The 121,896-nt window shown below is 47.4% G+C and overlaps 1 protein-coding gene and 2 long non-coding RNA genes across 7 annotated transcripts; 1 reads left to right on the top strand and 2 right to left on the bottom strand.

The window, feature by feature from the left end:
- Window positions 1–1,842: 1,842 nt before the first annotated feature.
- LOC113884229 lies at window positions 1,843–111,570 on the bottom strand. 4 transcript variants are annotated; one of them, XR_003508829.1, is made up of 5 exons: window positions 111,295–111,570; window positions 60,179–60,235; window positions 59,506–59,617; window positions 56,921–57,020; window positions 38,439–39,532 (listed from the first exon to the last, which is right to left on the bottom strand). It is a non-coding gene; the product is annotated as an uncharacterized LOC113884229 (long non-coding RNA). The 4 variants fall into 4 exon arrangements; XR_003508828.1 differs by lacking the exons at window positions 38,439–39,532; window positions 60,179–60,235 and adding an exon at window positions 1,843–3,375; XR_003508827.1 differs by lacking the exon at window positions 60,179–60,235.
- LOC113884230 lies at window positions 78,102–101,381 on the bottom strand. Its single transcript, XR_003508831.1, has 2 exons — window positions 100,833–101,381; window positions 78,102–80,586 (listed from the first exon to the last, which is right to left on the bottom strand). It is a non-coding gene; the product is annotated as an uncharacterized LOC113884230 (long non-coding RNA).
- Window positions 111,571–118,598, top strand: EMX2 (empty spiracles homeobox 2). Of its 2 annotated transcripts, XM_027528559.1 has the most exons (3): window positions 111,753–112,842; window positions 114,740–114,924; window positions 117,111–118,598. In XM_027528559.1, exons 1-3 carry the CDS (start codon window positions 112,434–112,436, stop codon window positions 117,276–117,278), a joined length of 762 nt encoding a protein of 253 aa, XP_027384360.1. In that variant the 5' UTR covers window positions 111,753–112,433; the 3' UTR covers window positions 117,279–118,598. The 2 variants fall into 2 exon arrangements, with proteins under 2 accessions (XP_027384361.1, XP_027384360.1); XM_027528560.1 differs by lacking the exon at window positions 114,740–114,924 and having other exon boundaries at window positions 111,571–112,842; window positions 117,111–117,214.
- The last annotated feature ends 3,298 nt before the right edge of the window (window positions 118,599–121,896 follow it).

Raw genomic sequence — 121,896 nt, 5'->3', positions numbered from 1 at the left:
CCTCATCATCCACTGGCTAGATACAAGAAGGTGTTTTCATCTTTAAAAAAATTTTTAAATGTATTTCAACATAGCTTGGATCATAAAGCATGTAGTACAACTTTGTACTCTGCTTTTTTTCGCAGACCTGGGTTCGATTCCTGGGTTGGGAAGATCCCTTGGAGAAGGGAAAGGCTACCCACTCCAGTATTCTGGCCTGGAGAATTCTATGGTTGTACAGCTGTGGGGTCTCAAAGAGTTGGACACGACTGAGCAACTTTCACTTTCATTTTCAACCTTTCACTGAGTGGGGAGGTCCCTCCCCTGTCTCTCTCCAGCACGAAGCAAGAGGGTTGCATTTTGCACAGAGCCTGTGCTTATGGTGATGGAGCAGGCAGCCCCAAAGACCAGCTAGGAATGAACTTCTTTTAAATTTTGACACAAACACTATTCACATGGAGCATGGCGAGTGCATGGTCAAGGTCTGTGACCCAGAAAAGTGCTCCCCAATTAGTGGTGCTGGAGCATCGCTGCTTCTGTGCAATAAATCACTTCCTTGGAGCTTTCAGGAGAGCTCACTGCCCTCTTGTCTCATTAATCATATGTATATTTCAGGTTCTTAAAGCCTTTCCCACACCTTTATTATTCCCTCCAAAGGACCCAGCAAAAGGTCCCCTCCTCTCCCTGCACCATCAGAAAGCACTCTCTAACATACAGCCCTATAGAATGTAATGCCCCCAAAGGAATGATGGAAATATTCACCAGATGTGTCTGCACCAGGCATCGTGCCAAGGCATTACGTGTATGAGATTTCACTTAATCTTTATGAGGCAGGACTTGTTCTCCCCACTTTGCAAATGAATGAAGTGACACTCAGAGCTAGAATTATATGCTTAAGGCTCCCAGGGCTTCCCAGGTGGCGCTAGTGGTAAAGAATCTGCCTACCAATGCAGGAGATGTAAGGGACATGGGTTCGATCCCTGGGTTGGGAAGATCCCCTGGAGAAGGAAATGGTGACCCACTACAGTATTCTTGCTTGGAAAATTCCAAGGACAGAGGAGCCTGGCAGGCAAAGAGTCGGACACGACTGAAATGACTTAGCACGCAAGGCTCCCAGGTCGGAAGGGCAGACCTGGGACTAGGACCCATCTCCCTACCTTACCTGCCCTGTCCGGCACCGCAGTCTTGGATGATCAGTTGCAGGACCCCTTCATTGTGGCCAGTCAGGACTCTCTTCCTCACCATGATCCTCTTTCTGGCTGGAGGAGCCAGCCACCCTTCCTCCCAGGCCTTCTTAGTACCAAAGGTAAAGGTGTACCCTTGGCTGCATCGAAAGCCCTCATAGGATCTCCCTGGAGCCTGACAGTGTTCAGAGAAATGAGGCAGGCAGAGCTCCCTAGAGACAGGGCCTGTTTATTTTATTTCATTTCACAAATACAATGAAAAGAAAAATTCTGCTAATAGGACTGCCGATTCAGCATGCCTAAGCAAGCAACTCCAAGTAAATACAAAGCATCCCAGCACACCTTGAGATTGATGACAAGTCAGGAACAATGACAGGCAACCAGAAACTAATCAGGAGAGTTGTCTTTTACTAAAGGGAGGGGGAGGGAGAGAGAGCAGACAGGAGGGCGCAGCTGTTATAACCAACTCCTGCTGACTTTGTGCCTGCTTCTTTTGGGGCCCCTGTGGCTCCTAGGAGCTGAGGAAGCAGCCAGGTGGCTCTCTGGGCTGCCTGAGTGCTTGCATACATACACGTGAAGTTGCTCCAGTGTCCGACTCTTTGAGACTCTATGGACTGTAGCCCGCCAGGCTTCTCTGTCCATGGGATTCTCCAGGCATGAATACTAGAGTGGGTTGCCATTCCCATCTCCAGGGGATCTTCCCAACCCAGGGATCGAACCTGAGTCTCCTGGGTCTCTTGCATTGGCAGGTGGCAACTCTGACCAAACCATCACTTTTCCTCCATGGGGAATCTCTCTGCCTATGAAGGAGGGGCTTCCTCTGGTCCAGGTGTGATAAACCTTCTGGGGTGCTGAACCCTGCCCTTCAAGCCTTGCTGGCAAAGCACGCTGTCTCCTGGGCCAACACCGCCCTCCTTCTAATACTGTCCTGGCACCAGCAGCTGTAACTTGGGGCTGATGGATCATGGCCAGCCTGCAAACTGCTGTCAGTCACCTCCTGGGTTGGGCTGGTCTTGAGTGGACCATTTGCATGTTGCCTTTCCCTGTTCTTATCTTTCTCCTTCTCCCGGCAGCTGTCTGTGGTAAGGAAGCTGGTAAGTGAGTGGGCCACTGTCCGCTGGGGGTGGCAGAGAAACCCAAACTGTGCTCTGCTCTGGGCATGTATGGTTCACAAGTCCCCTCCTCTTTCTGGTCACGGTTAGCTCACCTGGAGGTGGTCTGTGCTTGTTCAGTTCTTAGAAGGTACAGCTTAAATGTGTCAGAGGACATTCATGATCATAAGCTTACCCTTGACCTCACATCCTATATCCTAGTCAAGAATTTTCCAGAATGTCCCATGCTCCTGTACCTTCTCCATGCCCTCTCTCCATGCCTCTACTGGGCTATTTAAGTCTTAACTCCAGCATCACCTCCTCCCTGGTCCTTAGGAGGCCTTATTCCTCCTGCGTGTATCCCCACATCTTGTCTGTCCTCTAAAAGGCAGGTAACTGTCACCCAGTTAACTGCTGTACACTTTTTAAACCCAGTTCAGTGCTACATCCCAAAGAAATACACCCAAGAGAGGTATCTCAGGCACGACTTTGTAAAATGCAGGCACGTGAGAGGGGTGAGAAGCACTGGATCCATTTCCAAACCCCCAAATCCTGCTACAGAGGCACCAGACTCAGACCCCCAGTTTTCTTCTAAGATTCAGAAGGTCTTCCTGAGCCTGAGAGCCACCATCAGAGACATTAGGTTGCTTGCACTTCTTTCCATTTTAAGGTTCAGCAGTAACTTCTAGGAGCGCTAGTCCCCGTGGATGGGAAGTGCTGCTGGCTTCCTTGGTTTTCACTGTCTCTTTATCACAGGGCAAAGGGCAGAGCACCATTGTGGGGCTGGAGCCTTTTAGGTGTGTGACTCTCATATCCATGCAGACCTGTGTCTTCAGGAGCCCCTGGGCTCCACCAGGAGGGGGACACCCACACCTCTGCAGGGAGAGATGGGCAGGGCACACCCAAGTGTCCACTTGTAGGACAGTGAGGCCTCAGAGGTTTCAGGCTCTCAGGGATGGCAGCCTGGTGGCGGAGAGCTAGAAGACCGGGTTTCTGCCCAATTCTGCCCTTGTGAGCCGCGAGTTTCTTCCTGCTGGTCACAGTGCAACAGAGTTTCATCCTCTTCAGCCAGGCTTATTCTCCAGCTCCATTAGGTTCTCTGGGTACCTGGTTTTCTGGTCCTAGGAGATAGAGCAGAGGGATGTTCACATTTGGGGAGAATGTTGGGATGATAGAGCAACTGTCATCCAGAAACCACTCACGGGTAGGAGCTGGCAGGGACTTGAGAGTCAATCAACCCATTTGTCTTAAAACTTAAGGATGCAAAAAGTTGGAGGGTTTTGCTTTGTTTTAACTCATGAAGGGCATGAACCACTTAGTGCTATGAAGTAACTGAAGAGGCAGCATGGTGGTCCAAATTGTCAGGCACCAAACTGTGGTAGATACCCATGATGGGGATACATGGATCACAACCCTGAAGGAAACTCACAGAAATAGGACCAAGTCTGGGCGGTGCAGTCTCGTGCCTGTGCCACACCAAGCAATTGATTAGCTTAGTGCTGGCACCTGATTCAGATTAGACCCATCCGAGTTCTTACCTGGGAATTCAAAAACTTGGAACCATTTAGAACATAAGACAGGGTGCTCAGGGCTGGTGCACTGGGACGACCCTGAGGGATGGGATGGGGAGGGTCAGGGTGGGGAACACATGTACACCCATGGCTGATTCATGTGAATGTATGGCAAAAACCACCACAATATTGTAAAGTAATTAGCCTCCAATTAAAATTTTTTAAAAAGTCAAAAAAAAAAAAAAAAAAGAACTTACTTACAAAACAGAAAGAGACTCACAAACTTAAGAGAACCAACTTATGGTTGCCAGGGGTGGGGCGGGGGGAGGATGGGGGAAGGGAGAGTTAGGGAGCCTGGGATGGACAGGCACACACTACTATATTTAAAATGGATAACCGACAAGGACCTGTATAGCACAGGGAACTCTGCTCAATGTTATGTAGCAGCCTGGATGGGAGGGGAGTTGGCGGGAGAATGGATACATGCGTAAGTATGGCTGAGTCTCTTGCTGTTCACCTGGAACTGTCACAATATTGTTAATTAGCTATACTCCAGTTCACAATAAAAGTTTTAAAAAAGTGGGAAAAGAGATTAAAAATTTGGAACTATTTGGAGGTGGGAGCTTCGAGATGTGAGACAGATGTGAGTGAGCGTGTTCTCAGCTCATGGAGAAAACTGGGCTGCATGGACAGTAACTCAACGGGCAGAGGAAAGGTGGTGCCGGAGCTCCTGGTTTCAGTCGTTCCCGTAGCCCTGCTGCAGCTCCTTCTGTGGTTGGATGAGAGACCTTTTTATCTGAGCTACTTTGGTTGCATTTCTGGCATTTGCAACCCAGTGTCCTGACTCACAGAAGCAAAACTGTGTCAAGCCATTTCACAGGCTTGGAGCTGCTTGTCCTTAAAACCCCTATCTGATCTTAAGAAAGATCATAGCATCTGTAGGAGATGATGTCAGAAGAGAGTTCTGCAAATTGGAAGTATCTATATCGACATTACATTAGGCTCCCAGAGAGAGCTTTCAGAACCAAACAAATAAAGCGCAACTTCTGGTGTTCCCTAACTGCTTCTGACCTCAGAACCTCCTCATCGATGCTCTGGTCTGCTATGCTGCATCTAACCATTCCATGTGTTTCTAGGGTAGAAGGAGCACTGGACTGGGAGCCCCGATGCTGTTCCTTTCTGTCATTTGACGTCAAACAAACCACTCACCCTCTGTGGATGTTTCCTCATCTATAAAATGGAGGCCCCAGTGGGACTGAAGTTCCAAATTCAAGTGCTGTGACTGTCTCTTGGAAAACGAAAAACAGACCACATGGTCTGAAAACTCTTCAGTCATTTGATTTAGTTCAGTTCAGTTCAGATCAGTCACTCAGTCGTGTCTGACTCTTTGCGACCCCATGAATCAAAGCACGCCAGGCCTCCCTGTCTAACACCAACTCCCGGAGTTCACTCAGACTCACGTCCATCGAGTCAGTGATGCCATCCAGCCATCTCATCCTCTGTTGTCCCCTTCTCCTCCTGCCCCCAATCCCTCCCAGCATCACAGTCTTTTCCAGTGAGTCAACTCTTCGCAGGTGACCAAAGTACTGGAGTTTCAGCTTTAGCATCATTCCTTCCAAAGAAATCCCAGGGCTGATCTCCTTCAGAATGGACTGGTTGGATCTCCTTGCAGTCCAAGGGACTCTCAAGAGTCTTCTCCAACACCACAGTTCAAAAGCATCAATTCTTCAGCACTCAGCCTTCTTCATAGTTCAACTCTCACATCCATACATGACCACTGGAAAAACCATAGCCTTGACTAGACGAACCTTTGTTGGCAAAGTAATGTCTCTGCTTTTGAATATGCTATCTAGGTTGGTCATAACTGTCCTTCCAAGGAGTAAGCATCTTTTAATTTCATGGCTGCAGTCACCATCTGTAGTGATTTTGGAGCTCAGAAAAATAAAGTCTGACACTGTTTCCACTGTTTCCCCCTCTATTTCCCACGAAGTGATGGGACCAGATGCCATGATCTTTGTTCAGTACCATTCAATAAATATTGCTGAGTGATCCCCCTGAGCCAGTTCTGTTTTGAGAGCTGGTGATGTTGTAATGAGCTGGGGAGACAAGGGCTATTCTTATGCAGCTGATGTCCTACTGGGGGCAGCAGAAAAATAAATAAGTCAACCAAGAAATGAACACATAGGGACACTTTGAAAAAAGAGAAGTGCTATGAAGAAAGCAAAATGGGATGCAGAGTGAGTGAGCGAGCTCCTGAAGAGAGCAGGGCAGGCTATTTGAAACGGGGCCAGTCCTAGAAGACCTGGGGCATCAGGCACCATGATAATAAATCTGTCTTGTTAAGTTGTACACCCAGCATGTAGTGATGGGCCTATGGCCAGTGAAGGGTGTGGATAAACAGTTGAAGAAATCCCCATGCACACTGCTTACCCAGTTTTGGTCTCTGCAACCCAAAGAACTGATATCAGACTCAACTTTAAAAAAAAGGGTATTAACTGAACAATGGCTTGAGTAAGGAAAAAAAATGCCCATCTGAACTCACATTTCCTTTGGCATTTCTTTGCTATGGATGGTAACTTAAAAACTTTTCCAGGTTAAGGCTGATTTGGTATCAGTGTTTTTGTTTGTTTGTTTGTTTTCCCCTCCTTGGACAATTGGGTCCCACTCAGTTTGCCCAGCTGCTGACATTTTCAGAAATCTGACTTTCACCATTGGGCTTCTAAATCCTTCTTCCATAATGATTCTAATTGTTAGAAGGAAGGTACTAAGGCCTTAGACATTGTGGCAGGCACATATCATCATTTAATTCTTATAGGACTGAACTTGGTGAAGTTTTGTGATTCATCCTTGGTCACAAGTTACAAACCAATCACGCCTGCCTCTCAGTCCTGGGTTGGTCGCCTAGCCACTTGGCTTCTGAGCTTTACCAGTGGCTCTGTCTACAAATGACAGGAAGCATCCCATAGGAGGCTTTAAATAATGCCATGTTGTGGGAGCTCTGTGCCCATTATCAGTTGATTGGCACAATGGCTCTGTGAGGTGTCATGGACATTTTTATCATGACTTGTCAGCATCCCTTATTCTCTTCTCAGCTTTGCTCCCCCTTTTCAAGGAACTGCACCTGCCTCATTCCAATGAATTGGGTCTAGAGTCATGGCAATTGATCTTGCCAGGCACCAAAAAAAAGGGAGGAAGGCTTCCAGTCCTCCCAGCTCAGTAGGTGGTTCCAGATAACAGAAGAGGTACCTGCTCCCTGTGGACTGATTCTGCTGTGTGACTGAAAATTATACCTTTTTTTCCCAGCCCTTCCTATAATTATATAAACTGTAAAAAACAAAACAACCTTTCTAGGGATAGAATGGACTTCCTGGGTGGCTCAGTGGTAAAGAATCCACCTGCAAAGTAGGAGGAGACAGGGTTTGATCTCTGGGTCAGGAAGATTCCCTGGAGGAGGGCATGGTAACTCACTCCAGTATCCTTGCCTGGAGAATTCCGTGGACAGAGGAGCCTGGTGGGCTACAGTCCATAGGGTTGCAACTGAAGCAACTTAGCACGCAGCATGCACAGGGCAAGAATAGAATTTTTTTCCTTGACAGATAGACTTACACAGCAATGTAATTATTTCTTTGGGTCCGACACCCTCTGATACCTCAAGGAAGCAGGGGATAATTGGTTTATAGTTCTTTCAAATTAAGCTCAAGTAGAAAGACTGGACTAAGCTTTAAAAAATTCCACTCTGGTAATTTATGAAATCTGGCGGCACTGAAAGAGTCAGAACAATGGTCTTTAAGTCTCCAAAATCACCTCTGCACATTTTCTCTCCTATGCACACCACATTTCGCTATCTCTGGTCATCTCATAACTTCATTTAGAGCCACTTTGCAAGACTAATCTTCCTTGCCAAAACCCTAGTCCAAATACAAATGGAAAAACAAGAGAAAAAATAAAAAAGAAATGTACAAGGGTGTAGTCTTTTAGTGCAATTAGCATTAACAATAGCTCCCTTTGACATTAGAAGAAATGGTGCTTTGTGTTTTTCCTCTGGGTTATGATTCTATTTTAAAAAAACCTGTTTTATATATATGATTTTTGAAGTTAGATGGGCTCTAAAGTTACTCACCAATGTTTATCTCAGAGACTTGAGTCCAGGGCAAAATGCAGAATGCCCTTTTCTGATGAGGTCACCCTGGAAGTCCAAGGCTGAGTCTCCAAAGCTTCAGTGAAATTGGAAATTGGAAGTGTTATTTGTCATTTGTCCAAACCTCCAGAGTCACTTCTCAACATGTATTTACCAGCTCCTGTTTGCCCTACTCTGTCCATCGCCATTTCATCCTAGAAGCCCCAGCTGTAGAGCATTTCTCAGCTTACAAAATGCTTTGCAAACATTTTCATATGACACTTACCGCAGCACTATGAAGCTGGCTGAGAAGGTAGCACCAGCCTTACTTTGAAGGTGAGAAAGCTGAAGCACAGAGAGTTTAAGGGGCTTGCTCAGGGTGACGCAGAATAGCAGGTGTTGAACCAAGGTTTCTTTTCTTTGGCTGTGCTGGGTCTTACCTGCGGCATGTGGGACCTTCGATCTTCCCTGTGCCCTGCAGGATCTTTGGCTGCCGCATTTGAACTCTTAGCTGTGGCATGTGGGATCTAATTCCCTGACCAGGGATTGAACCCACGTGCCCTGCTTTGAGAGTGCAAAGTCTTAGCCACTGGACCACCAGGGAAGTCCCTTGAACCAAGCTTTCTAACTTAAAATCCAGTGTGTTTTTCAAGGCCCTGTGGCTCTTTAACATTTTAACTTTGTATGGTCTTACTGCATTGCCAGTGATGGCCCCATTTTCTCCCTATGACACTAGGGTCGGCGTTCAGATAACCCCTGCGCATCTTGTAACCTGGCAAGGCTTTGGCCTGAGTTGCTTGGCCTCTGGTTACAGATCACACCATTTTCCAAGTTAACAGCACCTATTGGTAGCTGTCAGCTTCCATAGCTCCTCCTTTCCTTGGGTGAACCAACACCCACTGGATTCTGGGAAGACACAGATGGAGAGCTTCAGGCAGAGAATTCTCTGTGACCACTGGATGTCAGTACTGATCTACACCTCTTTCCAAGCCAGGCAGAGCCACCAGCTCTGGGATTTAAAATGGAACAGGAGAGGCACGTTGATCAAAAGCTAAGTGTACCGTGACTTCTTATTTTAATTAAACAGTTGGGTTTCTGCAGCCCCATCTCTGAAGGCTGCTCTTCTTGGATTCCCCCTCTAAGTTGTTTGGCTTAGCTGTTCAACTGGACCTGATCTAGCAGGAGAGAGAGCAACTGGGATTCCAAGCAAAGCTGAGGACATCTCTGTTGGCTGGTTAATTTCCTTTCCCAGGATGGTACCACTTCAGATATAGCAAAAGTATCACCAAGCAAAGAGTTTAAGTGGCTGTCTTTGAGATGGGGAAATCGGAAGCCTTGGAGACCTCTGAGATTTTTTAAATTAAAATTATGGCAACGTGTAGTCTGAATAAAATGGAAGAAAAAAAAATGTTACAAAGCAGTCAAAAATGTAGAAGGAGGGGAACGGAGGGGAAGGTAGGGCATGTTCGTGTTCATCTCACTACTCCCAGATCTTCCAAAACGAACTTCCTCTCTGGAGGGACTTCTGACCTTCCTTATTTGGCCACGGCCTCCTGCCACCTTTGTTTTTTGCTATTTCTCATCACACCTACACACACCCACACACATTCATGTAAGTCTCCACGTATTTGCCTGTGGTTTTGCCCATCTGCGATTCTCCCACTCTCCTCCAGATTCTTCTCTTAAAAAACAACAACAGCTTTATTGAGATATAATTCACATACCACACAATCCACCAAAAGTGTAACATAAAATCATTTTTAGTATATTCACAGGTATGTGCAATGTTTCACAGTTAATTTTAGAACATTTTCATCCCCTTAAAAAGAATCCAATAAGCTTTAGCCATCACTTCCCCAGTCCCCTCAGCCCCAGGCTACCAGCCCTAGACAACCCATAATCTATTTCCTTTCTGAATAGATTTCCCTGTTCCAGACATTTCATATAAATGGAATCGTACATGTGGTCTTTTGTGACTGGCTTCTTTCACTTAGAATAATGTTCCCACGGTTTCTCGGTATCGTAGCGTGTCAGAACTTCATTCCTTTCTATGGCCAAATAGAAATATTCTCATTCTCCCTATCTTTCAAAGTTCAGATGAATCTTCGCCTTCTCCAGGAAGGCTCTGTAGTTCCTCAGGCTCTTCTAGACCTCTCCCTGGGATATTTTCAGTGTAGCATGCAATTGTCCCTGTGTCCTTTCTTCCCTGTCAGATGGGGTCCCAGGCCAGTTCCCCAGGAAGCAGGCTCTTGCACACAAGAAGTTTACCGGAGATGCCCTCATGCCCAGGCTCCTGGGCGAGTGACAGGCGCAAGAGTGGGCAGAGGGAGAAGATGAACTGCAGCTCTGCAACCTTGGTCTCAGCCAACCTCCAGAAGCACTAACACCGGAGCGCTAACATGGGAGCGCTTTCAGAGCTGGGCAAAGACTGGGCGTTTCTACCCCTTCGTCGAGTCACTGGAGGCAGCTGGTCCTGGAAGAAGGCGTGATCTTGGGCCACTTGTCTCTCTTCAGCCCAGGGCAAGTCCTGGAGAGGGACTCAGCTGAGGGCCGCGGCTAGCAGTGCCTCCAGTGACTCAGGGAAATTAGGACATCATGGCGTCCACTGTGGACTGGAAGCCCCTTGAAGTTGGGGGCCATGTCGTTCTTCCTACTTGCCTCTCCCCTCCCCTAGCACCTGAGTTTTGTTCAAAATCGGGCTCTGGAGTCAGGCAGTAATGGATTCAAATCTCAGCTCTGTAGGAACCATAGAAATGCTCCAAATTCCTTTAAGCCTGAGCGTCCTCACCTATGAAATGGGGCTAATAACAGTTCCTACCTTACAAAGTCGCTGGGAATACTGAGTTGATATTTGAAAAGTGTTTAACAAAATTGGTATGTGTATGTGTATGTGTGTGTGTGTTAGTTGCTCAGCTGTGTTTGAATCTTGCCAACCCCATGGACTGTAGTCCACCTGGATCCTCTGTCCATGGGATTCTCCAGGCAAGAATACTGGAGTGAGGTAGCTATTCCATTCTCCAGGAGAACTTCCTGACTCCAGAAGTTCTCCAGGAGAACTTCCAGGGATTGAACTTGGGTCTCCTGCACTGCAGACAGATTCTTTTCTATTTGAGCCACCAGGGAAGCACATAAGCGACTTAGCAGCAGCAGCAGCAGCAAGCTCTCAATAAGCGTTAGTTACTGTTGTTATTAACGTTATTATTAGCAGATGCTCAAGGCAATCTGATCATCAGCTGACAAAGAAATGGGAGCTGATATATAACCTGGTGCTGCTGCTGCTGCATCGCTTCAGTTGTGTCCAACTCTGTGCGACCCCAAAGACGGCAGCCCACCAGGCTCCCTCGACCCTGGGATTCTACAGGCAAGAACACTGGAGTGGGTTGCCATTTCTTTCTCCAATGCATGAAAATGAAAAGTGAAAGTGAAGTCACTCAGTCGTGTCTGACTCTTAGAGACCCCATGGACTGCAGCCTACCAGGCTCCTCCATCCAGGGTATTTTCTAGGCAAGAGTACTGGAGTGGGGTGCTATCGCCTTCTCCAGATATATAACCTAAGGGGCAACAAATGAATAAGATGTCAATATTGAGATGTTAGTATTCTAAGGTAGAAAGTTATTTTTTTAAATTAGGAAATATTTCAAACATTTAGAAAGGCATAGGGATTTACTGAATGCTCATGTTCTGAAACTGATTTGCAGAATTATAGATATATTTGAAGCCTTTTGGGTACCCCTACACCCTATGCACCTGCCCCCAAGGTAAATCTTACAGATGATGTTTATCCTTCTAAGGAATGTCTCAGTGCTGCTGTGTATGTTTGAATCTCTAGATAAAATATGTTTTCCGTATGTTTTAAAACATTTAGGTAAATGACATCATCCCTTCTGCTTTTTTTTTAACTCTACAGGATGCTTGATGTCAACTGTGTTTTTTGCTGTGACTCTGGCTCATTTATTTTCCCTGCAGTATAAGAATAAAAAGACTGCTCCCAAAGTATAAGAAGTGGAGGGAAAGAGATCCTTTCTGAGTGAGCTGCTTGGTCCCAGCTTCTTTCCAGCCACCCTCATCTTCTGGGGGAGGTAGTGTAGCCTAGAGGTTAAAGCCACTGGAGCTGGATTCTGTAGATTTGAATCCCAAGTCTATCATCTGGGGAACCTTGGGTAAGCTCCTTAACCTCTCTGTGCCTTGTTGCCTCATCTGTAACACGAGAACAATAACACCTCATGCCCACTTTAGAGGACTCCTTGGGAACACTTCATGAAGAAGCTTGAGGTTTGGTTTCAGCAGGGTTCCAGTAGGACTCTTCTACTTGGGTTGTTTCTAAGCAGATGACATGGAATGTAGCTCCATGAAGCATCATCCCAGTCACTATGGCCTGATTCCTTCTCCGTAGGGTAGGGCAGCTTTACAGACCTGGATTTTCCACATTTGGGAAAGCTGGGATGCTGACGTGGAAAGCTGACTGTCTGAATTGTGGTCCCATATCCTGCTGGTGGCTCCTGGCCCAGTTGTGTAGAAAGGGCTCCCAGGTCCCATCTGTCATTGCCTTTGAACTGTCCAGCTCCCTCGAGGCCAGTCTTAGTATAGCTCCCATTGCACAGATGAGCAGATGGGCTCAGGGATGTAAACTGACCTGCGATTAACAAGTGAGCTGTGCTGTGCTGTGCTCAGTCGCTTCAGTCGTGTCCGACTCTTTGTGACCCCATGGTCCATAGCCTGCCAGGCGCTTCTGTCCGTGGGATATTCCTGGTAAGAATACTGGAGTGGGTTGCCATTCCCTTCTCAAGAGGATCTTCCTGAACCAGGGATGGAACCCATGTCCCCATTGTAGCAGGTGGATTCTTTACCTGCTGAGCCATTGGAAGCCCAACCTCCCAGAGACCTGAACCTGTCTCCTTATTCCAAATCCTGTGACCTACAGCTGTCTAGTTGGCCTCCTCAGATTCTATCAGTGACTTTCAGCCTTTTGTTTTCTTGCTTGAGAACAGGGCAGGACTGGAGCCTGGGGAGGGAAGAGAAGCAGTTTTCAGGACCACTCACCCCATGCGAGGCATGACCTGCTGCTGGCCTTGCAGGATCAACAATCACTCGGCAGAAAGCCATGTTAGAACCAGAGGCTATTTTGTGGATTTTTCTAATCTTTCCTCAAGGACTTTAGCTGAGTCATCAAAATGTATTTTCCAAAAGGCTGAACTGCCAGTAGGGTGGGTGTGAGGGGAATCAGTGGGTGGGTGATGAGCGTGGAGGCAGATGGTGGTCAGGCAGCTCAACTTGCATTCATCCAGATGCACAAGTTTTGCCTTGCCTCACCTTGAAATGCAGTTTCCATGGGGGAAAATTTGTCAAGGTAGACAGATTCTCTCCTTTTTGACATGTCTTATGACTATTCTTGCATGCAGTTATTTCTTTTAAAATAATTCACAGTGGCAGAGCTCACTGCCATTAATCAGTTTCTATTTCCATTACAAAACCAATTTTGGAAGGTGATGGTGTCTGCTATTTCATCTTCTTCAGGACTTAAACTTTACGTTTTTCTATTTAAAAAAAAGAAGAAGTCTGTGTGTATGTTTTAAGAAACTAAGGGTCTGGACTCTTTGGGGGTGGGTTAGCAGTAGAAATTTAGGCAAGAAAATTGATAATAAATCGGTTTCAACTCCCATGATAACTTTGACCAATTTGTACTGGGTGACTGGAGTGTTGAGTTGAGAAGGATTCTGAGACTGTGTACGGCATCAGTGGACAAGAGCTGTGATTGATTAGTGATGTCTGTCATGAATCTGCGTGGGAAGGGAGAGCCCAGAGAGAACCCTGCAAACACTCATTTGTAAATAGAGTGAGCTTCGTAGTTTTTGCCCAAGACAAACCTTGATTTCTTTGTAGCACTTGACGGTTTGGAAAGCATTTTCATGTACCTTGTATTCATTGAACCACTCCATCATCTGTGTGAAACTAAGTAGGGCTAATCTGTTTTCATATTAATTCATTATTTATTGGCAATTACTGTACTAGGCTGTGGTAGATTATCTATAAGGAGGATGACCACCAATGTCTTCCCTTCCAGTTCATGAATGCTGTCCCTCAACATAAGTAGAATCGAATTTCCTTCTAGAATCTGGATTGTTCTTACTGATGTGCTTGACTAATAAGATATAGCTGAAATGATATTCGGGGACTTCTAAAGATAGGTCTTCAGAGCCTCTTTCAGCCTTTGTCTTCTTGAAATGTTTGCTTTTGATTACACTTCTGGGACGAGAGAGAGGGTCCTAGCTGAGCCCAACCTTCCAGCCATCCCACTGCAGCACCAGTGATATGGGAAGCTGTCTTGGACTCTCCAGCCCAGCCAGTGGCCAGTTGAATGTCACTGAGTCACCCCAGTTGAGACTGTGTATAACAGAAGAATCACCAAGATGACTCCTGTATAAATTCCTGACTCACAAAATCATGATGTGAAAAGAGTGTTATTTTAAGTGAGTAAGTTTTGGGATAGTTATGTAGCAGTACGTAACTGGGACATTGACACTAGGCTTCCGGAGATGAGTAAGACCCAGTTTCAATCCGTAAGCTCATAGTCTCTTGGGAGAGATGGACCCATGAACAAACAAATCATAATTTGGTGAAACCAAACATGTACAAGATTACTCTATTTAAAAGGGGGATATTTTGACCCTGCCCATGTTTCGTGGTAAAACTAAAGTGAGGAACTGAGGACAGTTCTTGAATTTTTCTAGATACCATATGTCTTCTTGGGGCTTCCCTGGTGGCTCAGATGGTAAAGAATCTGCCTGCAATGCCGGAGACCCGAGTTCAATCCCTGGGTTGGGAAGATCCCCTGAAGAAGGGAATGGCTACCCACTCCAGTATTCTTGCCTGCAGAATCCCCATGGACAGAGGAGCCTTGTGGGCTACAGTCCTGGGGTCCCAAAAAGTTGGACACAACTGAGCAACTAGACACACATATGTCTTCTCAGTGTAAGGCAAAGGCGGAGTCCTTCTGGCTTGAGTCAGTCAGATGGAAGTGGACCTCTGTCCACCTGGCTCTGTGTGTGTGTGTGTGTGACTGTGTGAAAGAGGATCTTTTGGGTCACAGGATCAGAGATGCACTCAGGTTGTTCCAGATTACAACGGAAACTGAAATGCTCCACCTCCTCAAGCAGCCATGCCTCAGGAAGACTCCTCTCCCTCCAACATCATCCCCTCCTCTCAGCAAATCGTTCCTCTGCTCATGCTCATATTTAGTAACAATTTTATGCAGCTCTCCGTGCCCCAGGAGAGAGTCTGGTTGGTTTAGCTGCTGCTCTAGGACAGAGCTTTGGCTCCTAGTCAATCATAAATCCTGCCTTTGGGGCTGTGTCCAACTCCTGGTGAACTAGGTACAAAGTATGGTAGACCCTCTATGGGCATTTTAGAAGAGGTTTATGAGAAATCAGACCCCTGAGCTGCCCCCACAAGGGAAAGAGTCTTTGGCAGGCATGCTTATGAGTGCTGGAGTTAGGGCTGAACTGTGCAACTGATCACCCCTTGCAGATTACAGGCTGTGGCTTTGAACCGGGAATTCCCGGTTTTTCAACCAATTGGCCAAACCCAGTGGCAATGGACCAGGTGCATCCAGGGGAGGCCACTTTTGAGAATAAATTCCCTTGGGAAACTCCGAGGGCAGCTTAAATCTCAAGAAAGCGAGTCGTTAGGAGCACGGGAAGCTGTTTAATTGCCCTGTCCAGCCAAGATGCAATGCTGCCTGGCCAGCTTGCTGAAAAATAATGAATTCACTAGAAGTCCCAGCTGCCTCCCTGCCTGCCCAGGTCCCCTCCTGCTTTCTCTTCGTCTTCTCACCCCAGGCACTGTGGCCCCCTGCTGCCCAGAGGCCCTTGCTGTGGTGCTCTGTTACCTGTCTGTCCCTGGGGCAAGCAGATTCTCAGAAAGAATATACAGAACCAGGCAAAGGGATGTTTTGCTGAACTGTTAATGTAATCACTTGAAAGTTATGTTTACAAAGGTAGAAGGAGTAAATCACATAGAAATACTACTCAGCTCTCCTTAGAAAAGTATGACAGTTCAAGAAATTCATCCAGTCTTGGAAAAGCTGTGATTTTCGGTTGCCATGGCAACACCCGCCTCCGCTCTGGAGCTGCCCTGGAGCAGGCTAGTTGCAGGGTGAAGGATAGTGCGGTGGGGGCGGAGAACCACTGGAGAGGGAGCTGGGAGGCTGTGCTCTAGTTCCAACTCCGCTGGGGACCAGTCCCTCTGAGCTTCCCAAACAGGAGTGCTGCATCATAGATCTCAAAAGTCTTTTCCAGCAGGAACAATCCATTTATATCGATCTATGTTTATATCTACTGCCCCGCACTGCTTGGTTCCCAGACCAGGGATTGAACGCACGCCAAGGGAAAGTGCCAAGTCCTAACCTCGGACTGCCAAGGAATTCACCCATCCATGGTAATTATCTGAAGTCAAGGGACCTTAGACCTTTTCAAGGGGATCTAGCTTTTCACTTTCATGCATTGGAGAAGGAAATGGCAACCCACTCCAGTGCTCTTGCCTGGAGAATCCCAGAGACAGAGGCTCCTGGTAGGAGGCCGTCTATGGGATCGCACAGAGTCGGACACTACTAAAGCGACTTAGCAGCAGCAGCAGCAGCAGTAGCACAGAACTGGTGGAGAAGGAAATGGCAACCCACTCCAGTATTCTTGCCTAGAGAATCCCAGGGACAGAGGAGCCTGGTGGGCTGCCGTCTATGGGGTCGCACAGAGTCGGACACGATTGAAATGACTTAGCAGCAGCAGCAGCGTGTGAAACTGCTTGGTACTAGGAGACATTCTCCCACAGGATGGGTTAAGGTGGGAGGCGGAGCCTCCAGTTCCCTGAGAAATGCCAAGTCCAGCAGAGGCGTCTTTTCGTTCTTGTCCACTAGGGGGCAGCACTTAACTGTGCTGGCCACTGGCTCTCCCCGCTGGAACCTGAATCTCGAGTGACCCAAAGAGGCAGAGGCTGTTCCGACTGGTAGCCGCTGAATTGCTGGTGTAATGACTGTGACCGGGAGTGTCCCCTGGTGCCAAGAGTGATGTCTCAATCAAGCTTTTCTTGTGGCATGACCGTGACTGTTAACTTGGTCTTGCCTCTTTTTCTGCTTCTTAATTTTCTAAGCAATGGCTTCCCAGGTGGTGCTAGTGGTAGGCTTTCATCCCTGGGTCAGGAAGATCCCCTGGAGGAGAAAAATGGCAACCCACTCCAGTATTCTTGCCTGGAGGAATTCCATGGGCAAAGGAGCCTGGCACCTACAATCCACAAGGCTGCAAAGAGTCAGATACGACTGAGAGACTTAGCACAATACTTTCAGTAAGGATTTGGTATTTTCTCTTAGGTTGGCCAGGGTTGATTTCTCTCTCTCTCTGTCAGTTTAGTGGCAGCTTGGGGTTTCACATGTCACGTGATTCTCAGCCTATTTTTCCTATATCACCGCCATCTCACATCCACTCGACTTGACTTTAATCACCTCTGTTACTGGAATATCTTACAGTATTAGTTTTCTGTGGCTAATTAACAACAAAGTACCCAAAACTTAAACAATGTGAATGTATCTTAGAGTTCTGCAGGTTGGATGTCTTATACAGGTCTCACTGGGCCAAAATCAAGGTGTCAGCCAGGCTGCTCTTCATTCTGGAGGGTCTGGGGGAGAATCCATTTCCTTTATCTTTTCTGGCTTCTAGAAGTTGCTCATGTTCCTTGACTCATGGCCCCTCTTCCTCCACCTGCAAAGCCAGCAGTAGTCGGTTATGTCTTTCTTCCATTGAATCACTCACTGTTCTTTCTGCCTCCTTCTACATTTAAGGACCCTTGTGATCACTTTGGTCCCATCCATATGATCCAGGATAATCTTTCAACTTTCAGGTTAGCAGATTACCAACTTTAATTCCACTTGAAGCCTTAATTCCCCTTTGTCATGATAGGTAACATATTTCCAGGTTCCAGGGATTAAGTCAGGAACATTTGGTGGGGTGTGTGTGTGTGTGTGTGTGTGTGTGTGTGTGTGTGTGTGTCATATTTTGCAAGGGCTTAACGGGTGGCTCAGTGGTAAAGAATCTGCCTGCTAATGCAGGAGATGCAGGAGACGCAGGTTTGATCCCTGAGTAGGGATGATCCCCCCCCTGGAGAAAGGAGTGGCAACCCATGCCAGCATTCTTGCCGGGGAAATCCCATGGACAGAAGAGCCTGGTGGGCTACAGTCCATGGGGTTGCAAAGAGTAGGACATGACTTAGCGACCAAGCATGCACATGTCATATTTTGCCTTCCATACTTACCTTCTCGCTGAAGTCAGGATTTCTCATCCTGAGAAACCATTTCTTTGGTCCTGCTACCTGTGTGTATGTGCTACCCAGCTCTCCTGGATTCCATGCTAAGCTCCTTGGAGGAGGGTCTACTCTTGCTGTTTCCCATCCTTTTTCACCTACTCCTTTTTAAAAAAACTCAGATATGATTCACATACCATAATAGTCACTCTTTTGAAGTGTACAATATAGTGGTTTTAGTGTGTTCACTATAGTGTGAAGCCATCAGCAATATCTAATTCTAGAACATTATCATTAGCCTAAAAAGAAACCCTATACCCATCAGCAGTCACTCCCAATTCCTCCCTTCCTCAGTCTCCTGCAACCACTAAACTTCTGTCTCTGGATCCACCTATTCCAGCCTGGACAGTTCATATAAATGTAATCATAGAATACATGGCCATTTGTATCTGGCTTATTTCACCAAATTCCCTGGTAGCTCAGGTGGTAAAGAATCCATCTGCCATGCAGGAGACCCCGGTTCAACTCCTTGGTTTAGAAGATCCCCTGGAGAAGTGAATGATAACCCACTCCAGTATCTTGCCTGGAGAATTCCATGGACAGAGGCGCCTGGCGGGCTACAGTCCATGGGGTTGCAAAGAGTCAGACACGACTGAGTGACTTTCATGTCATAGTGTTTCCAAGTGTCATTCATTCTTACATATCTCCCAACCTGGCTTCCATGAACCTTTCCCATGCTTCACTTGCTGAGCTCCCTGTAGCATCCACTCAGTTGCTTCCAAATTTCATGGCCTTTCACGGCCTCAGTCAGTCACTGGTGGCAACCTCCCTTTTGGAGCACTCCATCCTTGGCTTCCACCATGATGCCCCTTCCTGGTTCTCCTTCCATCTCTACGCCCTTGCCTCTCCTCTGGCCTTAGTCTTTCCCCTGGTCTTCTGAAAGGAACTGCCCCCCAATGGTCAGCCTAGGTTCTCTGCTGTTTTCTGTATCCCAGAGGTTCTAACACCCCAGGCTGGGACCTTAGATTGTGGATAACATTTTGTGCATGCATCCGTAGCTTTCATCTGCTTCTCAAATGGGTCCATGAATAGTAAAATGTTAAAAGCCACAGCTATGTAATCTTTCTGCCTTTGAGAAGAGAGGTTGCCAAGAAACTCTGGGTTGCAAGTGACAGAAACCCAATGTAAGCCAAGTTGGACAAAGAGGGAATTTAGAGACTTGCATGCCTGGAGTAGCTCAAAGAACTCAAGGAAGCACAGCAGCTTTGTGGATTTGGGTGAACTATGGATTTGGGTGACAGCATGCTGCTGTCAGAATTCTTTATTTTTCAACTCTGCTTGGCTTATTCTCTCCTTAAAATTAGCTTTTTCACACACCACAGAGGCTGGCACCTGGCAGCCCTCAATTTCTTCCCACTCGGGGACTAAAAAACCAAGCCCTTCTCCTCCAACTGCAACTTAAAAGTCCCGAGGCAGGGCTCTGAGCACCCTGTGTTGGGTCATATCCTCATCACTGGAGCAGTAATGTGGCCAAGTAAGTTGTGTGCTAGGATTGTTGTGTACCCTTGTATATTGTGGGGCAGGGCTCAGCGGTCCTGCCAGATGCCCCTAATGGGCATGAAGGGGGAGCAGCTCTTAGAAGAGGTGTGTGTGCATGTGCTGGACAGTGAGAAACAGCAGATGTCTCCTTCAGGAGCCTGCCAGCCACTTTTGCCATGACTACCACCATGTGGCTAACTCCCAGTTATCCAGATGTCTCCTGAGGCCTACCCAGTGGTCCACTGGCACCCCCAAACTGAGCATCTCTGGGGTCCCCAGTCTTGTCAATGGCACCACTCTCAGCAAGTCTCCCAAGCTTCTCCCAGTTTCTTGCCCCATTGAATGGCTGTCCCCCCTCCTGCCTAGGTAGTGGCCCAGGCCCACTTATCTTTGCACTTCAACATTGTTCCCAGCCCGTGTTCTCATCTCCAAGGCTCCCTGTCTAGGGAAGACCCTCAGTGCCCGTGCCTCAATCCACCCTCCTGAACTCTTAGTGAAATGCCCTGGCTCAAGGCAGATTCAGCCACCATCCATGGAGCCCCTACTCCATGCCAGAAATGTGCTCAGCATCACTTAAAAAAAAAATCCTCATAACAATTCCATGAGTAAGATAGTGTTATTGCCGATTTATAGGTTAGGAAAGTGAGCTTTAGTAAATTAAGGGCTTGCTGAAAGAGGCAGGGGTGGTGGAGGAGAAGAATCGCAAGGAGAGATAAGAAAGCCTTCCTCAGCGATCAGTGCAAAGAAATAGAGGAAAACAATAGAATGGGAAAGACTAGAGATCTCTTCAAGAAAATTAGAGATACCAAGGGAACATTTCATGCAAAGATGGGCTCAATAAAGGACAGAAATGGTAGGGACCTAACAGGAGCAGAAGATATTAAGAAGAGGTGGCAAGAATACACAGAAGAACTGTACAAAAAAAATCTTCACAACCCAGATAATCATGATGGTGTGATCACTCACCTAGAGCCAGACATCCTGGATTGTGAAGTCAAGTGGGCCTTAGAAAGCATCACTACGAACAAAGCTAGTGGAGGTGCTGGAATTCCAGCTGCTGCTGCTGCTGCTGCTATTTCAAATCCTGAAAGATGACACTGTGAAAGTGCTGCACTCAATATGCCAGCAAATTTGGAAAACTCAGCAGTGGCCACAGGACTGGAAAAGGTCAGTTTTTATTCCAATCCCAAAGAAAGGCAATGCCAAAGAATGCTCAAACTACCGCACAGTTGCACTCATCTCACACGCTAGTAAAGTAATGCTTAAAATTCTCCAAGCCAGGCTTCAGGAATACGTGAACCGTGAACTTCCAGATGTTCAAGCTGGTTTTAAAAAAGGAAGAGAAACCAGAGATCAAATTGCCAACATCCGCTGGATCATTAAAAAAGCAAGAGAGTTCCAGAAAAAACATCTATTTCTGCTTTATTGACTATGCCAAAGCCTTTGACTGTGTGGATCACAATAAACTATGGAAAATTCTGAAAGAGATGGGAATACCAGACCACCTGACCTGCCTCTTGAGAAACCTGTATGCAGGTCAGGAAGCAACAGTTAGAACTGGACATGGACAACAGACTGGTTCCAAAAAGGAAAAGGAGTACATCAAGGCTGTATATTGTCACCCTGCTTATTTAACTTATATGCAGAGTACATCATGAGAAACGCTGGGCTGGAGGAAGCACAGGCCGGAATCAAGACTGCCGGGAGAAATATCAATAACCTCAGATATGCAGATGACACCACCCTTATGGCAGAAAGTGAAGAAGAACTAAAGAGCCTCTTGATGAAAGTGAAAGAGGAGAGTGAAAACGTTGGCTTAAAGCTCAACATTCAGAAAATGAAGATCATGGCATCTGGTCCCATCACTTCATGGCAAATAGATGGGGAAACAGTGGAAACAGTGGCTAACTATACTTTTCTGGGCTCCAAAATCACTGCAGATGGTGATTGCAGCCATGAAATTAAAAGATGCTTACTCCTTGGAAGGGAAGTTATGACCAAACTAGATAGCATATTCCAAAGCAGAGACATTACTTTGCCAACAAAGGTTCGTCTAGTCAAGGCTATGGTTTTTCCAGTGGTCATGTATGGATGTGACAGCTGGACTGTGAAGAAAGTTGAGCACTGAAGAATTGATGCTTTTGAACTGTGGTGTTGGAGAAGACTCTTGAGAGTCCCTTGGACTGCCAGGAGATCAAACCAGTCCATCCTAAAGGGAATCAGTCCTGGGTGTTCATTGGAAGGACTGATGCTGAAGCTGAAACTCCAATACTTTGGCCACCTGATGAGAAGAGCTGACTCATTGGTAAAGCCCCTGATGCTGGGAAAGATTGAGGGCAGGAGGAGAAGGGGACAACAGAGGGTGAGATGGTTGGATGGCATCATCTACTCAATGGACATGGGTTTGGGTGGACTCCGGGAGTTGGTGATGGACAGGGAGGCCTGGCGTGCTGTGGTTCATGGGGTGGCAAAGAGTTGGATACGACTGAGCGACTGAACTGAACTGAACTCTGATTCTGAGTGTAGTGTCTATATTCTGGTTCACCTCCACTGCCTTTTCAAATAGTTGCCTAATGAATTTATTTTATTTATTTTTATACTGTTATTTTATTTTCCTAATTATGAAAGATTACAAATGCTGATTTTGGCTCACACAGCTGTTCTGAAAACTGTAGTTTATAAAAAGGTGTCCTTAAGCAGCCCTGGGGCCTTGCTCATTGCTCACAAAGGGAAGTACTGCGGAGGTCACCCTGATTCCAGGCCTCCCTGCAAGCTGGGGGGTCCCTCTCTACTGCTGGTTGTCTGGGGTCACCAGGAGGGAAGAAAGCCTGGTTCCAAAAATCAATAAGCGGGAGAATCCAGTGTTAAGCACTTAACACTGAGCGCTTGATAATAAGCAAGCATCTGATAAGGTTACTTAATCAGATAAGACTGCATGATGTGTAGTTATAGGACAGTTATGGTGGTGGTTTATTTGCTAAGTCATGTTCGACTCTTGTGACCTCATGGACTGTAGCCCACCCAGCTCCTCTGTCCATAGGATTCTCCAGACAGGAATACTAGAGTGGGTTGCCATTCCCTTCTCCAGGGAACCTTCCTGACCCAGGGATCAAACTTGGGTTGCCTGAACTGCAGGTTCTGGGGGAGAGGGGGGAGAGCTGCATTGTCCTGGCTGCCCTGGAGGAGGTACCCTGTGGCCTCCTCTGGGCGGCTTCCACAGGCGCTGCTGTTTGTTTGCTTGTTAACGTGCTGGTTTTCAGTCTCTCCCCCTAGCCCCCCAGACAAGCTGCAAATGAGGACCTTGCCTGTCTTCTTCAGGACCAGTGGTAGACCGTGAGTAGGTGCTTGATACGTACTGGCTAGGTAGATGGACGGTTGGATGGCCTGGAGGGAGAAGGAAAAGAGTTTCTAGTTCAAGTCCTAGAATGAGATATTCTGAATTGTTACTATACCACCCAGTGTTGTCATTCAGTTGCTAAGTCGTGTCTGACTCTGTTGTGACCCCATGGACTGTAGCCCACCAGGCTCCTCTGTCCATGGAATTTCCCAGGCAAGAGTACTGGAGTGGGTTGCCATTTCCTTCTCCAGGGGATCTTCCCAACTCAGGAATCGAAACCGTGTCTCCTGCTTGGCAGGCGGATTCTTGACCACTGAGCCACCAGTTCCACCGAAGTGGTCATTTATTTTCTACTGAGTAGATCAAGTGTGCCTGAATAGGGAAACCCTGCAAGGACAGGGCCTCCAGCCAGGTATAGCAGTCTCCGTGCTCCCAGGCCCTCCAGGCTCCTCCTCCCGCAGTCAACCTCCTGCTGTAGAACACTGGGCTGCTCTCTAATTGACCTTGAAAGAGGCGCTGTTTACAGCGCAACTTAGCAGCCATTGATCTTGAATTGATTAAGCCAGCATTTTGAAAAGGAGAACTACAGGAACAGGGACAAAGAACTCCATGTACTGAGGATTTCACACCATCCATTTACCTCCTTTGCATCTAGTGTGTGTGTTTAAAAAAAAAAATAAACAAACAATTAATGAATTACTTAGAAGAGGAAACAGGTCCAAATTTTTCTCAGCAGGAGGGCACACTGGCTGCCTAGATCCTTGAAAGGGCTTTCCCAGCCCTCATTAGTTCTAACTGGAGAGGTCTGTCCATTCTCCCAAGCCGGCAGCTGATCAGGGCTCAGAGGGTTGGGGCTTCGTCAGAGACTGTAAACTCTTTAGATCTGCTTTTTTTTTTTTTTGTGGCAGCTCCAGCACTTGGCAGGGCACCCGGAAAGAGCAGAAAACCCAGGTTCTCCTCTTGGCTCTGCCTGGCTGAGCTCGACTGGGCAAGTGACCTCCCTTTTGGGGCCTCAGATCACTCATGTGTAAAATGAGGGGGTTGGAAAAGTACATTGGTTTCTAAACCTTTTACTTTTTTTCCCCTGAAATCTGTTCTTTAAATGAAAGCTAAGTGGGTCTCCTCTTCCCCTCCAGCACATTGAAATGAAAGTTGGAAAAAAAGATGGGGTAGGAAGAGGCAATAGGGTCCCCTATGCCCCCACTCCCAATCTCCAGTCTGAGAAGCGGGATCCATGGAACTGCCCAGCTTCTGGGGCATGCAATGTGGAAACCACTTCATGCTCTCCTGCCCAGCTCTAATTGGAGTTGTTCCTCATCAGAAGAAGCCTAATGCTTATGGTATCTAGGAGTTGTGCATGGTTATTGCTAGTAATAATTGCTATTATTGCTAGTAATAAAATGTCAGTCAGTCATGTCTGACACTTTGCGACCTCATGGACTGTCATCTGCTAGGCTCCTCTGTCCGTGAATTTCTCCAGGCAAGAATACTGGAGTGGGTAGACACTCCCTTCTCCAGGGCATCTTCCCAACCCAGGGATCGAACCCAGGTCTCTTGCATTGCAGGCAGATTCTTTACCTTCTGAGCCACCATAGGAACCTGATAAATAAAAGTTTAAGCAGATTGAGGTGGTTGTTCATTCATTCAGTAATGAGAAGTCTGAAGGCAGGTACTCCACGACTAGTATGGTAGCTCCACAGCATCATCTGGGAGAAGAGTTCCAGACTCCTTTTATTTTTCTATTCCTTTATTTTAAGCATATGGCTTCCAACCTCAAAGTTGGCTCATGGTTAGAAAATGGCTGCTGAAGCTCCAGACATCACACTCACGTTCTAAACAAGAAAAAGGTGAAAGGGAAGAAGGACAAACAAGCACTTGCCAATTCAGTCTGCTCCTTTTAAAAAGTTTCCCTGGGTGCATTACTGGAGATTCCAGTTGATGTCACCTTGGCAAGAACAGTGTCACATGACTACTGGGTGCAAAGGAAGCCAGGAAACATTAGTATCATCATTTTTTTAAACCAAGGTGTATTGGCACCCAGCATAAAATTGGCGTTCTGCTAATAATGACAAGGAAAGACTGGATATTGGGTGGGCCACAGGATAAATCAACAGCTAACAGCCCCAGAGCACTTATTAAATACCATGCATGCATTATCTCATTTAATTCTCATAACTGCCTAGTGAGGTAAACACTCATCATTCCCATTTTATAGCTGAGGAAGTCAGAGCTCCAAGAAGTTAAGTGACTTGGCCATAGCAAACAAGTGTTGAAGCCAGGATATTAACCCAGGCACTCAAGCTAGAGTCCAAACCCTTAACCACCAGATTATACTGCTATGGTAAAGACCAAAATGTAGATTACATGCAGGGCTTTTCAATGCTGTTTCAGCATCTTTACAAAAGAGAGACACAGCAGTCCAAAGAGAGCCAGTGCCTGCCTTTTCTCCTCCTCTGCAGTTTCCACATCCTCTTTCTCTAAGGACAAGCGCGGTGGCAGACTGAATTGGCTATGATGCATTTACCAGAAGGTAAGTGTTTAGATATGGTTTGGAGGGAGTTCAGGGGAAACATTTTCAGGGACTTGACTTAGAGAAATGATTGATGAAGCAAGATTAAAAGAGCTAAGTCTATATGGGCTGGCACAGTATGAAAGGGAGGGAGGGAAGAAGGCAGCATGGAAGTGAGCACGTAGGCAGCCTGAGAGTTCCAGAAACCTAGGGGCAGGCTGCGGTCCACGAGGCAGAGGGCTCACAACTCAGATCCCGTTGGAAAAGGACCAACAGCAAGCCCGTGGCAATGTCTTTAAGTTGTTTCATATTTACAGACCACTTGGGCCACTTTTTTCTCTTTTAATCACCACAATATCATCCCAGGTGACATCACATACCCTGGGCAGTGGGAAATCCAGGAGTGTGGACGACATTAACCGCAGCATCTTGGGTTTCCTTGGTGGTCCAGTGGTTAAGACTCTGCCTGCCAGTACAGAGGACAAGGGTTTGATCCCCAGTCCAGGAAGATTCCACGTACTTCAGAGCAACTAAGCCTGCGTGCCAAAAACCAGCTCACATGCCCCAACTACTAAAGTTGCCCGCACACCCTTGGGGCCCATGCCCCACAAAAGAGAAGCCAGCTCAAAGAGAAGCCCATGTACCACGACCAGAAAGTAACACCCGCTTACCAGAACTAGAGGAAACCCACGTGCAGCAATGAAGACCCAGAGCGGCCAAACATAAATCAATAAATTAAAAAGCGGCGTCTTCATTCAGTACATCCACTGACACATCATAGTTGCACAATAAAAGTTCTCTGTAGCTAATATAGCTTAGAACCAAATCCATGGACACAGCCCTTGTGGGTCAGGATTTCTCTTAAGGGAAGTGCAACTTCAGCTTGTTCATCAGGAGGCAGACTTCAGAAGAGAAAGTAGGAATACTCCACTGTAAGACCAAGGAGTAATGCAAGGGAAATTCTCGTGAGCCAACACAGGAAGAGCTAGCTCCTAACCTGGCATTTTATTTTCTAATTGAGTTCTTTTTTAACGGAGGCTTTCTGAGCTTTTGGTAACATTCTATATCTTGATCCATTTGTGAAAATTCATTGTGCTTTATTATTCATATTTGCATTTTCTTTACAAAAAAAAAAAAACCCAAAAAACCAAAACCAGGCATCTTCAACATTTCAAGGTGCTAAAATGGCATTCTGGTTAAGACTGTGATGTGGCAGAGACCACTGAGTGTCTCACAATCTCACTCTTTGCTTCCTCCTTAGAAGGAGACTCCTGATTTTTAACTGGGCACAGGGCTAGCTGGAATGAAACTACTGTACATCTTCCACCTTCTCTTGCAACTGAGTGTTGCTTTGTGACCAAGTTCTGGGCAATGGGATATGTGATAATCATAGTAAGCAGTTTTAAGAAGTCACCTTCTTTCCTTCCCTTCTCCTTCTTGTTGGCTTAAAAGCAGACGAAATGGCTGGATCTTTGCAGCTATCATAGTCCAGGAGGCGGAAATTGTGCTGTGGTTGTTGGCACACAGCACAGCTGGTCCTTGATCATGTAGCTCTCACAGCAGCCCTGAACTGTTTTTCTCCAGTTCTCTTTTTATAAAGGTGAATAAACTGCTATCCTACTTAAACAGCTGTTTTGGGGTTTCTCTGATTTGTAGCCAAATGTAATTCCAATAGATATATAGGATGGACCCCAAATTCAGATTCTTTTGAGGAGAGGGAGGAGAGAGTGTGATCAGTTTCAATTCTATCGGTAAAAAGTTTGTTTCTTAACCTGGGTGGTGAGCATACAGGTGGTACTTATATTAAATTTTAAACTTTTGGGGGTATATCTAAGTATCACACATTAAATCTCTTTATATGTATTGGTAAAAACAGTGTCAAAGCAAGACCATGAGCTACATGGAAAAATAATCAAATGGTGGCCATTTGGGGCTTCACCCCAGCTCTGGGTTCAGATCAGCTTTGGTGTGAGACTCTAAGTGCTGTTTCTGAATAAGCTTAATGGACAGAGTGAGCTTAATGGACAGAAAATTTGAAGGGGCACAGGTGGGTTCAGCCTCTGGATACCAAACCCAGTGTTTGGGAGAAGGAAGGGAAGAAGAAGAAGGCAAGAGCTTGGCACCATTGTCTTCCTCACTCTGCCCAGGTCCTGTCTGGGATGGGTCAACCAGAATCTCTCACTGCAAACAAGCCATGGAAAGGTCTCTTTTTCCCATTCACCTACCTCATCCCTCTGCTCTCCACCAATCCCCACTTTTATTTTAAAAGAGTAAAAATAAATGTATTTACAATCCTATATTTGTATGACAACAAATTCAACTAGATGTGGTTAAAGTGAAATATCCACAAAGCTTCATTCTCTGGTCTAATTCTACCCTTCGGAGCTAGTCATGCTGAATAGCAGAGTGAGCCTGTGACTGCTGGCAAAGGCAAGTTTAAAGGCTGGAGCCCCAGGGAGACCAGGCAGATATCTTGGTGGTGCAGGAGTAAAGAATCCGCTTGCTAGGGTGGGAGACCTAGGAGACTTGGGTTCGATTCCTGGGTTGGGAAGATCCCCTGGAGAAGGAACTGGTAGCTCAGTCCAGTATTCTTGCCTGGAGAGTCCCATGGACAGAGGAGCCTGGTGGGCTACAGTTCACGGAGTCCCAGAGTCGGCCAGGACTGAGAGATTGCACACAGTCCTCTGCCTAGGTACTGCCCATGGATATTGTAGGCTGCCATGGTAGGGAAAGGCTGCTACTACGGAAGGGTCGGCCTGGGAGCTCCTTGAACCTGTAAACTCCACACCACTGCTTTCACTTCTCCTTCCACTGCCTCCCTCTGAATGCATCTTCAGTTCTCACGATGGGGGCGCCCATCCAGGAAGCCAGCCCTGATCTCTCTCCTCCCTGCAGGAATCCCCAGCCTCACCTTTGGGCCCCCAGAGCTCACGAAGACATCATGGAAACACTTGCAGCCCTTTATAGCATGGACGTGAGCCTGTGTCTCGTCTGGCCTTGGGGAGCCCCTGGGGGCAGGTTTCTCTCTCTGTTCTCTGAGCCTTCAGACCAGCTGGAGCCCACCCCACGCTTGCTGATTGAAAATGGGTGTTTGGCACAGATGTCTGTTTGGAGCCACATCTAAGACAGCCTGTACTGTGGGAGAGGCTCCCCACCTTCCCGGGTGCCTGAGCCAGTCACCACAATCCTCTCATCCCAAAAAGAAAAAAAACCCGCCAACCTCTGCTGGGCTGAACCCTCTGAGAAGTGGGAGAAGATTCCAGAGCCGGAGCCCGGCCTGCCCGGAAGGCTGAGGGCAGCGTCTACCTTGAGGGCCTGGGACCGGAAATGGAGGGGCGGGGGCAGGAAGGAGTGGGGAGGAGCCGGCGGTGAAGGCTCTCCAGGATCCACGCGGTTTGTAGCGGCGTCTTCTCTGTCACCTCCATGAAAGCACCTCAAAGCAGGTGTCACTCTCCTCTCATGGCACAGAGAACACTAGGTCAGTGAGAAAGCTTGCCCAAGGTTCTGCTGCAGGAAAAGGAGGCCTGGCTTGGGACAGTCTGCTTGCTTCTAAATAAGCGGAAGTTTGGGCCAGGGCATGCTGTGACTGCTACTTGTGGGCCCACTGCACAGAGAGGCTGGTCACTTGCTGGGAGATGGGTTCAGTCTAAATAGGAAGACAGACAAGATGCTTCCATCAGTTCAGTTCAGTCACTCAGTTGTGTCTGACTCTTTGTGATTCAGATTTGGATTGCAGCATGCCAGGTTTTCCTGTCCATCACCAACTCCCAGAGCTTGCTGAAACTCATGTCCATCGAGTTGGTGATGCCATCCAACCATCTCATCCTCTGTCGTCCCCTTCTCATCCTGCCTTCAATCTTTCCCAGCATCAGGGTCTTTTCCAAGGAGTCAGTTCTTCACATCAAGTGGCCAAAGTATTGGAGTTTCAGCTTCAGCATCAGTCCTTCCAATGAATATTCAGGACTGATTTCCTTTAGGATGGACTGGTTTGATCTCTTGCAGTCCAAGGGACTCTAAAGAGTCTTCTCCAACACTACAGCTCAAAAGCATCCATTCCACACTGCTGCTCTATTGATATATGGATTCTATACCCACATCCCTGTGTACACGGACACAATAAAGCTCAAAGCTCTTTAGTCCTGTTGCTAAAGGTTGCAAAAGAAAACTATTTAAAACAAGTGCATAGTGGCTGAGTCCAGGAGAGAAGAATGCATATTTGGGAAGAGAGATTTTTGAAATCGCTGCTTAGCTGAGTGACCTTGGGTAAATGTCTGGACTCCACTGAACTTCAGTTTCCTCATCTGTAAAATGAAAATAGCCATGTTTCCTTGCCTAGTTGTCCAAGGATTACATGTACGTGAGGTATTTAACTCAAGCCTGGGCCATAGCAAGTGCTCAGTGAATGAGCTGTTATTATTAAAATGAATTGTGTGTGTGTGCTCAGTCATGTCCAACTGTGCGACCGCATGGACTGTAGCCTGCCAGGCTCCTCTGTCTATGGATTTCTCCAGGCAAGAATACTGGAGTGGGTTGCCATTTCCTTCTCCAGGAAATCTTTCTGAGCCAGGGATTGAACCTGCATCTCTTAAGTCTCCTGCGTTGGCAGGAGAGTTCTTTACCACTAGCACCACCTGGGAAGCTATCATTAGGAGACATTTTTGTCTCTCCCAAGCACACAGCAGAGTGCTGAGCCCATGGGGGCAGGAATTGTATCCTCCCTCGTCTCTGATCTCTGGTGCCCAGATATCGTCTGGCACAGAGGAGGCACTTGGTAAAGGTCTGCTGGGTTGAACTCAAGACTTGTTATTCTCCATTGTTATGGGGCACTCTGCCTTTATTCAAATCCTCTGAGTATATTATTCCTTTTGAGCTTTTCCAAATGCCTGTGGAGCAGGCAGGACAGGAGATACTATTGTTCCCACTTTATGGCTGAAAAACACTGAGGCTTAGAGCAAAATGCCTCCTGCCCAAGTCATGTGGCTGAACTGAGCTGAGGTCAGTCTCTTCAGACTGTGGGTTTCACGACCACTGTGTGTGAAAACCATCAACGGGAAGCGCATGGTGTTGCAATGAGCTGAGTTGGAAACCCCTTGGGAGACAGCCCCCTCCATCACATCCCAGGGTTCTCTGCCCACAGATTCAGAAAGGGTTTCAGAGAATAACTCTGTAGGTCATCTAAGTCACACTCATCTTGGCCCATCTTTCTACCCAGGCACAGTCCTGCTCTGCATCCGAGGTAGATGCCAGCTGGACCTCCTGGCCCATCACAAAGGACCTGGAGAGCCTGTGGATTTCAGAGCAGGTCAGACAAGGACTGCCTGGGGCACTTGGAGGAACTGGAAGTACGGGGCCTTGCCTGGCTGCAAACGACACCTACAGTCTGCATCCTGGCCCGGTTGACAGCCTCATTGACAGGTTTAGTACCGGGTTTTATGACTTCGAAGCTTAGTCACTGCCTAAGGAAGTCAGCCTGCTCAGAAACTAACATTTAGGAAAGCCATGACCCAGATGCTTAAGCAGGGAAAGGCTTCTCCACCCTTGGCAGAACTGGCCTCTGGAACCAAGTCCGGGGATACAGGAGGCAGCGAGGCTGAGGTCCTGGTATCTTTCAGTGACCCACATGGTTGTCCTTTATTTGCCCAAGTTTCCACTGCTGAGTTTTAAGGGAGCAAAGAGCAGATGTCTGCTACCACCAGAGACAGCCTGACAAGGGCCAAGGGCTTCTGATCCCTGTCCCCAGGCCTTCCTTACGAGTTGAATCTGATGGGATGAAGAGCAGAGGTCTGGTTTATCCTGTGGTAGATAAATCAACCCCCCTCCTGGCTTTCACTTCATGCCCTGCAGACAGAAGATCAGTCTCTGATCCAAAGCAGTTCAAGCCTGGATTCCTCCACATTGTTCCCCACCCCCACCTTGGCCTCTACGAAAACTGGAAGCTTCTCCAGCATCTCTTCAGCCTTGACCCAGGTCTGCAATCTACCCTTCCCGTGAGGGTGGAGCAGGCCTAGGTGGAGTGGGGAGTGGGGACACACCTCAGCCCAGGTCACACAGCTGCCCTCCTGCTATGAGGACGTGGGATCCTGCTGGGGACTCCAGCTAATTGGGGACCCCGACCCAGGCTGAAGAAGAGATGAGGTGCCCGGTTAACTGGAAACCAGCCCTGACCGAGAGTTGGGCTCTGTAGCTCTTAAGTTTGGATGGGGAGGAGGAACTTGGAGGATGCCATTGATCTTAGGTTGGTTGACTTGCCCAGTTCCCTCACAGCGTGGCTTTAGGACACTTGCCACATCATGTGTTTTCATTCTCCAGGAGCTCACTTAACCCTTTCTCCCTCACTCAAGTTACCACTGTCACTTGCCTGGTGATAACCACAAGAGTCTTCTCACGGATCTCCTGGTTGGAGTGTTAGCTCCACTCCAGCCTCTTGAAATGAATAATAATCATCTCTTTTTCCTTCTTTCCCTCACTGGGATTTTTATCTTGTCAAATACAATCCATCTCCTTCATTTCTCTTTCTCCCTTTCCAAGACATGTAAGTTTTATTTTAAAAATTGGTCCTGCTTTCTAGTGAATTTTAATACCACAAAACCTGCTGTAATACCACAGAGTGAAGTGAAAGTTGCTCAGTCGTGTCTGACTCTAAGACCCCATGGACTATACAGTCGTTGGAATTCTCCAGGCTAGAATATTGGAGTCGGTAGCCGTTCCCTTCTCCAGGGGATCTTCCTAACCTAGGGATCGAACCCAAGTCTCCTGCATTGTGGGTGGATTCTTTACCAGCTGAGCCACCAAGAAAGCCCAAAAATACTGGAGTGGGTAGACTATCCCTTCTCCAGTGGATCTTCCCAACCCAGTAATTGAACCGGCGTCTCCTGCTTACCAGGGACAGCCCAGGATCACAAAACATGCTATTAAACAGGCACTTAAATTTTTATACAAATGAATTAGGATGGCATCACTGATAAGTCTATAAAACAAGTAGGATAAACTTGTGCAACTGGGCAGCTCCAGGCTCTAGGGGCCAGTTGTCCAGTACATCACGTCCAAATTTACATCATCACAGAATCAGTATCAATGCAAAGGTTTTATTGAAGCAGCATCAATACTAACCTTTTGGAGGACTTTAGCCCCAGAAAGTCCTAGCTTTGAATCCCAACTCTGCCACACGCTAATTTATGACATAGGCCAAAGAATAAACCTCAATTCTAGTTTATCCATCTAGAAAATGATAGCAAACAAAACTTCATAGAGTTGTTGTGAGGTTTAAATACTGTGTCAGCTAGCTATCGCTGTGTAACAGTCAACCAGTACATCTCAGTGACATCCAACAACAAAATATTTATTTCTAATGTTTCCAAGGGTTGGCTGGGACCGGAGCTGGGCTAGGCTGGGCAGCTCTGGTTCAAGCTGTGTGTCTGGATAACTCCAGTCTGCTCCACGAATCCTACTGCGGGCCCAGGCTGAGGTGGCAACAGCTGCCTAGGGGAATCTCTTCTCATAGCCAGAGCAGACACACAAGAAAAAGACTGCTCAGGCGCATTTCAAGTCCTTGCTTGCATCTTTTCTACTAACATCCCATTGTCTAAAGTAAGTCACGTGGCTGGGCTTGGTGACAAGCATCAGGAAGCACAGTCTGCCCACAATTGCCCCAAGGCAAGAGCATGAGTGCAGGGAGGAATTAAGAATCAGGGTTGATCATTCAGGCAACCACAGAAGACAATGCTCACCGAAAGCAGCTATTCAGCTTCTGACCTGTGGTAGGTGCTTACTGAAAGGTAACCATGATCACTGCATGACCCGTTAGAGTCTGGGCAAAGCAAAGTGTCTCAGTCTCATCCTTGGTAAGCAGCAAAGTCAGGAATGGGCCTCTAAGCTTCTTGCTACTGGTCAACATTTTTTTAAGTGGTCCCATCACTAGCTTTCCATGTCTGACTTATCCCAACCCCATACACCAAGAGAGATAGATAGGATAGATGATGGGAAGGTAGAAGTGAGAAACTTAGGCCACAGCAGCCAACAATATGTCCAAGACTTGTAGATATCAAAGGGGAGATTGATCAGCCCCTCTGTTCCCATTTGCTTAGTGATGGGGAACCACTGGGAAGGACAAGGCCGTGCATTAGAATCCTGGTTCTGCAGCTCACTGGCCGGGTCACGGAGGGCTCCTGCAGATGAAAGTTCTCTTTGAGAGGCCTGTTTGCATTAGGTCCCCACATCATTCACTCTCATGCTACCCTTGGCCTTTTTCTAACTATACTTTACAGTGACATATAATCATATATTTATTTGTGGGCTCATTTCTTTAATGTGGGCTTCCCTCGTGGCTCAGCTGGTAAAGATCTGCCTGCAATGTGGGAGGCCTGGGTTCAATTTCTGGCTTGGGAAGATCTGCTGGAGAAGGTAAAGGCTACCCACTCCAGGATTCTGGCCTGGAGAATCCCATGGACTGTATAGTCCCTGGGGTTGCAAAGAGTCGGACATGACTGAGCAACTTTCGCTTCACTTCTTTAATGTGTGTCTTCCTCACCAGACTGTAAGCTCCATGAAGCCAGGGCCCATGTCTGTTTGGGTCAGTCCTTACTTAGTGCGAGGCACAGTACTTGGTATCTTCATTTGTAGGGTGAATGAATAGATAAGTCCCAACTCTCCGAGCTTCACTATCCTCATGTAAAATGTGAGACAATATGTTCTTTAAAGAGATAGTTTCTTTGAGAAATGTAAAGAAAACTATTAAGGGCATGCCTTCCACGGAGCCTGGCATGGTGTGGGTGCATGGTCCATGGTACATCTGCCCAGCACTTCACCCTTAGTTTTTACCACTGAGTGGTTAAGGGTGCAGAGTTCAGATGTTCAAAGCAGACCCGTACTTCTAGCTTCTCTTTCCAGCTCATTCCCCATCCCCTCAGGGACAATGGGGGCCTTAACGCTAGATTCCTGGGCTGCCTCCCTCAGCTGCTCCTGTCTAGCCTATAGAGGAACCCCTCCTCATTGGTTGCCCTTCTATCCCCGTCCCCCCTTCCTCATGGCCCCTAGGTCCTTCTGACTCAGGATTGTGATTTGCTAAGGACACACTGGTAATTCCTCATGGTGATTAAAATACTGAAATCCTCTCATACCAGATGGTAAAAAGTACTAGTTCACGAGACTACGAAGCATCATTGTAGTTCCTGGCAGACTTTGGCCTTGGCAGCCTAGAGGTTACCAGGTGTCCAGATGCTGGAGAGTAGGTTGGCAGCCTTTGATGGCACCAAGTGGATGGGGGCAGTGAGAGTAAATGCCATGCCAGCCCACTGCCCCAGAGCAGCCAGCATTGGTGGGTACAAGAGAGCAGGTGGCAAGGCAGGCAGCCACAGTGGCAGAGGCTCTCTCCCTCCAGACGATGGGGTAGGTGTGTGTGTTCCTAGCCATGACATGTGGGCACAAGGCCACGCTTCACTGGCTGTAAGAGGACACCAGGTGCCCGGGACCTCGTGACCATCACCCTGACGCCGACGTCCTTGGAAGAATTTGATGCAGTCTTTCCTTCTCTCTTATATACTTTATACTCAAGGCTTTGAAACGTGAGGGATGTATAAGCTACAGATTTCAGAAACATTCAGGAGGTGAATGCATAGCTAAGAATATGTCAGGGGAAGTTAAGCAGCTCTGAGGTTTGTAAGTCCACTAGGGCAGGGTGGAGGCAGCATCCGGAACATGGCCCAGTCCTCCCGCCCATGTCGGGGAGGTGAAGGACATGTGGAGGCTGAAGGTCTGGGTAGCACTGAGGATTTTTCAGCTTTCGTATACCGTCTACTCAGGCTATGCTTGTGTGTGTTAGTCACTCAGTCCTGCCCTGCTCTTTGCGACCCCCATGGACTGTAGCCCGCCAGGCTCCTCTGTCCATGAAACTCTCCAGGCAAGAATCCTGGGTTGAATAGCCATTCCTTTCTCCAAAGGAACTCCCCGACCCAGGGATCGAACCCAGGTCTCCTGTATTGCAGCCACCAGGGAAACCTCACACTGTATTTACAATGTATTTAAATAAAAATTTTCTCTGAAAAATAAAACAAAACAAAAAAGAAATTGATGCAGTCTAGATTTCGGAGAAGGCAATGGCACCCCACTCCGGTACTCTTGCCTGGAAAATCCCATGGGCGGAGGAGCCTGGTAGGCTGCAGTCCATGGGGTCACTAAGAGTCGGACACGACTGAGCGACTTCACTTTCACTTTTCATTTTCATGCATTGGAGAAGGAAATGGCAACCCACTCCAGTGTTCTTGCCTGGAGAATCCCAGGGACGGGGGAGCCTGGTGGGCTGCCATCTCTGGGGTCACACAGAGTCAGACACGACTGAGGTGACTTAGCAGCAGCAGCAGATAGTCAATTGGGAACTTCCCCAGTGGCTCAATGGTAAAGAATCTGCCTGCCAATGCAGGAGACACAGGTTCAAACCCTAGGTCAGGAAGATTCCCTGGAGTAGGAAATGGCAACCCACTCCAGTGTACTTGTCTGGAAAATTCCATGGACAGAGGAGCCTTGCTGGCTACAGTCCATGGGGTCACAAAATAATCGGATAAAACAGAGCCTTCGCATGCATGCACTAAGTCAATCATGGCTTAGACAGGGACCTCCCAGCTAGTGGCAGCCAGAACAAATTAAAAAAATCGCTCACAAATGAGCTGGTAATTATTAGGGGGATTGAATGAATGATTTGTGTTACAACATTTATTTGCAAGATGAAATGACAGCATAAATAATTTTAACTTTGAGACAGAAGGTAGGAGTCTGTTTTGGATTTACGTAAGGACCAGGTGGTACGTATTTTGCATATTCCCTTACTCTGGGCTCCTCCCAAGGATTCTCCTCAGGGTCCCTCTTCAGTCCTGCAGTCACTCAATCCCACTTGGCTTTGGATCTGCTCTGACCTCAGAGTGGGGAACCTTAAAGACAATCAGGCCTTTCCTGGTCAAAGGTGACTTCTCTTGCATAGCGCTTAAGTGTTTTTATGCTAAGTATCCTCTCTTTTTCTACACTGAGCCCTGTGATGGTTAATTTTATTTGTCAACTTGACTGGGCCACAGGTTGCCCAGATATTTGGTCAAACACTATTTCAGGGTGTCTGTGAGGGTGGTTTTGGGTGAGATTAATATCTGAATCCACAGATGCTGGAAAGCAGATTACCCTCCTACAGTGGGTGGGCTTCATCTAAATAGCTGAAGACCTGGTAAAATGAAAAGATTGACTCTTCTGCAAGTGAGAGAGAACTTCCCCTGCCTGACAGTAGAGCGCGGACATCAGCCTTTCCCTGCTTTTGGACAGGAACTGAAGCACCAGCTCTTCCTGGGTCTTCAGTCTGCTGGCTTTCAGACTGGAACATTCACCATCAGGTGTACGTACATATCTCTTGATTTGCAGGCCTTTAGACTACATGTGCATGTCTCTAATTAGTTCTGTTTCTCTGCGGACTCTGACTAATACCAGCCCCAGTTCCTCAGGCTCCCTTTTGTTCTCCCAGTTTTGGTGTGTGTGGTGTCCATCAAGGGTTATGAGGAGGAAATCCTCCCAGGAATCTGTGGGATTGGCATTACACCTCTTATTTCTGCTGTGTCCTTCCCCTCTGGTCACCTTCCTGTCATGTTGCTGAGTCCTGCTCTGGGCTGGGCAGAGTGATCCTAAAAAGATGGTGAACTGGCCCAGAGGGTGATACAGTCATTTCCTAAACAGGTTGATAGGGAGTCTAGGGGTCCCCAAGGAGAGAGGGGTCTGGAATTCTCAAGGAGGAAGAAAGGACAAACTTTTTTTCTTTCTCCACATTCCTTAGGATTATATAACAATAATGTATCCTGCCTGAGGACAGTCTCTGGATTAAGGACAGTCTTTGGATTAAACCTTCTGGCTAATTCTGTTATCTTAAAATGTAAATTATGGGAGTAGGTCTGATGAGGTCTTTACAACCTCCAGACATTCTTTGGATTCACTGGAGAGTATATAACTTCATTAACACTAGCAAGTGGGTACTCTTTCTGCCCCCTTCTGATGCCTATGTCAGAAGCTTTCTCTATCTCCTTTATACTTTAATAAAACTTTATTACACAAAAGCTCTGAGCGATCAAGCCTCGTCTCTGGCCCCGGATTGAATTCTTCTCCTCCGGGGGCCAAGAATCCCGGTGTATTCGTGTGATTCAACAACAACCTTTCAGAGGGATCATTCCCAAAAGCACTCTTGGGGGTCACAGGGAGGCTTCCACAGGGCTGGGCTTAGTGGGTGTTGATTTATGTCGCTTTTCCCAAAGATGAGAGGCTCAGTGTCAGGGCTGCTAATCCGTCTCCGAATGGCTCCTGGCTCAACCCACATGGAATTAAATCCAGAATTAAAATTCAGAGCTTGTTCTGGACTTGAAGGGCAGACTTAGCTGTTTTCCTCTGGGATAAGGAGAGGCCTGAGGCTGGCTTGGGAAGCACTGTCATGGTTGTTTGGAGCCCAGGGGCCGCTGGGATGGTGGATTGTCTGCTGTGTGTTGAGAGGAGACAGAGGTGCCATCAGCAGGGGGTTTACAGATGTAATGGGGGAGCTTAGAGGGGGCACAGGAGGCTGATGGGCCCTCAGACAGGAACAGCCTCCTGGTCTCCCTCTTCCAGAATGTCAGCTCTCCCTGTAGGTGGGGGTACCCCTACTGCTGTCTTTGGAGCTGCCACCTCCCCCTTAGCTTTGCTTTGTGTGTGTGTGCTCAGTCACTTCAATTATGTCTGACTCTTTGTGACCCTATGGACTATAGCCCACCAGGCTCCTCTATCCATGGGGATTCTCCAGGCCAGAAAACTGAAGTGGGTTGCCATGCCCTCCTCCAGGGTAGCCTTGTTTGAGTGTGCTCAAAAAAAAAAAAAAAAAAAAATTCAAATGGGTAAAATTGAAGATCTAATTGGTTTTATTCAATGATTAAAGAATGCAGCAGCATCCCACCTAGTGAGTAGAGGATGCTCAGAGGAATTACACAAAATGGATGGTTTTTATAGGCAGGAGGAGGGTGAGGCAAGGAAGCTCTTTAGCAAAAGACAAGAAAGGATTGTTTCAGACCAGGTCACCTTCTTGGGGGCAGAGGCAGGGGATGAAGGTCTATCATGCAGGTTACCTCTTCATCCCTTGGTGGGGGAAATGGAGATGGCCCCGTGATAGATGATCTCATTGGTGCTGACCAGGAAATTCCAGACTGGCTTAGTACCATTACCTTCCTGGGGAAGGGCAAACTATAGTTGTCAGATCTGTCAGCAGAGGCTTTAGTACAGGAGATGTCATCTGGGGCCTTTGGGTTTCTCTTTAACAGAGGGCTGTCTCTTTCTTTCCTGATTTTCTGGTAATGCTCTTCCACAGGCTGCCTGTGGCCATGATGAGAGAAAGACAGGAGACAGAGGGATCCAGGTGGGAAGCTGGTCTGGTCATCCTTCACCCCAGCAAGCCTGCTTTTCACTCCACTCAGCCGTGCTGTTGGGCCTGTGCCCAGCTGAGTCTCAGTTCAGTTTCTCCAGTGTCCAGGTCATAACCTAAACCTGGGAGGCCCACATGGCAGAATCCACTCAAGTGAGGAGGTGGGTAGTGGAGTAGATAATTACGGAAGGACTATGTGGGTTCAAGCCCCAGCTCTCCGCTCTCAGCAGCTGTGTGACCCCATGTCAGTGCATGCCTATGGGCCTCACTTTCTTCCTCCCACTTTTTGGAGTTGTTCCAGTTAATGTGATTAACAGATTGAATGAGTCAAGACCATAAAGCACAGAGTCAGGTTTATCATAAGCACTTGGTTATGTTGACTATGACATCATAATGAACTGTGATTAATTATAGGAGGGCCACCATGTCCTTCTTCATTGCTCAATGAGATGATGTACTTGCCAGGTGTTGCAAGGGTCCTGGGCCAGTTCTCTGAATTCTATTTCCTTCCTTTTCTCCTTGATGAAGGCCCTTTTCTTTCATTGTTCATTGTAGGAGACTCAACTTTAATCAATAAACCTGCAGAAATGTAATCAGAAGGGAGACATCCTGGTCTAAGATGTAAGGGGCCAGGTCCTCCTTGGCCCCAGATAACTGTCCAAAGGCCTGGCTTTCTAATGGTTCAGGCCCCACAGGCCTTTCAAAGTTATCCTACCTCTATGGCATGCTCCCCACTGCTGCAGGACCAGGAAGAACTCACAAAAGGGGAACCCCCAGCCCTGGCACAACCACCAGCCTGACCTGGGGCCTGGGGCAGCCAGCTTCTCTGCTCTCCCTCCTTCTGAGTGAGCACCATCTTTCCCTCTTGATTTGTCTCCCTTTTTCTGTGGGTATCTGTGTTGAGTAATTCTATGTGTCAACCTGCCTGGGCCCCAGGGCACCCGGATATTTGGTAATACATTATTTTGTGTGTTTTTTTGTGAGGTTGTTTCTGGATAAGGTTAACATGTAAATCAGTAGCTTAAGTAAAGCAGATTGCCCTTCCTATATGGGTGGGCCACATCCAATCAGTTGAAGGCCTGAAAAGAACAAAAAGGTAGACCATCTCCTGAGTAAGACCGAATTCCTCTTGTCTGACTGCTTGCTGACTGAGATGGTGGCTTTTTCCTACCTTCTGAGAGGAACTGAAGTACTGGTTCTTCCTGGCACTTGAGCCTGCCAGCTCTTGGGATGGAACTTATACCATTGGCTCTTCCACTTCTCAGGCCTTCAGACTCAGACTGGAGCTACACCATTTGCTCTCCTTGGTCTCCAGCTTGCCGACTCACCCTGCAGATCCTGGGACTTGTCAGCCTCCATGTCATGTAAGCCAATTTTGTAGAATAAATCTTTCTATGTATCTGTATGTGTTATTGCTCAGTCATGTCCAACTCTTTGCAACCCTCTGGACTGTAGCCCGTGAGGCTCCTCTGTCCATGGGATTTTACAGGTAAGAATACTGGAGTGGGTTGCCATTTCCTTCTTCAGAGGATCTTCCCAACCCTGGGACTGAACCCACATCTCCTGAGAGACCTGCTTTGGCAGGTGGATTCCTTACCACTGAGCCACCTGGGGTGCCCCTTTCTATGTATATGCACATCTTATTGGTTCCATTTTCTGGATTACCCTGACGACCACCCTACTAGGGAGCACCCTACTCCCGTAGTGCAGGGACCTTCCTTCCAGGCTCCACAGCCCTTCCTCATTTCTCCCATGTGGCCCAGGAGCCCCCCTGCTGAAGAGGCTCCTAGTCCTCCCAAAGGGGCATGTCATTTGATACCCCTGGGCCTGTGACCCCTCCTGTTCCATAAATGCCCATGTGTTTGGGGAGCTCTGCTTGGCATCAGCAAGAAGACACTGCCAATCCCAACTCCATCCTGGCTTCACTTACTCAGAGGGAAGCAGAAAACGTGATGAATAAAATCCATCCGAGAGCCCTGACCTGGGTGTTGATCAGACCTTGTGTCAGAAGCAGCAGTGTTACAATTAAGTAAATGGATGACCTCAATTCGGAGACAGTGTTTGTTGAATTGAATCTTCAGCAGGTTAACTTTCCTCAGATGAGTAAAAATGATATTTGGGATTAAGTTTTCACTGTGCTGAATGCATTACTGGATTTCTGCTCCACGTCATTGGAAAGGGGACGTAACCTTCACTGAGGAGGTCTGTGGGGACTAGGACAGGTGGCTAGCTGTGGAGCGCGGAGTGACCACAGGGGATTAAGGCTGTGCATGACTCATTTCACACTGAGAATAAGCTGATTTGTTTTTGTTTTTCAATAAGCCTTATTAAACTGTCTGCCACTCACGCTGGATCTGCAGGAGCATCACAAGGCAGGGCTTGGCCGGCAGAAAAACCACTTGCAAACAAGAGCACCTTCCTGCATCAAATCAGGAATAACCTGGAGAGCATCGCTGGCTGGGGGCCCCAGGGAAGGGCCGGAAGGCACACTCTCAGGGAGCAGTTGACTGTGGGCAGCCTTGGGCCACTTGCCAAGCTTCAGGGGCTGCTGTACCAGGTCAAGTGGGCACGGCTGGCTTTCCCTGCTGGTCTCCCTGCATCTGTCAGCCTTTTTGGAGCTCCTTGTAGTGAGGCTTTTCTGAACTGTACTTTATTTCCCTTTCAGATACCCTCGTCTCCCCTTTCCCATCCTCTCCGCAGCCCCTCTAGAGACCTTGCCTTAGTCCTAGGATAGAATGTTCTGGGGGGCTTCTCTGGTGGCTCAGTGGTAAAGAATCCACCTGCCAATGCAGGATACAGGGGTTCGATCCCTGGTCCAGGAAGATCCCACGTGCAGTGGGATAAGCCCCTGTGCCATAACTACTGAACCTGTGCTCTGGAGTCCAGGAGGTGCAATTACTGAGCCTACACACTGCCACTACTGATGCCCGAGTGCCATAGAGCCTGTGCTCCACAATAAGAGAAGCAACTGCAACAGAAACCTGTGCCCCACAACGAAGATTAGCCACAACTCGAGAAAGCTTGAGCACAGCATCAAAGTCCCAGCGCAGCCAAAACCAAATTTAAGAGAAAGTATGTTCTGGGAACGTTCAAGCATCCTCTGGATCCTTTCAGGAGACCCAAGAGGTCAAAACTATTCTCATCAGAGAATATTATGCTGTTATTTGCCTTTTCCCCTTTCCTTCTCTCATGAGTGTGCGGTGGGGTTTTCTGGAAGCTATGTGACATGTGATAATGTCATCACCCTGATGGACTGTGCACTTCTGTGTTCTTGTTTGCTGCACATTTCTCAGCTTTAATTGTGAGTATGGAAAATATCAATAGATACAAACGCCATGAGCATAAGCCCTTTGGGATTCTTCAAAATTCTTTAAGAGTATAAAAGGGTCTTGAGACTAAAAAGTTTGAGAATCTCTGTTCTGTATCTTTCCTGTATTTTTCCTTCAAGGTGAAGTACCATGTTTATTGTCATATTTATGTTTTAACCATTCAACACATACAAAACTGTGCTAATGTTTGGCTCGGTAAAGACATATTTTTTAAAATGTGTAATCAACCAAGTTTTTGTGTTATGTCCCAACTCCATTTTCCCCATGAACTCTATTTTTATTATGTAATTTAAAAAATTGTTTTAATTGTGGTAAAATATATGTAACATAGGGTTTCCCTGGTGGCTCAGACAGTAAAGAATCTGCCTGCAATGCAGGCGACCCGGTTTCGATCCCTGGGTCGGGAAGATCTCCTGGGGAAGGGTATGGCAACCCACTCCAGCACCCTTGCCTGGAGAATTCCATGGGCAGAGGAGCCCGGTGGGCTACAGTCCAGGAGGTCACAGAGTCAGACACAAATGAATGACTAACACATTCACTTCCTCTGGTTTTAAAGCTATGAGGACTTAAATTCTCTGTGCCTTAGGCTCATCCTCTCTAAAACCAGGATACACCACCCTCCTCTCTGGGTGGTTGTGAGGATGAAGAAAGCTACAGGGGAATCACAGGGAGCTCTGAAGGAGGTCTATGGTTGTGTGAAGGCCTGGGGAGGGGGAGAGTCTGGTACAGGGAGGACTGGCAGGTGAGGAGGGGGCAGCACCTCAATTTGCCAAGTGAGTAGCAGACGGTGAAGAGTGGAGAGAAAAGAGGAGGAGAAGCCACGTCACGATGGGTCTCATGGTACTTGGAAAGTTTGGGTTTTGTTCAGAGGCAATGGGGAGCCATGGAAGGTTTTAGGCAGAAAGAGACAGTCAGATGTGCATTTCATAAAGGTCCTTAGACTGCAAGGAGAACTAACTAGTCAATCCTAAAGGAAATCAGTCCAGAATATTCATTGGAAGGACTGATGCTGAAGCTGAAACTCCAATACTTTGGCCACCTGATGCAAAGAACTGACTCCTTGGAAAAGACCCTGATGCTGGGAAAGATTGAAGGTAGGAAGAGAAGGGGATGACAGAGAATAAGATGGTTGGGTGGCATCACTGACTCTATGGACATGAGTTTGAGCAAGTTCTGGGAGTCGGTGATGGACAGAGAAGCCTGGTACGCTGCCGTCCATGGGGTCGCAGAGAGTCGGACACGACTGAGTAACTGAACTGAACTGAAAGGTCAATGTGAGCAGGTGGGAAGTGCAGTGGTGGGGGACACAGTGAGAGACAGTGAGGACACTATTGCGGCAGCTAGGAAAGACACAGCTGGGTGACTTCACAGCAGAACCCCAGAGAAATGCCCTGGGCATCTCTGATCTTTCCTAGAAGTTTCTCTTCCTTGCTTCACGTTGCCTCTTTCTTTTAATGTACAGTCTCCCAAAACTTCATCATTATCCCAAGCACTCCTGGGTCCACCATCAGCACTCACCCCCTCTTGAGGTAAGCCAGGTGGTTAGCAGGACAGAGACCACTCCCTGCCCCTCGAGCATGCCCCTTGGGGTGCCTCCATTCAAGAGCTTATCAAGGTATTCAGAAACAAGCTGACTGTCTGGCTAGGGTATCTTTGCCAAGAGAATACGAGCTGATGCAGTCACTACAGTGGTTGCTTCTGGTTCCTCCTGTCCTCTGGTGCCCCTCCCCCGGGGCCATCGGACCATCACCCCAAGAGAGGATCGCTGTCGTAACACAATGAAGAGGACAAGAGTTCAATTTTTGGCTTTTCAGTTTTGAAAGCCAAGGTCCGGTGATGGAACAAAAGATCTGGAAGGCTGTGTGGCCAACTCAAGCCAATTTCCACACACCCACCAGAGAAGATCCAGTGAATCCCAGTGAGGACTGGGTGGTCGGGGGGTGAAGGGGAGCAAGAGGCTGAGGTGGGCTTGTCCTCCCCGGCTGAGTTTCTATGTATACTATGAGCAGGGAGAGGGGAGGTGGGGAACACAACAGAACCTAAGTACGTTTGAAGATCTGCGAGCAGAAATGGGTATGTGCCTAGCAAAAGGATGCAGGAAAGGTCGCGGTTCTGTGCCCAGGAAAGGGATTTGGATTCTATTCTAACAGCTTTGGGAAGCCAGTGTGGATGGACCAGGGCTGTGAAGTCTGATTTACATTTTTTAAAAACACTTTGGAAGGACTGAATCGGAAGCTCCAGTACTTTGGCCACTTGATGCAAACAGCTGACTCACTGGAAAAGACCTTGATGCTGGGAAAGATTGAAGGCAGAAGAGAGCAACAGAGGATGAGATGGCTGGATGGCATCACCGATGCAATGGACATGAACTTGGGCAAGCTCTGGGAGATGGTGAAGGACAGGGAAGCCAGGCAAACCGTAGTCCATAGGGTTACAAAGAGTTGGACGTGGCTGAGTGACTGAACAACAGCAAAGACACTCAGTTCGGGGTGGAGAATGGAATAAAGCGATGAACCTTTTGGTGTAGAAAGGAGAGAAAACTTTTTGTTACTTACAACCCACGCTCCTTCCTAAGGAGAGTAAACTCCATTATACAAAAGACCCTTCTGTCCCCCTATCAAAAAGTCTAGGGGCAGAGGCTGGAACGAATTGAATTTCAGTGTATAAGAAAAGGGAGGGATTTTATTTATTCTTGGCAACTGTTCTTCTGAGAGAGGACAGAAATATGGAGAGAAAAGGAAAGATCAAATATAAGTCCAAAGATCAGAGCCCCAATTTAGAAATGTTTGGGGGAATTTTTAGCAACAGGCACACTGAACTCAGAATTTTAAGTTATATGTACCTTAAGGTGGGCTTCCCAGATGGTGCTAAGTGGTAAAGAATCCCCCTGCTAGTGCAGGAGATGCTAGAGACATGGGTTCGATCCCTGGGTTGGGAAGACCCCCTGGAGAAGAAAATGGCAACCCACTCCAGTATTCTTGTCTGGAAAATTCCAAGAACAGAGGAGCCTGGCAGGCTACAGTCCATGGGATCGCAAAGAGACATGACTGCGTGACTGAACACAGCACGTCTTAAGCTATAAATCCTTTCAGTTCCCCTAAAGTTTCAGTAGTCTGCATGCACAGTAAGAGGGTGTGTGTGTATATTACAGGAAAGGGCTTCATCTGGATTAACGTGGCACAGGAAAAAACAACATGTGTGGGATCATTAACAGAATTTCAGGGTTGCTCAGAGTGGAGAATCAGTGGTGTCCCTAAAACTTCAACAACTCACCCTTCTCTCAGAAAACATGGCAGGGCACTGACCTGGGAAGATCTATAGAATGGAGATTGGAAGCATTATTATTTAGAATTTAAGGAGCAAGTCATCACCAGCTGGTATCTGATCTGTGAACACTTAGGTGTTTATAAGGTAATTTCATGTTCTACCTAAAACTGACATGACATTTTAAAAAAGGCTGTCCTTGAGAAATTATCACCCTCTGGTTTTGGAGTTGAAGATTATTCTGAGTGAGAACTGCAAGATCTTCTTAAGAAGTGATCAGGCGGTGTCTAGTACAATTTAAACACATACTTCCTCTCACTCAGCAATCAGGACTCTGCCCTACAATATCAAAACCCCAGAATGTCAGGAGAGATGTATAGTAATTATTAGAGGATCCTTTATAATAATAACAAAATAAAAACAAAACCCCCAACAACAACAAAACCCAACCTGGAAACAACTTGAATGTCCATCGACAGAAGGAAAAGTGAAGTCACTCAGTCGTGTCCGACTCTTTGCGACCCCATGGACTGTAACCCTACCAGGCTCCTCCATCCATGGGATTTTCCAGGCAAGAATACTGGAGTGGGTTGCCATTTCCTTCCTCCAGAGATCTTCCCAACCCAGGGATTGAACCTGGGTCTCCCGCATTGTAGGCAGATGCTTTACCATCTGAGCCAAAACTCATGGTTACTGTAGACTGAATGTTTGTGTCCTCAAATTCATGTGTTGAAAACTACCCCTCAACATGATGGCAATTGGAGCTGGGGCTTTTGGAGGGTGCTTGGTCATGACAGTGGGGCCCTCATGAGTGGGATTAGTGCTCTTATAAAAGAGACCCCATGGAGCTCCCTCCCCTCTTCTGCACATGAGAACGCAGTGAGAAGGCCATCCCTGAAACAGGAGGCAGGCCCTCACCAGTCACTGGGCCTGCCAGTACCTTGATCCTGGACCTCCCAGCCTCCAGACTGTGAGGAATAAATTCCTGTTGTTTATAAGCCACCCGGACTGTGATATTTCTGTTACGATGGCCTGAAAGGACTAAGAAGACAATGGTACATCCTCAGAAAGAGATACAGCAGAGTTATTAAAGAAGAATGACCCAGAACCATCTCGTGAGCTGGAACAATACCCGGACATACTGCTATATTTTTTTTAAACAAAGCAAGTTTAGAAATGCTATGTTTCCCCATTTCATCTGGGGAAAAAAACCAGCAGGTCAATGTGTTTTTATAAGCATTAAATAAAAATTAGTGTACATATCAAAATAGTAATCCTCAGACAGTTAGGATTAAAAGGAGAGAGGGAAAGACCATGAACTTAAATATATATATACCTATATAAATCTATTTTTGCTTCATTGATTATGCTAAAGCCTTTGACTGTGCAGATCACAACAAACTGTGGAAAATTCTTCAAGAGATGGGGATACCAGACCAGCTTATCTGCCTCCTGAGAAATCTGTGTGCAGGTCAAGAAGTTAACAGAACTGGACATGGAACAACAGACTGGTTCCAAATAGGGAAAGGAGTACATCAAGGCTATATATTGTCACCCTGCCTGTTTAACTTCTATGCAGAGTACATCATGCAAAATGCCGGACTGAAAGAAGCACAACCTGGAATCACGATTGCTGCGAGAAATATCTATAACCTCAGATATGCAGATGACACCACCCTTATGGCAGAAAGTGAAGAACTAAAGAGCCTCTTGATGAAAATGAAAGAGGAGAGTGAAAAAGCTGGCTTAAAACTCAACTTTCAAAAAAAAAGACCATGCCATCTGGTCCCATCACTTCATGGCAAATAGATGGGGAAACAATGGAAACAGTGACAGACTTTATTTTGGGGGGGCTCCAAAATCACTGAAGATGATGACTGCAGCCACCAGATTAGAGGACCCTTACTCCTTGGAAGAAAAGCTATGACAAACCTAGACCGCATAAAGCAGGGATATTACTTTGCTGACAAAGGTCTGTATAGTCAAAGCTATGATTTTTCCAGTAGTCATGTATAGATGTGAGAGTTGGGAGTATAAAGAAGGCTGAGTGCTGAAGAATGGATGCTTTTGAACTGTGGTGTTGGAGAAGACTCTTGAGAGTCCCTTGGACTGGAAGGAGATCCAACCAGTCAATCCTAAAGGAAATCAATCCTGAATATTCATTGGAGGGACTGATGCTGAGGCTGAAGCTCCAATACTTTGGCCACCGATGTGAAGAGCTGACTCACTGGAAAAGACCCTAATGCTGAGAATGATTGAAGGCAGGAAGAGAAGGGGATGACAGAGGATGAGATGGTTGGATGGCAACATGGACTCAATGGACATGAGTTTGAGCCAACTCCAGGAGATGGTGAAGGATAGGGAAGCCTAGGGTGCTGCAGTTCATGGAGTCACAAAGAGTTGGACATGACTGAGTGACTGAACAACCATATAATACTTTTTATATTGTGTGATTTGGTTCTATATTTGCACAATGAAGTAGGAAAAACTCCTGAATTACTCTGAGCAGGTGCTATCATTCCAAGCAGTGAGGTGGAGGGGTGTCCTGGGGTTTTGTGAATACCTGATATTTCCCTGGGGCACAAAACAAGACAACACAGTACTTGATTCTCTAAGGGGCCACCCCCAAGTATTGCCTTTTGCACAAGAGTGTGTGAATGTGGGTAGGTGAGTGGGGGTGGGGGAGGAGGGGTATAGCTCCAGCCAGTCCTTTTAAACCCCTTATCCTATGCATCTTTATCCACAACCCTCTTGAATAACCAAGAGTTGAAAAAGGACAGTGTTGAAGATGGGGTTTCTAAGATGGAAGCTGAGTTTCCTTATGCAAACAGAGTAGGTGGAAAATTTGACAAAACTCTATGAGATGGCTGGCAGAGTCCCAGGAAAGCTTAAATTATGTCCAGGCTTGAATTTTCCTGGTAGAGACTTAAATTTTCCTCATCCTGTTGCATGGAGAATCCAGCTGGCGAAGGAATCCTGAGTAACATGGGCCCCTGCTGGCCATTTCTCTTTCCCTCTTCTTCCTGTCTCTCCACTTCCTCTGTGCGTGTGTGTGTGTGTGTGTGTGTGCGCACGTGGGTGCTCAGTCATGTCTAACTCTTTGCAACCCCATGGACTGTAGCATGCCAGGCTCCTCTGTCCATGGGATTCTCTAGACAAGTATACTGGAGTGTGTTGCCATTTCCTCCCCCAGAGGATCTTCCCAATCATAGGATTGAACCTGTGTCTCTCGCATATCCTGCATTTTGGCAGGTGGATTCTTTGCCACTGTGCCACCTGGAAAACCCTGAGCTCTATCTATCTCTGCATTTCCTGTCTCCCCACTTTCCTTCTTAGTCTCTACTTCCTGTGTCCACCTCTTGCCTATTTGTCCTCATCTCACCTGTCTTAACCTGCCGCTTAATGTCCTGGGGCTGGCCTGGGAGTGCAGACCCCTCTTGGTCTCAGCTCTTCCAGAGTTGGCCCCTTAGGGGGAGAGCTGTGCCATGTAGCCTCCTCTGGTTTCACAAAGCAGTGGGACTCGGGGTTTTATCAGCTGGATTTCTTTCCTGACTTAGTTTTCTCTTTGCTCTACCCCTTATCAGCTCCAGTGTGAGGAAGGTGAGGAGGCAGACGTGGCTTTGGGAAGCTTCTTCATCAGGTGAACCAGGACTTGGACTGGAAAGAAAAGGCTGAGAGAGGGTCCCGGCTCTGCAAATGGGGCTGGGCAGTGGAGAGCTGACTGTTCAAGTTCCCTGGGTTTCCTCCATCTTTAAGATTTAACAAGAGGCAAGCAGCCACTGGCTCTTCAAACAGGGCCTGCCAGGAAGGTTTGTAAAGCACCTTCCTTCAGGGTCCTGGCCAGAGCTCCAGCAGACTAGGGCTTGGGCCATTCAGTATAAAAAATATTAAATGAACAATGACTCTCTGCACACAAGTGGCAACTCTCCACTTTGGGGGGGGTGTATTTTCCACTTGAAAAGCTAATGAAAACCAGTCACGGTGAAAAACTCAACAGAAGAATGAATTTAGACTTTCTTTTCTTTAAGAAGAGAACAACACCATGTTCTGGGTGGTTCTCTGTGGAATCTAGACTCAGGGAGAAGAGGGGACTGTGACTCTTGGAGTCCCCCAGACTTCCATTGGAAACTGGGCCTTGGGGGTGGACAGGAGGCTGAGTGGGGTTGGTCATGGCTGATAAGGCAGAAAATGTGTTCAGTCTTCAGGGGGGTGTGGGGAATGTCTGGGTAGAGATTTCTGGAACATTTAAAAATAGTGGGAAAGTCAGAGCCAGAGAGCTGGAGAGAGACAGGAACTCAGCTGTTTTAATAAATTTGACACTTTCTTAGCTGTTTCTTTTTTAGTTCCTGTGCTGAGGTGGCTATGGGGGAAATCTGGGCTGAGTCTAAAATGCTCCAGGTGTGATATTCTCTGTTCATGGCTTAATGAGACAAATGGCTTTTCCTTCTGAGCATGCCACCTTCACTAGGGCACTGGATCTAGATGGATCCTCCCACCCACCAGAAACCCCTGCTTCCAGGAACCTTCTGAGCTCCTCCCACCCTGGCTCTTCTCCACCATCCTCCAGGGCACTGACAACATGGCTCATTTCTACTGCTTCTTCTGCCCTGTGAATCTTTTAGATGCTCTCTCTCTTTCCACTTAACAACCTTCAATGGCTCCCTACTGCTTCCAGAAGTTACCCTTTTTAGGTTGCCACTCAAAGTTCTTTATAATCTTGCTCCCACCTCTAGCTGCATCTGCCATCACTACCCTGAAGTCCTCTTAACTTCCAGAATGAAGCCAAGGATGTATGCCCCTAACTGCTCATTTACACCCAGGTGCTTTTGCGTATGTGATCCCGCTCCAGGAGTTCCTTTCCCTTCTGTTTTGCCTGCTGTGGATTCTCTGAGTCCTTCAAGAAGCAGCTCAGATACTGTTCTGCCCTTACCGCTGCCTGTGCTACCTTGAAGTCTGTCCTGAGCTCCCAAGGCAGAGTGGCGGACCCCAGTGGGAGTGCTTTGGACACCGAGTGGCAATTATTCAGACTGGCCACATTTATCCTTCAGAGCTGCAGGGTCCTTGTCTTTGAAATGGAAATAATAGGACCTCCGGCATGAGGGGAGGGGAGGATTACAAATGAAGCAAAGCCTGCAAGACCCCTGGAAGCACCCTGTTAATTGCTGATCTGTTGTTGTTCAGTTGTTAAGTCGTGTCCGACTCTTTGCCACTCCATGGACTGCAGCACACCAGGCTTTTCTGTCCTTCACCAACTTCCGGAGTCTGCTCAAACTCATGTCCATTGAGGTGGTGATGCCATCCAACCATCTCATTCTCTGTTGTCCCCTTCTCCTCCTGCCCTCAGTCTTTCCCAGCATCAGGATCTTTTTCAATGGGTCAACTCTTCCCATCTGGTGGCCAAAGTATTGGAGCTTCAGCTTCAGCATCAGTCCTTCCAATGAATGTTCAGGACTGATTCCCTTTAGGATTGACTGGTTTGATCTCCCGGGGGTCCAAGGGACTCTCAAGAGTCTTCTCCAGCAGTGCAATTCGAAAGCATCAATTCTTCATGGTCCAGCTCTCACATCCATACATGACTACTGGAAAAACCATAGCTTTGACTATATGGACCTTTTTCAGCAGAGTGATTATATTATTAGATGGTGGACATTTGGAGAATTTTAACATGTGAATTTGGGGGGATACTGTTTAACTCATAATAAAGACCTGTCAGGAATGTCACCCCCTCCAGGGAGCCTTCTGTACCCACACAAGCTCATCTAATCTCCCTTCTCTGGAACTCCGACAGCCCAGAATGTCTGGGGAACTCAGTGGTCAGGGCATGCCTGCCTGGCCTCCTTGGGTGTTCACATTCTGTCTTTCTAAGTCAGGACTTAACTTCAGGTGGATAGCATTTGCGATTTTTTAAAACAAGAAGAGCACAGCAGAAACTCTCCTATCTGATGGTATCAGGACTGGGGATTAGGAGGTAAATTGAAAATCTGAGAGGCATGCCTGCAAAAGGCTTCCTAGCATCACGGGCCCAGCAGGCAGCAGACAGCAGGTTTACATGGGGATGGAGAGCTGAGGTCAGCCACTGTAGGGTTAAATGGAAGTAGACTAGGAGACAGTCTCCTCATAAAAACCAAGCAGCAGCTCCCGAGATGAATAAAGACTGAGTGCAAAGGGGTCCAACCTCCCACTGAGAGTGCATTTAAAATGTTTAAAAAAATTATGTGTTTTTAATTGAAGTATATATAATTGCTTTACAGTATTATGTTGGTTTCTGCCACACATCAACATGAATCAGCCATAGGTACACATATGTCCCCTCCCTCCTGAACCTCTCTCCCACCTCCCACCCCCTAGGATGTCACAGAGCACTGGCTTGAGCTCCACGAGTCATACAGCGAGTTCCCACTGGCGATCTATTTTACATATGGTAATGTATGTGTTTCCTTGCTGCTGTCTCCGTTTGTCCACCCTCTCCTTCCCCTCCTATGTCTGCAAGTCGGTTCTCTATGTCTGCATCTCCATTGGTGTATGGAGATTACTTAAAAAACTAGGAATAAAACTACCATATGACCCAACAATCCCACTACTGGTCATATACCCTGAGAAAACCATAACTGAAAAAGACCTACATACCCCACTGCTCACTCTAGCACTATTTACAATAGCTTAGGACATAGAAAGGCTTTCCTGGTAGCTCAGCTGGTAAAGAATCTGCCTGCAATGCAGGAGACCCTGGTTCAACTCCTGGGTCAGGAAGATCCACTGGAGAAGGAATAGTCTACCCACTCCAGTACTCTTGGGCTTCCGTAGTGGCTTAGCTGGTAAAGAATCCACCTGCATTGTGGGAGACCTGGGTTTGATCCCTGGGTTGGGAAGATTCCCTGGAGAAGGGAAGGGCTAGGCACTCCAGTATTCTGGCCTGGAGAATTCCATGGACTGTATAGTCCACGGGGTTGCAAAGAGTCGGACATGATTGAGTGGCTTTCACTTTTACTTTCAAGACATGGAAGCAACCAAGATGTCCATCAACAGATGAAAGGAGAAAGAAGCTGTGCTACATATATACAAAGGAATATTACTCAGCCATAAAAGGGATGCATTTGAGTCTGTTCTAATGAGGTGAATGAACCTAGAGCCTATTATACAGAGTGAAGTAAGTCAGAAAGAAAAAGCAAATATTGTATATTATTGCATATATATGGAATCTAGAAAGATGGTACTGATGAAGCTATTGAGAGTATATTTTTAAAACAATCAACAAGCAATACTCCAGACCATCTTAGACTTCTTTTATCTGGTACCCGGGTGCCAAGGGAAGGGGCCACACAACATGGGGGCTTTAAAAGTAGAAAGAAATCATGGACCAAGTGAGGGGCCCCAGTGGAACTTGGTTCAGATAAATAAGACAGTCTTCTGAGAGTTAAACTATGAAACAAATATAATAGTTCAGAGCAGAGAGGGGCAAAGAACTTTGTTTTACCAGATTCATAGTATTAACACATCCAAAGGAGAATGTGGTCCTCAGAAGCATGTGTGTGTGTCAGTATGAATGTTTGTGGGTATGTGTGCTATTTTGTGGGGTTATATGTATGTGGATGCCCCTGAGTGTGAGCATGTGTGTGGGTGTATGAACCTGTGGTTGTGCATGATCATGTGTGAGTGTGTGTGTGTGTGTGTGTGTGTGTGTGTGTGTGTGTACAGCTAAGCAGACCCAGGCAAGAGACAGCAAGCCTTAGCAAAGCCAAGTAGTGTGTTCTTGCCTTTCCCCAAGGGAAAAAGAGGGCCCCTGGGCCAGGAACTTGAGTGGTCTGTGCTGAAGGTCTGTCCATTCAGGGAGATGGGTACATCAGAGGCATCAAGTTTTACAGTGCGATGCCTCTGTGGTTAATATCATCCCCATCAGCCAATGCTCCACTCATTGGATTTTGAGCTCACTTAGCCACTGACTTTCATTGGACTTCCCAGGGACCCTTCCTGCAGGGAGGGGATGTGCCCATGAGTAGAAGTGCCAACCCAGCCCATGGGTATAGAGGCTCAGAGCCTGGACTGGCATTGGCCTGCCTAGGCATGAATCCCAGCTCCTCTCCTCACTAACTGGTATCCTTTGGAAAGTTTCCCAACCTCTCTGAGCTTCAGTTTCCTCATCTTTGAAGTGAATTTAATAATAGTACCTGCCACATAGGCTGTTGTGAGGATGAATGAGATGATCCATGTAAAGAGTTTAATACCATGGCAAATATATCCCAGGCTTTTTAAAAAATGTAAGCTATTATCATTGTAATTATAAATATTATAATAAATAAGCATGTGTGCATGCTAAATTGCTTCAGTTGTGTCTGACTCATTGTGACCTTACAGACTGCAGCCCACCAGGCTCCTCTGTCCATGGGATTCTCCAGGCAAGAATACTGGAGTGGGTTGCCATGCCCTTCTCCAGGGGATCTTCTCTACCCAGGGATAGAACTGGTGTCTCTTACATCTCTTGCACTGGCAAGCGGGTTCTTTACCACTAGCGCCACCTGGGAAGCCCCAATAAAGCCCCAGTTTTATTTTTCATACATCAGTCATGTGCCCTTGAGAAATAGATCCCTTCCCAGGGGCTGGCTGTGCAGTAAACTTCTTGAAGACATATTCTGCTTCTTCATCTGGACCCCCAGTGCTGGGCGCTGGGTCTGGGATAATAGATGCTCACTCAGTGTTTGTTGAAGAAATGAAATGATTTTGTTTGTTGAAGAAATGATTGGGTGTGTTAGTGGGGAGGGGGGAGTTTGGAAGCCCATAAGTCCAGGGATTCTTTACTGCTGAGCCACTGTTAGCAGGCAATGCAGGAGGCACCGGAGATGCAGGTTCCATCCTTGGGTTGGGAAGATTCCCTGGAGGAGGAAATGGTAACCCTCTCCAATTTTCTTGCCTGGGGAATCCCAAGGACAGAGGAACCTGGTGGGCTGCAGTTCATGGGGTTGCAGAGTTGGACATGACTGAGCGACTGAACAATGGCAAGGTCCAGGAATGTGGTGAATTCATGAAGGTACGCTCCCTACACACTTGTGCCTGGTGACCAGTCTCTTTCGCTGGAGACGGCTGACCCCAACCTGCCCCTGCACATTGCTCACTCAGGGGAGAGAGCCAGGGAGCCTGCAGGAGCTCCTGGTGCAGTCCCTCAGTCACCAGGCCAAGGCTTGGGTCATTTCACCAAACTTCCCAGGCTGTTGAATTGGATCGTCTACACTCACTATCATTTTAGAGCTGTCCGGAGGCAAGTGGAAGTGGTGCTGAGCCAAGGCACATCCTCCCATGCCTCGTTACTTATTCTCAGTGGGTTCTGTGGACCAGCAAATCGCCCTGCGCTAGGAGCTTGTTAGAAGTGCAAACGCGCAGACCAGACCTATGGAACGTGCATTTCAGCAAGATCTGCAGGGGCTGTGTGCGCATTAAAACACAAGAGCGATGCTAGAGGAAAACTGCTACAGGGAAGCCGCGGTTCAGTCACCTCTGGAAGAGAAGCCAGCGGCTAAGAGTCACTGTTTCTCCCCCACTCCAGAAAGTGCTCCCAGGGTCTGACCAAGCAGACGAAGTCCATGGGGTGTGCACTCACACTGTGCCTTCTGGCCATAGGATGGCCCTGCTCCTTTCCTGAGACACTCATTCTTCTCAACAGTCCTGCCTCTCCCCACGATGGTAAAGAGAAACCTCTGCTGTTTGCGGATGCAATCAGTCTTTGTTTCCTGGAAAAGCGTTTTTAATTCAAGGGGGCTGTTAACACAAGTGGTACTGCTGTGAGTTTTAAGCACCCCTCTGTGGTACCACCCCAGGCCGTGGCATGCACCCTCTGGCACTTAAGGAGAGAATGGGATGCTCAGACACCCAGACAATCCCCGCTTCCCCTCTTCTGCATCTTTCCACATCTGCTCAGCTGTGCAGACCTAGCACCCAGGAACACCCTCCCTGCACTCTCCCCACCCCTTAACCTGCTCAGGAGAGAACACAAACATATGTCAGCGACAACGCAGTAAAACCCAGTATAGCCCAAGAACTCCTAAATCTTCCAAACTGCTGTCTGCCCTTCCTCTAACGTTATACCCTAGCGTGCCTGAGTGGACCCGCTCCCTGGGTCCAGCCCCAGCACCTGCAGTCCAGCACCTGCCCATTCAGGCTGCTTTGGGAAATGCCAGGGCTCCAGGTACCAGGCTCCTCCTGGCTGCCACGTCCAGAGCTGGGGACAGCGAAGGAGCCAGGGCCGACGCAGGGTGGGGAATAGAAAACCCAGAACTCTCTCAAGCCCAATTCTTGTAAGGCTCCTTTAGTTTTCATGTGGAAAACCAACCCACCAACCAGCAAATGAATACATTCCGTGAATCGGACACAGGAATCCCAGGGCAGGACAAGGATAATTCCCATTGGGTAGGGTTATGGCAAAACAGTGGTATCTCTTTCCCAAGCAGCCCTGTGCTACATAGTTAGTTGGTTAGTGTCAGTCGCTCAGTCGTGTCCAGCTCTTTGTGACCCCATGGACTATAGCCCACCAGGCTCCTCTGCCCATGGGATTCTCCAGACAAGAATACTGGAGTGGATGGTTGTTTCCTTCTCCAGGGGATCTTCCTGACCCAGGGATGTATCGAACCCTCATCTCTTGCATTCCAGACAGATTCTTTACTGTCTGAACCACCAGGGAAGCCCTCTGTGCTATATATGGGAACCCAAAAGAAAAGTCTGAAATTTTTCATGGGCAGCTAGAAATTGTGCTTCTGTCCTCAGGCTCAAGTTGAAAACAGTGGTTGGAATTCTCCCTTGGACCAGATAAGTTCCTTGCGGGTGATGTGTCCTGTGGCCCCAGTGTTTGCAAAGGGCTTTGTGAGACAGAGGCTCTGCGGGGCCCACTCGCTCCTCCTGCGTGCAAAGAGGCCAGTGCTTTGCCTGCAATCCTTTTCTACTTTGGAGTGGACTCTTCCAGTTTGGGTGGGAGAAGCAAAGTCATTTAAAAATTCATTTCTTAGTGGAGGATTGATCATTTTAAAGCATCCTGCCTGTTTTACCAACTGACCCTATAAAAAGACAAAGCACGATCATTTCTATCCTACTGTTGACTCCCCCAAGCAAGACAATTAGTTCGGTGGTCTATCAGGAGACAGATGGCGTGCTCAAATTGGAAAATTTAGAGTCTCCTTTAAAAAAAAAGTCCATCTACAAAGATGTGGGTGGGGTACAGAAAAACCAAGGGAGGCAGTGGAGGATGCTGAGACTAATCCCTGACTTCCCACGCTTGGACCTGAAGGAGTGAGCGAAGAGAGTGTTACGGAAATCTGCAAGCAGACAGGCAAGTGGGGAGGGTCACTGAGGGAGCTGAGATTTCAGCCCAGGGGTGCAGCCAGTCGGAGCATACCTGTGAGAAGCCAGTCAGAAGAACACCCGTTTCAGCTTCACTGTCCTCCCTGTTTCCGGTCTTCTGCTGAGCACTCACCCTGTCCCCATGTTGTCTCAACCTGACCAGGAGCCAGGGCAGAAGGAACTTAGTCAGGTGGTACAGACAGTTCAGTGTGGCCAGGCCGAGAGCAAGGTGAGAAGGGCAGAGAGAGATGGTGGAGGGGCCCAGAGGTGATACCAGCACAGGAGGCATTCGTACATTCGTCCTAGACCCCACCAACTAATTCCTTCTTAAGGCTGCAGCCACAGAAACATCCCGTCATTTGCCCTTGAACTGTCCACTCGTACCATTACCATGCTATGCTGTCTAGTTATCTAATCTGCCAAACCCGCTTGTAAACTGGGGACAGAAATTGCATCTTACCTTGCACCCCTGCCCCTCACCCTTCACCCATGGCCCTGGGTCCTTCTCTTGCACGCATAGGTACTCAGTAAGTGTGTGTGTGTGTGTGTGTGCGTGTCTGCATGTCCACATCAGCGAGGATGGACTAGGTTGTATTGCAGTAACAACCACCAGATCTTGGCAGTTTTACACAGTGAACGCTTCCCATTCATGCTACTGGTCCATGACAGGTCAGCAAGGGGTGATCTGCATGATACAGTTGTTTTAGGACCCAGAATGGCCTCTTTTTTTTTTTTTTTTTAACTGTCCTTTTGTATTGGAGTATAGCTGATTAGCCATGTGATAGTTTCAGGTGGACAGCAAAGGGACTCAGCCACACATGAAACGGTATCCATTCTCCCGCATATTCTCCTCCTACCCAGGCTGCACTGAGCAGAGTTCCTTGTACCATACTGTAAGTCCTTGTTGGTTATCCATGTTGAACGTAAGCAGTGTGTACATGTCCATCCCAGACTCCCTAACTACTGCTTTGTCCCACTGAATGGCCTCATCCTGACACATACATCCACAACCACAGCAGAAGAGGGAAGATGGAGTGAATTACACACTGGCCTGAGGTTTTTGCCCAAAGTGTCACTTTTGCACACACTTTTTGCACACTTTTGCCAAAGCAAGACTCATGACCACATCTAAGTTTACACATGGGGAAGCAGACCCCTTACACACTCAGGAAGCAGAGAGCCTGAACTGTTTTGCGAACGGTCTCCACAGTGGGCAAGGGTGGTCTCCACTGGACAGTCCTGGAGGAACAATTGATGTTTTGAATTTAACTGAACAGTAAGTGTCAATAAAAATCAAATGATTAAATAGATCTATGCCTTTTGACATATGCAGTTCAAATCAGTCAAGTCAGCAACAGCAACAAAATCAGAAATTAAAAAAATAAGTCAAATCAGGTGCCCAGGAATTATGGAATTCAAATGATTTTTAAAATGGACAGACTGGTTTATATCACAATATTCTATCTCTGGCTCATTTCAACACAGAAATTGCTTATGTTATTTGATATGAACTGTTACTTTGGTGTGGTTTCTTGTTCTACCCCATAACTCCATCAGGTTATGCCATTATGTTCTAGATTCTCATGGCCTTGGCTATTCTTTAAGACTCTGACAAGTTGATACAGATATGCTCATTGATTCCGATGCCTTCTTTGGCTCAGCTCCAGGGAGAATGTAGCTGCTGCCACACTCCCTTCCCACTGTGTGGGGAGCATCCTCCAGGAATAGTACCCTCTACCATCCCCAGGCATCAGGTTATATGCTTGCCCAGTCCTGGGCCCCCAGGTAATTCCTGACCTTATAGCAAGTCACTTCACTTCAAAATTAGGAAAGGGTGAAAAAAGTTTCCAGGTCTAGGCAATGTCTTTGTTAAATGGAAAAAAAAAAAAAAATTTAAACCAAGTTCTCAGGATTGTTTTAAGTAGAAAAGCATATTCACTCATCTTCAGAAATTGTCCACACCTGAGAACTGTTTGGGTGATGACCATGGGCACCTGGGGTTACCATCAAATCGTCTTGTCTGCTCAGCTTCTCAAAGAAACTGCCTTCGAAAATCATGAGGAGGCTGTGACTAAAGGTGTAAAAGACAATTACGTTTAAGAAGACAGTGTCTCCTCTCTGTTCCCTCTTACTCTTTGTAATCTTTTGCACACCAGGAACCCTGGAAGCAAAAGCCAATACTGCTTCCTCAAAACAAACTGTCAAAGGAATTTTGAAGGCTGGATTTAGTGAACAGATCTTTCATTGCTAATGGCAAACCAAATCTTTTGGGATGAACATTAATTCACAAGATCTCTAGGGACCTTTGGAGGTGGGGGTGAGAAAAGAAGTGTGAAATTGACCCTTGTGACTCAAAATGGTCATGACAGTTTCCGTAGCAGCAGTCTCAGAAGGTTATGGAAGTTGTTGTTTGTTGTTTAACCACTAAGTTGTGTCTAACTCTTGGGATCCCTTGAACTATACAGCCCACCAGGTTCCTCTGTCCATGGGATTTCCCAGGCAAGAATACTGGAGTGGGTTGCCATTCCCTTCTCCAGGGGATCTTCCTGACCCAGGGATCGAACCTGCTTCTCTTGCATTGAGGTGGATTCTTTACCACTGAGCCACCTGGGAACCTGGGATGGCCTGCAGGGTCCTTACCTGTCTCCCTGGGGGGCTGGGGTCAATTCAGCTCCAGGACCTTCTACAGGGTCTTTTTGTCATTCTGCCTCTCATCTTCAGTTTTTTTCAGCAATTTAGAGTCTGATTTGACCTGCCAGAGAGGGAGTGAGAATCATCAGAAAGAGTAGCTTCCACTTCTATAATTCCTTTATCTGATTATAAAAGTAGTCCATGCTCATCACAGAGAATTTGGAAAAATCTGAAAACAAACCAGAAAAAGGCATCCATACTTCCCCACTTAGCAGTAATCATCATTGAAATGTTCTGATGACTCTCTCTCCCCTCACTGACTTTCAGCTTTCTCTTTACTGATTTTTAAATTATGTATTTAGATCATTCATTCATATTCATTTTTTGAGCACAAGCTATTGTCCTGTTCTCATCATTAATGATATACTGGTAGGATAAATGGAAAAAGTCTGTTCTTCTGGAGAGAATTATTAAAATCTAAGGAGCAGAAAGAAAACAGGAAAATCACCAAATATTTGGAAATTAAGCAGCACACTTCAAAACAACCCATGAGGCAAAGAGGAAATCCAAAGGAAATAAACAATTACATAGAGTTTAAATGAAAATTAAGATACAACATCAATAAATGTGAGGTGCAGCTAAAGTGGAACTGAAAGGGAAATATATAACATGAAATGCTTACCACTTTAGAAAAGAAGAAACATTTCAAATCAAAAATCTATGTTCTCACTTCATGAATCTAGGAAAAGAGCAAAATTAGACCCAAAGTAACCAGAAGGAAATATTAAAGGTTGGAGCAGAAATCATTGCAATTTAAAAAGGAAAACAATAGAGAAAAATCAATGAAACAAAAAGTTGGTTTTTTAAAGACATCAATAAAATTCATAAACATCTGGCAAGACTGAAATAGATATAAAGAAGACACAGATGATCAATATCAGAAATGAGACAAGGGTCACTATGAATCCTGCAGCCATTAAAAAGGTAATAAGCAAATACATTGAGCAAATTTATGTTTCATAAATTCAACAACTTAAAAGAAATGGATCAATTCCTCAAACACCACAAACTACCAAAACTCAACCAAGATAAAATTAATAATTGGAATGGCCCTATAACCGTTAAAGAAATTGAGTTTGTAACTTTAAAAGCTTCTGAAAAAGAAATCTTAGGTTCTATGCTGGAGAATTCTTCCCAACACTTAAAAGAACTAACATAAAATTTACATCATCTTTTCCAGAACATAGAAGAGAGAACAGTTTCCAACTCATTTTATGAAGCTAGTATTACCCCGTTGTACCCAAACCAGACAAAAACAGTACAAGAAAAGAAAACCAAGAGACTTTCAGTTTCTGGTTTGCTATGTATAGAACTTAGCAGTCACCACTGCATCATAATAAATAAAAACCCGAATAAACGGAAATATCAACAGATCTTCTTATATTCATCAGAGAAATGAGGCAAATTTCTGCTCCAAAAATTGGAGATACAAACAGGAGGATACAGAAAATCACAAGTTAACAGAGCAGACGCCTCTGCAGAAATCAGTGCCGCGGTAGGAAAACCTGAATTGTAATTGACAAATAGTTGGAGGCTCAGTGTGGACAAGTCTGTGAATTAAACTCTCCACCAGTTTAATTCACAGACATGGGGGTCCCTATGTTTTTGTGAGTCTTCGCTTCAGAGGATCCACCAGTGGATAATGGAGGAAAATCCCCTTGTGCTTCCAGCAGGGGATGGAAAAAGGAACCACTTTGAAATGTGCGGGAGAACTCTGTTCTTAACAAGCCTGTACTCAAGCAAAACTATTTACTAGAGACTAACTTGCTGGGGTTTTATCAGAGCCTCATTGACCTGCTGCTGCTGCTAAGTCGCTTCAGTCGTGTCCAACTCTGTGCGACCCCATAGACGGCAGCCCACCAGGCTCCCCCGTCCCTGGGATTCTCCAGGCAAGAACACTGGAGTGGGTTGCCATTTCCTTCTCCAATGCATGAAAGTGAAAAGTGAAAGTGAAGTCGCTCAGTCGTGTCCGACTCTTAGTGACCCCATGGACTGCAGCCTACCAGGCTCCTCCATCCATGGGATTTTCCAGGCAAGAGTACTGGAGTTGGGTGCCATTGCCTTCTCCGCTCATTGACCTAGGTGGAGAGAAATACTCAGTTTCAGCTTTTTCAGCCTTCCAGAAGGAAAATACTAACTTCAGTGTTCTCTAGCCATTCTGTTCCACCAAAGTTGAGGGAGAGAAACAGATGCACTGGTGAAGTTCACAGACCAGGGGCATGGACTCACCAAAAGTCTGAGACCTAACCATGGGACTAAAGAACGCTTCCCCTCCCTGCATGTCTTACCAATACATTGCTAAATGCCTCTTTAAGGCAGTTCCTTTTACCTAGTACATCCTGTCTGCCTTAAAAAAAAAAAAAAATTACAAGGCATACTAAAAGTCCAAAAACACAGTTTGAAGAAACCAAACAAGCATCAGAATCTGAGTCAGGAACGTTTAAATGATCAAACCAGGAATTTTTAAAAATTATCGTTCATACACTAAGGACTTTAATAGAAAAATAAACCAATGTATAAGAAAGATGGGTTGTACAAGTGGGAAAATTCTAAGAGTCAAAAAGAAAAGCTGGAGATCAAAAACATTGTAACAGTCACGAAGAATACCTTTGATAGGCTCATTAATAGGCTTGACATGGCTGATGACAGAATCTTTGAATTTGAGAATATCTCAGCAGAAACTTCTAAAATGGAAAAGCAAAGAGTAAGAAAGACTAGAAAAAGTACAACAGAATATCCAAGAGCTGTGGGACAACTAGAAAAGGGGTAACATAAATGTAATGGATATACCAGAGGAGATGGAAAGGAGAAAGAAATAGGAACAATATTTGAAGTCAAAATGACTAGGAATTTCTCCAAATTAATGACAGACACCAAACCACAGGAAGCTCATAGAGCATCAAGCAGGGTAAATGCCCAAACAGACAAAAGAACTACACATAGTACACATCATATTCAAGCTCCAAGAAATCAAAGACAAAGAAAAAATTCTTGAAAGGAGCAGTGGGGGGCACTTTATTTATAGAGAAGCAAAGACAAGAATTATTCCAACTTCTCAGAAAGCATGCAAGAAGGAAGAGGACAGAGCTGGGTATTTTGAAGTGTTGAGAGAATGTTACCCACACATCTAGAATCCTATACTCTAGGAATTATCCTTCAAAGCTGAGGGAGAAAGAAAAACTTCCTCAGATAAACAAAAATTGAGGGAATTTGTTACCAGTAGACCCAACTGTCAAGAAATGTCAAAAGTTCTTCAGAGAGAAGGAAAATTATATTGATCAGAAACTCAGATCTATATGAAGAAAGGAAGCACACTGGAGAAGGAATAAGGGAAAGAAAAATAAAAAAGTTATTTTTGTTATTCTTAATGGATCTTATGAATGTAGTTTGTCCAAAATAATAGCTACAACGTATGACATTATATCAGAGAAGGCAATGGCACACCACTCCAGTACTCTTGCCTGGAAAATCCCATGGACGGAGAAGCCTGGTGGGCTGCAGTCCATGGGGTCGCACGGAGTCGGACACGACTGAAGTGACTTAGCAGCAGCAGTAGCAGTATTACATTATATACCATATATATATTAGATTATATATAATCTAATTATATATAATTATATAATTATATTTTAATTAATATTATATATATTATATATAATTATATATATAATATATATAATTATATATATATTAGATATTATATAATTATATATAATCTAATACACATACACTCATCTGTGCTTCAGTTCAGTTCAGTTGCTCAGTCGTGTCCAACTCTTTGCAAGCCTATGAATCGCAGCACACCAGGCCTCCTTGTCCATCACCATCTCCCGGAGTTGAATGATATTAACGATATAAGGAATGAGAGGGAAGAGTCAAGACTTTTTTTGTTGTTTTTGTTATTATGCGTTATTTTGTTGTTATTATAAGGTACTTGCACTACCTGTAAAATGGTGTTTGAAAGTAGAGGACTTGAAGTAGTTGTAAATCCATATTGCAAATTCAAGGGCAACCATTAAAATGATTTTTTTAAAAAAGAAGTACATTAAGAAAGGTGTGAGGGAAATTATATACAACATTAAATTAAAGCCACATATAATTTAATATAATTAAATTAATTATAATAAAATTAATTTATGTAAATTCAATAAATTAATTAATTAATTAATTAATTAAAGCCACAAAAGGCAGAAAAATTGTGAAGACAAAAACAGAAACAAAGAACAAGGGCAACAAATAGAAAACAGTAACATATAAGGTATTTGTTGTTCAGTCACTAAGTCGTGTTTGACTCTTTTGAGACCCCATGGACAATATCTCACCAAGCTCCTCTATCCACAGGATTTTCCAAGCAAGAATACTGGAGTGGGTCGCCATTTCCTTTTCCAAGGGATCTCCCTCACCCAGGGATTGAACCTGAATCATACATCTCCTGCATTGGCAGGTGGATTCTTTGCCACTGAGCCACCAAGGAATCCCTACATATGTGGTATATATTAATTCAATTATATCAATAATCTCTTTACATGTCAATGATCTAAATATCAAGCTAAAAGACAGAGATTGTCAGAATGGATTTTTTTAAAAAAAGGACTGAACTATATGTTGTTTGCAAGAAACTCACTTTTATGGATTAAACATAAAAGGATGGAGAAAAATATACTAGGCTAACATCAATTAAAGGAAAGGAGGAATACCTATGTTAATTTCAGACAGACTAGGCTTCAGAGCAAGGAAAGTTATCAGGAATAAAGACAAGCATTACATAATAATAAAAGCATCAACATTTTAAGAATATATAACAATTCTTAATGTGTATGTGCCTAATAACAGAGCATCAAAATACATGAAGAAAAACAGAACTATAAGGAGAAAAAGAAGAATCCAATAATATAATGGAGACTCTAACACCTCTCTATCAAAAATAGATCCAGCAGGGAGAAAATCAGTAAGGACATAGTTGAAGTCAACAGTACCTTCGGTCAACCTCATGTAACTGACATTTATAAGCAAGTTCATCCATCAACAGCAGAATATACATTTTTCTCAAGCTCACATGGAGTATTCATCAAGATAGACCACATCCTGGGACATAAAACATACTTTAACAAATTTAAAGGAAATGGAAATCATGCCACATCAGCTTTCAGACAACAGTGGAGTTAAACTAGAAATCAACAACAGAAAGCCAGAAAATCCCCAAACACTTGGAGGTTAAACAATACACTTGTAAATAACACATAAGTCAAATAAGGAATCGTAAGAGAAATTTAAAAGTATATTTTAATGAAATGAAAATGCAATTTATCAAAATGTGTGGGATGCAGCGAAAAGAGTGCTTAGAGGGAAATTTGTAACACTGAATATATGTATTAGAAAAGAAGAAATATAAAAAATCAATCGTTTAAGCTTCCATACTATAAAACTAGAAAAAGAGCAAATCAACATAGGAGAAAATCCAGATGACCCTGGATGTGGCAATGACTTTTTAAAATACAATACCAAAGGCACCATCCATGAAGAAGTGATTGATAAGCTTGACTTAATTAGAAATTAAAAGCTTCTGCTTGATAAGGTAGTGTCAAGAGAAGGAGGAGAAAATATTTGCAAAAAAGGCATTTGATAAAGGACTATTATCTTAAATATACAAAGAACTCTTAACACTCAATAATAAGAAAACAACCAATCTGATTTAAAAATTGGCAAAAGATCTGAACAGATCTCAGCAAAGAAGATATACAAATGGCAAAAAATGTGTATGAGACTACGTTCCGCATCATGTACCACCTCAGAAATGCAAATTAAAACAATGAGATGCTACTACATACCTACAGAAATGGCTCAAATCCAAAACACTGACAACGTACACAGAAGGACTTGCCCAGAAATATTTACAGCAGTTTTATTCATGACTGCTAAAACTTGGAAACAACCACGATACACTTCAGTAGGTAAGTGAATAAATAACATTCCAGACACGACTTTGTGGGTGAACAACAAAAATCCACCCAATATTCCAGACCGTGGAATATTTTCAGTGCTAAAAAGAAAAGAGATATTTGTCTGTTTGTTCACTAATGAATCCCAAGTGCCTGTAACTGCGCCTGGTACACAGTTCCTGCTGTATATTTGTTGATTGAATGCCAAGACACTCCATTCCCTAGCTCGCCAGCCGAGGAGACTATGTCATGCCAGGATTACCCAGCAGATGGCGGCCGAGGAACGCTAGAGACAGCTGGGAGCCTACACACTGAATGCAAGATTCCTCCCAATTAAGTCCAAGATAACAACCTGCAGACAAAATCAAGTCCAACTACTCCTAACACAGACTTGTATTCATGAGAAAGAGGCTGTATGTAAGAGGTGAGCTGCTGAGCTGATAAAGCCTTTATCTACTATCGGAGGTTGTTTACACACAATTCAGGGATGAAAAAATGAACATAGCTGTTGAGAAGAACTAAACACAAGAGTCCTCCCACGGTGGGGAAAAAAAGCAGTGAAGAAAGCTTATGGTCACGGATCTGCATCAGTCCTCCAAAGGATGGAAAAGTGACATGTGACTGCTATACCACCAAAGGACAGAAACAACACTAAGAACTAACATTGCTTCCTCTGAACATTCCCGAAGATGCCCTCTTACAAGAACCTGAGTCTCTCTTCCACCGTCCTCTGGATCCCTGCCAATCTGTACTCTTCCTGGGTGCTTCTGTTACCCACGCAATCAGGGAATTGAATTGCAGTGGTAACAAACCCTTCAAAAGCCAAGTTCAAGGTGATCCTTGGATCAAATTCAGCCTCAGAATGTGTCAATTTAGGGGGAGGATCCGAGATAGATACTGCTTGCAGATCTGAGTCTGCTGACCCAGAACTATCCCAGCCAGCTGGTCAACCTGCTTACTGCTATACTGATAACAAGAGCTAGCATTTATATTTCCTATGTGCCCTCCATGTGCTGCGTGCATCACCTGCATTTTCTCATTAATCCTTAGAGCATCACTTCCAAGTCCACAATGTTCTCTGCATCTCACAGGTGACACAAGAGAGGTGTTATTTGCCCCAGGACCCAGCACGTTGCTCACAAGCTCACTCTTAATCCCTGGGAGAATGGGAATCTGCTGAGAGGCACAAGAGACCCCGATGGACCTCAGAGAATATTTAATCCAGCCCCTTCTCTTCAGACGGAAGAACTGAGGACCAGAGTGGGGAAGGGACTGACCCAAGCTCACACAGGGATCCCGGAAGCCTGCCCAAGCACTACTTACTAAGAACTACCCTACACCTTAACATCCTCGGCTAGTGCCAGGAAAACCTCTTCATCCCCGAGTCACAGGCTTTATTTAATTTCCCCCAGACTCCAAATGTGCTTCAGTCTTGCTGGCACTAAACACTCTGCGTAAGATTGTGTCACAACAATATAGCTCTTGTTTTAGGAGTTTCATCAAGTAGCAGACTGTCCAGCCAGGATCGCTCATGCATTCTGGCTTCTGCAGCTGGTATCATTGGCTGGAGCCACTTAACCTGAGCTGGTTTGCTCGTTGGTTGAAGGAGAATACCAGTATTTATGAAAGGGTGTTCTATATTCTAGGCTAGTGCTATATAATGCAAATATAATATGAGCCACAAGTGCAAGCCGCATTGTACTTAAACTTTTTTCCAGTAGCCGCATGAAACGAAGTAAAGGAAACAGGAGCGTCAAAGCACTTGACATGCACACATCATTATTAATTTCCATAATTTGTTTCATTTAAGAATCTGTCTGCCAAGCAGGAGATGCAAGTTTGAGTTCTAGGTCCAGAAGATCCCCTGGAGAAGGGACTGGCAACTCACGCCAGTATTCTTGCCTGGGAAATCTCCTGGACAGAGCAGCCTGGCGGGCTACAGTCCATGGGGTCACAAAAGAGTTGGACTGAGGCAGAGTGGGGATCGCAGGTAAGGTAGCTGAGACACAGGGGCCTGGGCTCTCCAGAGGTTCTGGGGGGAGTAGGGACCCACCTCCTCTCCCTACGTGGGGAGATGGTTTGCTTCTAAATTCATCTTCTATGTGTCGCCATTTAAGCGTCCGTTGGGATTTAGTTGGGGCGAAAGGAAACCATCAAAGGGGCTACTAGGGCATATGAATGAACTTACAAGCATCCAACAATCAAAGCACCACACGCACACACCAGCACACACCAACAACTGAAGGCCTCCACTGCATCCCATGGACCAACAACTCCCACACCCCACAACCATATCCCACATCCACAACACATGTACCCAACAACCAGTGTGTTTTACACACGCACTGAGAGTTTTTACTGCCCCATCCAACCAAAGAGCTTGCCCCCGCCACAAACACATTCTCCATAATCAAAGAGCTTCACACACGCTCTCAATAATCAAAGCACTTCATACCAAAGAGCTTCACACACATACACACTCCAACAACCAAAGGGTTCACACACCCACTCACACTTTCCTCACAACCAAGCACTTCACACACACACACACACCCCCCCCAAAGAGTTTTACTCCCCCAACCAAGGTGCTTCTTACACACCCACAAGAGCAAAATGCTTTACTCCTACACACAACAGCCAAAGCTCTCCATACAGACACCCCCACAAAAGAAAACCCCAAGTACTTCGATTTGTTTGCCACAGCAGCAGGTACTTGAACACCAAGATGTTCAACTGTGACTTTCTTTTCAGATTAATGAGCAGAGAAAGATTGGAGGAAGGAGGGGGAGGATGGTGGGAGAGAGCAATTACACCCGAATCTTTTCTGTTGATTAGGGATTCCTTCTCCAGCCTGCTTTGGCTCCAGCTAAATCTTTTTCTAATGAGATGTGGCTTATCCAGATCAGGGCGCTGAGAAAAAAGTTGCAATTAACTTTAAGAAGAAAAGAAGTGAGTGAGAGAGAGAGAAGGGAAGGGGGAGGGCGAGGCTGGGAGATGGTGAGTGGGGGCAGGGAAAGGGGCGGGGCTGGCATTCCTGGAAGAGCTGGGTGAATGGGGCCATAGGGCCCAGCCTCCTGTGGGCCATCCATCAGCTCCTTTGATTCCAGACTTTAGGGATAGCCCTTGATGATCGTTGTGCCTGCAGGAGTGGCCTCTGTGCTGCTCCAGGCTCAAGCCAAGCGTTGGGAGGGCTGGTTCTTCTCAGGGTGGGGTGGCGGGGGGTGAGGTCCAGGGCCTTTCTGACTCTGCATCCCTGACGTCTGGTGGGGATTCTGGGGGAGAAGGCCCCTCTCAACTGCATCTCTTTCACACCTGAGCTGTGCCTTCTGTTCGCTGGCTCCTGCAAAGACACGGGGCCTAGGTCACAGGTTAAGAACCTCCGTGACCCCCAGGTGTCTAGCCAGCATGAACTCTTTTCTCAAGTGCTGAGTCCAGCACTTGACTCTGGCAGCCAGAAGCAGTCCTGGACTGGGTTTGCGGTACTGACATCCAAGCTGGGGTCTCCCCAACTCACCTCACTGTTCCTACCTGGGAGCAGGTCCCGATCTCTTTTCCTGTGAGCCACTGAGAAGGGTGGAGAAGGTCTGGGATTGAAAGAGAGGTTTCATGTAGAAACGGTGGGAAAGCCTCAGGCTCCCGGAAGCAGCACAGATTTACCTTCCTTTGCTTCTCTGTCCAATAGCATCAAGCTCGACCAAGCGACAACTGCAGGAAAGCACCCCCTCTCCCTGGTGTTTAGTTTCTTCATCTGCTAAGAGTTGTAAGGGGGTGAGCTGGGCATCAGCTCTTGTGAGATCTCCAGTCCTGATGCCCTGAGATCCCGAGAGAGGGGCAGACACACACTAGAGATCCCGCGAGAGACAGAGGCAGCCTCTGGGGATCGGGAGCCTCTGATGGGTGAGTCTGCCTTTCCACGCTGTGCCTTGCGCACCCACAGGACACTTCCACCCCCTGCAGATCTTATCCAAGTGGAGACTAGGTTTCGCCCTGTTTGGCAATAAATACCGAGCACTGCCTCACGGCAGTATGGTCCTTTCCCATCCAATGGACTTCCCTGTACAAATTAGGAAGGGTTTGTATTGCACTGCTGGAGCCTCAGTGGGAAACAGTGAACTGGGGGCCTCTGAATCTTGCCTCACCTGACAAGCTTCCTTGATTCCCAAGGAAGAAGGGCCGCCGTGTGTTGGTGGCCACCCAGACACACGGTTCCCTCAGAGATACGTTTGGGTGACCTCTTACCAAATAAGCTATGGAGATGATACTGGGCCAGGGGACAGGTGAGCTAAGGCCGCTCTTCCTGTGCCTAGCTTCCAGAGAGGTGAGCCTATACTTCAACTTCAAGGCCCAGAAGTTTCCTTGAGTCTGGTCCCCTAGATTCATGGTCAGACCTCCTTTGTACCTCTGTCTGCCCTCCACCTTGTTAGCTGCGGAAGACAGTCCTGGCTTTCTCCTATCTCTCTCTTTGGCTGTCGCCAATCTAATAAGCATATGTGCTAGAAATACTAGCCGGAGTGTTAAGTTAGAAATTCTTCTTAAACATATAGTAAGGTCAGATGAAGGAAAAAAAAAAAAAAACCCAGAAAACAAAACAGAAAACCCTGAATCAGAAATTGGACACAGGAGGGCAGATGTAGACTGAACAGGAAGTGCTGGCCCTAGGCTAAATGAAACAGCTGTCACCATTGTTCTGGACTGAAAACTGCCTTTGCAAACTCCATGCGGGCCAGGCTCAGAAAGCAGATGTTAATAATTACAGCACATGAAACGAAGGGCACAGGATTAGGCAAGTGACGAAAAAGAAATGGTACCAGTAGATTTATAACTCACTCCGGCAAATCTGTTTGGGCTGGTGGGGGTGGGCATGGCGGCCTCACTGCAGACGCCCCCACCCAGTTCCCTTCCTAGTTTGGCATTTTGGCTTCTGGGATTATCTCAGAATGGAAGGATTGTTGAAACTATTTTAAGGGAATGGGCTGTGGGAGACCTTTCCTGGCTACCTTTCTGGGGACCCTAGGCCTATAGGACTACAGCCTGTTGCCTCTGATCTGAAGAAAAGCATCACATCCTCAGTACCGAATCCAAACACCAAAAAAGCAGAATATCAATCCTAAGTGAAATCATCCCCGAATATTCATTGGAAGGACAGGTGCTGAAGCTGAAGCTCCAATACTTTGGCCACCTGATGCTAAGAACTGACTCATTGGAAAAGACCCTGATGCTAGGAAAGATTGAGGGCAGGAGGAGATGGAGGCGACAGAGTTTGAGATGGTTGGCTAGCATCACCGATTCAATGGCCATGAGTTTTAGCAAAACTCCGGGAGATAGTGAAGGACAGGGAAGGCTGGCATTCTGCAGACCATGTGGTCACAAAGAATCAGACACGACTGAGTGACTAAATAACAACAGCAACAGACAGACGAATCCTGGAGTTGGATGCCTCACTGGTAAACAAGAACTCAGGGACACAAAGCCAGGCAGCCATCTTCAGAGCCCTTGCTTTACCAAGGGGTTCATGTTTAAAATCCAGGAGCTCAAGTTCTTTGCAGCTGAAATTGATTCACACTTTAAAGTCAGCCAGCCCCCAGCGCCTGGGAGGAGGCAAGAGAGAGCTGGGAGAATGTTGGGACAGTTGAAGAAAGTAAGAAAAGCAAGTTTCTTGGGTTAATTACATAAGTAGCAGAGAGTCTTCCCATGTTTTCTTGAACATTCCTCAGTGCTTTTCCATGTGAGCCAGAGTTGTAAAAAGCAAAACAAAACAACACACACTCACTCACATCCACCCCAAAGCCTCCCATCCCACCACCCCCTGGAAAGGACGTCTCTAAGAAAGGTTAGAAAGAAGGTAAAGCATGTGTTTGCCATCTTTACGCCTGATATGGAAACCATATGCTTAAATACACTAGCAAACATACTTAATATAACACTCTCTTTTATTAAATGTGGTTTTATAAACGCTCTCCCCAGCCAGGGCACCTTTGCCGTGCTGGAGGCTGGAACTTGGCAAAATAATCTTCCCGCTGTTACATCTATTGATACACATTTTTTGAAAATGAGTCTCGGACCCTTGGAAAATAGACTGGTTCTGATTATTATTGCAAGCGGGAAGGGGCACACAAGGGCATCTTTTTTCCTCTGATAAATTAAAAGAACTGTAACGGGTGCTTTCTGCAACCTGTAAAAGGGCAGAGCCATCTGTGATTCATTTAGCAGCTCCTTACAGAAGATTTATTTGATTAATTCGGTCAGAAGAGAGAGAATATGGATTTTCCCCTGCTCTGAGAGGCGCGTTCGCACTCACACTTGCACACATGCACCCACCCATGGGCAGACATCTCAGGAATGAAAAATGACTAATCGGGTTATTGGAACTGGCCAACGCGGGGCCCTGGTGGTGAGATCGAAGGCTCCCGCCCTGCTGATGGGAGGGCTGGTTTCGGAGTAGATTTAATATCCTTAGGCCCAATGCCACCAGAGGGTGACCCTAGAGAAAAATAATACTGTGGACCCTGAATTACATTTATTGGGCATTGAGCACTTGTGCCAGGCTCTGTGCTGAGCCCTTTGTATGCATTACCTCACTCCACCGTCTCAACCACCCCTCTCCAAGGAAGCACTATTTCATTTCTGCTTTACAGGCAGGGAGACTCCCCTATTCCCAGCAGGCCTCTGCTCGAAATTCTTTACAATTTTTTCAGAGGGTATTTGACTTTTTCCATGCCTCTACCATGCAGATGGAGGCCATGTCCAACATCAGTCTCATGGCAGATAAACTTTTAACGCAGTCATCTGCCTTGACTGTGCTTCATGTCCTGTGGATTTCAGTTCAGTGTTGACGGCGTGAGACGTTCTTTAGAGCTTATTTCTAGTCTCAAGGTGGAGAGCTGGCCTTGATGGTATCTAACTGGCCTTGGGGGTCCCTAACTGGCATGCCCCAAACTCTATAAGCAATTGTCTGCAGACCACTGTCAATTCCCAGTGGGTGGGAACAGACTTTGAGATAGGTCTTCAGAGAAGGTCAAGAAAACAGCACAGAAAGGAAGACTCAGAAAATCGTACAAGATCTGAGCCAAAGAGGAATTTGGAGATCTATGTCAGGAGCGGCAAATATAGGGCAAGAAAGGTGGCTATGCTCTCCTTCCCAAGCTCACAGCAGACATTGCTAATTGATCCCAGCTCTCTCTCCCTCTCCGGCTAACCCTCAAAATCCTTCTCAACCTAGTGACTGTCTGGCTTCCCTGTCTGGTATTCTCTGGATCCACTGCAGTGGAGCTGGCGGTATAGTGGAAGCCAAGGTACAGTGGGTCAGAAGCCTCTGCCTTTTGCCAGGTCTCTGAGAATCCCCATGGACAGAGGAGCCTGGCAGGCTATAGTCCATGGGATTGCAAACAGTCAGACATGACTGAGCGACTAAGCATGCACACACACGCTGCTCTCTCCCAGGCCCCTCACCTCATGGGATGGCACTGAAGCTGCTCTGCAGATAGGATGAAAGGTGTCCCCTGGGAAAGTGTAGAAGACTGAAATCTCACTGCAACTTTGAGAGTCCCTTGGACTACAAGAGATCAAACCAGTAAATCCTAAAGAAAATCAGTCCTGAATATTCATTGGAAGGACTGATGCTGAAATTGAAACTCTAATACTTTGGCCACCTGATATGAAGACCTGACTCATTGGAAAAGATCCTGATGCTGGGAAAGAGTGAAGGCAGGAGGAGAAGGGGACAGCAGAGGATGAGATGGTTGGATGGCATCACTGACTGGATAGACATGAGTTTGAGCAAGTTTCAGAAGTTGGTGATGGACAGCGAGGCCTGGCGTGCTGCAGTCCATGGGGTTGCAAAGAGTTGGACACAACCGAGTGACTGAATTGAGCTGAACTGAACCCCTAAACTGAGACAGACTGGGACAGCTTGAACTGGTTTATGATTTGGGGCTTAAGATTCTAGAAAGAAGTGGAAAGTTTCACTTTGGAGACATGAGCATCTGCAGACTCTCTCCACTGCAGCCTTTCCCACCTCCCTCTCACTTGCTGGACCACAGGAAATGCCTAGATCAAAGACAACCAGGATGCAGAGGCCAAAGGTATTGAGCACTTGTCTGGGCTGGTTGCAGCCTCTCCCTCGTGTCCTCAGATTTTTCTGCCAGGCAGAAATTCTCTCTGGGAAAAATGATGGTTTCATGAATAGAAGGAGGGGTCTTCAAGCTCAGAATTTCTGCCTCTTGCGGGGCCCTTTCTTGCTGGTTCCCTCCTAGGATCTGAACTAAAATCTTTCTCCACTTGGTGTGGCCCAAGAGGGAATCTGAGGCTCAGTACCTAATTCCAAGAGGGAATCTAAATGTCTGATTGGCAAAAACAAGCCTTTCCAAAGAAGTGAAGCTGAGGATCAGGACGGATTCGGAGAATCAGAGAATCAGTCTGAAATAGCATGTATTTTGAAGGGAAGCAGCCATGCACAATGACTCCTGTTGCTACCTTGTTTAGCAAGGTTACCTGGAAGGTCTTTAGGGGACTTACTTAGAGAATGGATAAGAGTTGTGTGTAACTTGCATGTCAGCTTTAGGTTGCTTGTGGGAGAGGGGGGAAGATTTCTGTGATTTTTGAGAAGGCTTGAAAACACTTTATTTAAACATGATTTCTACAATCTTCTTTACACTATGAATTTGTAATTCACAGTGAAGAAACGTTTACTAATGAAATCATACTCTACTCCAGCAGTGTCATGAAAAGATCACAAATATTGAATTAGTGAGGCCCCAAATAATGAGGATTTTACAGAGCTCAGATGACACCTCTTGAATGGGTTTGTTGACCAAACATCAATTGTTGAATAAAGGTGTTTGTCTGTACTGTGAAAGTGGTTTTCTGGAATGTTCCTGAGTGTGAAGGTGATTGAGCAAAAGAGTGATTGGAAAAAGAGTCAAGTTTGGGTAGTTGGGAAGGGGTGGGGAGTGGGGAGGTGGGTAATGAGGATGGGAGGCTCTTGGTGTGCCATTTTGGATTCCACATAGGGATACATGAGTGGGCTGAGGTACGTATGAGTTGTCCTTAAAGACTCCAATAAAGAGAGGGATCATGTGCCACTGGGAATTACAAAGAAACTGAAAGGCCAAGCCAGTATTTCTAGCTGTGTGATTTTGAGCAAGCTAGATAATCTCTCTGTGTTTCAGTTTCCTTCTCTGTAAAATAGAGGTAATAATAACACCTGATAAAAGTTGTTGTGAGGATTAAATGAGATACAGCCCTTAGAACAGGAACTGGCATATAGTATTAAGAAAGCATTATCTTCCAAATTCCCATCAACTGATATATGGATAAACCAGATGTGGTGTATCCATACAATGAAATATTATTCACCTATAAAAAGAAATGCAGTGTAGATATATGGATCTAGGCAGTATAGGTACAATGTGGATGAACTTGGAAAATACTACACTAAGTCAGAGAAGCTAGACACAAAAAGTCACATATGGTATGATTCCATTTACATAAAATGTCTAGAACAGGTAAACATACAGAGATAGAAAGTAGATTGATGATTACTCAGGGCTAGTGGGGGGCTTCCGAGGTGGCACAGTGAAGAATTCACCTATCAATTCAGGAAGACACAGGAGATGCAGGAGGCAGGGGTTTAATCCCTGGGTTGGGAAGATCTCCTGGAGTAGGAAACGGCAACCCACTCCAGTATTCTTGCCTTGGATATCCTATAATCAGAGGAGCCTGGTGGGCTATAGTCCATGGGGTTGTAAAGTTGGACATAGCTGAAGTGACTGGGCACACACACACAGAGGGCTGGTGGCGGGTGGGAAGATAGAGAGGTGACAGCTAAAGGGTAAACAAGGTTTCTTTATGGAGTGATGGAAGTGTTCTAGAATTGACTGTGAATATACTGAAGACTATTGAATTGTGTGCTTTAAATGGGTGAATGGTATGATATGTGAATTATCTCAATAAATATGTTTTTAGAAAAGAAAATAAAATATTATCTTATGTTTATAAGATAAAATTATATTAGTTTGTATTATATTGTAAATATTATATTATTTTTATGTGAATGCAATAACCATAAAAGAGGGTGATGAGACCTGTGACACTGGACAGTGTGTGTTCCTTCTAGAAACATTTATATTAAAAAATGCCTGTTTTGGCTGAGGTTTGACCTCAGTTTCCCCATCTACTAGAAGAGACAAAACCTCCTTGTTCAAAGGACCGTTGGAAGGAAAAATGAGATAACTCACGTACAGCACTTAGCACGGAGGCCAGCACATGGTAGACACTCAGGAGACAGAGTGGGTCTTGTCATTCTTCCATGAGACTCTCGAATTCTGTTGGAGGGGTTTGTGGGGGACAGCCTGATTTGAAAGGAACAGGTGACTAAGGGTCATGGACTGAAGCTGCAAGAGTTACAGACTGCATCAAGCAGACTGCATCAGTTTAGGTGAAATGTTTCAACAACAAAAAAAATTCACAGAATTTTCTAAAGATTCTGATATGCATTGTTTTCACACTTTTATAAGGTTGAAACAATCTTTATCAAATAATATATTTTCTAAAAATTTGAGGTGCCTTTGTGAGGACGTTGAACATTGTGAAAGAACTGAATTCTCCTCCATTCCTGCAAGCCACCTGTAGGTGCCACCATTGTTTTTAGAATTAAGTATTTAGGAAAAAAAAAAAAAAAAAAGACAAATGGCCATGTATGAAGGGAATTGGGCAGCGTCCAGTGCTGGGCTCCTGACCTCACTTGACCACTCAGCAAACATGTGACTTAAGGAAACAAATTTAGCTTCCTTGGACTTCAGTTTTTTCTACTATAATATAAGAAGATGGTGGCTGTGATCTCAGTGTCCCCCCAGCAAAAACCTTCAGTCTGTGATAATGGTCATAGATTGATAAAGGTCAATGATAACAATGATGGTACAAACATTTTTTAAAATTATTTTGTATTTTTGGTTGCACCGGGTCTTCACTGCTGCACACTGACTTTCTCTATATGCGGTGAACAGGGGCTGCTCTTTGCTGCGGTGTGGGCCTCTCATTGCGGTGGCTTCTCTCGTTTTGGAGCACAGGCTCTGTAGTTCGGTAGTTTCAGCACTCGGGCTCAGTGGTTGTGGCACACAGGCTTAGTTGCCTTCATGGCTTGTGGAATTTTCCCAGACCAGGGATTGAACCCATGTCCCCTGCACTGGCAGGTGTATTCTTGTCCACTGTACCACCAGGGACGTTCAATGGCCCAAATCGTATTAACAACTAGGAAAACCCATCTAGCTGTTCCAAAGCTGTGGATACAGGTTCCATGGTGTAGAACTTGTTCCTTCTATTCCAAGGGTCTTGAGTTCTAGTCTCCCAGTCTGATGCTCAGAGCACAGAGGCCAGAGAAGGACTTCATTATCACTTCCATCCTGATTCTCCTCCAGAAGAAAGTATTAATGTGGTTCCTTTCTCTCTTTGGGGCTAGAGATATTGCATTGGCTAGTGTCCCTCAAAAAGTTCATGTCCTCCAAAAGCTGTGCATATGATCTTACTTGGAAATAGAGCTTCTGGAGACATAATCAAGCTGATGGTCATAATGGATTAGGGTGGACCTAATCAAGTGAGATAGTTGGACACCATCACTGACTCAATGGACATGAATTTGAGCAAACTGAGAGACAGTGGAAGACAGAGGAGCCTGGTGTGCTGCACGCAGTCCATAAGGTCTCAAAGAGTCGGACATGACATAGCAACTGAACCATAGCATGAACAATCAAATGATTGGTGTCATTATAAGAAGAAGGAAGTTTAGAAACAGAAATACATAGACACACAGGGGTGAGAACACAAGGTGAAGATGAAGAAGGTAGAAATGGGAGTTATAACTGCCACAGCCAAGGAATAACCAAGGATTTCTAGCAATCACCAGTAGCTAGGAGAGAGGCATGGAAAAGATTTTCCCTCGGAGGCTCCAGAAGACATGGACTCTGATGACATCTTGATGACTTCTAGCCTCCTAAATAGTAAGAGAATACTTTTATTTTGTTCTAAGTCACCCAGTTTGTGAAAGTGAAAGTCACTCAGTAGTGTCTGGCTCTTTGCAACCCCATGGACTATACAGTCCATGGAATTCTCCAGGCCAGAATACGGGAGTGGGTAGCCTTTCCCTTCTCCAGGGGATCCTCCCAACCCAGGGATCGAACCCAGGTCTCCCGCATTGCAGGCGGATTCTTTACTGTCTGACCCAGTTTGTGGTGCTTTGCTATAGCAGCCCTAGGAAACCCATATGGGGCTGGGGATTCCTATTCTCCCAAGTGTCAGGATCATCCTGATGAATACTGGGAGGCAGGAAGAGAGAATGCTGTCATGTGGACACTGTTACCTTTGTCTATCCAATAGGTTCACGTGGCTGCTTTATCAGATGATGCTTCCCCCTGGCCCATGATGTTTAGCAGAGAATTGGGCAGCAGAGGCTGGGAACCACATGCTCAGACTGTAATAGAATAAGGCTGCACTTGAAGCAGGGTTTCCCCATGTAATTTTTACCATGATTAATCTTACCTTGTACACACATCCACAAAATGAAGTTCATGTAATAGTGCTTCTTTCTTACACTTTGATATTTTCTATTCTGTATTTTTAAAATGTCAGTTGCTGTCCCATAAATTGACCGATAGCCCACCAATTGAGTGTAATCTACAGTCTGAAAAACACTTTGAGTTGGAGGAAACGTGAAAATGGTAAGATCTGCCTCTCTAAGCCTATTCTCTTCATATTTCTTTACACTCAGAAAAAATCTTACCTTGAGCCACCTATTCATTCATCAAACACTTATTAGTGTCTACTCAGGCTTTGAAAGGGTTGGGGGCAAGGAGAGAGAAGAGATACCAGGATACAAGCAATGCTAATTGAGCCAGTCTCATATGCTATGTATTGCATTAAGCATATTATATGGATGTTTCTCATTTAATGCTTGGATCATTAACTGTCAGACACTTAAGAAAACAGAAAGACCAAGGTTTGAATTCAAATCAGTCCAACCTCAGAGTTCAATGAGCTAAACCACTCGACTCTTTAGGATAGAAGGAAGAGGGCTCATTTAAGAAAGTTTGAATAAATACAGCAAAAATTGGCTTCTCTTCCTAGCCACGACCACTGTCAACAGATTGAAGAGCGTCTATTCAGACCTTTCCTTATATGTTTACATGAGGCCAATGAGAAATATAATTCTCCTTTTAGTTTGTACTCATAGGAGTTTATGAGAACTGATTCCAGGATTTTTCACCCATGCCTATTCCATGGACCAACTACTCCAGTTTATACCGTCTTGCCCTATTTCTGGATGTTAAACTAATTCCTAAATTTTCATTATTACAGGAGTACTTTTGTAAATGGGGCTTCCCTGGTGGCTCAGTGGTAAAGAACCCGCCTGCCAAAGTAGGACATGCGGGTTTGATCCCTGGGTCAGGAAGATCCTCTGGAGAAGGAAATGGCAAGCCACTTCAGTATTCTTGCCTGGGAAATCCCATGGACAGAGAAACCTGGTGGGCTACAGTCCATGGGGTGGCAAAAGAGTTGGACATGACTTAACTAACAACAATAATTTTTGTACCATGTATCTCTGTTCACATATGTGACAGTTTCCCCAAGGTGGATTACTAGAAGGGAAAGAAAGTACTAAATGGAAGAATACATGCTTTTTAATAAATACTGCCAAATTCTCCCTTAAAGAGTCTGTACGATTTATATGTTCACCATCAGTGCGTGAAAGTATGTGTTTTCCTGCAGCTTCACTACAGAGGATATTATCAATTATTTCAACTTGTGTTAATCTGATGGGTACAGAAATATTCTCCTTGTTGATTTCTGTTCCCTTTGATTACATGAAGTTGAGCTTGGCATCTGTGTGACAAACATGGAATCTGCCATATACACCAATATCCAAACACTGCCCAGGCTTCCCAAATAAGAGTAACTTCTCTCAGGGTTATCACAAGTCACAGAGCACCTCCGGGCAGATTAGAAAGAGGGGCTTCTTCCCCAAGACATGTTACTTCTATCTGTTGGAAAAGTGTTATAATACGTCGATTATTAGACATTTTATCCCAGTCTAGAGAATAAATATATAAATCTACCATATCTAAGAGGTGATTGGCACCTCCTTGCTGGGGAGGGGAGGGTGCCCTGCTGCCTTGCACAACCTGCCCAACTGTATGGAGCCGTCCTGCTCTTAACTTCTGGATAGTCTCCTTGGGCACATGGTCCCCATCTGTATCCTCTGGCAGAAACCTGGTGTGAGTAATGAGCCTCTGGTCCTGGTCTCTCCACCCACATCTCTCTGGTTGACTTCAGATTTGTCCCAATATCTCGCTCAAACTTCATGATGTCTTCTTCTCTGTCTTCCTCCTGAATGAGGCTTAAGGGAAATTTTTGCCTGTAGGGAGCCTTTGAAGAGTCAAAAATTTCCTTGCAGATGTGTTTTTAATACTATGGGAGCACATTAAAGTTGACATGATCTAACAGCAATTCACTGTGTTTTCTTTACAGGCTGGTGGTTCTGGGCTCATTCAGACAGCCATCCGGAAGTGTACCAGGCCTGGGCTGTGCCTGCCCTTGGAGGGGGCACCCCAAGGGGTAACCCCAGGATTTCTTGGCATCTCGTGCCATCTGGACTTGCTTTGCACAGTCACAGAGAGGCTCGTGTGCCCACTCTATGTGTTTCTGGGGCCAGAACCAAGTGAACACCTTGGAAGTTGTACTATTCTGCCCTAATTGGTCTCAGTGCGGAGCCTGGTCCGTGGGTGGTCTGCAGTGAGCTACTGCAGTCAGAAGAGACAGATAAAGACCTGCCATTCTTCAGGTAACCTGGCAGGGGCAAGGATGCACAGGACCGGGATCTCAGAGCCACAGGGTTGGCTGAGATTTTTCTGTAGACTCCTAAGCACTTTTGCAATTTCTAAGAGTCTCATGACATGAGGAAGATGCTCCCGAAAAGATCACTTGGGCTGACTGATACTTCACATTCCTTTGCCGTGATCTGGAAGGACATCAGCTGGACATGGTGATGCCGATTCTCTCGTGGTGGCCAGAAGCTGCCAGAAGGGCAGGACTGCAGCTGAAACTGACGTATTAAAATAAGAGCGTAATTAGAACACGGTAAGTGCATTTGCTGGGTAAACAAACAATTTTCAAAATGTAGAACTGTAGAGAAGAATAAAATAATTGAAAGTGTTCTTGGGAAGGAAGAAGCCCTTACTTTATGTAATAATAAATACTTTTGAACAGCACCCGTGTGCCAGGCCGTGCTTGGGGCTGGAGACAGTGAAACCTAAGAAGAAAAGACCCTAGTTCCCTTGTGTCTGATGTGCTTATAGTTAGGAGACAGAAAATAGGGCTACAAAAGTGATCGTGCTTAGGCACCTAGTAAATGGTAGTTATTAAATATCCTACAATAGGATTGGTTTAGTATATTTTAATATACCCACACTTTATTTTGTAGTCATTATAAACATGGTTTTGAAGAATATGTTATGACATGGAAGAGAGCTCACAGTTCATTCATTCATTCATTCAACAGACATCAGTTAAGCACCTACCCTGTGCCAGGCTCTATCCTGGACTCTGGAGACAGAGCGGGGAGCAGCAAAGGTGAGATCAGACAGGCTCCCTGTTGCTCTGAAACTTATATCCTCTTCAGGGGGACAGTTAATAAAAAAGTGCAAAAATACCCAAACAGGAAAAGGTCAGATGGAGACAGCAAAGAAAGTTGACATGGTTGGTGCCTGCAATGCAGGAGACCTGGGTTCAATCCCAGGGTCAGGAAGATCCCCTGGAGAAGGGAATGGCAACTCATTCCAATATTCTTGCCTGGGAAATCCCATGGACAGAGGAGCCTGATGGGCTACTGACCGTGGAATTGCAAAGAGTCGGACATGACTGAGCGACTAACGCACAGGGGAGAGAGGAAACTGCTATAGCCTGAGTGGTCCAGGGGGGCCTCTGGGAGGAGGTGACCCAGAAGGAACAATGACCAAGAGGGAGCCAGTAGGAGAAGACAGGGAAGCTTTATGGAAACTTTAGGTCAGCTAACCTTTCTTTAGCGTCACAGACTGGGAAACGGACGTGACATGGCTTGGTGGGGACGTCGGTGGCAAAGCCAGGATTAGACCTTGAGTCTGGGCTTCCTGGACAGACAGTGCTCTTCCTATGCTGTGTGCCAGTTTGACTCTCATTAAATGTCTCTCTCCAATGCTTTTATGGACCTAGGGCCACACAAAGGATATCTCTCCATCAAGCAGTCTCCAGGATTTCTAGAAGTCGTACAGTGTGCATGGTGCTGTGCCCAGAGCCATGAAGAGTGTAACACGCTGAACCAGGAGGGACCCACATCCATCTGCCATGTAGGAAAGTAAAAGCAGCTACGACAGAGCACACGGATGTGGGTACAGCATCCTGAGATGCCAGCAAGCAGTGATTGAAGGAGGAGAGGTCCCTGAGGCCAGGCTGGAAGACTGAATTCTCATTTGTCCACAGACAACAACAGCCTCCACTTGGTTAGCCCCCAGCCGCTGCAGGGGAACAGGGTGAAGAGGGAGGTCTTCAGCCTTGCACCCAGGGATAGGGTGTCCCAGACCTTCCAGCAGCCCCAGCCCAGGGATGCAGCCACAGGAATGATAGGCGACCAGCCTCACCCCTGCTCACTTCTGTTCCTTGTTGCTCTGCCCCCCCACCCGCCGGCTTTGATCACAGTCTCACAGAGCTTGGCCAGGCTTCGAGGTCTCCTGCTGTGACGCCCCAGGCTGGGACTCCAGCTCACAGGGACTCTCTCTCTCTCTCTGTATCACAGCCTGGATCTGGCCTCCTGCCTGCTGGGCTGTGGCAGCAGCAGCCCTAGGGACGCAGGGGAGGTAACAAAGGAAAAAGGTAACTTTGGGTCAGATTGAGGAGAGGTTTGCCAGCCAAGGGCAGCTAGGCAGATGCACTTTGGTGGGTGATGGAAGCCATCCCGCCCCTGGCTGTCTGAGTGGCATGTAAGACCTAAGAGGGGTGGTTAGAGGTAGTCATCAGGAGTTCAGGCACCAGGTGGAAAGACCTGTTCACATTCCAGGATAAGCCATGTACTCCCAGGGTAATCATGGCCAAGAGCCTTAACCACTGTGGACCTCAGTTTGCTCATCTGTAAAATGGAGGTAATAATTGCTTCAGTATCTCAAGCATGCATTGCATACTCAGTCGTGTCTGACTCTCTGAGACCCCATGGACTGTAGCTTGCCAGGCGCCTATAGGATGTTCCCCCCAAGGACAGATTTTCCCAGCAAGAATACTGGAGTGGGTTGCCATTTCCTCCTCCAGGGGATATTCCTGACCGAGGAATTGAACCTGCGTCTCTTAGGTTTCCTGCATTGGCAGGTGGATTCCTTACCACTAGCACCACCTGGGAAGCAATTGCCTCATAAGATCTGCCAATGCCTGACACACAAATGATATGAGTTCTATCCCAGGGTCAGGAAGATCCCCTGGAGAAGGAAATGGTAACCCGCTCCAGTATTCTTGCCTGGGAAATCTCATGGACAGAGGAGCCTGGTGGGCTTCAGTCCACGGGGTCGCAAAAGAGTCGGACACAACTCAGTGACTAAACCACAAGGTTGTTATGAGAATTGAGGATGTATATGTGGAAACACTTGGCTCGTTGTAATCACTCTAAACTGTAGCTGTCAATGATGCTGAAGTCTCAGCTGGTTTGGGGAGGAATCAGAGCCAGCTCTTCCGAAGCACACCCCCCACAGTGGTTCTTGGAGCCTCGTTCTTGCCTTTGGCATGATTGGAGTCTAACTCAGTCTCTTGCACCCTGTTCTCTTTCTCCTCTGGCTCCTGGCCCAGGTTGGATGTCACTAGTTCTGAGGGACTGCCATGTGTTCTTCCTTCATCCTCCTGTACCCAGCCTCTTTCTGCTCTAGCTTCTGCTCTTAGCTGCCCCATGGCTCTTCCAGCCCCGCTCAGAGTCCTCGATGACTCCCCGTGACGGCAGAGGAAATAGCAGCCGCCTCAGTTTTTCATTTGGCTCAGCTGGTAAAGAATCTGCCTACAATGAGGGAGACCTGGGTTCAATCCCTGGGTTAGGAAGATCCCCTGGAGAAGGGAAAGGCTACCCACTACAGTATTCTGGCCTGGAGAATCCCACGAACTGTATTATAGTCCATGGGGTCGCAAAGAGTCAGACACAACTGAGCGACTTTCACTACACTTCACAGCTTTTCATTTAAGACCCCTGGCAAACTGACCTCTTCTTAACTTTCCAGCCGTAGGTGGATCTGGGAAGCTGAAGCCTGAGTTGGAATCTAGGCTTCACTGGATCTGAACTGTGAAACCCTAGGGAATGTATATAACCTCAGTGCCCTTTGGTTTTCTTATCTGTGATGTGGAAATAATTATCCCTGCCTTATCAACTTCACAAGAATGTTTGAAGGTCGGAGTGGGGATGGGTATGCTGACTCTACCTTGAAAGTGACTCACAGTTTCTAAAAACTCAAAGTTTTTAGACCACAGTGGTGTCCTTTGTTCTTGGCATTCCCTCCACCTGGAGTGCCTAGTTACCCTCAGTTACCATGGACTGCCTGGGCGCATCCTTCAGAGCCCAGGGCAAACACCATGTCTTCCCTGCAGTCACTCTCATTACCCTGCCTGAAATGATCTCCCCCCTCATGTTTCTTATATTATGTTGCTTTTGTTTGTTTGTTGTTGATTTAGTCACTCAGTTGTGTCTGACTCTTTGAGAGCCCATGGACTGTAGCCCACCAGGCTCCTCTGTCCATGGGATTTCCCAGACAAGAATACTGGAGTGGGTGGCCATTTCCTACTCCAGGGGATCTTCCCGACCCAGGGATGGAACCCGCATCTCCTGCGACTCCTGCATCTCCTGCGTTGGCAGGCAGATTCTTTCCTGCTGAGTGAGTCACTGGGTACCCAGTCGTGTTGCTTACTTGCTTTCAAACACCGTGAGAAGCCTCATAGTACCTGTCTTCCCATATCTGCCTCCCCTCCTTAGACAGTGAGCCCCTCGAGGGCTGGACTATAATCAGCTCTGGTTTTCCCATGGCAGATCATACCCCCCACACCATCGGTGTTTGAGGAGTACTTGTTGAAAGGACAGCTGACTGGATGCATGAACGAATGAATTTCGGTAGATGAGATGCACTGGAAGGGGAAGAGATGAGTCTGATACCTTCAGGGGGCCTGTTTTATGGCCCAAATTTTCACATACAGAATGGATCCAGAGTGCCCAGACAGGAAGGGTTTAGGGGCAGAAATGGGATGGCAGGCTGGCGTGGGACAGCTGTGTTCTGAAGAGCAAGCACACGTGTTCGCTGGGTACTTGGGTTAGGGGATGGGGCTCAGCGCACAGCGGTACCCAGGAGTGCCAATGAGTGCAATACCTCACTCCTCCTCCTGAGGGCGCCTGCCTGGCGGCGGCGGCGGGAAAAATAGGAGTGTAGAGAAGAGAAGGGGGTGCGGGGGGTGGGGTGGGAGGAGGAGAGGAGAGGCGAGGGGCGGAGGGAAGGGGGAGGGGCGGAGGGAAGGGGGAGGGGTTAGGGTTAGAGGAGGGGCGGAGGGAAGGGGGCGGAGAAGCGTGGGTCGATCTTGGAGCTGTGGAGGTGACTCCTGGCGACCTGAATTTTGTTTGCCACACAGGAGCACCCGATTTATTATCTGGGGCTGAAACACACGGAAGGAACAAAGGGCCCTGGGGACCTTTGTGACCCAGCTGCTCCCTCTCTGTGCGGAGCCGGAGCCGAGGCCTTGCGTTCTCAGAGCCGCCCTTTCTGACTTTGTAGGAGGCAACTACCCTCCTCATCTACCCCTCCACCCCAAAGGTTATAATCTGGGGCCACACATTCCTCAGGCAGTGTTGAATCCTAAGTATTTTAATGCCTGATATCTATTTCCGTGTGCATTTTAGTTTTATCAGGGGGCCAATGGAAAGTTTTTTTTGTTATCTCTTTAAAACAGATGTCAGCAAAAACTTCCAGCACAGATCAAGGGCAGGTTAAGGCCTTTGAGATGGGTCTGAATGTCCCTTTAACATTATTCAATCTAATACCCAACTATACCGCCAGTCATTACCCTGTTTTTATAAGAAGCTCTGAACCATATGTTCGGGAACCAATTAAGCATACACATCAAGCCCTGGGATCAGGTGGAGCTCTGTTTAAATATCTTAACCTTTTATGATTATCTTAATTTAGAGAAAATTCAAAACACATTCAGAAGTCTTAGAAAATGAACTAACTAGGAATTTACTGGCCGGGTTCTTTTCTTGATGTTGGGATCATTTCTTTACAAGCCCAGCCTGGATTCCTGGGGAAATCTTCTGTAATCACAACTTCTGGAGAAATGTAGACATGGGCGGGCCTAGGAAGCTCAGAAGGGGCCACAACAGACTTCTTTACCTTCTACTGGCGGAGCAGCTTCTCCCAGCCCCAGATCCTGCCATTCCCCTGTCCCAGCCCCAGAGGTGTCCTGCTTCCCAGATGGAAGGGGAAGAAAGATAAGTGGACTCTGAATGTGGATGTTTTGTCCCCTTTAATAAGATTAATGAAGTATGGAATGAGTTGGCATAAAACACTCATGCAACACCTGTCGTTTGTGGGGAGTGATGGATTGGGGGGAGTTCAGGGCAGGGTCTGTGGTATAAACTGCACAGATCTGACTGCACATGTGATAGTCACCCTGCTTTTCAATTCCAGCTTCATTCTGGGGGTGGGAGTGAGGGCTGGGGTGGTCAGTGGGTCTGTCTTCATGTCAACCTCAGGTAAAGATGATGTGTGTTTAAAATATATATGCCTCCCCAATTTGATGGACTTATAACAAGGTCTTACAGGCTTTTAGCTGCTCGTGCAATACATTTTTATTGAGCACCTACTAGATGCCTGGTTCTGTTCTGCGCACTGGGGATTCAGTGAGCAAGAAAGACACAGTCTTAACAAGGATATCAAACTGCTTCCGACACAGGTGCCCAGGTAGAATACCAGGACCCAACTGGGTCTCAAAAACCCTCTTTCTGGTGAGATGAATGGAGAGAGTAGCAAGAACGCATATACACTACCATATATAAAATACATAGCCAGTGGAAATTTGCTGTATGACTCGGAACTCACACTGGGGGTCTGTAACAATCTAGAGGGGTGGAAAAGGGTGGGAGATTGGAAGGACGTTCAAGAGGGAGGGCGTCTATGTACACCTTGCCTACTTCATGTTGATGTATGGCAGAAAGCAAACCAATTTTGTAAGGCAATTATTCTTCAATTAAAAATAAAATAAAATTAAAAAAAAACCCTCTTTCTTAGGATTAGTAAACCTTTAGAATAGGGTTTCCTGATAAAATACAGGATGCCTTGTGTAAGTATATCCCAAGTATGGTCTGAGACATATTTATGCTAAATACTTATTTGCTGTTTACCTAAAATTCAAATTTCACTGGTATGCTGTATTTTTGTTTGATAAATCTTGCAAACCTACTGTAGAAAAAGGATGAGGGGTAGTATCTCAATCTTGGATGTTAAGTACAGATTTTGGAGGTAGGCAAGCAGAAAGCAACCTTGTGCCAAGTCTCTTTACCGATGTTATTTCATTTAGATCTCACCGTAACTCCATGAAGTAGTTTTTATTATCATCCTCACTTGGCCAAGTAGACAGAAGCTCAGGGAGGTTAAGTGACTCGCCCAACGTTACCCAGCTAAACTTCTAGGACACTTTTGCTGAACTTGGAGAGCTGAGCTCTTTCCGTGGCACTCCAGTGCCACGCTGATGGCTATCTTTACAGAGTTCTTATTTTCCTAGCCTGCCCTGGCTTCTCTCAGCTTCTTCCCCCTTTTATCCACAAACGTTCAAGGAGAGATTCACTCTCGTCAGATCAATGCCACTGCTGTAATGAAAACCACCACCCAAACCCACGAAGGATGAGATCTGTCGAACCCTAATGAGAATGGTTCCGATTATGCAAAAAGCAACCTCATGGTTATTCTAATGTTACAAGTAAATATAAAACATTTAGAAATACTTGGCTTGGGCTGTTTTTTTCAAGTACAGATGTCTGACTCCCTGCCAGTTTGTTATTAAAAATGCTACGGTGGTTTGGGTACAAAGATTGCTGTAAAAATAAAAGCTGATGCACTCCGAGCACTCATTTTGACTTTGTAGGGAAAGTCAGCAAGGGTGAGGCTAGAGCAGATGGTGGTGAATGGCGCCTCTCAAGTGGGGACCCCAACCTTCATAGCTCAGTCGCTCCTCCCCGAAAACCCTGCAGGAATTTCCCATGGCACCTCAAATCCCAAATGGGCTCCCGCCTGGCTCCGGCCCCATCTGCTCACCCTCCCCCTTTCACTTGCTAGCTTCTTCCAGCTCCCCACACACTTGCACTTGCTCTGTCTCTGCTCACCATGTTTCTCCCCTGGCCACCATTCATCTAGCTGGCTCCTTCTCGGGCTCCATCCTTCAGGTCTCCTCTGACCACCTTCTCGGATGTGGTTGTCCTTCTCTCGCCTCCCATCACTCTTTATCACGTAACATAGCATCTTTCCTTTGTTTCTCTTGTAACTCTGAAATGATCTTGATGACTTTTTGTCTGTCCTACCAGAAAGTAAAGCCTGTGAAGATGGGGACCCCATCTCTCTTGTTTACACACCTTGTCCCCAGCACGTAGAGCAATGGGAAGGAACATGGTAGTCGCTCGATAAAGGTTTGGTGAACAAACTGATGGATTTCCCAAAGCACCTCAAGCCTTGTGTTGCACAGTCTCTTCTTGGTCCATGGACGGGGCAGCTTCTCCAAATGTAATCAGCTCATAGGAAACACTGAAACTTGGGAGAATATTAAACCTCTGTGAGCAATGGTTTTGAGGCCAGCAGGAATTTCCAGGATGGTGCTCCAAAGCTCAGCAATGTGAAACACTTGAATTTGCCATGGTATTTTCTTATGTATAGAAGGAGAAGTGTAAAGAGATAGAAGACTGAGGGGGTTCAAATGTCACCCTAATATTCTCCCTGTTTTTTTTATTAAAAAATATATACATATATATATATATATATATATATATATACATGCTGCTGCTGCTAAGTCACTTCAGTTGTGTCCGACTCTGTGCGATCCCATAGATGGCAGCCCACCAGGCTCCCCCATCCCTGGGATTCTCCAGGCAAGAATACTGGAGTGGGTTGCCATTTCCTTCTCCAATGCATGAAAGTGAAAAGTGAAAGTGAAGTCACTCAGTCGTGTCCAACTCTTAGTGACCCAGTGAACTGCAGCCTACCAGGCTCCTCTCTCCATGGGATTTTCCGGGCAAGAGTACTGGAGTGGGGTGCCAGTGCCTTCTCTGATATATATACATATATTCTCCCTATTTCAGACAAATGTGGTGATGTGACCAGAACAATTTTGAGGACATGAAGGGGGAGCATTCCCTGGAGACTTCACTCCTTACACGGGCACTCAAGACTCTTCGCACGCTTGTGTCAATGTCCCTTCCCCGATTCCTTTTCATGCTTCTCTTTACACTGACTGTGTTCCTCGGGTCCTGAATTGTCTGTCATGCCTCCACACTTCCCTGCGTGCTTTCTCACACCTGTCCCATGACTCTCACTGTGATTTCAACCTAGAATTCCCTTCCTCCTTCCTCTGTGTAGGTCCGAAGCGTGCTCACCAGCTGGACCTGGTTGCAAGATCATCTTCTCCATCTTTTCTTACATCCCCCCTCACCTGGCGGTGACCTCTCCCTTCTCTGAACTCCCTGAATGTTTTTGCTTTTCCTTGTCATGTTCTACTTGATGTCAAGCTTGACTTCAAACTCCTTAAGGGCAGGAGCTATGCTTCATTTTTGTGTCCTTCACTGCCCCCAGCACAGTCCTTTTTGTGATGGGTTAATGCCATGAAATTAAAAGACGCTTACTCCTTGGAAGGAAAGTTATGACCAACCTAGAGAGCATATTGAAAAGCAGAGACATTACTTTGTCAATAAAAGTCCGTCTAGTCAAGGCTATGGTTTTTCCAGTGGTCATGTATGGATGCGAGAGTTGGACTATAAAGAAAACTGAGCACCGAAGAATTGATGCTTTTGAACTGTGGTGTTGGAGAAGACTCTTGAGAGTCCCTTGGACTGCAAGGAGATCCAACCAGTCCATCCTAAAGGAGATCAGTCCTGGGTGTTCATTGGAAGGACTGATGTTGAAGCTGAAACTCCAATACTTTGGCCACCTGATTCGAAGACCTGACTTGTTTGAATAGACCCTGATGCTGGGAGGGATTGGGGGCAGGAGGAGAAGGGGACGACAGAGGATGAGATGGTTGGATGGCATCACCGACTCAATGGACATGGGTTTGGGTGGACTCCGGGAGTTGGTAATGGACAAGGAGGCCTGGTGTGCTGCAGTTCATGGGGTCGCAAAGAGTCAGACATGACTGAGCGACTGAACTTTACTGAATGACATTTCCTGAACACACACAGCCTCAAGTCATTTGCTCTGGGCAAGGATGGGACAGTGTCAAGTCTTCTTTTCCAAGACTGGAGGAAAAAGTCATGTGACTTATGGAATGTGCAATCAAAACCAGTGACTGCGAGACCCCCATGTGTCCAAATGAGAGGTCCAGAAAACAAAGGGAACTTTCCCTTTTGCATTCAGATGTCTTCCTGTTGGGTGGCCAAAAGTCCGGAACAAAATTCCTGGGCACCCTCAACTCTCTCCGCTTCCCATCTTTCACAAATGTTTTATTCCAAAACTCTGTCCAAATAAAAAATCTCCAAAGAAAGTCAAGTGCTAACACTGAGCACATGAGTCTGAGAACTAGAGATACGAGTGGAAACAAAGACTCTGCTTTTGCCAGGTAAATGTTGTCAAATACAGAAACATGCAAATGTATTTATCTCAAGTGGGTTGTAAACAGAGTGTACATCTCACATGGGGTCCAAATTCACTTGCAACAAGATGGTAACCAGTTTTGGAGAATTTTACATACATTAAGCCAAGGATCCTCCCTTACTGCATGATTCAGGAGATTTGGAAATGTTCTGCAAGCAATGTGGTTTTAAAATGAAGCCCAGTACAAGCTTTTGATCTATATGGGATAGTATGTGTGCATGTGAAACTCTACTGAACTGATGGGCTAAATTTAAACACTCCTCACGTACAGAATCTGGATTTATTGTTTTGCTTTGGGATACACACACCTTTTGAATTTTCTACATCTATGGCACATGGAGAGGTGAGGAGGGAAGCCTGTGATCTTTCTAAGGCCAACACCCCAGTGTGGCCTTGGCCACTCTGGGGGCATTGTCATATTTTCAATAAGCAATTGCTATTAGAGAGTGAACCAGTGAAAATCTTTCCCTGAACTCATCGTGGATCGCAACAGGAGGAAACACTCCATCACTGGAAAGTGACACTAATGTATTCTATTAGATTTGCTTATCATGTTAAAGAGCATATTAAAAGGAAATGTTTGGAAAAGGGATGCCATAACATGGTATGATGGATTGAGAATTCCTAATTTGGAAAAAATGTGCTAAGACAACATGATTGATGTGAGTGACCTACTTTATTTTATAAGAAAGTATGAGCTGCCTCAGGCTCATTGGTACACATATTTGGAAAAAGTTGTTTTTTTTCCACATTAAGTTTTTATTAACATTTTCAAAAGAGCAGAAACACCATAGAAGGATATAAGTTGTGCCTTGTCAATGCAGATGTGTTTGTAGTCATTTGCTGCTTAGAAAATGTGTCCCCCTTGCTGGAAGGGTTTCTGAATTAGGAGTTTCTTGCCAAACAAACATCTGATGGGGAGAAATATGACACCTTTTCCTACTGATAAAAAAATGACAGTGAAGGGGTGTTTTATGTAAAACATAAATGGATCTTCTGCTCCTTGTAGGTAGCAAACTCTTAGCATACTTAACATTTCAGGAGCATCCTGGCCACCTTCCTGCTACCCAGAGGAGACAAGATCAAAGCTGAATTAACCATTTTATTTCTACTTGAGAATTTGGAACCCCAAACTGAGGCTCCCCATCACTGAACAAAGCTGCTAGAGGTCAGAAACTTTCTGGAAGTCAGGAATTTGGGGTTATCCCAGAAAACAGAAATAACTGTGAAGGCTCCAGGGAGGGTTGGTGGCAGACAGAATACTCTGCTACTATTAAAATAATGGTACTAGTGCATTTAAGAACTTAAGAAATTCGTATGGTATAGTGTTCATTGATGAAAGGGAAACATAAAGAAGAAATATGTATTAAAATGTGGAGGTGGGAGAATAAGCTTTCTAGAGGGCAATTTGTTCACTCTATCACAGAAACCTTAGATTTCTGCATGCCTTTGGATACAGAAAGTCCATTTCTAGAAATTTCTCTTAAAGAAATAATCATGAATATTCACAAAGATTTATGTCATAAGATGTTCACTGTAGATTTATAATATTAAAAAATGGACTCTAAGTGTTCAAAGATAAGGGATTGCTTAAATTCATACACCTAATGGGGCCATTAAAATTATAATTTAGAACTATAATGTGAAATTTTATTAAGTAGGAAAAGTGGGTTAGAAAACAATATGCATATTATGATGCTACAGGTAAGACTCTATAGACATATGTCTACTTAATTCTTAGGTATATATGTCTGTTTACATCAGTAGATATATGTATAATGTTATATCTATTATGATACTATTTTAAATATATATGTGTATATAACATGTATTTTTTTGAAGGGCATTCATCACAAGGTAAAGAATGACTACATCTGAAGAGTTGATTTTACAGATATTGCTTGTTTCTTTCCTTTTGTATGTTTTAATTTTCTACAAGAGACATGCTTTATTTTGGTAATAAGTAAAGCAGTTATTAAATGGAAAATCCAAGAGACTCAGATGATTACTTAATAGAAACAATAAGAGACTTTGCAAGGATTCCCAGGCACAAGCTAGTTTTCTCATATAATAGTTAAAAATATAAAATGAAAATTATTCCATTCACCATAGCAAAAACAAAACAAAGCATAAATCTCCCACAAAACTGAAAATACAATGACTTATTCATATAAGAAATATCTAAGACCTGTTTAGAAACATACTGAAGTACATCAAATAACATCAAATGAAGTAAATTACTCTTCTGCTTGGGATTGCTAAGTATTGTGAAGATTTCAGTTCTTCCCCAATTAGTTTATAATTCTTATGCAATTTCAATACTATTTCTGATTAAAAGAACAGACAAGTTGATTTAAAATTTTATCTAAGCCATACACATGAGAATAGACATTTTTTATAAAAGAATAAAAAGAAGAGGATTGCTTTATTGGATTTTAAAAGCTATTACAAAGTCAGAGTAATTAAGCAGTATGATAATGTTGTGCTGTGTGTTTAGTCGCTCAGTCATGTCTGACCCTTTGCGACCCCAAAGACTATAGCCCACCAGGCTTCTCTGTCCATGAGGATTCTCCAAGCAAGAATACTGGAGGGAGTTGCCATGCCCTTCTCCAGGGGATCTTCCCAACCCAGGGATCAAAACCAGATCTCCCGCATTGCAGGCAGATTCTTTGCTGTCTGAGCCACCAGGGAAGCTTATGGCAATGTTGTAGGAATATCAGATAGATAAATGGATAAAATAGAGAATAGGATAGAAGAGAGATGACTGAAATAAAATATGTCTATGGGAATCTATATATGACAAAGATTGTATTTCTTCTTAGTGAAGAAGGACCGGATTTTTCCATAAACAATGCTGAAATAGTTATCTGTTTGGAGGGTAAAAAAGTCGGTTTTCACCTTATGCCACATTTACAGAAAAAACAAAAATAAATGTATTAAAGATGTATACGTTTAAAACAATGATATGAAGTTGGAAAAGAAACTTAAAAATAAGAATTTCATAACCTTGAGAATGAGGAAGGCTTTTCTTAAAAAGAGACATATCTCAGACTCCAGAAAGGAGAAAACTAACAATTCTACCAGCATAAGTATTTAAATCTTTGGTGTGGGGACCACCACCCCCACTCCCACCCCCTGCCCGCAGCCCATGGAAGCAAGTTCCCTTTGTTCCAGATTGGCTGGGACACAGGGAACCCGTGGAGTCTTCTGCACAGTTGAGGATGACTTTTGATCCCCATCCCCTGACTCAGTGTCTAGGGTACCTGGGCTTCCACCAGCAGCTCTGAGGCAACACTGGCTTGGCTCTTGAGTGGCTAACACCCCCAGCTTTCTGCTCTCTTGGGGCTCCCTGAAGAAGGGCACAGACCTGTGTCCTGTTTCTAAGTGGTTAGCGGACAGGCCTCTAACCACTGAATCCCTGCTCTGTAAGCCCTGTGTTTGATTCGAGTCTGTGCTCCCACAGTCTAGCCAAGTGCCTGGTAAACAGTAGGTGCTCGCTAAGAGTGTGTTGAATCTCAGTGGATTGACTGTAAAGGCCCAGGTCTATCTCCAGTCCTCCTAAAGCTCATCCTGATCCCCCACTATCCCTGTCCTCACTGAGACTCTTTTTTTTCTTTTTCCTAAATAACATGAATGTGGTTCATCTCTAGGACCTGAAGCCATCCAGCATGGCTAGGGGCCCTGCTACCAGCTTAGCTTCGGAACGAAGGGGCTAGAAGAACACAGGACAGCTTTCTCCAAGAGATTTAGAGCCAGAGATGGCAAAGAAGTGGAGGAGGATCTCCCTGCTTCTCTTCTGAGTCCACTTTTCCAGCAGTTTCATCAGCTTCAACATCCACCCCCCACCCCCCGTAAGAATCTGACTCCACCACAGCTCCCTACAGCCAGTGACCTTGCTTTTCTGCTTCTTGGTCCCAGCACACGGCACGTGCACGTGAAGAGTGTGATCTCAACAACTTGCCACAATAGAAATCTGAAGCTTAGGAGCAGCAATGATGTTACAGGCCGTATAGTGCGGCTCCTGCCATTGAACTCAGAAGCAGCAAAGACCTGCCCAAGGTCACAGAGATGATGGAAGAGATTCAGCCAGGATGCCTGATCTGATTTTCAGAGATCAGCCAAAGCTAAAGCTAGTTCACTTGGCTTAGTTTGGGAACCAGGGGACCCTGTTGGGATCCCATACCAGATCCCCTGCGTTGGCTCCAGCTGAAGCTCAGTTACTGCTGGAAGAGGCATGATGCTCTCATAATGAAATAATATCTTTAGCAAAGATCCTTGAGGCTACTTAACTGTGAAATAATTACATGGGCCTCAAAACTGGGAGATCAAGTGTTTCTATTCCAACATCCCATGATGCTCTTAGAAAAAGCTTCACTATAAACTGCAGGTGGGGTGGGGAGAGGCAAGATTTCTGAGCCAGGACACAGTGTTTTAATTCCACCTTTTATGTTTTGGCATCATCTCATCTATGTGTATATCTCTCTATAGACATATTAAAACAACATTATAGGAGATTAAAAGAGTAGCAATTGTCATCTGTAATCATACTGCTATAACTCAATTGTACCCACATGTATGTGTCTCCTTATTTAATTACATAATGCATAAATGCACCCTTGTTGTCAGAAACTACCATCATTAAGTTGTAAAGAGCATAAAGAAGGCTGAGCGCTGAAGAATTGATGTTTTTGAACTGTGGTGCTGGAGAAGATTCTTGAGAATCCCTTGGAATGCAAGGAGATCCAACCAGTCCATTCTAAAAGAAATCAACCCTGAATGTTCATTGGAAGGACTGATGCTGAAGCTCCAATACTTTGGCCACCTGATGTGAAGAGCTGACTCATTGGAAAAGACCCTGATGCTGGGAAAGATTGAAGGCAAAAGGAGAAGGGGTGGCAGAGAACGAGATGATTAGAGAGCATCACTGACTCAATGGACATGAATTTGAGCAAACTCTGGGAGATAATGAAGAACAGGGAAGCCTGGCGTGCTGCAGTCCATGGGATGTCAGAGTCAAACATGACTTAGCAACTGAACAACAGGTTGTAAACGTCCCTCTTCCACACCATCCCCAACCATGTCAGCTCTCCTACCCTAAAATAACACGGTTGTCAGCTGTGTATCTTTCAAGAACTTTTCCCTGAGTTTACATGTAAGTATCCACATGTAACTTTATATTATAATGTGAATAAAACACAGATAGATAGTGTTTATTTGAAACATTAATAGGATCATACTATGTTTTATTCTGGAACTTGTTTCCCTCACCTTTAACAGGCTTTGGGAATCTTTCCATAATACTATACACAGATAGCTAACTTCCATCTTTTAACAGTTACACAGTTTTCTGTAGTATGGAAGCATCATAATTTAAAAAAAACCTGTCCCATATTAAAGGATACTTGGATTGTTTCTGATTTTTCAATATTCTAAACAGTATATATATAGGTTCATTTTAGCTGTGAGCTTTCTGCCTCTCTCACATCACATGACTGATGAGCCTCATTCATGTCATCAGAAGGTCCTACTGAGGGATGTCAGAGATTTTGTCTGTTTTCTTCACTGCTATGTTCCCAGTGCCCACAACAGTGCCTGCTCAGCCTAAGTGCACAATAAACATTTGTTGAATGAACAATTGACCATAAAGGGAGGACGCAGCTGAAAATCATTTTCACAAGTAATTGCCTAACACTCATACTTTATAAAGGTATGTGTACTCCCTAATCATATTCTAGGGCTTCCTTGATAACTCAGTTGGTAAAGAATCCTCTTACAATGCAGGAGACCCTGGTATGATTCCTGGGTTGGGAAGATCCCTTGGAGAAGGGATAGGCTACCAACTCCAGTATTCTTGGGCTTCTCTTGTGGCTCAGCTGGTAAAGAACCCACCAGCAATGTGGGAGACCTGTTTGAGCCCTGGGTTGGGAAGATCCCCCAGAGAAGGGAGAGGCTATCCACTCCAGTATTTTGGCTTGGAGAATTCCATGGACTGTATAGTCTATGGGGTTGCAAAGAGTCGGACACCACTGAGCGACTTTCATCTTCACTTTCATCATATTCTAGCCTTAGAACAGTTGTGTGAGGTCAGTAAAGCCTGCACTGTTATTGCCCCCAACTTACTGATACAGGGGAAACAGGAAATTTCAAGTCTGAGCACATTTAATTTTCTAGTTCTCCAACTAGCCCTTGAAGGTAAGGATCATAATTCACTAAATTTCTTAACCCTGTTAATTGCAAGTCAGTTGCAAATTTCCTTATAAATGGTAAATGCCCAATATTGGTTAAATGAATAAATGATCCCCTGATACTATAAATGTTAAGTGGTCCCATCCTTGTGAGAGCACAGGGCTTCCTAGCCCAATCTGCTTTCAAGATGGCCACCAAGCTGTCCTGAGCCAACTTCACCACCTGGTGGCTTGTGGGGAAATCGCCTTTTCTTTCTTCGCCACGGCGTCAGGATATGCTTTTTCCTCCATCACTACTGGCTCGAATCTACCTCTGACAATCCTTCTTCTAAGTTTACATACCTTCTAAATTTCCTTTCCTTTTCTCTTTAGAATTGTAAGTCTTACCCTCCTCTACTCTCTCCAAATTATTTAAAAGTAAAGGACAACCAGCCAACCCCAATCATGACTGAGAAGTCAAACTATAATACTCTGGTAGCAGCGAAAAGGGAAAACATATATTTTGAAGTAGAAATAGATTTAGGGCCGCCTTCAAAGTGCCCCAGGACCTCTTATAGTCTCTCCATAAGTCTTCATCTAATTCCTTATCCCATCAACTCTGCCTACTTTGAAATGTGTTTTCTCTTGTCAGTTAACATTCACTTCTATTTTTCTGTTTTTTAAAAATCATGACAACCTCTACCCAAATACCTATAAGATGTCAACATAGTGCCTTGAAGATAGCAAGATATGTTTCTGGAAAAAGAAAAGAATTTTGCTTTATTCCTATTTTTTTTTAATGGGGCTGCTGCTACTGCTGCTAAGTCGCTTCAGTCGTGTCCGACTGTGCGACCCCAGAGACGGCAGCCCACCCGTCCCTGTGATTCTCCAGGCAAGAACACTGGAGTGGGTTGCCATTTTCCTCTCCAACGCATGAAAGTGAAAAGTGAAAGTGAAGTCTCACAGTCGTGTCCAACTCTTAGCGACCCCATGGACTGCAGCCTACCAGGCTCCTCCGTCCATGGGATTTTCCAGGCAGGAGTACTGGAGTGGGGTGCCATTGCCTTCTCCATTTTATGGGGCACACAACCACTATAATTATGTTTATACCAAGTGTGAAATTCTATATCTTATGAACAGTTCACTTAGTAGACTTTGGGAGAAGAGAAACTTGGAACTTTGACCATCATTTATAACATCGTTTCTATGAGGTGCAAACATATTGAGTCCTGCTGCTGCTGTTAAGTCACTTCAGTCGTGTCCGACTCTGTGCGACGCCGTAGATGGCAGCCCACCAGGCTCCCCTGTCCCTGGGATTCTCCAGGCAATAACACTGGAGTGGGTTGCCATTTCCTTCTCCAATGCATGAAAGTGAAAAGTGAAAGTGAAGTCGCTCAGTCGTGTCCAACTCTTAGTGACTCCATGGACTGCAGCCCACCAGGCTCCTCTGTCCATGGGATTTTCCAGGCAAGAGTACTGGAGTGGGTGCCATTGCCTTCTCCATATTGAGTCCTAGATAGTGATTAAGAAAGAAACTTTTGGAACATAATCTATTTGAAAATTAAGACCTTCAATCTCCCTTTCTGACTCCGGTACAGATTCTTATTAGGCTCCAAGACACACACACACACACACACACACACACACACACACATCCTCACCACCTTACCCCCCTTTAAAAATACTGAAAATCCAAATAAATCCCTCCCACCCCTTCACCTCCATCCCCTGCCTCTATCAGGAAATGCAATGCCTCATTGTAAATATAAAAGAGTAACAGCATCAAAGAGGGGGAGTTTGGTAGGTGGTGGGCCCAGCTGGATCTTCCGATTGTATTCCCTTTTTAAGGCCTTTTGGACTTAACTGCTGTCCTGCAGAGGGAAGCAGTGCAGGGGGCTAGTGCACTGGGAGGTGGATAGCCAATCCTATTACCCTCTTCTATTTAGTTCCAGATATTGTATTTGCCTTGTCTTAGCTCAGCATCTCTTGCTTTCTTTTTCTCCTTCTCCATATTCCTAGTTTAGTCTTTTGCTATAGTATTTTTCCAGGACTCTTTCTTTTCTTTTTCTTTATTGAGGCATAAAATTTTACAGTAAAATACACAGGCCTTAAGGTCGGTGAGTTTTGGCAGTTGTATGTGTTACCATGGCCCAAATCAAGATATAGAACATTTCTAGGATCCCAGAAAGTTCCCTTATTCCCCTTTCAGTGAACCTTCTCCCAGAGGCAACCACTCTTCTGAATTCTATACCCAGTTATGAACTTCATGTAAATATACTAAATATAGAATCATAGTAAATATAGTAAATATGGAATCATATAGTATATTTCTTTCCTTTCCTTTCCTTACCAGAACACTGGCAATGAAAAGGTATAAATATAAACTTCTTTTCTTTTCCAAGATTGTCAGAAGTTAACATCCCAAATGCTGACAGTAGTGACCGCTGGTCACGTGGGGTTTAAGTGACTGTTACTACCTTCATTATATATTCTAATCTAGTATGTGGGTATGTGTTAGTTGCTCAGGTGTGTCGGACTCTTTTCAAGCCCGTGGACTATAGCCGGCCAGGCTCCTCTGTCCATGGAATTCTCCAGGCAAGAATACTGGAGAGGGGTAGCCATTCCCTTCTCCAGAGGATCTTCCTGACCAAGGGACAAAACTGGGTCTCCTGCATTGCAGGCAGATTCTTTACCATCTGAGCCACCAGGGAAGCATTAGTCTAGTATACAGATATACATATAATTTTATAATAATGAGAACAAATAAAGCTTTTTCACGGGAGGTGGGGCCATGGCTCTTGGGGACAGTGAAGACTGTCCAGACAGTGAAGACTGTTCAGAATGAGTGTGAGGATGGAGCCATGGCCACCTGAAGGCTGAGAACACACTCCCTGCCTAAGGACTTGCTGGTGGCAGGGGACATGGTACATCATCTCAAAGTCAGAGACACCTTGAGCTGTTTCCTACCTGGAGTCTCAATTATCCTGTTAGATGTGGAATTATTTGCTCAAAGGATTTCTCCAACCTCCAACTCTTCCCCTTAAATCTTAGCAAAGAAAAGCATTGTCCAAGCAAGAGTTAAAAATGCTATTAAAGTCATGAAAAAATACACACACATATGCAACTTTAAACTCCTGATCACACATTTGAGCGATGCAAGTAAAGCAAATGGTAATTGAACAAAATATACAAATAATAATACAGCAAAAATTGTAGATAAAATCTGTACACTATGGCCTCTAATATTTGAACTCAGATAGCAACAACTTGTTCTGTTTCCTTGATGGTCCTGCGATACAGATTGGTACGTACATGGAGAAAGAATGTGTGTAAGAGGGGCAGAAATGAAGAAAAAGTTTTGAATCCCAAAATAACATTCGCAGAAATACTTAAAACAAAGAGAAAACAACCTAGCAATTTCACAACAGAATGCAAGGCCTAACTCTGTTGGTTAAATGGTCTCATATGTGGTATCTGTGGAGCTGGGAGGCTTGGAACGAGCCAGCTCAGGCCAGTGCCAGGGTTCTGCGTGAACTGGCTGGGCAGTGATCATGTACTGATAGTTCAACCTCACTGAGCCTGTTTCTGCCTCTTTAAACTGCAGTGATAGTGGCCGTACCCACCTGAAGGGGTTGGTGGGAGGGATGACTGAAGAGAGGTGTGAACAAACTCCTTAGGCACCGTATATACTAGCCATATGCCAACTGCTTATTGTCTCTTCCAGAACTGGAATAAATGCTCTGGAGAGAATGGGGGATCCAGACTCTGGTGGACTCAAGAGCAAAGTGTTCTCTCTTTTCTTACCCTGTGGAACTTCCTCACTGGGGAAAGGGAGATGTTTTGATAGGAAATGAGATGGTGGATGGTGGGGGTGGGGTGGGATACTGGAATCAGATAGACGGGCTTGGAATCCAGACCCCTTCGTTTACTAGCTGTGTGTGACGTTAGGTGAACCTCTTAACATTTCAGAGCCCCTATTTTCTTATCTAGAAAGTGAGAAGTATTTTGATGGATTGTTCTGAGAACTGGATGAGAGAGGTCCTTGTAATAACTGCTTAGCCCAGTACCCTTGGCAGGTGCCATGAGTAATAGAAAGGGACCGTCTCATGCAAGATGCTTTGATGGCAAGCAAAGACCCTTTCTTGCTCCCAGCACACATGAGCATCTGCTCCTTAAACCAGGACAGGGTTGAGGGGGTGGGGGCTCAGAGCAAGGGGCAGAAACAGGGAACTCTTAACACTTCCACAATTAGAACAATGTTTTCTACCACACCGGGCAGGGGCAAGACAAATCACCTGGGTGAAGGAAATACTACAGATGGGCCAGATGTGCTGAAGTCCATCTGGGGGAGATCCACATGGTTGGCACTGTGATCCACCCTTCATCTGGAAGCCCTGGAGTCCTGTGCGTGTTCAGACGCCTCCCCGGGCAGCCAGGCTCCGAGACTGTAGCCGTGGGGAGGAGGAGGAGGAGGGGTCAGTTGTTTTATTTTTAGCAACGTGAAGACATTTTCCCACTTCCTGGTCCCCAGCTTATCTTAGCAAATACCCCAGAGTCCAGCCAGGGACCGAGTCGCGAGGGCATAGTCTGTGCTCTTCCACGTCGGCAAAAACCTTTTTCCTAAGGCTGGGGACTGGACCAGATCAGAGGAGGACTCCGGGTCTCGCTGAACCCGGGGTTTTGCCTGAAGTGGGAAGCCCATCCCTTGGTCAGATTTTAGCCGAGTTTCATTGCTTTGTTCCACAAGGTGTTCGCCAGGTAGCCATTTGGGAGATCTACTTTCAAGAAATAAACAGCTCGCCACACCCTGCCTCCTGGCGGTCTCTGATTTTTCTTGCCCTTTCTCCGAGTCTTCCTCCCACCCCCCATTCCCCCTCCCCCTCCACTCCAATTTCTCTTCCCGACTGCCAGGCCTCAGAAGTAGACCCCTCAGGTTCATCGGGCTGTAAAGTCGGGGCGTTTCTCTTTCCTGATGCTTTAGTCGGCACTAGACGTCAATGATCTTTTTTCCTCCTTCCATAAACTGGATCTCCGGCGTGGGGCTAATAACCTAGGGACATCTGAAATCCCGATTCCGTTCCACCTGGCCCCAGCCCTCCTGCGGGAGCTCCCGACTGCTTGCTTTCTTCCGCTCTTAATAGATATTAGAAGCCGACCACCTGATCTGCAAGCGGTCTAAGCCACAGACAGCTTTTCCAGGCGCGGGGTTGGCGGAGGGCGGCTGCAGGTTGGAGCCGGGCCCTGCGTGCGCGCCCGCGTCGGGCGCTGAGGCCGGAGCAGTCATTCCGGCGTCTGGAGCCCAGAACCCGGGGTGAAAGGCCTCCGCTGCTCTCGCAGACGCCGCAGCCGAACATATGCTGCACTCTCCAAATTCATTTTTAATTCATGACATCAGTGTAGGGACCACAGGAGCCTCTAAACAGCCTCTCTCAAAACCAAAACAACCACGCGAGCGGGGAGAGGGGACGGCCGCCCAGTCCAGAACGTCGGCTCCTCGGTCCCCAGGGACTGGGCATTTGGAAACCACTTTCCAGAGCGAACCTGCTGTCCCTTACGGCAGAGTTCCCTCCCTCCCCCACCCCACTTCGGTCCCTGGAGCCGAAATTGGACTCCAGGGTTATTATAAAGACATGGCTGGTGTCAAAGTGGTTTCGATTAGGATTTTAAAAAATAACGTTGCATGAAAACGATCAAATATGTACTTGCAGGAAGATTAAAGGCTTCCTTAAATACATTTACACACATAAAATAAATATATTTATATGTACTTATATATTAAGAACTATCTACACATACAGTATAATATATAATGTATAAAAAGATGTTAAATAACTAATACAGTATTGTAATATTAGAGGTTAAATATATGCCAAGCAGTACATAATATGATGAAATCCATATAATATATGTTCTATATTAAACAATATAGAAAACAAACGACCCATATGTAAAATATATTATATTAGACAGAGTATCCTTCTCTGAAATATCCAAAGTGCTGGAGCTGGATGTCCCTGAACCCCAGCTCAGCACAGGGCACCTAAAAGGAAGGAGGGAGGCTCACAGTGGCTCCTGGGTGCTGATGCTGCCACCCCAGCTCCCCACAAGACACCCAAGTGTCTTGGGCTGGATCAGCTCCTTATTGGAGTGACGGAGTTAACAGATTATCTTTTTTTTTTTTTTTATAACATAACCACATTTATTTAAGAATGTATTCCAGTATCAAATGGCAAATTTCAACAATGCAAAAACTATTACATTTGCACCAAACTCATACTCTCTTAGCAAATTTCAAGTATTTAGCACATTTTTAGCAATAGTTACCATGCTCTTAACCGAGGAGGTCAGACTCCAAATGACCGGGAGACACAGATTTCCTAAAGGAGACCTGAGGACATCCATTAACAGGACCACTGCAAGCCCTGAATCTGGCCTTCTGTCCCGCGAGTGTAAACCTAAGTGTTCTTTTCTCAGGCACCTAAGACAACTTTAAGGGACATTTTCCAACGTAGGCATTTAGAGGCAATTTGGAGATTGAAACGAATCTTTATATGCAAGACTTGAATGTTCTGGAGGCCCTTTAAAGTTGTGGTTAGAAAGGCGGTTAACAAACCCGAGGATGGGCTGCAGGAGACGACTCAAGGCAAAGCAAAATGCAGTTAGAAATTTGATATTAACCGCGCACTCGCCAGTCCTGCAGCCTAACTACCATCGCTGCGTGCTTACTCTTCTGGTACCGGGGGAAATAGGAGAAACTGACAGCGAAGTCACCCTGAAGAATTACCTCGTTTAAACGGGAAAAAATAGCTCAGTGGCTTACTGGCAAACTAAAACAATGTGCGTGGGAATTCTTTTTTCTCCGGAGTTACCCAGCAGCGGAACCTCAAAATCAGTAATGTGGAAGATGGGGGAGGAGGGTGGTAAATGAGGGCGGTTTTCGATGGACAGGAGCGGCCCGCCTCAGAGCGGCCTCCAGACCCCAAGGCCCTCTTCCGAGAGCCCCGGTTCCGAGTCGGAGGCCCGGGGCGCACGCCACTGGGAGCGCCTGGCGGCGGGGCCGTAAGCGGCCCCAGGCGCGCCGCCGCGCCAGAGCTTTTATTTGCAGCCTCTTGAACTCTCCGCTTCTGGTTCTCTTCCCTTCGAGCGCCCTGCCATGGAGTGTTAGACAAGCCCTGTCGTCTGTGGGCTCTCACCTCAGAGTCAATATTATCTCAGATGGGCACAATAGACTGGAATGAAAAGCTAATATTGAACCAATGAAGTCCCTGCCCGCGATGCCACCCTTTGTTGCGCAGCCCCAGGCGAGCTGCTGGCGGCCGGCTAAGTGCGGGGCGGCTGTGGCCCGGCCTCTCAGGGTCCCCCCTCCCCCCACCGGGGGTGTGGCCGGGTTGGGGGACACGCGGGACGCAACTGTGCTTCGAGTCGCCGGCAGTGGGGCCCCACTCTCGCCTCTCCTCCACCGCCAGGGGCTTGGTGGGGTCTCGGGAGAAGCGGGCAGCACCGCGCGCCCCCCCACCCCAGCTCAGACATAGAGGGGACGCAAATAGGGGAGCGGGGCCTGGCGTGCCCAAGCTCTGGGTGCCCTCCCCTGAATATAAGTGTGGTGGGCAGCCAAGCAGCTTCGGAGCCCTAACCTTCAGAAGGTTCCTTCTGGATCGTCTTGGGGAGCGGCCTGGCCGTGTCGGGGCCGCCTGTAATTAAAGATCGCCAGGGCCGAGGCTCCGGGAGGAGGGTCTTCTCAGGAAGGGGGCCATCAGACCCTCACTGTGGGCCTCTTCGGAAGCTCCCAGCTGCCGGCCACTCTTCTGTCCCCTGGCCAGGCCAGCTCCTCTCAGGCTGGGCAGAGCCAGGGAGGCAAAGATCGGTCGCTAGGCCAGGGACTTTCGGGGCGCCTTGCTGGCTGTGAGGAGTCCCCGAGTCGCGCTCCGGGATCCCCGAAGCCGGCGCAGGGCCGCTCTGTGGGTATCCGCAGAGATTTCAGGGCCGCTTTGAAGAGCAACAAGAGGGTGTGGAGCTCACTAAGTCTCAGCCGGGTCAGCCTCTGCGCTGACTGGCCGCAGTGAGGCCGCCGACCCTGAGATCCTAAACTCGGGGCTTTAGTCCGCAGAAGACTACCCCGGAGGAAGCGAAAAGGTGTGGGGTGAGGCCTAAGGTGGAAACAGTGGCCTGGAGGACAATAGTGGGCAAGTGAGTTGGAGGCAAGTGATGGGGTTACGGGCCTGGACTGGCTTCGCATCGTGTCCCGTCAGCCTGCCGCGTCTTCACTGCCATTTCTCATTGGCTTGAATGCATTGACGTTGGACGCTGGGGAGCTGGAAGCGGAAGGAACCCGGCCTCAAGGCTCTTTGCAGATGACCTCTCTGAGCCTCAACTTTCTCATCTGGAAAATGGGTATCATGACTCCTTCTATACCAGATGACGAGGTTCACTGAGAACTGAGTGTGCACAAACATGCCTTTAAAAGCTAAAATTCGTTACAGGGAGAGGAATTGCCCTTCTAAGTCTTCCCCAATATCCTCCCAGGGTTTCTTGGAGAGCTGCATTGTCCAAGAGAAAAAGCCTCCAGTTTCTTTCTTTCTTCCAACAGCCATGATCTTTCTAAGCCCTAGTCCAGCCCCCAGAGCCCAGAAAACAAGGAAGTACAAAAAGAGGAGACAAGTTCCTGAGAGAGGGCCCAGCGGCCCGCCAGCATTTCAGAAACTGTCCCTAGGTTTGAAAGTGGATTGCCACTGACATCCCGAAGGATGTCTTTAAAGGACTGGGCCCCACTTAAAGTTACAAGGCCCATGAGGGGTGTCAAGAGCAGAGTCTGAAACGAAAAGACGGCAGAGAAAGTAGCGTAAGAGTCAGCAGATGAGTTCCCCGCTGCCCGTGCTGGTCCTGTGACCCTGTGCTGCAGGTCACCTTATTCGGCCGCAGGCAGCTCCTGCAATAGTCAGTGACCTGGAGGCCCAATGAATCCAAAGCTTTTGGGACTGTTGGAGGGGAGAACAACAACTCTAGACACCCACCAGCGGGGAGAGGGCAGGGGAGAGGGAGCTGTTTCCACTGCTGACCGGGCAGTCACCTGAGCAAAAGCGTCCAAGTTCCTTAATTCCTGCGCCGTCAGTCTGCCCCCACGCCTATCCTTGCTTGGGTTTTAGACTTTCATTTGAAGGTAGCCAAGGGAGAGAGAAACCGAAACTTCCTTTGATCTGTTTCTTTGCTTTCAATAGTGAAAAGGGACAGCCTGTGTGTTAAGAGATTGACGAGTTTCAGCGTCGTGAAGGAGGTAAACTCGACGGTCAGGTCCTGAACTTTCTGCATCAGTGCGGAGTTCCTGGCTCCTGAAACGCTGGCTCTCAAAAGGGATGGCTCTCCGAGACCCAGACGCTGGCAGCCTCCTCCTAACTGCTGGAGAAAGATAGGGTGTTTCCTGCAGTCGTCTGGGGCTGCAGAAGCCTGGACCTGGGTCCAACCCTCCTGGGAAGGCTCGGTCCCCGCCCCCCCCCCCCCCCCCGTGGACGCCTTGAACAGTTACACACCGGTTTCCAACGAACCCCGCTCGGATTCCACGACTTCATCTCATGGAGGAGCCGACTTGCCCTGGGACAGATAAGGGCTCTCAGAGAAAGCGGCCAGTCACCACGGCCGCCCTATCCGACTGGGTGATCAACCACTACCCCAGCAATAACCATCGGGACCCTTGTCTGGGGCGTTCTCGGCCGGCCGCGAGGGGGCGTGAAGTTAGGAGAGCCGCACGCGAGACCCCCACGGGAGAGAACCGCACGGGAAAGCCCTCTCGACTCTACCCCAGGCCAGGCCAGCGCAAGCTAGCATGGGCCCATTCTGAGCCACCGTGGTCAGGCCGCAGGAGAGAGGACCTGACGCATGAAATCGTGGTCTCATCTGCTTGGTATCGCCCCGACAACAGGTGATCGGGGCCTCGCCGTCCTTTCTGGAGCACTACCCGCTCGCTCTTCTTCTTTGCACCCTTCCGAAAGAAGCCCCACTGGGGTGAAGCTGGAATTCAAGCGTGGGTGGTGAACTTTGAAGCCGCGAGCTGATGGAGGGAGGAGAGACGGATTTCCAAGCTGCCCTCTCTTTCTCTGAGCCAACTTTGACGTTCTCTCCCGGCTCAGGCTGCGGTCGCGGGAAAAATCTTGGCAGTGGGGCACACAGGGGCTCAGCCGCCGGCGGGGATGCGACTAGCGCCCGGCCCTCGCCACTAGGCGCCGCTGCGCGCACGCGGATACCCGCCCCAGGCCGCTGCGCCAGCCCAGCGAACGGCCTCGAGGGAGGACAGCAGAAAGGGATTTGCCGTAGTAACAATTTTAAGAAATGTTTCTAGGATATTAATTGTTTTCTTCGTTGTCCCACCGCCGTCCTACGCATTTGGAGAGGCCGGGTGGCTGGGAATCACAGTAGGTTGAAGGAATTCTTAGCCGGGTCCCAAGGATCTCCCCATCCCGGACACCTTTCTCAAGCCATCCCGGACACCTTTCTCATGCCTTGGTCCCAGGAAGCGGCTTCCCCTCTATCGACATCCGCGCTTCCCGCGCTGCTAGGCGGGCCCACAGTGCAGCCTCATGGTACAGCTGGTACCGCTCACCTGGAGGCTCCTATCTGCCACGTTTAGCGGAGTGCCGCAGGTACAAAGCCATCGCCTGACATTAACATTTGATAAACGGTAAAAAAAAAAAAAAAAGACCCCGATGCTGGGGACAATTGAGGGCAAGAGGAGAAGGGGGCGACAGAGGATGAGATGGTTGGATGGCATCACTGACTCAATGGACACTGACTCAATGGACATGAGTTTGAGTAAACTCAGGGAGATGGTGATGGACAGAGAAGCCTGGAGTGATGCAGTCCATGGGGTCGCAAAGAGTCGGACAGGACTTAGCAACTGAACAAAAACAACTGTGCCAAGCATTAGCTCACTTACTCCTCTCAAACAACTAATAATAATAATCCTATATTTCCTTTTCAGAAAGAAAACCAAGGCTCAAGAAGGTGAAGGTCAAACAGGTAGTGGCCCAGGCAGCACCTGGCGTCCATCCTGGGTTGCAGGAAGCTATGCATCCACCCCAGTTGTCAAACAGGCCTGGCAGGAGCCTGGGGAGGGAAAAGCACTGCTGTTTGCTCCTCCAAAGGTAGGGGGTCTGCTGGGAAACTCAGAGCAGATGGTATGGGAGAGAGGACCAGAAATCGCTGCCCTTTGATGTCTCCCTAGCCAAAAATGCAAGCCTCTCTCACCCCCAGAGTCCCCTTAAAGAAGTCCCTGGCCTTTAGGAGAAGGTGGAGGAGAACATGTCAGGAGCATGAGGTGAGCAGTAGCTTATGTTTGTACAGCTTTATTGTTCAGTCTTGAAGCCCAGTGAGAAGCCTTGGAGGGGAACCTTGCTTTGATAACAGCAATATCAAAGACAGGGACTACCTTTATTACAGCTCATTCATTACATGCTAGACACTAAGCACTTTGCTGGGCTTATCTTGAACAATCAGCTAGGTTTATCACTGAGCAATCTCAAGAGCCAAGATGTAACAGGCACTGAGAGGTTAGGTAACTTTGCCTAAGATCATCCAGGTCTGGCTTTGGGAGGTTCGGGGGTGGGGGCAGGTTTACTAAGGTGTAACTTACATACAGTAAAATTCATCCTTTGTTGTGCACAATTCTGAGTTTTTAAAACACACACACAGATGTATAACTGCCTGCCATGATCAGGAGGTAGAGGGGTTCTATCACTCCCTCTATGGCCTTGCAGGCAGCATTGGCCATGATTTTAACAGATGACAAAATGGAGTCTGGGAGAGGTGGTGGTGTTGCCTAAGATCGCTCAGTTAGTAAGTGACAGATCAGTGACTTGAACTTTCATCATGTGCCTGCCAGATCAGCTACCTGCACAGTGTAGCCTCCTAAATCTACTGAGCTCAACCCTCAGCGGCTGGGGGTGTGGAAGGGAAAAGCCTCCGAAATCCCCACCTCCCCTCCCCCCCCCAACACTCTCCACTGCTCGCACCGGTACTTAGGCCAACACCCACCCTTCCAGAAAGGGTGACGAACAAAGAGAGGCCAAATTCGGCAAGGCTGGGGAAGCCACACGTAAAGAGAACAGCAGCCTCTGGGTCCAGGGAACGGAGTCTAGGGGCAGCTTAGGCTCCGGGTCCAGATAGACTAGGGTGCCCAGCGACTTGATGCGCCTCCACTGCCAGCCTGGTTAATGAGTTACTCTCCTAGTTAATTCCCCTGCACGTCGAGGCTGGCAGCGCCATCTCTTCCAAGCTTCCCGGTCCTGGCGCATGAATTAGCATAGATCACTTTCCCCTTCCAGGACTTCCGAGTGAGGCCCCTCACTCACTGGAAACCCGCTTCGTCCTCACGGGGGCCCAGGAAAGGCATGGGGCCAGCAGGAAACAGGGGCAGAGGAACTGGCTTGTCCTGCTGCTGCCAAGAAGGCCGATAGGAGATTCTCTCAGCCTCACCCACCTGCCGATAACTAGATCCCTCTGGGGTAAAGCCAGACCCCTTCAGGGCAGTTTGCATGAGGCCGGTGGCCTGTTTCTTGTTGTAGGCTGGGAGAAGCCTGGGCCCTCTGCCCTGATCCTACTTTGGGAGGGAGGCTGGGGGTCTGGGCTCCAGACAACTCACTTCGTTAGGACACTTTCTGGACACATCTTGACCAAAGCAGGGGAAAGCGTTTAAGGTGGTAGCGGTAACACTTGAGTGCTTAGCCTGAGAGTTTAGGAGAGATGGCTTCACCCCTCTGCCCAGACATTGAGTGGAGGCCCTTGGCCTTCAAGATCGTGTCCTGCTATTCCCCTCAGCTAAGATCACTAATATTGACTGTGCTACGAATGGCCGTTCCCCGCCTGCAGACAGGGTGGGGCTTTTAGTACCCCCAGTTTCCATTTGGAGCCTAAGGCCGAGTTTGACAGGTCTGGTCTGCAGGCGAATCTGAACCTCCAGCCCTCATGGAGATGTTTCTGTGCAGAATGGGGTCCTCTCCCATCGACTCCAGGATTGGGGATCTACAACCCACCTAAACTGGGTGCTTCTTTCTGGGAACAGAAGGCTGACCTCTACTTCTACCCCAGACTGGCTGGCTAGTGCAGCCCAAAAACTTCCAGTTTTCCTTGTGGCTTCAGGCTCTCTGTTGGCCTGGGCACAATGGGGCTTGTGTCCCTACAGCCTAAGTGAAGGAAGGTTTTCTGAACTGGAGATGATATTTTTGGTGGTCTGTGGTTTAGGACCCAGGGAGATAGTATTCAAAATACACCCCATCCCAAAAGGCTGGATCAAGCACCCTGTTTCCTTGGGCTTGTAGGAAAGGATGGGGGGATGCCACAAAGCAAGGTGGAGAGAAACTGCTAAGAGTGAAAACCCAGCCGAGAGCCTTGCCCATAACTGGCATAAGAGAGCTGAAGTCTGAGGCAGGGGCAGGCTTCTTGGGACATGAACACAAAGCTGAGGCCCAAGACTGTCTCGTGTGTGAATATGTGTATGTATATGCCCTGGGAAGGTTGGGAGGAAGCAGCATCATGATCTCTGCTGGGTCCTCCCTAAGGCCAGGTGCCCGGACAACCCCAGAAAACACACTCCTAACCCCTCTCTCGCCTAGAGTGTTTTCCAAAAGGGGTTTTTGGACCCTCCTCTCACTGCACCCCCAATACAGACTATGCCTGGAATAAAGAGAAATTGACATGAACATACATACACAGTAGATGAATCCACAGAGGATCAGGGGTGACCCCAGGGCAGGGAACAGATAGCTGGCAACACAGGGGAACATGTTCCCAGACCTGGGGACTTACGACTGATGAATCTAGGGGCGGTGCAGCCTGACTTACAGGACTTCCCTTTTCTCCCCCTCCCAATCGACATTTTTTCAGTCTCACGGCAACCTCATCACCAAACACAGGCATTTCTTCGTCCTTAAGCAAAATGACATGGGCCGCCAAGTAAGAGATTTAAAGGATGCCAGTTTTTTTTTAAAATCATTAATTGTAAACGTGCAAAATACCTGCTGGTACTTCACTTTAGAAGAATGTAATTGGCAAAAAGAAAAAAAAGAGAGAGAGAAAAAGAGGCGGCTGATGAATAGATAATAGATCTTTAACCACCAATAAACAGAGAGCAGCGCCAGCAGCCTGGGGGATGTGATCATAATTATGCTGCTGCGTGAGCCAATGGGGACGAGGGAACTCGGCCCTAAAATCATCCCAAAACCGAAGGCAAGCTCGAAAATGCGGACACGGCCTGGGACTGGAGAAACGATCTGCACTCCCTAATTGTAAGCCCGGGGTTTGCACAGCAACCCGCCCCTGGGACGACAGATGGCAGAATAATAATAGAAATAGTGACAATAAATAATAATAATGACAACAACACTGACAAAAATAATAACGACAACCTAATGGTAATAGTAACAGCACATCAGCCTCTCCCTTGACCTTGGACCCCTAGTCCCAGATATTGCAGAAGGAGCTTTTGGGGGAAGGAGATGAGCCCCTTCCCGGAAAGGAAAATCGAGACCCTGTGGGGAAGTTGGAAGCGCCCACCGTCCCCGCAGGGTCATCCACTCCGGTCTCAACTTGGAAAAGAACGAGCCGCGTCAAGGATGGACAGATCAGCCACCCTGAGACCTCGAGGCTACGCGCGGTTGGACCACCTAGCACCCCTTCACGCCAGGCTCCCTCCTCACCTAGGAAATCGCCGGGAGTATAGCTGACCGAACAGCTCCGTTAACCCTCGCCGGGAACCCACCCTTGCCTGCTTACCCTCGAGGGCTCCCGTGGCGATTCCAGCTCCCCAGACGCGGGGCTGCGGAGGGCAGCAGCGCGAAGCGCTGGGCGCGAGGAATCTGTAGTGTCCGCGCGTCCGTCTGTACCCCCAAGCCCGGGCTCGGCAGGCTGGGGAATCCAGGGGGCCACAGAGGAGACGGCGCCGACCGGGGGCTCTGCAGAGACCGGGGTGCCCCGGAGGGAGTGATGGTGGTGGAGAGGAGGCGGTGGCCGAGGGGGAGGAGGTGGGGAAAGAGGAGGAGGGAGAACTGGAGGAGGAGAAGGAGGAAGAGGAGGAGGAGGAGAAAAAGCGAAGGAAGAGGAGGAGGCGAAAGAGGAGGAGAAGAAGCCGCTGCGGCGCCGCGGGAGCGAGTGAGCTGGGGGCGCGGGGCGACGGCGCCGAGAGGCCGGGCGGCCCGGCGGGCGCAGGAGGCACTGCCGCGGCAACGGCGGCGACTCCGTTCCACTCTCGGCCCGGATCCAGGCCTCCGGGTTCCCAGGCGCTCGCCTCCCTCTGACGCACTTTAAAGAGTCTCCCCCCTTCCACCTCAGGGCGAGTAATAGCGACCAATCATCAAGCCATTTACCAGGCTTCGGAGGAAGCTGTTTATGTGATCCCCGCACTAATTAGGCTCATGAACTAACAAATCGTTTGCACAACTTGTGAAGAAGCGAACACTTCCATGGATTGTCCTTGGACTTAGGGCGCCCTGCCCGCCTTTTGCAGAAGAGAGAAAACTTTTTTTTGCCTCCCCCGAGAAACTACCCCCCCCCACTCCGCCTCTAACTTCGACCCCCCCCCCCCCACGCCATCTCGCCAAAAAAAAAAAAAAAATTACCCCAATCCACGCCTGCAAATTCTTCTGGAAGGATTTCTCCCCCTCTCTCCAGGTTGGGCGCGTTTGGTGCAAGATTCTCGGGATCCTCGGCGTTGCCTTTCCCTCCCCCTCCCCCCTCCTTTCCTTTTTCCTTTCCTTTCCTTTCTTCCTCCCTTTCCTCCCCCCACCCCCACCCCCACCCAACAAGTCCCCAATTCTCGTCCGTTCTCGCCGCGGGCAGCGGGCAGCGGGCGGCGGAGGCAGCGCGCCGCGGTCGCCGGGAGCCGGGAGCCCCGGGCGCCCGCTCCTTGGCGCAGCATGTTCCAGCCGGCGCCCAAGCGCTGCTTCACCATCGAGTCGCTGGTGGCCAAGGACAGTCCCCTGCCCGCCTCGCGCTCCGAGGATCCCATCCGTCCCGCGGCGCTCAGCTACGCCAACTCCAGCCCCATAAACCCGTTCCTCAACGGCTTCCACTCGGCCGCCGCCGCCGCTGCCGCCGGCAGGGGCGTCTACTCCAACCCGGACTTGGTGTTCGCCGAGGCGGTCTCGCACCCGCCCAACCCGGCCGTGCCAGTGCACCCGGTGCCGCCGCCGCACGCCTTGGCCGCCCACCCCCTGCCCTCCTCGCACTCGCCACACCCCCTCTTCGCCTCGCAGCAGCGGGACCCGTCCACCTTCTACCCCTGGCTCATCCATCGCTATCGATATCTGGGCCACCGCTTCCAAGGTACGTGCCACGTCGCGGGGCCGCGGAGCGCTGCATCCTACGCTGCCCTCGGCCTGCTCCGGGTGGGCGCCCGGCGAGGCCTGGATGGAGGTTTTTCCGGCTCGACCGCCCGCTCGCTGCGTCTGGAAACTGGGCGGCGAGGAGTCGGGCTTGGTGTTGGTCCCCAGTCTCCGAGCTGCGGCCAGTTTGGGGGCTGGCCTGCGGCCGCTTGACCCTTTAAGGAGGGACGCAGAGGAGTTGCCTCCGAATGCTCTCAAGGCGGGCTGTCTTAGCCTGCTCCGAGTGCTGGCCACCGAGGAATCCATGGCCCGCGGGGTGCCCAGGCTCTCCGTCTCCTGGGCTATGCTCTCGCCGCCCTGGCTCCGAGGGGCGCAGGCAAGGGCCGGCCCCAGGTTCGCCTTCCACTACGTGTTCGCCACCCACTCCGCGCCCCTGTCTCCTAGACCTGCGACGTCTCGGTCTCTGACCCTCTTCTGGCAGCGAAGAGACCCTTACGCCCCCGGAGCAAAGTCTGGGGGGGTTGTTTGATCCTGCTTATTTCGGAGGCTGGGGAGGGGCGGGAACCCGCGCGGGTAGGAACCTCTCCGAGGCTCGGCACTCTCGCGGTGACCTGTTCAATTCCGGAGCCGAGCCGCCACGGCGGGAAAGCAGGTTCGGACTGATTTTTGTTTTTGTTTTTCTTTTAAAAGAAATGAACCGGGTCGGAAGATGGGCTAGAGGAAATCTGTTTGGGTGTTTTCCTTTCTTGCTGTTTTTTTTGGATTTTTTTTTCTCTGGGTGGAGGGTAGGAGGAAAGTTAAAACTCCGGTAAACGGGACAAGTAATTAGTTTGGCGATCCGAGCGGGGAAAAGACCTACCTCCGGAGGCAGCCGATCAATACTCGGCGGCTTGTCCATTTGTTAACCCTTTGCATTCCTGCCAGCGCCTAAAGTCGGGTAGACGCCCCCCCCTTCCTTAATTTCAAAAACCAAACCAAACAAAAACAACGTTTTACCCTTATTCCCAGACCGAATTTGCCTCCATCCCCCCGAACTGTCGGTTTGTTTTTCTTTGGGTTTTTGGTGAATCGATTTCCCACCCCAGTGAGTGGACCTGAAACTGGCTCTGCTTGCAAAGTTTAGGGCTCCCTTTCCTCATTTTCCAGCAGCCACGGTCTTGGTCCTCACACCAGACTCGGAGTAGCTGGGATCTTCGGGGGCCGCGAACAGTCCTAAAAGGTGCCCGCGGCTCCGTACGCCGCCCCTCCCCCTCCCCCCCCCCCCGGGTTACGATGCCTTCCCTCGCGTCTCCTAGTTCTCCGGAGCAGGGCAGCGGGGAAGCCGGGACCTCGGGGAGGCAGCGGCAGCAGAAACCCTGCGCACCCGCCGGAGAGATTTCTCTGAAGCCCGGGCTGCAACAACACGCCCGGCCTCTGCGCTTTTCCGGAGGATAAAGACTTTGAAAATACGTACCGGAGAAAACTTTAGATAGCGGCTCATCACCTCTCCGCCCCTCATCCCCGGGGGCAAACTTTTCTCCGAGATGAGAAAAAAAAGAAAGCCGTTTCTTTGGGTCCAGGGCGCCAATCCCCGGATCCGGCCTTGCTGCCCCCTCCTCGATCCCCGGGTGCCCGGCGCGGAGGTGGTGAGGCCCGCGGCGCCCGGGGGTCTGCAAAGCCCGCCTAGGACAACTGCTGGGTGGCAGCCGCTCAGGTCCGGGCCCAGCGGACAGGGCCAGGCGGCTGGACCGGCGCTCCCTTCGCGCGTCTGGAGGGGCCCGGCCCCCTCTGGGCCAAGCCGCACCGGGTACGTCCGCGAAGGCCTTGAGCTCGCTGCCAGGTCAGCCCGGCTCCGGAGAAGCGCGCGGCCCGGGTTAGGACGGCCACCTCTAACAGGACTTCTGCTGTGTTCCCCGCAGGGAACGACGCAAGCCCGGAGAGCTTCCTTTTGCACAACGCCCTGGCCCGAAAGCCGAAGCGGATCCGCACCGCCTTTTCCCCGTCCCAGCTTCTGAGGCTGGAACACGCCTTCGAGAAGAATCACTACGTGGTGGGCGCCGAGAGGAAGCAGTTGGCGCACAGCCTCAGCCTCACGGAAACTCAGGTGAGCGGGCCCCGGCGCGGCCACCGCATCCCCGATCCCTGGACAGAGGGCCTTCCGCCAATAGGCCGGGAGTTACTCCCACGCCCTGGGCTCAAGATGTGTAAGTTTTGAGGGGCTCTTGGTTTCCTTGGGCTCCAGCACCGGACTGTAGGAGCCGACCCGCTGGAGGTTCCGAGGAGTGGGGGGGACCGGCTGAGTTGCTTTTTCTGTAGGGCCGGGCTGGACTCGCAGGTCCTGGGTGAGACACCTCTGCACTTTTGATGAGACTTTCGGTGCGAGTCTGCGGGCACGGCTGGAGCCAGGAAGAGGTGTAGGAGCGTTTGGGGCTCGAGGCTGGGAAGAGAGGGCTGGGAGTGGGTTAAGAGCGAGGTCCGTGCTGCCAGAGGCTCACGGCTCACACGGACAGCTCCCAGTTACTCCCCTTGAGGGGACGGGAGAGTCAGGCCATCGAGCCAGGCATCCTGGGTGCGTCCCTAAATCGGAGAAACTGAGCCAGGAGGCTGCGGAGAGGGGCTGCCTCAGGGGGTAGACCCTTGCTGCGCAACAGGGTCCCCCGGCGGGCCAGGCTCCGGCCTGCCCCGGGGTTGGGGAGGTGGTTTCGGGCTACAGTAGGCGCCACTGTACGCGGAGCCGCAGGGCGGGGTCAAAGTTCCCGGCAAACAGTAACATTTTCGGGCAGATTAAGTTGTAACACTTTTCCCGGGAGGCGCAAAGAGGTCGAGGCTTTTGTTTTAAAACGTTCCCCCAGACAAAACCGAAGAGGGCCTCGCGGGTTGGTGCGGGGCCCGGCACAAGGCGCGCCCGGCTGATTTCTCCTGGATAGCCGAGGCGGCGGTGGTCTTTGTCCGCCTCGCTGCCCACGCTGCCTGGAGTCTTTGTGTGCGTGTCAAGCCCCGAGCGCACCGACGCGCGCCTTGGGCGAGCGCCGGGGAGAAATGAATCGTCCTCCCCCTCAATTAGCAAACTCAAAGCAAATTAAACTCAGCCTTGTTCCAGCTCAGCTTTTTCATGGGAACACTTTGGGGGACTGGGGGCATTCGGGGAGAGCAAGCCGGGACCTGGGCCTGCCGACTCAAAGGAGAAAGCCCAGCGGACTTCAGGGGCCTGGGGGTACTGCCAGCAGAGTGGGGACAGACCCGGGGCCGTGGAAGGTGCAGTCAACACCATTTTCCTCACCTCTCCCTCGCTGCTGAGAAGCTTGGGCAGTGCCACTGTCTGGTCTGGTCAGTGTATAGGGACCCATCACCAATCTCCCCCAGGGACCGGTGCAACCCAGTCCCACATAAGTGCTCCCCAGACTACTAGCTGCCCTCTGGGGAGGCCAGGCCGCCAGCCCCGCCCTGGTGGGAAGTGATGCGATGGGGTGGGAGTTTGGCCCTGGCCTGCCCTGGAGCTGGTCAAGAAGAGGACAGAGGGGGCTCTTCCCTTATCTTTCTCGGTTTTCCTTTTACTTCCCCTCTATCCCACGGTCTTGCGGAAGCTTTCACTTTAGAGCCTCTTTTCCGAGCTGAAAAGATTCAGCTGGGTTAGTCCCCAGGGCTCTGTACCCCCACCGTCCCCCCTGGTTTTCCCCCTAAACCCCCACCCCTGACTGTCTGCCACAACCGCTCCTGCTCACCTGCAAGAGTCCTGGGCACAGAGGAGGAAGCGCAGGCAAATCCTGACTGCCTACCCCAGGGCCCAGGCCTTGCAGAGGAGGCACTATATTTAGACAGTGGCTGCGGAAACCGGCAGAAAATAGAAAGCACGTTGGGCCCAGCAGCGGGAATCAACTGTTTGCGGCACTGGTTAGGTAGAGAGAGTCAGGGACCTTTTAATTTTCCTTTACTTATTATTTTATAAGGGCTTCCCAATGTTTGGCAGGCTTTTGCACTCAACGGGGATGTGGGTGTCCTGAGTTGGCTGAAGCTAAAAGGGGCACCGAGCACGCGGAGCCGGCGGGGCCAGGGGAAAGGTTTCACCAGGAGGGCTCAGAAGGGCCGGGATCAGGCTTCCCCGGGCCCGGCAACAGGAGCTCTGTTCCCCAAGGGAAGGCTGTAGCGGGGTGTGGGTGCCGGTTAACAGGATGCGCGGCCCGGGACACTGGACTTTTGTAGTCTCAGCCCAGGGTCTGGCCAGGCAATAGAGGAGGAGGTAGGAGGGCGCTGTGCAGGAATACTAACGCGCCCTCTCTGCCTCTCCTGCAGGTAAAAGTATGGTTTCAGAACCGCAGGACGAAGTTCAAAAGGCAGAAGCTGGAGGAAGAAGGCTCAGATTCGCAACAAAAGAAAAAAGGGACGCACCATATTAACCGGTGGAGGATCGCCACAAAGCAGGCGAGTCCCGAGGAAATAGATGTGACCTCAGACGATTAAAAACACAGACAGAACCCCACCGAAACGGACATCACAGAGCAAAACAGAGACAGGGAGAGGAGGGGAAGACGAAAAAAAAAAAGAAAACAAAAAACCCTACAAAACAAAAACAACCGCACACACACATTCACGGAGAAGGGGACAGGGAGTCAGAGAGAGGAGCCGCGGCGCGACGTAGACGGGCGGCAGAACCAGGGTCCTCATCCGAGGCCGCGCCTCGATGGCAGAAGACGGGAGGCTCCTTGATGAACACGCTACCCTTGTCTAAAGAGGCAGCTGAGTGAGTGAGTGAGGCAGAAAGAGAGAGAGAGAGAGAGGTCCTAAGGTGGCAAAGCCGAAGGCGCTCTGACAAGGGGAGCTGTCAGTCAAACGCCAAACCAGCGAGACAAGATGATTGGCAGGTATTCCGTTTATCACAGTCCGATTTTTTTTTTAAATGATGATGATAATGGTGATGATAAAAGAAAAAAAAAAACCCAACCAGGCACAGGACTTTTAAATTTTGCCCTTCGAAGTGTTTTTTTCCCCCCAATCTTTAAAAATAATGAGTAATAATCGAGATTCCATATCCAGCCCCATCCCACACCTGTTCAAAAACTTGAATTGCATGTAGCAGTTGTTGGGCGAATGGTGTCTAAAGACAGAAAATGAATTGTAATTTTCTTTTCCTTTTAAAGACAGGTTCTGTGTGTTTTTATTTTGATTTTTTTTTTCAAGAAACGTGCAGTCTGTAAACACTTTTTGATACCTTCTGATGTCAAAGTGATTGTGAAAGCTAAATGAGGTAGGCTCAGCAATAGTGGTCCTCTTTCAGAGAAATGGGGAACAGGATGGGGGGCTGGGGGTGGAGGGGGAGGGTGCCCATAAGAGGAGTCAGAACTTGTTCTGGGAAAAGAAACAACAAAAAATCTAAATTCTATTTCTTGGACATTCCCTTTCCTAACATGCCGAGGCTTAAAACCACGAAGTAAACTTCTCCTTTTAGTCATTGAAGATATTGGCTGAGTTCAACCATTTGCCGTAAAGGCCATTCCAAACTTTAAATCTATATATTGCAAAAACTGAAGGACTGTAGTTAGCGGGGATGATGTTAAGTGTGGCCAAGGACACTGCGGCAAGTTTTCAAGCACTGAGTTTCTATTTCAAGATCATAGACTTACTAAAGAGAGTGACAAATGCTTCCTTAATGTCTTCTATACCAGAATGTAAATATTTTTGTGTTTTGTGTTAATTTGTTAGAATTCTAACACACTATATACTTCCAAGAAGTATGTCAATGTCAATATTTTGTCAATAAAGATTTATCAATATGCCCTCAGAGTAGTCGTCTTGGGAAATTGAAGTGATTTTTTTTTTTAAAGCATCTTTTTAATTTGAGTGTGGTCCTTCCCCAACTAGGCTCAAGAAGCACAGGCTCACCACCCACAAAAGGGCCAGACTGATGGATTCTTGGGCATTTTAAAGAGAGAAGAGGGTGGAAAAGGGAGAGGATTAGGAAAACTTAAGTCCTTCAGAAAAGAGATGGAAGAAAAGTTTTCCATCCAGACCTTTGCCCATTGCACGGCCTAAAGAAGGAGTTTAATTTGAATTTCAGGTTAAACATGCTTACTACTCTTAACCTCTAGTTATTTAAAAAAAAAAAAAAAAACTAGACATGTAGCTATGCACTGAAGAATATTCCCCTAGGATTAGGGAAAACACTTAGCAGAATCAGAATCCTAGTATTTTTAAAATGTGTTTCTGACCTCAAACCCCTGAAATATGTCTCTTCTCCCTCTCTTTTTCTTCCTCCTTCTCTTCCTTCCTTCTCTCCTCCCTCCCTCTCTTCTTTACTTCCTCTCTCCAGCCCCAATCTGCTAAAGGTGATGAGATGAGCCCAAGGGCCTCAGCAGCCTTATAAGGCAAGCATTCTGAGAAACCTTCAACTCTCAATTTTAACAGTAAAGAAAAAGTTGTAACCAGTCTTGGAGGAAACTTAGCTCCCCCCACCTCCTTCCCTCTTCTGGGGGTACGAGGTTGTTTTTGCATGCTTCATTTGCTTCTTATCCTGATAGGCTGCATTAATCAGTTTTATTTCCATTGATAGAGAAACCTCGTCTGTTCTGTTCGAGCTACAAAGCGTCCTGCGAGCTTTTGTGAAAGTGCAAATCAGTTTAAGCAATTATCATACCAGGAATATGAAGGGGAAAGAGGAGGCCTTGCCCAGTGGTCTCCTTTAATCTCTTAATCCACGGATCCAGGGGGGCTGCCTGGACATAATTTAGGACAATCTCCCCACCCTTTACACTGTGATAAGGCCAAGTTACAATGCAGGGCAAAAATACAAGCTTTGTTAACATCCTGCCTTGAAAAGTTAAGATTAGACATTCTGTGCACGTGTGGGGACTATAGGGCACTATGGAAATTTTTCTTCCTTTTTTTTCCCCTCCCTTCCTCTCTTCTAAAGTAGATTTCATTCTTGGTCTCTCTCTCTCTTTTTTTCCCCTTTTATCTCTGCCTTTCTCACCCCCTTTCTCCCTCTCTGTTTCTCTGGAGAACTCTGACTGTTTGTAGGGGCATTTCCACACAGACTTCCTGGAAAGGTGTGGGTGGACTGGCGGAGACTCGGCTCTGAGGATGCTGGGCCAGAAGGGGCTGATTCAGAAGAGGGGTGTGCTTCAGGAGAGGGGGACAGGTGCTGCCCTGTGTATCCTGGGGACTCAGTCGGGGATTCCAGCCACTTGGACAGTGGGACTCTGGCCAATAGCTGTCTTCTGTGCTTCGCAGTCCCTGCTGCAGCACCTCCGCACCTCTTTCTTTTAAACAAGTTACCTTTCCCTTCGACCCACTTCCTCAAGCCCAGAACGCCTCAAATACAGAGCACAGACCTGTTAAAATTCAGACTAGCCTTTCCTGAAGAAAATTTCCCATCTTGACAAAAGGCTTATTTCTGCAAGAAGCATATACTTTTTTTTTTTTTAAGTACCAGAAAAGGGGGAGCGTGATGAAGATTTATTATTATTATTTTTTTGGTAAATGTCCTATGTAGTGTAACTGCAATAAAATCATCAGAGAATACTATTAGCTTTGAAAAAAAAAAAAAAACTAAAAGCTTTATTACAAACCAAGCTTTGAAAATAGGGGGATTAGGCGGCTGAAAGGGTCCCACAATGGTAAGAAGAAAAGGTTTCATGCTAATGAGGTTAATGCCCTTTGTATCTCGGGCCTCCACATCTTCATTACGCGCTATCTCCGGCTGCACGGAGCGGCTCAGAGAGCCGCAATCCACTCCAACGCCCCCCTTCCCGGCCCAAAGAAGGATTTGATAGCAGCTCTGTTCAAACTAGATAATTATATCTTTTCAAGTCGGAATTAAGATAAAGAAAGTGAAGCAGAGGCGGCTCGCCTTGATCCACTGCAAACAAATTTGGCGCACTTTCGAGTCCTTCCCCCGCCTCAAAAAGGCTGGACAGTCAGCTTATTAGCCGCTCGTTTGCTTTATTAATTCATCTATTTAAAGTGGCAGGATTAGAGGGTCTAATGTGGACGCGGGCTGCCGTGGCGCCGAGGAATATAAATATTTGCGAGATGCCATCCCACGATGACTATCTGGGCGCGGGGCGCGGGGCAGGGTGCGGGGCGCGTGTGCTGTGCGGCTGCGTCCCCGTGTCCCCGTCGCAGTGCGCGCTTGCTGGGCTGGAGCCCCTTGGGGAGGGGAGCGTGGGAGCTGTGTGCTGCAGGTCTGTGTCCTCCCTCGCGGTTCATGGGTACCAGGCCTAGATAACCCTGGCAGGGCTCAGTGGGCATCCAGGGTCAGGTTCGGCTTTTCTCCCTACACCTGGAGCTGCACGCATGTTGCCTTGAGTCCTGCCTGTTATCCCGGATGGCAATGTAGGTTACACGTCTGATCGATGACCCGCTCTCTTGTCAATTGTGTGCGTTCACCTGAGCTGAGTGGGTTTAGGGAGCCGAGAGGCATGGGTTCTCCGTTAATATTTCCCCAAGAGTCAAACGGAATGTACAAGGCAAGGGTGCCCAACCTCATTCTCCTTCCTGCGAGGTACAGAGGAGCTCGGCGCGCGTTTCTCATTTGGGGTCCAGTTCCTCAGGGCGGCAAAGGGCCTGGTAGGCGCAAGCAGAGGTTTGGGGCGGGAGGGCGGTGGTTGCGTTCAAGGCATCAAAAACTCATGAGATAAAAGCCTGGGACCTCCGGACTGTTATCCCCTTCTGCCTCTTGTTTTGCGTGTCCGGTACCCCCGGCTCGCTCCAGCTCTGTTTCTGGCAGCCAAGCGCAGCCGGAGCGGGAGCTTTGGCGGCGGCCCGGAACCTGCCGGGCCACTTTTGTGCTAGGGGCGGATTGTGGCAGGCAGAGAGCCGCGCCAAGCGGGCCCGGCAGAAAGGGGGCTCGGGCCTGCGCGCGGCCTTGGAAACCTCGGCTCCTCCCCGTCCCCGCCTCGAGTCGCAGGAAACAAAGTCTCGGACGCGCAGGCCCATTGGGGCGGGGTGGGGAGGAACTCTGGCGGGTCGGAGGCCTGGCCCGGGGCCCCGCGCCGCCGTTGGGGGGATCTGGGCTGGGCTCCCTGCTTGTGGGCAGCTGCAAGTCGGAATAAGGGTGGGGACGTGAGTTAGGGCGGGAGGC

This window comes from Bos indicus x Bos taurus, chromosome 26, assembly GCF_003369695.1.
Source record: "Bos indicus x Bos taurus breed Angus x Brahman F1 hybrid chromosome 26, Bos_hybrid_MaternalHap_v2.0, whole genome shotgun sequence".
In the NCBI taxonomy this organism is placed as follows: Eukaryota; Metazoa; Chordata; class Mammalia; order Artiodactyla; family Bovidae; genus Bos; species Bos indicus x Bos taurus.
The sequence above is the reverse complement of the archived record's forward strand: the minus strand, read 5'-3'. Positions and strand labels throughout refer to the sequence as shown.

What these genes read in the sequence shown, in the direction of transcription:
- EMX2 (XM_027528559.1), top strand. Translation starts at nt 112,434, where the DNA reads ATGTTCCAGCCGGCGCCCAAGCGCTGCTTCACCATCGAGTCGCTGGTG. An exon ending in TCTGGGCCACCGCTTCCAAG is followed by an intron (nt 112,843 to 114,739) that starts GTACGTGCCACG and finishes TGTTCCCCGCAG; the next exon opens with GGAACGACGCAAGCCCGGAG. An exon ending in TCAGCCTCACGGAAACTCAG is followed by an intron (nt 114,925 to 117,110) that starts GTGAGCGGGCCC and finishes CCTCTCCTGCAG; the next exon opens with GTAAAAGTATGGTTTCAGAA.